The following is a 136617-nucleotide window of genomic DNA, read 5'->3' as shown; positions in this document are numbered from 1 at the left end:
ATAGTGATGTTTCATAAGGCCCATTACTTCCAACTTGGGGCTTCCCGTTCTGTCCAGGGACTTCCACTCCCAACAAGGGCCTTAAGACTCCCACCCCAGGCTTCCCCCTCCCTGTCAGTTAGCTCCCCAGGTGCTGGGACCACACCCTCTCTGATGCGCTCCACCGGCTAGATCCTGCGCCTAGTCTGCCTGCTGCCTCCCGCTGCGCCGGCCGGCCTGTGGCTCGGGGTCCGCTCTGCTCTTGGTGGAGCTGGTGTGGGCGGTGCGGGCTCCTGCTTAAGCGTGTCATCATCTCACCTTCCTCTCTCCCCACCTGCCTCCCCCTACCTCAGTTTAAAGGGCTCGTGAGAGGGGTCGACCTACAGGAGGAGCAATCTGGGGGGGGCGCCCTCCCAGGGTAATGTAATGTTTCATAAGGCCCACTTGACTTCACAGCCCAAGATGTCTGCCTCTAGGTGAGTGACCACCGCACCATCTGGGTTATACAGGTCATTAAGACCTTTATTGTACAGTCCTACTGTGTATTTTTGCCATCTCTTCTTAATCTCTTCTGCTTCTTTTAGGTCCTCACATTTCCCGTCCTTTATTTTGCCCATTTTTGCATGAAATATTGCCTTAGCGCCTCTAATTTTCTTGAAGAGATCTGTAGTTTTTCTCATTCTATTGTTTTCCTCTACTTTGCACTGTTCCCTAGAGAAGGCTTTCTTATCTCTCCTTACTATTCTTTGGAATTCTGAATTCTTGGGTATATCTTTCCCTTTCTCGTTTGCTTTTCGCTTGTCTTCTTTTCTCAGCTATTTGTAAGGCCTCGTCAGAAACTGTTTTGCCTTCTTACATTTCTTTCTCTTGCAGATGGTTTTGGTCACCATTTCCCGTACAAAGTTACAAACCTCCATCCTTAGAGCTTCAGACATTCTGTCTATCAGAGCTAATCCCCTGAATCAATTTGTCACCTCCACTGTATAATCATAAGGAATTTGATTTAGGCCGTGCTTGAATGGCCTGGTTGTTTTCCCTACTTTCCTCAATTTGAGCCTGAATTTTGCAATATAGAGCTGTTGATCTGACTCACAGTCAGCTCCAGGCGTTGTTTCTGCCGACTGTTTAGAGCTTCTCCTGGAGGAGGAAATGGAAACCCAATCCAGTATTCTTGCCTTGGAAGTTCCACAGACAGAGGAGACTTGGGAGCTACAATCCATGGGGTTGCAGGGACCGACATGGCAGAGCGACCTGAGAACCACGTGGAGCTCCTCCAGCTTCAGCTGCAAGAATATCATCAGATTTCATTGCTTGATGCCCAACGTGGCCAGCAGAGGGCGACAGTGACCGTGAAATGCTAGAGCAGGGGCAGGTGTATGTACGGATTTATCAAATGTATTGGTTCCCAAACCTCAACTGTGTCAGAAAAATTGAGCTTCGGACCTACGGGACTGCCCTGCTCCCTTCTCAGCAGTGTTCATTCGGACAGCGATCTGAGGCTGCGCTGGGGTCAGCAGAGCTCTGAGCCCCCAAGGACAGGCTGCTTGCACACCCAGGACAGGACGCTGCCCTCCCCACAGGGGGGCTCTGGAGGGCGCCCCCCTAGATTGCTCCTCCTGTAGGTCAGCCCCTCTCACGAGCCCTTCCCTGTCTAATCCTTTAGGGCAAACTGAGGTAGGGGGAGGCAGGTGGGGGGAGAGGAAGGTGAGATGATGACACGCTTAAGCAGGAGCCCGCACCGCCCACACCAGCTCCACCAAGAGCAGAGCGGACCCCGAGCCACAGGCCGGCCGGCGCAGCAGGAGGCAGCAGGCAGGCTAGGCACAAGATCTAGCAGGTGGAGCGCATCAGAGAGGGTGTGGTCCCAGCACCTGGGGAGCTAACTGACAGGGAGGGGGAAGCCTGGGGTGGGAGTCTTAAGGCCCTTGTTGGGACTGGAAGTCCCTGGACAGGAGTGAGAAGCTCCTGGTTGTTGTTCTTGTTGTTCAGTTGCTCAGTCCTCTCTGACACTTAGGGACCGCATGGGCTGCAGCACACCAGGCTTCCCTGTCCTTCACCATCTCCTAGAGTTTGGTCAAATTCATGTTGATTGAGTCGGTGATGCCATCCCACCATCTCATCCTCTGTCGTCCCCTCTCCCCCTGCCTTCAGTCTTTCCCAGCATCAAGCTGTTTTCCAATGAGCTGGCTCTTCAAATCTGGGCAAAGTATTGGAGCTTCAGCTTTAGCATCAGTCCCTCCAGTGAATATTCATGGTTGATTTCCTTCAGGATTTTCTGGTTTGATCTCATCGCTGTCCAGGTTACTCTCAAGGGTCTTGTCCACCACCACAGTCCTAAAGCATCAATTTTTTTTGGCACTCAGCCTTGTTTATCGTCCAACTCTCACATCCATACAGGACACTGGAAAAACCGTAGCTTTGACTACATGGACCTTTGTTGGCAAAGTGATGTTTCTGCCTTTTAATACACTGTCTAGGTTTGCCATGGCCTTTCTTCCGAGGGGTAAGTGTCTTTTCATTTCATGGATGCAGTTCCTGTTCTCAGTGATCTTGGAGTGAAGAAAATTAAGGCTGTCACTGTTTTCATTTTTTCACCATTTGCCATGAAGTGATGCGGTGGGACAGGATGCCATGACCTTTATTTCTTCGACGAAGTTGAGTTTTAAGCCAGCTTTTTTACTCTCTTTCACCTTCATCTAGAGGGTCTTTAGTTCCTCGTCACTTTCTGCCATTAGGGTGGTGTCATCTGTATATCTGCAGTTATTAATATTTCTTGTTTCCAGCTTGCAGTTATTAATATTTCTCCTGGCAATCTTGATTCCAGCTTGTGGTTCATCCAGCCCGGCATTTCACATGATATACTCTGCATACTGGTGGCTCAGCTGGGAAAGAATCTGCCTGCAGTGCGGGAGACCTGGGTTCGATCCCTGGGTTGGGAAGATTCCCTGGAGAAGGGAATAGCTACCCACTCCAGTATTCTAGCCTGGAGAATTCCATGGCATATATAACATGGGGTCACAAAGAGTCAGACACAACACAGCAATTTTCACATACTGACTTAATCTCTGCATATAAGTTAATTAAGAAGGGTGACAATATACAGCCTTGACGTACTCCTTTCCCAGGTTGGAACCAGTCCGTTGTTCCATGTCCGGTTCTCACTTCCTACCTGAGGAGGGTGACATCTCCCAGTGCCCTCTCCTGAGCTGGGAGTCTAAGAGCCGCAGCGATTCCCAACATGACCGTCAGAGGGAGACATTGGCCATGAAATGAGGTAAGGAGGCAGGCAAGGTGGTCTGGTTTTCCCATCTCTTGAAGAATTTTCCACTTTTTGTTGTGATCCATAGAGTCAAAGGCTTTAATGCAGTCCAGGAAGCAGAGTTATATATTTTTTCTGGAATTCCCTTGCTTTTTTAGGATCCAGCGGATATTGGCAATTTGATCTCTGGTTCCTTCTTTTCTAAATCCAGCTTGAACATCTGGAAGTTCTCAGCTCACGTTTGAAGCCTAGCTTGAAGGATTTTGAACATTACTTTGCTAGCATGTGAAATGAGCACAACTGTATGGTAGTTTGAGCATTCTCTGGCATTGCCCTTCTTTGGGACTGGAATGAAAACTGACTCTTTCCAGTCCTGTGGCCACTGGTGAGTTTTCCAAATTTGCTGGCATATTGACTGCATCACTTTCACAGCATCATCTTTTAGGATTTGAAAGAGCTCAGCTGGAATTCCATCACCTCCACTAGCTTTGTTGGTAGTGATGCTTCCTAAGGCCCACTTGACTTCACATTCCTGGATGTCTGGCTCTAGGTGAGTGATCACAGCATCACGGTTATCAGGGTCGTGAAGATCTTTTTTGCGCAGTTCTTCTGTGTTCTCCCCACCTCTTCTTAATCTCTTCTGCTGCTTTGAGGTCCACACCGTTTCTGCCCTTTCTTGTGCTCTTCTTCGCCAAAAATGTTCCCTTGGTATCTCTGATTTTCTAAAGAGATCTCTAGTCTTTATCACTTTATCGTTTTTCTCTATTTCTGTGCATTGTTTCTTTTAGAAGGCTTTCTCACCTCTTCTTCCTATTCTTTGGAACTCTGCTTCAGATGGATATATCTTTCCCTTTCTCCTTTGCTTTTTGCTTCTCTTCTTTTCTCAGCTATTTGTAAGGCCTTCTCAGAAACTGTTTTGCCTTGTTGCACTTCTTTTTCTTGGGTATGGTTTTGGTCTCTATCTCCTGTTCAAAGTTACAAACCTCCATCCAGAGATCTTCAGGCACTCTGTCTATCAGAGCTAATCCCCTGAATCTATTTGTCACCCCCACTGTATAATCATAAGGAATTTGATTTAGGCCATACTTGAATGGCCTGGTGGTTTTCCCTACTTTCTTCAATTTGACCCCGAATTTTGCAAGTAGGAGCTGATGAACTGAGTCACAGTCAGCTCCAGGTCTTGTTTTTTCTGATTGTGTAGAGCTTCTCCTGGAGGAGGAAATGGCAACCTGCCCCGCCCCCCGCCCCTGCCCCCAGTATTCTTGCTTGGAAGTTAGATGGACGGAGAAGACTTGGGGGCTGCAATCCATGGGGTTGGCAGAGTCGGACAGGACGGAGCTCTGAGGACCACCGGAGAGTTTCCGTCTTCGGCTACAAAGCATGTATTAGATATATTGATGATTTATTAACTTTATTTGTTTCCAAACTGAATTTATGTCGGAGAAATTCAACTTCAGACGTGCTGGGACTGCCCAGCTCCCTTTTCCGCAGCAGCTTTCAGACAGCGATCTGAGGCTGCACTGGGGTCAGCAAAGCTCTGAGGCCCCAAGGCGCCCGGACAGACCTTGCACACCCAGAATAAACTCCTTCCACACCCAGGGACAGGACGCTCCTTTCCCCCAGGGGAGATCTGCAGGGCAACACAGACTGATCCTTCCTGAATCAGCCCCTGCCTGGACCCTTCCCTGCCTGGGCCTGATCTCGGGGAAGCTGAGGTGAGAGCAGGCAGAGATGGAGGAGGAGGAGGGCCAGGTGATGACCCTCTCTCTAGCAGGAGCTTGGAAAGCGCCTGCCCCTGCTCTCTGGGCTCAGTGACTGCTGTCCCTGGTGCAGGGGGGCCCTGGGCCACAGGCAGGGCAGCACTGCCAGGAGGCAGCCTGGCCCGGGCTGGGACACGGGCTACGGCTCAGCATCGGGGCACGGACCTGGCAGCTGGAGCAGCTCTTCAGAGATATGGTCCCAGTGCCTGTGGGAGCTCCTGGAAGGGAGGGTGAAGCCCCTGGGAGGGAGTGAAGTAGCTAGTAGGAACGGGGAAGCCCCTGGTAGGAAGGGGGGCCCTGGTAGGAAGGGGGGCCCAAGGTAGGAAGGAGGGGGTGCCTGGTAGGAAGGGGAAGCCCCTGGTAGGAAGGCGAGCCCCTGGTAGGAACAGGGAGCCCAAGGTAAGAGGGGGAGCCCAAGGTAGGAAGGGGGAGCCCCTGGTAGGAAGGGGAGCCCAAGGTAGGAAAGGGAAGCCCCTGGTAGGAAGGGAAAGCCCCTGGTAGGAAAGGGAAGCCCCTGGTAGGAAGGGGAAGCCCCTGGTAGGAAGGCGAGCCCTAGGTAGGAAGGGGGGCCCAAGGTAGGAAAGGGGGGCCCCTAGTAGGAAAAGGAAGCTCCTGGTACAAAGGAGGGAGCCTCTGGTAGGACACTAAAAATCCCTGGAAGAAAGATAGAAGGCCCTACTCAGGAGAAAGAATCCCCTGGTAGGAAGGGGAAGGTTCTGGTAGGTAGAAGGAATCCCTTGGTCAGAAGCAGGAAGCCCCTGGGCAGGAGGAGGAGGCCCTTGGTAGGATGGGCAAACCTCTGGTAGGAAGGGGGAAGTCCCTGGTAGTAAGTGGGAAACCCCTGTGGGGGAAGGGGAAGGCCCTGGTAGCAAAGGAGAAGGCCCTGGAAGAAAGGGGGAATTCCATGCTAAAAAGCGGGAAGCCGCCGGTCGGAAGGATGAAGCCCCTAGTAGGAAGGGGGATGTCCCTGATACAAAGGGGGAAGACCCTGGTAGGGTGCTAAAGTCCCTGGAGAAAAGATGAAAGCCACTGGGAGAAAGGGGGAAACCCCGGTTGGGGTTGCAAAACTACACAGAAGAGCTATACCAGAGAGACTGATGATCCAGACAACCGTGATGGTGTGATCACTCATCTACAGCCAGACACCCTGGAATGTGAAGTCACGTGGGCCTTAGGAGCATCACTAGGGACAAAGCTAGTGGAGGTGATGGAATTCCTGCTGAGCTTTTTCAGATCCTAAATGATGATGCTGTGAAAGTGCTGCGCCCAAGATACCAGCAAATTTGGAAAACTCAGCAGTGGCAACAGGAATGGAAAAAATCGGCTTTTCATTCCATTCCCAAAGAAGGCCAATACCAAAGAATATTCAAACTACCGCACAGTTGCATTCATTTCCAATGCTAGCAAAGTAATGCTCAAAATTCTTCAAGCCAGGCTTCAGCAGTACGTGAACCGAGAACTTCCAGATGTTCAAGCAGGATTCAGAAAAGGCAGAGGAACCAGAGATCAAACTGCAACATAGAGAAAGATAATTCCAGAAACGCATCTACTTTTGCTTCCTTGATTATCTAAAGCCTTTTACTGTATGAATCACAACAAACTGTTGAAAATTTTCAAAGAGATGGGAATACCAGACCGCCTTACCTGCCTCCTGAGAAATCTGTATGCAGGTCAAGAATCAACAGTTAGAACTGGACATGGACATGGAACAACGGACTGGTTCCAAATTGGGAAAGGAATATATGAAGGCTATATACTGTCACCCTGCTTATTTAACTTATATCTAGAGAAAACAACGTGCAATGCTGGGCGGATGAAGCACAAAATGGAACTAAAGATTTCTGGGGGGAATATCAATCACCTCAGATATGCAGATGACACCACCCTTATGGCAGAAAGTGAAGAGGAACTAAAGAGCCTCTTGATGAAGGTGAAAGAGGAGAGTGGAAAAGCTGGCTTAAAACTCAACATTCAAAAAACGAAGATCATAGTATCTGTTCCCATCTCTTCATGGCAGATAGATGGGGAAACAGTGACAGACTTTAATTTTCTTGGGCTCCAAGATCACTGCAGATGGTGACTGCAGCCATGAAATGAAAAGACGCTTGCTCCTTGGAAGAAAAGCTATGACAAACCTAGACACTTGTTAAATTGCAGCAATAATACTTTGCCTGGGTGGCAGGGGGAACCCCCTGAGATGGACGGGTAGCCCCTAGTTGGGAGGCAGGTGGTAAGAATACACAGAAGAACCATGCAAAAAACCTGGATAACCACGATGGTGTGATCACTCACCTAGAGTCAGACATCCTGGAGTGCGAAGTCAAGTGGGTCTTAGGAAGCATCACTAGGAACAAAGCTAGTGGAGGTGATGGAATTCCTGCTGAGCTATTTCAAATCCTTAAAGATGATGCTGTTAAAGTGCTGCACTCAAGATGCCAGCAAAATTGGAAAACTGAGCAGTGGTCACAGGACTGGAAAAGGGTCAGTTTTCATTCCAGCCCCAAAGAAGGGCAACACCAGTTTGGACTATAAAGAAAGCTGAACACTGAAGAATTGATGCTTTTGAACTGTGGTGCTGGAGAAGACTCTTGAGAGTTCCTTGGACTGCCAGGAGATCCAACCAGTCCATCCTAAAGGAGATCAGTTCTGAGTGTTCATTGGAAGGACTGATGCTGAAGCTGAAGCTCCAATACTTTGGCCACCTGAGGTGAAGAACTGACTCATTTGAAAAGACCCTGATGCTGGGAAAGACTGAGGGCAGGAGGAGAAGAGGATGACAGAGGATAAGATGGTTGGATGGCATGACTGACTCAATGGACATGAGTCTGAGCGAACTCTGGGAGAAAGTGAAGGACAGGAAAGCCATGGGATCGCAAAGGGTCAGACACGACTGAGTGGTTGAACAACAAGCCCCCAGTTGGGAGGGGGAAGGCCCTGGGAGGGAGGGGGCGTCCCTGCAGGAATGCTTGGACCCTCTGTGCCCTGTGTCCCGTTTATGCACTTGGGGTCCGATGGGTCAGCTGAACCCCTGAGCTGTGTCGGCTAGGTTTCCAGACCACAGGGGCCTTGGAGGGCGCGCTGCCTGAACTCAGCCCCCTGGTTAGATACCCAAACACGGGAGGACAGGGCCAGGTTCACCTCGGCCACAGCTGGAGGTCTGGGTCATGTGTGGGGGCTTGGATGCAGCCATCAGCCGTGTCCCTGTGCGGGTGACGATTAGGATGGCTGCCCTGCAGGACCCTGGGAAGGGTGCCCTGTCCACACCTCGCCCCGAGCTCCCAGAGGACGCCCGGCCTGGAGGGGCCTCAGAGCACGGAACCTAGGTCCTCACGGACGCTCAGGAGAGGCACCCTGCCCCCTCCATCCACTTGCCGAGGGCCTGGCCCCAGCCTGGCCCATAGGGCTGGGGGCTGCAGCCCCGTCCCCGCACTGGGCTGATGCAGAGCCCGTCCCTCTGGAGTGGCGTGCCTTGTCGCCATCTCCAGACAGAGGCTCCTGCTGGGTCCAGCCCGGGTCACCTCTGCCCAAGGCCCCACCAGCTCTGTCCCTGCCGGAAGTTCCCAGATGGGGAGCTGGGGGCCTGCGTCTCCTCGAGAGGCCCAGGTGGCCATGAAGGACCCAAGGTTGCGCCACTGCCAGAGGCAGAGACGCAGCCATCTGGTCTCCTTGGCTCCCCCTCACCCTCCCACGGTGCCACCTGGAATGTCACCTCAAGGAGCTGCTGGCCTCCAGGCAGAACACTGGCCGGGCGCGGGGGACAGGCCCCGCCTCCTCGCCTGGCTCTCCCGGGGCCAGAGGAACGTTTTCATAACGAGAGGATTTGAAGTGGCTCAGACAGCCCTGAGCCTGGCCTTGGCATAGTCAGTGGATGTGGGGATCTGGGAGCAGGGAGGGGCCCACGTGCAAGAGGAAGACCAGGCCCCGCCCCCGGGCAGGAGCTCAGGAGGGCTTCCTAGAGGAAGCATCCCCCTCGGTGAGGCTTGGTGGGCACCCAGCCCAGGTGGCGGCAGGCGCCCCCAAGGCTGTGGTCTGACCCCCGAGGAGGCAGTGGAGCCTCTTCCCTCAGGAATGTGAGGCCCAGGATCGGAAGAGAGACAGGAGACGTGAGCCTGGGCAGGCGGGCTGGCCAGGAGCAAGGCTGCGGCAAAAGGCTGGCCCCGGCCGAGCTGGGCTCTGAGCCACGTCTGCCAGCCAGGCGGCCGGGTGGACGAGAGGGAGGCTGACGGGCTGAGGATGGGCCCCGGGCAGGGGGGCAGGCAGGGGCTGAGGGCCGCGGGCGCTGCCCTGTTCATGCCTCACCAGGGAGGGCATCACACACAGGACCCAGTTCACCTGCCTGAAGGCGGGGGCTGCGTGTGGCTGCTGCAGGCGTCACGGCCAGGTCACCCTGGAGGCTGTGTGGCCGGGAGCCATCCTGTGACCCTGCCTCCATTTCCCCATCTGTGAAATGGGGGTGCAGGCGGTCTCCCAACCTGGTGAGTGAGGATGGAGGGAGGTGTGTGTGTGCAGCTCCTGGGTGGAGCTCATCTGGGCGGCCTGAAGCCCCAGCCTGGTTCCCACCCTCAGGTCTTTCCCAAGCGGGGTCTCTGCTGTCTGAATGGAGAGGTGGTCACGGGTGGGCTTGAAGGCTGGGAGGGCCTGAAACCAGCAATCCTGTAACAGAAGGCACATGGGCGCCTCACTCTTGGTGGAGGAGGAGGAATCACTGGATGCAGCATAAACGGTGCTTATTAAGGCAGCTTCACAGAGAAGCTCCTGCCCAAGGACCTGGAGCCGGACAGAGCTCAGGACGCGGGGAACGAGACAGCGCCTGCAAAGCAGGGGCCATGCCTCCTCTGGCCGGCTAGCCAGCCGGGAGGCCACCCGCAGGACTTGTCCCCATCTGTAGTCACAATTATGAGCCCCCATGGGAGGTGAGAGCCGTGCCCGCCAGGCACAGAGCAAAGGCCGCCCGAGCATGTTACCAGGGGTGCTGCTTCTTTACCGTGACCCTGATCCTGGGAAAGACTGAGGGCAGGAGCAGAGGGGGCGACAGGATGAGCCGATTGGATGGCATCACTGACTCAATGGACACGAGTTAGAGCAAGCTCTGGGAGTTGCTGAAGGACAGGAAGGCCAGGCGTGCTGCAGTCCGTGGGGTCACAGAGTCGGACACGACTGAGCGACTGAACAACACAGAGCCTTCACCGTGTTCACCGTTTTAGAGTCCAAGCTGGCCGCATCTATTCCATTCATCCAGTTCCAGAACTTTCTCGTCACCCAGTCCCCGTTAGCGCTCACTCCCAGCCCTCCTCCCCCAGCCCCTGGCACCCCCCGATCTGCATTCTGTCTGTGGGCCTCCAGGTTCTGGGTGTTTCATGCGAGTGGAAACGCAGGTATTTGTCCTGTGGCATCTGGCTCCTTTCGCTGCACACGCCAGTTTCGAGGTTTCTCCGGGCTGTAGCCTGTGTCAGCATGTCACTCCTTTTCATGGCTGAGTAATATTCCACCACATGGATTATCCTCATTGCTGGTGGGCATCTGGGTTGTTTCCACCTTTCAGCTGTTGTGAACATGGGCATCAAGCTTTTAGTTGAACACTACTTTCAATTCTTTAGGGTATGTTATTATTACCCAGATGCCACCTGAAAGTAATAAAAATCTGACGGGCTGCCCACCACCATCACACCCCCATGAGTTTGAAACCCAGCACAGGTGGGGCTGTCCCGTGGCCCCAGCCAGTTGGGTCGGCTTTTCTGGAAGTGGTTGGGCAGTTGACATGAAGAGATGCTCCTGCGCTCAACGTGGCACTTCCAGCCCCTGAAATCCAGCCCTAGGAAAGATTGCAACTAAGAGGGAAGCTTTAAACACAAGTAAAAAGTCACCTGTACCAACCTGCACCGCAGTGGAGTTTATAATGAGAACAAAGTGGAAGAAGGAGTGTATCCAACAGTCAGATCAGCGCAGCAACAAGGGAGACACAAGCATGTCCTTGAAGGACACAAGCGTCTGGGATCTGGACGCAGACGAGCGAGGCCTGAGACGTGTCCACGAAACAGAGAATGCTGAGACGCAGGCGCTTTAATCTCAGCCCGGGGCAGCACAGCTGTGCTTCTCACAGGGAGGGAGCTCCCCGTCCATGGAGGAGTTCAAGCAGTCAGGTGTGGGGATGTGGGGTTGAAGCCTGCAACCAGAATGGACAGGCCCTCTGTGACGCCTGAGGACGCTCTGACTGCCTACTGCAAGGACGCCAGCACAGAGCAGGCACAGGAGCGGGACCTGGATTCTGCCTCCAGGGGCTGGACAGAGGTGGCATCACCAAGGGAGGGCCTGTCCTGGTCTCTGGGGGCCCCTGTGAAAGGTGAGTCCCCTGGGGCCGCCACCCATGGTTCAGCCATGGTCCAGTGCACCTGGACTCTGTCTGCCTGTCCCGCGGAATGGCAGAGAGAAGGGGGCGGCTGGGGGATGCAGCTTCTCAGTGAGGGACCTGCTGTCTCTGAGGTCGAGGTGGGCCCGGTACACAGGGAGCCTGGACAACAGAAGTCTTCTCCTCATGGCGGGAGCCAGACCCCAAGTCCGATGTCTGCACAGGGTAATTCAGGAGAGGCCCCAGCGGCCCCTGGAAGCTGGGTGAAGCCCCGTGCCCTGCTCGGGTCAATAACACAGGAGCAGAAGTGACCCAAGTCACTCAGTCACTCACAGGCAGAGATCAAAGAGCTGGCGCCGGTTCTCCTTCTGCCCTGACCCTGCTGGGTGGCCCCTGACATGTCCCTCAGTGAGGATGGTGTGGGGCAGGCCCTGGACAGCTCACCAGGGACCAAATACCTTTGCTGTGGGAAGTCACCACGATGACCAGAGCTGTCACTATAGCAAAGCCAGGACCTGGGTCACCCCAGGCTTCAGCACCCATCCTGGGATGCTCTCCACCCTGTTTCCTGCAGACTCACCCTTCCTCCAGGAAGTCTGCCCTGATTGCCTCCTGCAGTCTGAATTGGCTCAGGAGCTCCTCCGTCCTCTGCCTTCAGCAGTCCAGAGTCAGGGGCACACCCAGTATTCACAAACTTTTGCTTGAGTAAAAGGAACTCAGACTCGGCTAAGGAAACATAAGAAACCAGCTTGAGGTGTGTGCAAGGAGAGAGGAGACACTCCAGAGACAAAGAGGATACAAAGGGGTCCGATGGGCAACTCACAACACTCTTGGGTTTGAGCCACCTCCTGCCCACCGGCTAAACATCAGTTCAGTTGAGTTTAGTCGCTCAGTCGTGTCCGGCTCTTTGCAATCCCATGGACTGCTGCACGCCAGGCCTCCCTGTCCATCACCAACTCCTGGAGCTTATTCAAACTCATGTCCGTTGCGTCGGTGATGCCATCCAACCATCTCATCCTCTGTCATCCCCTTCTCCTCTCGCCTTCAATCTTTCCCAGCATCAGGGTCTTTTCTAATGAGTCGGTTCTTCGCATCAGGTGCCCAAATTATTGGAGCTTCAGCTTCAACATCACTAGCATTAACATCACTTGCATTAAAGAGACAAATCCAACAGTAATGAGCAAACCAGACCAAAATCGCCTTACCACTAGGATTTCCGAGGCCCCTGGTGGACATCCGCCAGTAGGTTTCAAGGCTGACAAACCAAATGTCATCTGGGGTCACATTAAAAGATGTATATGTTCCCAAATGAGGGAGGTTATCATCCTACTTCCCCACTCAGCTCTGGCCACACGTGTGGGAGATTGGAAGAGACTATTCCAGGGCTGAGGGTGTTGGCTAAGTCCAGGGCAGAGCAGCCAGCAAGGGCAGGATTGACACCCCTTCTCCCACAGGAAGGGTCTCTGGAAGCACAACTTTGAGAAGAGAGTTCAAAGGATGGCTGAGCATCAACAACTGCCCCCCGCCCGGCCACATGTAATTCAGCCCCTCAAGTCTTGCTGTGCATGGACCCACCTTCTAACACCGCCTTGAAGGTGTTCCTTGGGGTGTGACCCCCATGTGTGTCCTTCATGGCCCTCACCCTGGGGAACCTGCTGACCCAGCTGTAGACTCCTCAGGGCCGCTGGCGGGGGGCGGGGGGGGGGGGGTGCTGTGTGTGCTCTGAGTGGGCTCCTAAGCTGACTCAGTCATCCTGGACCCACCTCCCCCCTCCCAGTCCAAGAGTTTCTTCAAGAACAGCCAAATCCCTGACTTATCAGCTCAGCTTTATCTCCAAAACCTCCTACAATTTCCCAGAGAACAAAATTAAATACAGGATTTAAGGGAGATTTTGCGTCTGCATGAGCAGGGCCAGAAACAGGCTGACATGGCGAGGCTGCTGATGCCGGAGGCCAAGGGCAGGTGGGCAGGCAAGGCTGCCCAGCTCAGCCCCCACCTAGCTGCACTCAGCGGCCACGTGCGGGGTCACAGGCCCCTGCACCCGTGTTCCTCTTCTACACCGTCCCCACCTCATCACCCTGGATAGCCTTCCAGAACCACACAGAGGCTCCATCAACTGGGCCTTGACGTCCAACATGGATGTTAGGGGCAGACACACGCATGGTCCAGGCCAGGATTCAACCTACCTCCCACCCAGACCTTTCCCGGGTGAGGAAGCTGAGGCTGGGGGAGGTGAGGGCATCTCTGGATCGCAGAGCCCAGTCAGCAGTGCAGCTGAAAGCGGCCTCAGGGAGGCTCCCACGGGCCTCCTGCCCACCTGCACCTGGGAGTCCCTGAGCTCGGCATCCCCAGGGACACCCCAGCACATGGCTTGGAGCACTGCCCATGTGCCCTCACAGACATACTAGGGGTGTGTTGGGGGGTGACAGGGGATCTGGGCTGTGGACCCTGGCCCACCACTGCTCTGTCCCAGTGATAAGCTGTGCCCCTGAGCATCATGGGACTGTGAGTCCTGAAGATTCTCAGAAGCTTGGGGTGGTCTCAGGAACCCAGGCTTGCAGCAGGGTCAGGAGTGAGGGCCTTAGGGTGGTCCCTAACTTGGCAGTCTCCTACAGGCTGACAGGTGGAAGCTGATGGGCCTGGCAGGGAGCCTGGGGAGGGGGGCACCCACCCGGCCTGCCCACCCACCACCTGTCCAGACTCCTTGTCCCCAGACTGGCACCCACCACCACAGGCTCCGCTGGCCTCAGAAGGGCTACGGGCTCTGGCGCCTTCACCCTGTCAGCTCTTAGCCAGACTGGGCCTGGCCAAGCCCTGTGGAAGTGACTGGACTGACTGGCGATGGTCCTCCATGTCCTGGAGGCCCTGGTCCCTGGGGGTCAGGTGTGGGGTCACAGTGGAGGCCGCGGGGTGCAGGGCATTGAACTGTGAGAGGGTCTGGGGCCTGCCCAGCCCCCACCAGCTGGGTGACTTTGCCTCTCTAATGGGAATAATGGGACTCAGGGGCCTTTGCGGGGAGCAAGGGTGGATGGACGATGATGAGCAGCTGGGCTGAGGTGTCCAGGGGTGTAGGCGCGGTTGGGCCCCAGCCGGGGGACAGAGGAGCTGTCTGGACGCTGTTAGTACTGGGGCCTGAACCCCGGCCAAGCTCTGGGTCTTGGGCTCTGGGGCTGGCTGTCCTGGACACCCTAACCTTTGATGGGTCTCAGGGCTGCTCACACCCCTCCCCACCTTATGCCTCTGCAACCCCAGGAGAAAAAATGAGTGGGGGCCATGAGGCGGCCGGGGAGCACACCGCATCCCTGGCTGACCCTGAGTGCAGACTGTGAGGTCCCTGGGGACAGGGCCTAGAGGGGCTTTGAGGGGGGTCCCCTCTCCCCCTCTGTACAGGGTGCCTCCCCCAACCCCGATCTAAGCTGGCCTGTCCCCAAGGGGGGCACCACGCTTCCCACCCCTGTTCTCGACACCCCCTGCAGGCGTGGTCCCAGCGACCTTGGACTGTCCGGCAGAGAGTCAGTGGGGGGAGCCGCCTCTGATATTAAGAGGCTCCAGTGACATCAGCTGCAAGTGCTTCTGTGGGCAATCGAGCCGATTAGGGGTGTGCGGGCTCCAGATAAGAGCCCAGGTCACTCGGAGGGCAAGCACGGAGGAGGACCAGCCCAAACGCATACTCTCCACCCAATCCCTGCCTCCTACCCACCCACCTCGCCTCGCCCAACCCCTCTGGAGGCTCCCGTCAAGGGCATGGAGCTGCCCTGAAGTCAGTCCTCCCAGACGAGCCCTCATCTGGCCTGAGCGCTGTGTGACCGCAGGCAAACCCTTAACCTCTCCGGGCCTTGTCTGCAAACTGGAGGCATGGTCTGCTGTCAGTGACTATGAAAGGGTGTCCAGCTCTCTGCCTGGCAGGCTACAGGCCACAGTGGGCCCGGGGCTCCCGTAGTCTCGTGCGGGGGACCCTGGGACTCGTCAGGGAGAAGGGTGAAGTCTGATGCTCCTCCGGTGGCCCCCGGGGGGCCAACAGCGGGCTCTGGGCTACACTATGGCCCCCGTCAGACAACAGGGGTCAGGGTCCCACATGCAGTGCGACTGGGAGTCCCCAGGCCCCAAACATCTCCCCACAGGAGTCCCCAGGAGACCTTCACATCACCTTTCTGTGGGACCCCCTCACGCCCCCCACCGCCACAGCAGCAGTTCTCAGCGCAGGGACTCTGCCCAGGGGACACTTTGCAACGTCTGGAAGCATTCGTGGTGATCACGATGGCCGGGGAAGGGGTCTGATGGCATCCTGTGGGTAGCAGCCAGTGGCTCTGGTTACCTCCTCAGCACCCGCCCCCACCACTGGCTGCATCAAGCGGATGGGTTGGGGGGAGCGGGTAGATCCTGACCTGGAAGGGGCCTGGCTCTTCCTGCTAGCCATCCTGAGCACAACCCTTCCTCTCTCTCCCAGACCACAGTTTTCCAGCAGGAAAGAGGAGCTGGCGCCACCCTCAACCCCCAGCATCCTTGGCCAAGGGCATCCCAAGAACATCTGAAGGGACGTCCGGCCCCCGGAGGCGCCAGGAGCCGGAGGCCCCAAAGAGGACACAAATAGCCCCAGTGCAGCCCCCCAGGGGCCGCGGTGGGAGGACGGGCTCCACCCAGCACTCAGCCCAAAGAGCCCTGAAAATAGACAGAGAACGGCGGCTAGATGCACACCGAGCCCCAAAGGCCCTCACGGCAGCGGCGGACGTGGCGTGGAGCCACTTAGCTGAGAACCAGGACCACTCAGAGTCTCCGAGAGGGAGCAAGCGGCCGGTTAAGTGCTTGGAGGAGGGGGGCAAGGTCACCAGCGGGCCTGGCCAAAGGGGCTGCTGCAGGCCTGCCCGCCAGCCCTCCTCTGTCTGCCTGCCACCCCCATGCCAGCACCCCCAGCCTCCCCACAAAGCACCCCACACCTGCACCCACTGCCCTGCCCCAGACTACGTGAGCTCTCTGCCAAAGGCCCCCACCCAGCTGGGTTTCCCAAGCTCGGGGGCCAGGGTGAGGGTCCCCAGGTAATGTTTGCATTCCTGTTTCATCTCCTCGATTCCTCTGGTCTCTGGGGCTGTGGAAGCGACCTCAGGAGTAAATTCAGCTCCTGGGTGTTGTCCCTCCCTAGGCAGGTAGGCCCAGGCAAGCTCAGTCACTTGTGTCACTGGCCTGGGACCCCCGGGGGGCGGTGGGCTCCTGAGGTCAGTGCAGACAGAGTCCGACAGGGACGGGGCCCCAGGAGGAGGGAGCTCGGTCGCTGCCCTCTGAACTCCAGGTGCTCCCCGAGCTGGGGGACCATCCAGGGGACTGTCAAGACTGTCCTGGAGGACCAAGGTTCAGGGGCCACGCAGGCATGAGGAGGACCCCGACCCAGGCCCTGAGCCCAGGGGAGGCCCCGAGGTGGGCCTGCCAAGACCAGAGCCTTTTGTCTCCGGTCTCAGCTCTGCCAGGCACTTCTGGGAGCCGACGGTCCCAAGGCCAGGAGGGATGGTGGGCAATGAAGCCCAAGTGGGACTCCCCCCCACCCGACCCGGCGACCCGCACCTGCCCACGGCAGCAAGTCACCCTGAGAGCACCCAGTGTGTGCCCAGAACTCCAGGAGTTAGCCGGGGCTGGGACGGGCCCTGAGTCCACCAGCCCATCAGAGACCGGATCTCCACCTGCCGTGTGCCTCAGTGCCTGGTCCCAGCTAGTGTCCACCCTCTGGGTCCCCTAAGAAGGGCAAGGAGGCTCCTGGGAATCGGGGTCTTCCTTGCAGGGAAGGTAAGTGCAGACAGGGCCTACTGGAGGGAGGGTTGGACCTGGCACGGGGCGGGGGTAGGGGGTACAGGGGGGCGAGGAACAGCCTCTGCTAGCCCCCAGCGCCCGTGAGAGCTGCCCCGCCCGAGCAGCTCTGGCCAGCTCTAAACAGCTGTCAGCCAAGGCATCACCGCCTGACATGAAGCCCATGAGGAAGGCCGCCGCCCGCGGGGGGCCCAGGCCCCCGCCCCCGCCGCCCGCCTGCTAATGCACTCTGCATTATTGGGCATCTTACTTCCCTGAGAAGAGCGGAAGGTGCTCTGGGGACCCTGCCTCTGCAAGGAGCTGGCGCCTCTTCCGCACAAACACCATTTACTCCTGATCTGCAGAAAGTTTCCTCCCCGCGGGTCCTGTGTGCCCGCCCCCTGGCCCGCCGCCACGGCCCCTGCCAGCCCCCCGCCCGGCCACTCTGCCGGCCAGACCAGCCTCGTGGGACCTCAGAGCACAGGCTATCCTGCCCCCGGGTCTCCCCCAGGATGCTCGCCCTCCTGTCTCTCTCCATCCTCAGGACCGGCCCCAGGACCCCTCCTTCAGGAAGCTCCCAGGCATCCCCAGACTCTCCTGGGCCTCCAGCTGGGCCTCCGAGTCGCCCACACTTCGGCCTCCAGTGGCAAGTGGCCACAGAGTGCCCAGGCTGACCACGTGGGGGGAACCCCACCAAACTGAGCCTGCGTCCCTCCTCCAGGCAGCGGTGTGACCACTGCCTGAGGGGCCCCCCACTCAGCCTGGAAGGGCCACCAGCCCAGCCGGCCCCTCAGCCACTCCACGGCCAGCTGACAGGCAGGAACACCTCACAGACAGAGTGAGACCCAGCCAAAGGCACCTGAGTGTCACTGCTTCCCTGAGAGCTGGCATCGCGGGCCTTGGGGGCAGCGGCTGCCTTGAGTGCACGCTTCCTTTGTATGTTACACACCAAGAAAAGCACCAGAAGATGTGAAGAGGCACAAGCCGTGCTTATAGGAGCCCTTGACGGTATCAGAGACTATCAGGACGACCATGATTTAAGGTAGATGTTAGCTCCCAAAGTGTCAGTTGCTCAGTTGTACCTGACTCTGTGCAATGACCCTATGGACTGTCGCCTGCCAGGCTCCTCTGTCCATGGAATTCTCCAGGCAAGAATACTGGAGTGGGTTGCCATGCCCTCCTCCAGGGGAACTTCTCGACCCAGGACCCGGGTCTCCTGCATTGCAGGCGGATTCTTACCTTCTGAGCCACCACGGAAGCCCAGCGTTAGCACCACAACCGGGGACTTAACCCAAAGCTCATCCTCTCGCAGTCTGGAGACTGAAAGTTCCAAAGCGAGGTGTCTCAGCACCCCGCTCCCTCCGCAGCTCCTGGGAGGATCCTGTCAGCCAGCCTCTCCCAGCTTCTGGGGCCGCTGTGTTCCTTGGCTTGTAACTAATTGAGTTCTGAGGCCAGAATGGGCTTCGGCTCAGCGTGTCGCTGGCCAGCGGGGGCTGGCGCCAGCATGGCGCCTTAGGGGGACCAGAGAGATGTGGTCGGGGGGAGGATTTGATTTCTGTGTGACAGGAAGCTGGCCCAGGTTGGTGGTGTACAAGCGGGGCCTTGACCCCGTTCGTCTCATTAACAGATGCGGGGAGGAGAGGCCGCCTGTCCCCACTCACTCCCGGCCCTGGCCAGAGAGGGACACAGATGGCCATGGTTTACTCTGGGAATGTGGTCTGTTTCTATGGCAACTGGGTCTCCTGGTCTTGGTGGAGAATTGCCCACCAGGCCTTGGGAGTGGGGTGAGGGGATAGGGGTCGAGCCAGGCCCCGGACCTTTGAGCAAGGAGCACATCCTGCTTCTTGGGCATCTGGGTGCCCAGGGTCCATGAGGTGGGGCTTGGGATTGGCCAGAGCAAAGCTGCATGGGTCTCTGAGCAGACCTGAGCTCCCCAGTGGAGGGTCTGCCTCTCCCCGACCACCAGGCGGGGGGACAAGTGCCCCCACTGGGAGCCTAGATTCACCACATCCCCGCCCCAAGTCCAGAGCGGGGTGCTCACGGCCAAGTGCACAGCACCCCGCCCTGAGCTCCAGCCTCGGCATCTGTGGTGAACTTACTCTCAGTCTTTAGTGGTACGTGAGGAACAATGGGGTTTGCCATCAGGGGATTGTGCTGGATCGATAGGAACAGTCTGGGTTTCGCGGCCCCCTCCTCGGCCTGCCATCTGTCCCCGAGCTCAGCCTGGAAGACCCTGGAAGCTTCCAGAGACTAGAAGGGTAGTTATGGGGCTGGGAGCGGGAAGGCTTGGCTATGTCCTGTGAACGCTATGGCCTGCAGCCCTCCCCCAGCCCACAGCCCGTCTGCAAGCCGCACCCATGGGAGGCATCAAAGGCCTCAGAGAGGCACCCTCGTCAGGAGGTCCCTGTGGCCGGCGGGGGCCCCAGGGTCTGCGTGGAGCAGAGGGGGGTTCCGTGGCCCGTGTCTGAGAGTCCTCACTGTAGAGTCACCACTGCCGTGTCAAAGAGACACTAAAAGAAACTGATTCCAGGGCAACACGTGAACACACACAGGCGGGCCTGGGCAGGGGTGACGGAACAGACCACCCATCCGAGAGAAGGAGGGGCTCCCCAGGCCAGGCAGCTCTCGCGGACCAGCCGCCATGGGGGTGGCCCAAGGCTGGGGCTGCGTCACCCTGGGCTCCTCTGCCATCCAGGACAGGCTCGTTGGAGCACTCAGCCCAGATGGAAACCTGGAGTCCTCGGCCCTGTGGGCAAGGGCTGGCCCCCCTCTCAGGCCAGGGGTCTTGCCAGGGCTCCCCAGAGGGACTGTGTGGGCAGCCCACCTGGATGCTGGGGGCTGGGGGCGCACCGCTTGGCCCCGCCTCCCTCCGAAGGCCCCCTCGCACTTGGGTCTCAGTCCTGGGGTTCCCTTGCCAGCTCTTCCAGGGTTCCCCAGGGTCTGGGCCCTGGTCCCCAGGCTGCTCCTGGGGCCTTGGACAAGCCTGGCTAGTGCTCAGTCAGCGTTATTCCAACGATCATAAATCCAGGGCAGCAGGGCCTTACCCAGAAGGACAGTGGGGGCTGGGAGCCTCCTATGTCCAGAGGGTGGAGAGAGGACTGCCCCTCTTATAGGATGCAAGAGAGTGGACCCCGGCCCCGCCACGGGCTCAGAGGGACCAGGCACATGGGGAGGCCTGGTCGTAGGGCAGGTGGCTGGCTGGGACCCCCAGGTCCAGGCCCCAGGGGTGGGGGGCTGGCTGGGACCCCCAGGTCCAGGCCCCAGGGGTGGGGGGCTGGCTGGGACCCCCAGGTCCAGGCCCCGGGGGTGGGGGCTGGCTGGCAGCGCCTCTGTAAACACACCCCCGCCCTGCAGGCATCTGCTGGTCGCCAGCACTTGGCACCAGGCTCAGAGCACATTTGCACGTGGAAATCTTGGGTGTGCGTTTTACACTCAACAAAGAGAAAGACTCGAGTCTGTCTGGCTCACGTGTGTGAATGTGTACATGTGTGGCGGCCCCCCTCTTGAGCCCACATCCATCTGCTGGTTTGGGCTGCGACTTCACAGGCTGAGGAGGGCCCTGCCTCCCGGGAGATGCGAGTCCTCGAGCGTCAGGAAAGCTGGGCCCCCTCGGGGAAGCTCAGCTGAGGCTACTGGCCTCCGGGGGACCATGGCCTGGGGTATCCAGGTGCCCTTGAGCCGACGGGGTGGCTCGTGCCTCCAGGGCCCTCGGGGGAGCTCATCCACTCAGCTGTCTGCCCCCGCTGCGGGACACCCCTTAGTGCGTGGATAGTCCTTGAGAACTGAGAGTCCCCACGATGTAGAGACCCCAACTTGGACCACAGAGTCCTGTCGTGAGGGCATGGAAACCCCCTACCCCCCAAGGGGTCATCATGTCATTTCCCCTTCAAAGCCAGCACTCCCCACCCCTCTACATCACACCCTCTGACAGGGGGCCTGGGGCTCGTGTGGCCTGGACCAGGTTCCCCATGGGTGGTAAGCTGGGATGCCAGTAGGGGGAGCCTGCATCCTGGCCCCGCTTGCCTCACTCCTCAGCTGGGATGGCTGTGTACTCAGCGCTGGCCAGCCGGGGTGGGAGGCACACCCAGATCAGGGACACCCCGGTCTGTGTGAGGGTGTGGACGTGGAAGGAGCCGGTGACCCGGGCCTGCAGTCAAGCACACACAGCCCAGGACCTGGGCGCTTCCCCAGGGGCAGGACAGCAGGTGGCGCCCAGGACGGCAGAGAGCCCGAGGCCGTGCTGCCTGCAGGTGGGAGACTGCCCTGCATGCTGGTGCCCATAGAAGGCCAGGGTCCCAGCCAGTGTGACCCTCCTACGAGACCAGCCTTCTCCCTCATCCAGCCCCAGTGCTTCCCAGCGGGTCAGCTGGGACCAGCCCCGCCTACCTCACCCCGCCCCACCCTGGTTGGCAGGAGGACCAGGGCAAGATGGAGCAAGCCCACAGTAGGGCTTGGGGCTGGGGTTTGGCCCACGGCTAGGGTTTGGCCCATGAGGAGTGGACCAGGGTAGACCAGACTAGAAGCTTAGTGAGCAGTATCCCCAAGCCTGGATGGGGGCCCCCACTGTCCTCAGCCCTCCCCCCTGAGGAAGCCTGGCTCACAGTCAGTGCTGCGGGCAGTTCTGGGCCCCCAGGGGGGCCGGCTTCGATCTTGCCTCCCCCACGGCCAGCACCTTCTTTCCTGGAGTCTGTGGGGTCCCTGTCCTCTGGCCAGTAGAGCCCTGGGCCATGGGTCACCCCGGATCCTCATGGAGCAGACAGGCCCCCCAGGGCCCTAGAGCACCTTCGGGAAACCCGGGGTTTCAGATGTCTAGGGGCCGCAGCCTGGTCCCCCACCAGCTGCAGAGGTGCACTCAGAGCAGCAGCGGGGGAGGCTCTGCGGGCGTGCCACGTGCCACTGAGGACCACCAGGAGCGGCTGGCCCCAGGCTGGGTCTGACCCTCACTTTCAGCCAGGCTGAGGGGACAGGAGGCCCTCGGTGTCCACCTGGGCCCAGCAGGAAGGCCCCAGACCTGAGCTGCACCATCACAGCCTGTGGGCCCACAGCTCTAAGCCGCTTGGAGGACTCCGGGGCCCCTCCCCTGACGGCAGGACAGGGGAGACAGCGTTCTGCTCTCTGGGGACCCCGGGGCGTCCGGGACACGCTCCCCTCCTGCTGCCTTAGCAAGCGGCCAGCCCGACTCCTGGCACTGGGGCTCCCCCCCCCCCCCACCCCCCCACCCCCCCACCCCCCCAGCCCAGACGCAGGCGATGCACGTGGTGGTTGCCTGGCAACCCCGCTGCAGCGCCGCGCCCCACGCCCACGCAGGCCGGTCCCGCCTCCCCCGGCACCTCCGGCTTGGCCAGCCTGAGGGAAGGGCCGCAGGCGGGGCTGGCCCCTCTGCAGACAAGCTGCGCAGCCTCTCCCCTGCTCCCTGGGCTGCAGGCCCCGGGGGGACGGGTCCTGGTCAATGGTGGCATCTGCTGGTCCAGCCTCTGTCCTCAGCATCCGATGTCCAGTCCCCTCAAGAGGAAGAGAAAGCAGGGCCCCAACTGCCAGGAGCCCCTGCTGTCTTAAGCCTCCGAGCGTCCCCTGGCACGCAGGCCTCTGGGCAGGCCTCAGACCAGGAGACAGGCGTCCAACGCCTGCGCTGGGTCAAGCTCTCTGGCTGCATGGCCCTGATTGAGGTCACACTGCTTTTTTGAGAAGTGGAAGCCCGATTTTAGGCCGGCGAGTGACAGCCCCCCCAGGTGTGAAGTGTGATCTGCGCTCACCTGGTGGGTGCGATGCTCCCAGTTAGAGCAGAGATGTCTTCAGAGCGACGGTGAGGCCCCCACCCCATCACACCTGGAGAGGGAGCCCACGTGCCCCTCATCACCTGGGGTCACACGCTGGACAAGAGCTGGCACTGGGTCTCACTGTTCCGGCTCCCACCCGGGAACACACCCTGGGGCAGGGGCTGCCTTCGTGCCGTCTGATCTCTGCAGGGTCCCCAGTTCAGCCTTCGGGTTGCCCTCCAGCCACCCGCACCCCCAGGGCCGAGGGCACCCCACCCTGCAGTCCCCATTCTGACAGGGGGCTGGGGCCTTGCTGCCCTCCACTCGGAGGCAGGCTGACCACAGACACCGGCTCTTCCCTCCTGGCACAGGGCCTCCAGCCTCCTGGCCGAGCCGCATCCCCTGGGCAAGGAGGTGCCAGCTGGTCCTTCCCTCCAGGGCACACAGGCTGTTCTGGGTGGGGGGCCGGGGGCAGGACTAGGCCCGGGCTCTCCCCGACCCCCGCAGCCCCACTGACCCACCCTGGGGCGGACATGCACCACCCTGCAGTGTCTTTGTTATTGTTTATTTTTGGCTGGGCTGGGTCTTCGTTGCTGTTTGCGGGCTTTCTCTAGTGTGGTGGGCGGGGGCTACCCTCGAGGTGCAGGGCACAGACTTCGCACTGCGGAGGGGAGAAGTGGCCCCTCTTGCAGAGTACAAGCTCTAGGCGCACGTGTTTCAGTAGCTGTGGCCCACGGTCTCGGTGGCTCTGAGGCGTGTGGGATCGTCCAGACCAGGGGTCGAACCTGTGCCCCCACACTGGCAGATTCTCACCTACTGCTCCTCCAGGGCCACCCCCCACCAAGGCTCCTTCCTCCCCTCTGACCTCCACTCTGGATGAGGTCAAGGTGCTGGTGAGGCCTAGCTCTGCAGACACCTCGGGTCCTGCGGGGCCATGGGGGGCACCTGAATGGGCCTGCCATCCCCCCAGGCAGCGAGTGGGGCTGGCATGGAGCCCTCTGCCCCTCCCTGCTGGGCCCTTCCAGAGGCACCTCAGAAGGTGCTCCAGGTGAGGGCAGGGCCCACGTGGCTGCCTTGAAGGTCCCTGGAGCTCAGCAGAAGGCCCAGAGGCTGGGATTTCCAGGAGTTCCCACTCCTCACAGCCTGGAGAAGGTGCATGTCCCCCCACCTGCCCTCGTCCATCAGGGCTCTCAGCAGGGCTGGAGTGGCCGAGCCCAGCAGTTCCGTGACTCTGAGATGAGTCCTTAGCCACAAAACCAGTGGGGGCGGGGTGTGGGGGGTTGTTGGGGGAGGTCCTGCCCCATTCCAGGATGTTGGGGGCAGAGGGGCCACTCCTGCCTGGCTCTCAGCAGGGGTGGTGGACGCCGGTTATCTCGGCCAGTAGGTAGCCAGCTCAGGGCTCCGAGAGCCCGTGTGTGACTGTTTGTTGGAAACAGAGAAGCAATATTTGCATTTCAAGGCCATCAGCCCTGGAAACCAAATATTTTGTTTGGGAATCAGGCTTGGCACACTGTGACAAGCAGATGCCCGGTGCCCGTTGGGAAGAAGACAAGGCCGGAGTCTGGGAGCCCTTGGCACCTCCGAGCGCCCACCCCGAGGCGAGGGTGACACCCACACCCTCACTGGCAGGTGGTGCCCTGCCACCTGCCCCTGGCCCCACCCCGCCCCCTCAAGTGATGCTCTAGACATCGGGGGACAGCGCTTAAGGGCCCCTGACCAGGCCCTGGGTGTGACCTCAGCCATCTGCAGGCTCCTGAGGGCCTCCCGAGGCCTTTGCACCCAGTGGGCTCCCCCACAGTTCTGGAAGCCTTCGCCTGAGCCCTCCTCTCAGGGAACAAGGGGCTCTGAGCCTCCCTGACCCCCTGCCTCTGCTCCTTCAACTGCTCACGGAGCCCCCAAGGCTCAGCCTGAGCCAACACGTCCCCTGGGTGTCATCTTGCTTAACCCTCGGGGTGAAGTCGATGCGAGATTGTTTAAGGAGTGTCCCGGCAGGGATGGGTAACCTCTAACCCTGAAGTCTGCCCCTCCCAGCCTGTTCTTCCTATTGACGGGACTGGGGGGTCCAGCCCTGCTCGATTCTCCCCTGGCAGCCAAGCGGAGTCTGCACACACGGTGCTCCTTAGGCACTTTAGGAATGAACAGTGAGTCGGGCAGCTCCAGGGCTGCTCAGCGAGAGCCGCCTCCTCCTCCTCCTGCCCCGCCCCTTCCTGCTCGCCTGAGTCACTCAGTCATGTCCTCCTCTTTGTGACCCCGTGGACTGTAGCCCGCCAGGCTCCTCTATCCGTGGGATTCTCCAGGCAAAAATACTGGAGTGGGTTGCCATTTCCTTCTCCAGGGGATCTTCTCAATCTGGGGATCGAACCTGGGTCTCCTGCGTTGCAGGCAGATGCTTTACCATCTGAACCACCAAGGAAGCCCCCTCACTACTTTCCACCAGACTCCTAGCTGAGCCCAGTCCAGCCCTCCTCCTCAGAGGCCAGCTTTGCCCTCTCCCTGGAGCACTGGACAGTCTGGTCCGCAGACCAGAGGCTTCGCTTGTGTACGTGAGCTGTGAGGGCAGGGACTAACCACGCACCCTCCTGGGGAGACCCTCGGGTCGGGGCCGGGGTCAGGTCACCAGGAAGCTCCACTGTAGGCTCTGAGATATCGGACGAGACCGTGGCCTTTGATGGCCTCGGTTTTCCCTCTGGGAGGAGGAAGGGCCCCACGTCTCCATGGGGTCCATTCACCCAGGGGAGGCCCCCGCCAGCACCCGCAGACCTCCGGGATGCTCTGGGGCCGTCTCTTCTCCGACTCTCGCTACCCCGTGGATGGGCCCAGGGAGGGGACAATGCCCACCCCCACCACGCCTGGGCCTCCCAACCCCATCAGGCGTCTGGCGGAGCGGCTGAGGAGTCAGAGGTGGGGTCCCCGCTCTGTCACCAGGTGAGGGACACTTAAGTGGGGCAAATGGAGGGGCTCGGGGGTCCTGGGGCTCTGTTACCCTCTGAGTGCGGGGCTAGGGCCCCTGGAGCCCACAGTTGGGGCTGTGGGCCTCCTGGCTCCACACACACTTCAGAGAGCCTCCACCGGCCCAGCCCCGGGTCCGGAGGGGTAGGATCTGGGGCAGCCTGGGTGCTGGCTGTCAGAAGCTCTGTGGTGTCCGCACGCACAGCCAGGTTGAGCACATGATCAGGACCTCCCCAGGCTCGGCAGGTGAGCAGCCCCTCCCCAGGCGGGCCTGACGACATCACTGTGGCCCCCAGGAGCCGCCTGGGCACCACGGGCTCCACAGGCAGACATGGGGCCAAGGGGCTGTGTTAGGAGGGAGCCGAGCTCTGCCTGGCCACCCCCAGCCCAGGCCTCTCCCACCGGCCCTGGATGCCCAAACTCCAGCACCATGTTCCCACCCGGCCTCTCTGGAGGGCATCAGGAGGCCTTCCACAGCTGCCCACGACTGGTCGCCATGGCTGTTTCCGTGGAGACCACCCCCACCTGGCCACTCCAGCTCTGCCCCCAGGATGGCTGTGGAGGCAGAGATGGACAAGTGAGGGGAGAGGGGGCTGGAGCTGCGCCAAAGCCAGGCTGGAGTCCCCGAGGTTCCTCAGGACATAGGCAGAACTCGGACGTGGCCCAGGACCCTGGGAGCAGCCGTCCAACGGGAAAGCAGGACTCCTCCAGCTCCCCTTGGTGGGGACAACACCCTCCCAGCCACCTCTCGCAGGGAAGGAGCAGTGGCTCACATCAACCCAAAAGGTCTCTTCCAGGAACCCACACTGTCCACACTCTCCCACTCAGCCTCGACTCCCAGAGACGGAAATAGAAAGCACTTCTGGCTTCACTATTTTTTCCAAGATCTTTACCTCTATTGAGGAATAATTGCATGTAGTGAAAAGCTCAGATTTCAAGAGTACAGATCTCATGGGGTTTTGAAGAGTGAATAGGAGTTTGTTCTGATGGGCAGAATAAGGAAAGACATTCTTGCTAGAGAGACTGACCAGCAGCAGGTCAGTTTTTTTGTTGAGGTGGGGGGATCTTAGTTCCTCCACCAGGGATGTAACCTATACCCCCTGCAGTGGAAGCGTGGAGCCCTAACCACTGGGCCACCAGGGAAATCCCAGCAGGTCAGTTTGCTGGTATGAACCCTGAGGGGCAGTGATGCTGTGAGCTGTGTCTATGGTGGCCCATTTATCAGGGCTACAAGAAAGATTCAGGGAAACGAAGAAGAGCACCCCCCCAGGTTAATTATGGGATGTCGGTGGTGTGACTAGGTCACACAGCCTGTCTAGGAGATCCTGTCAAAATGTAGATTCCCTTCTGGTTGCCCTTGAATCCGTGTCCAGGGAACCGTGTCCCAGCCGAGGCTGCTGGTTAACCCCCTCGCTCTCGGCCCATCTGCGTGTTAGCTACTCTTAGTCACTGCCAAGGAGCCAGGAGCTTCGGGTGTGAAGCTTGGAGGCCTTTCCTGGGAAAGTTAAAAGGCCCCGGGCCCCCGCCCCCGAGCTGTCCCCAAAGCCCTCCCACCGCACCCGCCCAGGAGCAAAGTCAGCACCTGGCTTCCAGCTCCAGCCTGCTCCTCACTTTGCGCTGTCTGTCTGTCCCCTGGACTCTGAGGCTCCCGGGGCACAGAGGGGTCTCCTTCACCCAGGGGATGAGAGGCAGGCAGTGTCTCCTCTTCCCAAGAAAGCCCCCCCACATACCCCCTCCTGCAGCCCCCATGGCCCCTCCCCACTCAAGGTCTGTGAAAGGGGTGGTTCCATCTCCAGGTCCCTCTCAATGAACCCTGACCCCTGACCTCCAACTTCCCTGCCATCCCACGAGTGTTGCCCCACTGACACTGACACTCTGGGCTGGGGGCCTGCAGAGCAGGTCAGAGACCAGAAGGAGGGTCGGAGGCAGGGGCCCAGGGTACTGGGCGGCCAGGGGGCAGGAGGAGCATCTGAGCTTCCTGCCTGAGACCAGCAAAGGGGAATCTGGGTCACGGGCTTCCAGGCCTGGCCGCCACTTCCCAGCAGCTGGTGGTAGAGGCAGCGGGCTACAGAAGGTCCTCACCCTAGGCCTCTGCTCCTCCCAGGCTCTGACCTGCTTCCCCCGTCCGTGTGTCTGTCTCCCTCCAGCAGGAGACCCTGATAGATGGACAGTCAGGGCCCAGTCTCAGGGCTCGTTTGTCGCAGCCCGTGACCGCCCCGCCGCAGGCACGGTGGTCCAGCCCATCTTACAGGTGAGGGAATTGTGGCGAGTCGTGCAGCCGTGAGGTGGAGTGCCCAGTCCTTGGCCTGAGCCCACGCCTGCTCCAGGGTGCCCTAGCAGGCTGCTCCCAAGTGCCCCCTATCCCCTGTGAGGATTTGGGCCCCTCTGGGCCTCCCCCACCCTGCCCTGCTGCTCCTTCAGCCCTGCTCATGCCCTTGGGTCCAGCCCCAGATCTGGACAGCCTCAGGAAGCTCCGGGTCTACCTGGAACACAGCCGTCATCCTGGCCCAGGGTATGGGCTGTCTCTCCCAGTTCCCAGGTTCTGCAAGACATCACGAGGGGCCGGCCGCCTTGCTCACTTCCTCCGAGAGGCCCTGACATTCCGCAGACGCGGCTCGGCCTGGCCACGTGGGTGCTGCGTGTGGGAAGCCACCCGCCAGGGCAGGAGCCGAGCTGGACACCTGGCGCCCCTCCAGCCCTGTTCTGGCTGCACAATGGCCTCCTGGCTGAAGCCGCCCACAGACCCGCGGCGCAGAGGGTGCCAGGTGAGGGCTCCCGTGGCCCCCCTGGGAGTTGCTGAGTTCTTGTGGGGACCCTGGGCCCAGGACTGGACGTCTGCCTCCTGCCAGCCGTGCAGAGACAGTGGGGCGGGCCTGCAGACCGAAGGCCAAGAGGCTGCACCCCAGCTGTCCCACCCCCTCGGTGCTAAGCTCGACACACCTTCTGGAGGAGTCGGGGGGGTCAGACTGGGAGGACAGTGCAGCCTGGAAACTCCAGAACAGCCCCTTGGCAGCACCAGTGCTTTCTTAGGGGACAAAGACCAAACCTTCCAGTTCAGAAGTAAGGTTGAAGGGAAGGGGAAATTCGGAGATGGGTCGTTCTCAGCCTCAGGGGGCACAGACCGTCATCTCTGGTCACTGAAGGTCCCAGCTGTCCCCAGCACAGTCCCCACATACCCTGCCTGGTCTCCCTCCGCTCTTGGACTCCCAGTCAGGAACCGGGAACCACAGGCTCGGACTCGCCTGCCTGTCCATCGAGGAACCAGACTTGGGCTCTTAAGGGGCCTGGGGCCACCCAGGGTTACACACGGTTGGCCCCCAGCTCAGTACAAGTGACACGGGCTGGTAGATTGAATGTTTTCCCCCAGGAGATAAGTTGGAGTCCCAACCCCCAGCAGATAAATCGGGATCCTGACCCCCAGGAGATAAGTTGGAGTCTCAAGCCCCAGCAGATAAGTCTGGGTCCTGACCCCCGGGAGATAAGTTGGAGTCCCAATCCCCAGCAGATAAGTCTGGGTCCTGACCCCCAGGAGATAAGTTGGGATCCTGACTCCAGTACCTGGGAATGGACCTTATTTGGAAATTGCTCTTTGCAGATGAATCACTGGGGACCCTGGTCCCTTGGGTACTGTCCTTATGAGAGAGGAGACTTGGCACTCAGACACACAGGGGAGGCCCAGTGATGACCGAGGCAGGGGCTGGAGGGAGCTGGGTGGAGCAGGAAGAGCCCTGAGGCCTCCTAGCTCCTGGACTCCGGCCTCCAGAGCGTGGGAGGATGAGCTCCACGCAGGCTCCGGCTGCCCGCAGCCCCAGGGGAAACACACGCCCCACATCCTCACCCCACCCCCCATGACAGTGCCCCCAGCCCCGTGTCCTCGCCCCATTCCCCGCGACGGTGCCCCCAGTTGCCCGCCCCCAGGCAGCCTCCCTGCTGGGCAGCGCTGGACGTGAGCCAGTCTGGCCCCACTGCACCCCCTACCCCTCACCACCCCCCACCACCACGTGTCAGACTCGGGTGGGTCCCCAGGACTCCAGACGGGAAGCCTTAACTGGCGCTGCCCGAAGGGAGCTGGTGCCGGAGGAGCTGCTCAGCCAAGGGTGGTGCTGAGCCCTGGCTGCACGCAGGGCATTGCCGATGACACCAAGCCTGCAGCGCTTAGAATCCTCGTGAATGGCATGGGGTGGGGGGGGACAGTGTGTGTAACAAGGAGCTGGCCCAGTGCTGGCGGGCTTCCTGGAGGAGGCAGTGCCTCACAGTCACAGGAGCACTTGCAAGGCAGTCTCAACCCCCAGGCCTGCTTGGCACAGTTGGCACTCAGTAAACAGGGTCCCACGGAAGGGGCTGGAGACGCTGTGTCAGCGCCCACCAGTGGTCAGCCCTGAGAGCGAGGAGACACCTTGAGCTTCTGTTGTTTCGCTGGCCAAGTGAGGCCTGCCCTGTCTTCAGGACCAGTCCCCACATCTCCTTGGGCCACCGTGCTCCCTGTCAACTCATCCTGTTTAAATATTTAATCCTGTTAAATATTAAACCTCTTCCAAGCCCCAGTTATGATCAGATCGATTCTGGGCTGCGGTTGTGCTGTCTGCTGGCGTTCTGCCTCCTGGCGCCCGGGTTGGCCCGGGGTGCGTGTCGGGGAAGAGGGCCCACAGGTGCCGCCCAATGCATGGCTGGGGGCAGGAGGCGGATGGGGCCCAGGACCCTGGAGGAGACCCCTCCGCAGCCCGAGGCAGGTGTCAGCCTGGAGCCCAGGGGCTGGCAGCCCCAAGCCCTCATGGCTCTCCTGCTTTCGCGGCCACGGCTGCAAGTGGGCAGAAGCAGGGTCTGGCGTTTGTCTTCTGGCTGTTCTGTGAACCAGCAAACCCTCCTCTCCACTCTTAACAGGGCCCTGTCTCTGCCTGGGTCCTGCGGCCGCGCCGGGTCCAGCCTCAGCAGGAATTTACTCCCAGTTATCATATCCACCCATTGCATGTTTGGGCTCCGTGTGTCTCTGGAATCTGACGTGTCTCGGCTCTCACCAGTTCTGGAGGATTCTCGCTGTGACGGTCCTGCTCCCGCATCTGCTTCCTTTCTTCTCTGGCGCTCCTTCCAGGGCAGGCGTCACAAGTATCCCAGGCTGCGTGGACCCGAGTATCTTCATCAATGATGTGATTATAGCTTCAGGCTGAAAGTTCACAGACTACGTGTGAGCTCCTGGGCGAGGCTCTGATCACCCACCCTTGATCTCCTGACCTCTCTTTCATTTATTCCCTTTTTGGCTCCACTCGGGGTGGTCCCCAGACCTTTATCTTCCAATTCTCTCCTCAGCTTCGCACAACGTGATGTCCACCACACAAAGCTCAAAGGTCATCCTCACGTCTCCGAGCTCCACTGCTCTCCCCAGGACATCTCATCTTTCCCTGGGGTGTTCGGCTCCTTCTTGTGTGTTTTGAGCACTCTTCCACACCCTCTTCCTAATCCTTGCCTCTAATGTGTGTTATGGGGTGTGTGTGTGTGTGTGAGTAGCTCAGTTGTGTCTGACTCTTTGTGACCCCATGGACTGTAGCCTGCCAGGCTCCTCTGTTCATGGAATTCTCCAGGCAAGGATACCACAGTGGGTTGCCATTCCCGCCTCCGGGGATCTTCCCGACCCAGGGATTGAACTTGAGTCAGCTCTTTCAAAAACTTTATTTTTTTGGCTGCACCATGAGGAATCCTAGCTCCCCGCCCGGGATGGAACGTGCCCCGGGCAGTAGAAGTGTGGAGCCCTGCACGCTGGACCAACAGAGAATACCCCAGCTCCCGTTTCGGAGTTCACGGAGCTGATCTCCTTGTGAGCTGAAACTGGTTGGAGGGCTGCCCCTTCAGAGGAGTTGGCTGCTCGTGGTCTGGGGAGCTGGGCTTGTCGCTGGCCCAGTTTCTCAGTCATGTCTTGGTTGGAGGACTCTTAGGCCTGCAGGGCCTGTGTGAAGCCAGGCTGCTGTCTCAAGTCCCGGGACACACCTCTCCCTCCTGCCCAGGGGCCAGGCGGACACAGACAGCACTGGCGCCTGGACCTCGCCAGTCTCCCAGTCCCCAGTTCTAATCCCCCCGCCCCCCTGCTACCAGATGGAAAGCCTTGCCTCTGCATGGCAGTCAACATCGAATCCCCTGGTTAGGAGACCGGAAGGCAAGCCATCCCGGCCCCTAATCCAGACAGAGGGTGCACATCCTTGGCTCACCGCCTGGTTCCCCGTGGCCCCACCTCCTGTGGTTTGTCTATGTCCCCCAGATCCACGTGTGCGAACCTGAGCCCCAGGTGATGGTGTCAGGAGGCAGAGCCTTCGGGAGGTCACCGAGCCTTGGCGGGGAGCAGCGTCCTTACGAAGGAGACCCCACGGAACCCCTCTCTCTTGACCCTGGCACAGAGACAGGTTGGCCACTGGCAGCCCAGCCATACAGGCACCTGGCCTCGGACATCTGGCCTCTGGACCTCAGGGAGGAAATCCCTCTGGTGGACTAGCCGCCCAGCCGGCTGCGTTCTGCGTCTGCCGCCCCAGCAGCTGCCACTCCCCCGACACTATCGCTCCCTTCCTTCCCGGGTGAGTCCTTCGAGCAGCATCTGCGGTGGTTTGTTCAGAGTTTGTCCAGTGTCAGCGGGTGGGGTTTTCAGCTCATCCTTTGCTCCTCACTGCTGCTGCCCTGGGCACCCCCCCCAACCCTGTCCATCCTGAAAGTCCCTGTGGGGCCACGAGCCCCTCGGCCAGGAGCCGGCTCCCACCGGAGACCCAGAGGGAGCGGAGGCCACAGCGTCCAGAGGGGAAGCAGTGGTCAGCGTGGGCTCTGGGGATGCAGGGCAGGCTTTGTCCTCATCCCAGCGGGGCTGTTAAACGGGCTGAACGTGCTCCAGCTGAGGAGGAATGAAAGAGAGGATGCAGGTCTGGCACCGCGGGGACGTGACTGGCCAGGCGGCCGTGGCGATGCTCAATGGAGCAGCAGGAAGCAGGGGCAATGGGACCATGTGGCGGTGGAGGGCACCTCCTGGGGGGCCTGGGGCACCCCGGCCCCGGAGGCCACAACAGGGCACGAGCATGGGCCACAAATGGGCCAGGTCTCCAAGGACGACCAGGGAAAGGAGGGCTAAATGCTGAGGGGAGTCGGGAGCGAACGCTTGGTTGGTGGTCAGGCGATGGGGGTCATGCGGGCAGTGGCCTCAGAGAGAGCCCCACGAGAGTTGCCCCACCTGGCTGTCTCGTGGGACAAACACTGCCCCCCAAAGACACGCCCCCCTCTCGACCCCGGTACCTGCAGGCGGGACCTCACCTGGAAGAAGCATCTCTGCAGATGGAGTGAAGGATGTTGATCATCCAGACGGGCCCTGAGTCCAGGCCCTTGTGAGACAAGAGCAGGAGGTGAGACATGGCCACACAGTAGTCGGCCGTGACCGAGCGGCAGGGTGGAGGCAGACGGGCCTCCCCTGGCAGCTCCAAGGGGGCACAGCCTGCAACCCCTGGGTGCTGGACTCTAGCCCAGGCCGAGAGGGTAGATCCTGCTGTTTGAAGCCCCCTGATGTGTCGCTGTGGACCCCAGACACCACGCAGGGCTCCTCTAGAGCAGAGACCCCTTGGGAAGCATGAGTGCCAGTACTGTTTACAGTGCTGACGAGGCGCGGCCCGTGTAGGGACTGAGCATCCCGTGTAGGGACCGAGCTTACCGTGTAGGGACCAAGGATCCCGTGTAGGGACGGAGCATCCAGTGTCGGAACCAAGAATCCCGAGTAAGGACCAAGGATCCCGTGTAGGGACCGAGAATCCCAAGTAGGCACCAAGGATCCCGAGTAGGCACCAAGAATCCCGAGTAGGGACCAAGCATCCCGTGTAGGGACCGAGCTTCCCGTGTAGGGACCAAGGATCCCGAGTAGGCACCAAGAATCCCGTGTAGGGACCAAGGATCCCGAGTAGGCACCAAGAATCCCGTGTAGGCACCAAGAATCCCATGTAGGCACCAAGGATCCTGTGTAGGGACCAAGAATCCCGTGTAGGGACGGAGCATTCCGTGTAGGCACCAGGGATCCTGTGTAGGGACCGAGCTTCCCGTGTAGGGACAGAGCATCCCGTGTAGGGATGGAACTTCCCTTGTAAGGACCAAGGATCCTGGGTAGGGACGGAGCATCCCGTGTAGGCACCGAGGATCCTGTGTAGGGACCAAACATCCCGTGTAAGGACGGAGCTTCCCGTGTGGGGACCGAGCTTCCCGTGTAGAGACCGAGCTTCTTGTTTAGGGACTGAGCACAGTCTCTGCCCAAGATCCCTGGGGACCGTCGCCCACCGCCCATCTCCTCTTGGGGGCTGGAGGCCTCCAGGAGAGCCAGGTTCACCCCTCCCCTGGCCATGGAGCAGCCCCAAGAGCACGTGCTGGAGGCCGCAGGTCCCAGGGTGGGGAGGCCAAGGATCCCCAGCCCCCGCGCCCTGTGCTGCCTCGCTCGGGGCTGAGATGTCGCTTCCTCTGCCCCCGGCGCAAGATCAGAGGGGAGGAAAGATGACAGCGTGAGAGGATGTGTGTGGCCTGGAATCAAAGCCTCTGCGGAAACCGTGTGCCTGTGGGAACCTCAGCCACGTCAGGACACACGGACTGGTGCTCAGCCCGGGGCACCGCGGCCATACCCCACACCGGCTGCCTGCCCCTCCCTGCTCCAGTGTGAGGCTCCCTAGGCCTCAGCTCTTTGTGACTGAGGACAAAGGGACCTGGAGCAGGGACGTGCGCAGGCCCCTGGAGACCGGGCCAGCATCCTTGCACTCCTTGCTCTCATGCAGCTCCCGGAGGTACAGCTCATGTGCAATAAAACATGTGCGTTTGAAGTCGGACACACACGATGCCTGTGAAACCACCAAGATTAAGACAGCAGAAACGCCAGTCTCCCCGGAAGTCAGGAGCCCCCGCACGACCTGGTGTCACTGCAGGTGGACTGACGAGGAGGGCGGGCAGAGGTGTCCCCTCTCCCTCGGGTTCCTTCCCTCGGCCTCTCTGCTCCTCCTTCCCTCGGCCTCTCTGCTCCAGGCTCCGTCTGCACCCACTTACCCCTGCTGCCATGTCCTATGCTCTGGGGTTGCCCTGCTGAGGGCATTCGGGTTGTTTCCAGTGTGGGGCTTGAGTTTGCAGTCTGGATGTTTGTTCAGTTGCTAAGTCGCATCCGACTCTTTGTGACCCCGTGGACTGCAGCACACCAGGCTCCCCTCTCCCTCACCATCTCCTGGACTTTGCTCAAACTCATATCGGTTAAATTAGTGATGCCGTCCAACCATCTCATCCTCTGTCGTCCCCTTCTCCTTTTGCCTTCAATCATATTTGTGTCCCCCTAAATCCACACACTCACACCTGACCCCAGAAGTGGTGTTCGGACGTGGGGCCTTCGGGAGGCGATCAGTCAGAAGGGCGGGTTAGAGCCTAGGCAGAGAAATGGAAATGACCAGTGAGCCTGAAGACAGGTACGTGAGGCTTGGACTGTGGTGCTGGAGAAGACTCAAAAGTCCCTCGGACCGCGAAGAGATCCAACCAGTCAACCCTAAAGGAAATCAACCTTGAATATTCATTGAAAGGACTGACACTAAAGCTGAAGCTCCTATACTTTGGACTCCTGATGCAAAGAGCCAACTCATTAGAAAAGACCTTGATGATAGGAAAGATGGAGGGCAGGAGAAGGGGGAAACAGGGGATGCGATGGTTGGATGACATCACAAACTCAATAGAGATGAATCTGAGCAAACTCCAGGAGATGGAGAAGGACACGGGAGCCTAGCGTGCTGCCGTCGCAAAGAGTCAGAGCCAACTGGGCGACTGAACGACAGCAGCAAGTGAGACCCTGGAGAGCTCCCTCACCACCTCCGCTGAGGACACCGAGCGAAGCCGCCCCGCCAGACGCAGGAATCCACGGGAGCTGAGGTCTCGGCCTCTCGGCCTCCAGACAGCGGGAGGCAATTATGTCTGCTATTAGTAAACGGCCCAGATCACGGTATTTTTGTTCTGGTGGCCTGGGCCAACGGGGACTGGGAATTACGAGGAAGCTGCTGTGAACCTTCAGGCAAATCTTGGAGATGGAAAGCAAAACTCACACTTCCATCTCTCTGGGGTAGATAGCAGCTGCAGAAAGATCAGACTGCACAGTGTGAGTGCATTTAAGGAACAGCCAAAATCCCCCCGAGAGGTCCCGCCGCTTTCCGATCCCACCAGCAGTGTGAGAGCTCGGACCCTGCTCACCAGCCGACACCTGGTACCGCAGCCCACCTGACAGGGGAGGGTCTCTGCTGTGGCCAGCAGGTCGGGGCCGTGTCCCCCAGTGACCCGTGATGCTGGGCTTCTCCACCACACGCACGCCTTTCTTGGTGACATGTGTGTTCCAGCCGTTGACCATTTCCGAATCGGCTTGAGCGTTGGCGTTCTTCATCCATCCTGGGCTCGAGGCTTTCCTGTGGACCACGCGAATGTCCATGCCCAGTCTGCATCTTCCCTTGACTTCCTTTTGATGGGCAAGTTTTAACTGATACAGCTCAGTGTATCAACATTTAAAAAAATATTTATTTATTTGGCTGCGCCGGGTCTTAGCTGCAACATGCAGACACTTACCTGGGGCGTGTGGGATTGAGTTCCCTGACCAGGGATTGAACCTGGGTCCCCTGCACTGGGGACACGGAGTCCTAGCCACTGGACCACCAGGGAAGTCCCTCGATGTATCAGTTCTGCCTGTTACGGTTATGTTTCTGTGTTTTATTTGAGAAATATTTGCCCACTTCAAAGTTGCATAGATACTCACCCAGAACTTCTACAGACAATCACAGTCTTAGTTTTTACGCAGGGGTCTCTGCTTCATTTCTGAGGTGGTGCTAGTGGTAAGCAACCCAACTGCCGGTGCAGGAGATCTAAGAGGTGTGGGTTCAGTCCCTGGGTCAGGAAGATCCCCTGGAAGAGGGCACAGCAACCCACACCAGTATTCTTGGCTGGAGAATCCCATGGACAGAGGAGCCTGGTACAGACCACAGGATCACTACAAGTCGGACATGAGTGACGCGACTTAGCACACAGACACGCATGCTTTGTTTCAGACCGCCGTGTGTGGGGGGTGAGGGAGCGTTGGGATGGTCTTCCTGCTGAGTCTGCTGGTTTTCCTGGCACCATTTGTCGGAGCGAGTTCCTTCGTCCCACTGAACCCGCTCCCTGGGCCGGCTCCGTCGGGGCCACGTGTGTGCTCAGCTCCGCTGCTGGCTGTCACGGCGCCCACGCTGCGTCGATTGCTGAGGCTTCCCGGCTGACCGCGGGCTGCCAGTGTGAGTCCTCCAGCTCTGCTCGCCTTTGTCAGGATGGTTTCAGCCCTTTACTCTCTGCTTGTCCACGTGCATCTTGGATTCAGCTGGTTAACTGCTACAAAAAAAAAAAAAAAAAAGAATAACGCCTCTGGGTTTCGTTTGGGGATCCCTGAATCTCACAGGGAGGGCGTGGGAGGGGTGATGTCTTGGTGATGCCAAGGCTCCTGGTCCCTGATTGAGGATCAAATCTGAGCCTCTGCCCCCTGAGGTCTGGACCTCTCGCATCAAATTTCTGCTACACTCAGTTCACTCTGGAGGTCGGCACATCTTCCGTTAAATTCCTTTCCATATATTTTATGTTCTGTGATATATATATTTTTAAGTTTATTTATTTATTTTGACCACACTGCACGGCATGTGGAATCTTAGCTCCCCAAACCAGGGTCAAACTCTCACCCCCCTGCATTGGAAGCATGGAGTCTTAACCCCTGGACCGCCAGGGAAGTCCCTGTTTCATGATACTTTAAATGGAAATGTTTCCAACGTTCCTCTGCCGTTTGGTGCCGGAGCACACTTCTGCCTGTGGTCCTGCGCTCTCGCTAAGCTCCATGTTGGTTCTGGCTGATTTGGGGCAGATTCCACAACATTTCCAGACAGTCCTGATGTCTGTGTGTAAACGGTTTTGCTCTTTCCTTCCCAAACTTTCAGTCTTCTATTTCTTGTTCTTGCCTAAATGGGCTAGGCCTCCAGCACTGTACTGAGTGGCAGTGGCCAGCTCTGATCTTAGGGGGAAATCTTCTAGCCTGTCATCGCTGACAGTGAGGTCAGCGAGAGGTTATAGACACCTCGGCCAGGTGGATGCATTCCCGCTGTTCTGACCCCAGTGGGAGGACGCCGAGCACCTGAGGCTCCTGGAGGCCCAGGGTCCCCCGACCTCCCCGTGGGAGGCAGAGTATCAGTGCTGGCCCGCCGGGCAGCTGCACACCTGAGAGGAGCCTGATGGGGACGAGTTCCATCCTCATCTCGTGATGAAGCCACAGAAGACGCTATAAATCCAGGAAATTAAAGCAGCGGCATCTCCTGTCTCCTGCAGCCGCTCCCCAGCCAGGCGAGGGGGCAGGGGCTGGAGGAGGTTCCTGGCAGCCAGGCGGGGGGCTTGGAGAGGCCGTGTTGTCATTGCCCCATGCCCCTCCTCGGTAAGCCTAGCTGTAGGAGCCTCCTGGGTCCAGGGCCCTGTCCCAAGGCCCTGCCTGTGGAGGGAGGGCTTGCACAGGGCCTTGGGGATCAGAGAGGCACCCCGAGGGGCCAAGCTGCCAGCACTGGTGCAAAGCTCAGTCCTGGAGTCAGGCCCCACTACACCCAGCACGAGCCCAGATGTGCAGACGCCCCCTCCCTGCAGCCCGGGGAGTGGGCCGCTCTCAGCTCAGGGGACCCTCCATTTCACACAGAGAGCCCCCTGGAGCCCCCTCCTTGGGCAGCCTGGCCCACCCCTGCCGCCCCCAAGCCCTCATCCCCTAAAAGCATCTGCAGGAGGCCTGATCCAGTAGCTCTGTGGACCCGCTCTGCACCCCTGAAACAACCCTGCCTCCAAGCTGTCATGGGTCTCCCCTGGGGCCCAGACCTACGCCAGTCCCACCCTGCTGAGTCCCCAGGTCTCAGGCCAGCAGTACCTCCATGCCCTTTCCCACCTCACCTCGCCTCTGCTCCCCACCGTTGTCAATGGGAAAGGACTGCAGGAACTCATTCATACTAAAATGTGAATGGTTGCTACAGCTCAAGACATAGCCCCTCCCAGAGAATGTGGTCTTTGAAAAGATGAGCCCAAGGAGGCGCGGGAAATGCTTAACCTGATGCTGAAGCTCTGGGGGAAAGGCTCTCCAATGATCCTCTCACTCACATGAGTCCCTTTCTCCAGAGAGGATGGGACGCCCCTGAGCTTCTCAGGCTGGTGGCCTGTGGGGGTCGGGTCAGATCAGCTTCGCAGGGCCCGCTGCGTGGCGGCCGGCCGAGTGAGGGACTGAGCCAGCTTGACGACAGACGTCCGCCTTATCACAGACGCTGCCAGGACACACTTGTTATGATGGCAAATGAGACTGTTTTCCTTCACCTTCACCTGCTCCGACAACAGAGGATGATTTACTAGTAAACACAGGAGGAGAAAGCCTCGGTCTCTCCTTGCTGTGACTAAAGGGCCAGCTGGAACCATTGCTTGGACCGCTTGGCTGGCCACACGGCGGGAGGGAACCCCTGACGCCCTGGCGGCCTTTCGGTCCCGCACCCTGGGCTCACGGTGCTCCCAGCTGAGGACCTGCTGGGTGCTGGGGAGGAAGGCAGGGCTCTGACCGCACCCCCTCCCGAAGCCCCAGCCGCAGAGGGGGCGCCAGGCAGTATCACCAGCACTGACGTCTGCACTCAGAGGAGGCCCCGGGGCCAGGGCAGGGACACAGGAGCACCTGCTCAAGAAACAGGTGGGAGAGACAACCCAGGCTCGGCCGAGCAAGGCCTCAGCCAGCTCTTCAGGGAGGGGCCCCCGGGGGTGACAGGAGCGGGTGGACGACACCGCCCTCCCCCGTCACCCAGCGGATGACTCCAGCTTCGGTCTGCCTGACCTGCCGGGGGCGGGACTGAGGCCTGGCTGCCCTGAAGCAAACCCTCCTTTCAGCGTGGAGGCCAACTCACGGAAGAACCTGCATTTTACGTGGTTTATTCTCAGCCCCTTCAGTCTTCGAGCCTGCCTCATCCACCCCGCACCGCCTTCTGCTCAGGGCTGCCCGCCCTTCTTCAGCTGCCCTGCGGCCTTGCTTGCCGGGCCTGCCGTCCCTGCGCAAGTGCGCTTTCCGGGAAACAGACCAGGCCCCCACACACAACCTGAGCAGCCCCATTTCTCTGGGGGTACAAGACTCATTTGGGGCTTCCCAGATGGCGCTAATGGTAAAGAATTTCCCTGGCAATGCAGGAGACGTAAGAGATGGGGTTTGATCCCTGGGTCGGGAAGATCCCCTGAAGGAGGAAATGGCAACCCACTCCAGTATTCTGGCCTGGAAAATCCCATGGACAGAGGAGCCTGAAGGGCTACAGTCCATGGGGTTGCCAAGAGTCGGACACAAGTGAGCAACTGAACACACACACACACACACACACGACTAACCTGGGGTTGCAAAACACGTCTGGGGACCCAGGCGAGCTGGATGGCCACCATCCATCCTGCTCAGGAGCCCGCCGGGAAATAGTGGGGACCCGCCACCCCAAGCAGACTCTGGAGTCAGGGACCCTGGAGACTTTCTGCTGAGCTGGGGTTGGGGAGGCGCTGGTACTCCCACGGACAGATGCAGACACGATGAGGGGGATGCTGCCCGCGGGCCTGGGGTCACTCTGGACCTGGCCCTCTCGCCCTGAGGCCTGTGGTCACCCAGCCCCCGTCAGCCCTCCCCAGCCTCCAGGTCATGGCCGAGAGGCCTGCCCAGCTGGGCCTCCACCCCCACCCACGGCCACCAGGGCCCCTGACCTGCCCCGCCCCGAGAAGGCAGGTCCCTGGGTTAGCAGCAAAGTGTCAAGGCTGTGGATGTGACCGGGGTTTGGCCCAGCCGGGCCTGTGCAGACCCACGTCTGGAAGCCAGAGAGTTCCAAAGTGCCCTCTTAGGGCTGGAGTCCTCTGGCTGCCAGCCTGCCCACTTCTGCTTCAAGGGCCCAGATTTGCGGAAGTTGATGTCGGGGAATTTAAGGTGCCCCTGGGGCCCACGGAGACACTTCCTGGCCCTGGTGGGTCCTGGCAGGTCAGCCTGCTCCCAGGGCAGGGAGGCCAGCCTGGTGGTTCTGCCTCCCGCCCCCACTTCTGGGCAGGAATGGACCAAATGGACCTTTCCACACCGTCTGCTTGTGTTTTCTCAGCCCCATCTGAGGGGCTGGACTAGGCCCACTCAGCCCAGACAGCCACGCCGCGTGCCCCTGTGTGTCCCAGGCTGTCTCCTTGGGCCCTGGGTCCCCACGCAAGGGACCCAACAGCCATTTGCCACGAGTTAGCGCCCTGCCACCGGGTCTGGGCACCAGGCTGGGAGCACGGACCATCTGAAACTCCTTCTGGGGGAGGCAGGGTGCCCTGTGCAGGGAGGGAGGCCGGGCATGCTGCATGGCAGAGGCGGCATGACTGCAGTCTCCCTGCTGGGTGTGTCTCCCTGTCTCTGAGAACGTGAACTTCCTGCAGCGTCTGGGGCAGCCATGGAGAAGAGAGTATTAAGTGGAATCAAAGGAACATTAAACAACGTGGGAGCAATTTACAATCAATTATGCAAATGCTGTCGGAGCCTCCACCTCTGTCAGGCCTGCTGGTGCCCAGGGCGCCACCTCTGCTGTGGGGTGCCCTGATGCTCAGCTGGGTAGTCCTGCACCGACCCCACAGCTGGGCGGGGTGTCCCTTGGGAGAGGCTGCTCCATACGTGGCATCTGACAACTTAACCCATTTAATCCAAAAGATGACATGGCCAGTGAAGGAACCAGCGGTACCTCCCTCCCTGCTGGGCTCCCTGAGGCCTGCCGACTGCTGACCACTGACCACCTGACCTGGGTTGACGCCTGATTTTCTCCAGCGAAGAACAGGTGCAAAGTCAGGGCTGCCACAGTGAGCAGGGCAGCCTGGCCCCCAGGAAGCACTTCGAGGGCAGGCTTGGATGTCACACTCACACCCTCTCCATCTGCTCCCCTGGATCACCCGTCGGTACGAGGGTCTCTGCCCTGCTGCATCCAAGCTCCAGCCCTGGCACATGGGGGAGGGAGGGGGCAGGTCAAGGAAGAGGCCCCTGGCACCCAGTGGGCAGCCTTGTCTGGGTCTCAGAGAGAACTGGAGCCCCCCAGGGAGTCATCAGTGGCCAAGGCCAGGTGGGCAGGGAGGCCGGCTGAGGACGAACCCAGGGTCTGTGGGCCAGCAGATTTGGCCTTTCAGGGCCTTCCTCTGATAAAGGCCCCAGGAAGCCCCCGTGAGCGACCACCTGCAGGAGGGGGCGGTGGAGCTGGGGGGCTGTGCAGGAAATCGGGTTGCGGGGAGATGCGCTGACATCCGCCTCGGGCCTCTGGCTTGCCCACGCCCCTCCAAAGTGCTTGGGACCATTGGCCGGCTCACGGCCTGCTTCCTCCCCAGGTCAGCCTCCCTCCGGGGAAGCGTTCTCCTCGGGGGACATTCAGCGGCTCAGGCAGAGGGAGCCTGAACCCCCGGATTCAAGGCTGAGACACCCCACTTGGAGGAGCTCCTGGAGGCCGCCCTGACTTACTGGGGAGGAGGCAGCACTCCCGTGTGTGACCCCGTGCCTGGCTGGCCACGAGGCTGCTGCAAGGTGACCATCCTGGGCCGTCGATGCCTAAGGACCCTGGGGGGCAGACGAGCACCCTGAAGGCCACCAAATCCGTTCCCCTGGGGCCCCCCATCCCGGGGCAGCTCCCCTCCCCACCCCTAGGCCCTGGGGTCATTAAACACGACCGCGGTCGTGGGAGTTCACCCAGCGCCACGCCCTCCCTGCGGGCTCCCAGCTCGCCAGGATGGGGTTCCCACACCACGGGGTTCCCACACCCCAGGGTTCCCAGATGCGCGGGGGTCTCAGGAGATTCAGGGTGGGCCACCACCCCAGTCAACGTTCAGGAAAGGACACCTGCTGTGTTCCCCCTCCTCCCCCCAGGGCAAACTTGGGCCTCCCAGGTGTGGACGCCCCGCGTCTGTGGCCTTGTCTGGCCGCTGTCACTCAGCGTCATGGTTTCAAGATTCGTCTGTGTTTCACTCACTCCTCTCTGTGGCCGAGTCGACTCTGCTGTGTGCGCGCACCACGTACAGCTTGCCCACGTGTCTGCCGACACTGGGTGGCCTCACCGTTTGGCTGCAGCAAATCCGGCTGCTGTGAATGTTCGGGTGAGTGTCTGGATGTGGACCCTCACTTCTCTTGGTCACGTACCCAGGAGTGGAATTGCTGGTTCCTTGGTAACGCTGTCCTTAGCTGTTTGACAGGAGCAGCCAGTTCAATATCACTTTTCACCTGATGCAGGTTTTATCTTTCAGAAGAGGCAACTTAAGGCTCGGAGAGGTCAAGACATTTGCCCAAAGCCACACTGCCAGTGTGTGGCAGGCCTGGGATCAGAACCCAGGCCCTGTGGTTGCAGAGCCCAAGAAAGGCCCTGTAATAAGGTGGGAGGATTCTGCACTCAGCCCCACTAAGGCTTAGGCACTTCATGCTGAAACTTTCAAAGAGAATTGCTGCTCTGTTAAGATTCCAGGCAATATCTGAGGTCCCCGGAAAAGGGCAGCCCCCTCTGTGAGCTGGGGGCCAGGTGCCCACCACTTGGCCGTCACAAGGCCCCTGTCTATGGTGAGGTTACCCCTCCCAATACAACCTGAGCAGTTGTGGTTCCCCAAATCCCTTCAAGGCAAGCACAAGTCCCTGCATGACACGTCAGCACACACTCATTTAGCACCTACTGTATGCCAGGCACTGAGCAAAGAAGACCCCCAACTCCTGCCCTTGTGGGCCTTTTGCCCAAGGCCCCATGGAGTCATGCAGTTGGAGATAAAGGTCAAGAATCCTGCATGTTCCACGGTGACCCACCACACTTTCTCCAGGGCTCAAAGGCCACAGTCCTCAGGCCATTTTCTCTCCCACACTGACCAGAGGGAAGCTGAGCTGGCTGTCCTGGGGTGGGGACTGAACCCTCCAAGCCTCCATGGGGAAAGCCCAGCCTGCAAGGTGCTGGCCACACAGACATACACACTCGGGGTGCTCCCACCCCAGTTTAACATCCCCCCCCTCCGGGAACCTGGCTCAACTGGAACCGGCCCCTTTCCTCCCTTGCTACCTCCCTCCCAGCCCTTTATAGACCCATCACGCTGCCCAAAGAAGGGGCCCTAGATAGAATATAATGCACGCAATTAAATTTGAATTTCAGATACAAACAAATGCGTTAAGTATAAATATATCCCAACTATTGCACCGGACCATAAAGAAGGTTGCTGTTGTTCAGTCGCTAAGTTGTGTCTGACTCTTTGCCATCCCATGAACTGCTTGCCCGCCAGGCTTCCCTGTCCTTCACTGTCTCCCAGAGTTTCCACAAACTGACGTCCATTGAATCAGCGATGCCATCCAACCATCTCATCCTCTGTTGCCCCCTCGTGCCCCTGCCCTCAATCTTTCCAAGCATCAGGGTCTTTTCCAATGAGTTGGCTCTTCGTGTCAGAAGGCTGAGTGCAGAAGAATTGATACTTTTGAACTGTGATGCTGGAGAAGACTCTTGAGAGTCCCTTGGAATGCAAGAAGATCAAACCAGTCAATCCTAAAGGAAATCAGTCCTGAGTATTCACTGGAAGGACAGATACTGAAGCTGAAGCTCCACTACTTTGGCCACATGATGTGAAGAGCCGACTCATTGGAAAAGACTTTGATGCTGGGAAAGATTGAGGGCAGGAGGAGAAGGGGATGACAGAGATGAGATGGTTGGATGGCATCACAAACTCACTGGACATGAGTTTGAACAAACTCTGGGAGATGGTGAAGGACAAGGAAGCCTGGTGTCCTGCAGTCCATGGGGTCGCAAAGAGTCAGATATGACTTAGCGACTGGTATTGCCATGGGATATACTTACACTAAGTTTGTCTGAAATTCAAAGTTAACTGGGCAAGCTGTGTTTTTATCTGCTAAATCGGACGCTTCTGTGAGTAGAGTGAACAGTGGCCATTCTGCAGCCAGAGACCAGAGGGAGGTCGGAGGCCCAGGACACCCGCTCCTCCTGGTCCCTGGTCCAGCACGGCCCTGTGGGGACCCAGAGGCGGAGGAGCCCGGGGCACATGGGGGTTGGGGGGCCACAGAGTGGCTTGTCTGAGTGGGCTGATTCCACAGGCACAGCTTGAGAAATAAACAGGACGCTAAAGTGCAAAGGAAACCACTGAGCATTACACAAACAGCATCTCCTGGACACCTGTATCGACTGGAGCTGTGAGTATCAAGTAAGAATTTAGAAAAGCCTGGCCTTTAGCTGCCGCCTTGTGCTGGGGCTGGGGGTGGCACTGTCCACGGGGCAGGCAGCCCCCAAATCGCCCTTGAGCTCGGATGACCGCCCAGGATGCTCGGGCCCGGGCAGGCGTATGGGCCTGTCACTGGAGGCATTCCAGCTGGGCAGGGGTCCAGGCCTCTGCTGGCCCTGCCGCCTGCCCTGAAGGCGACTCCCTGCAGAGCCTGGCCTCCAGCCCCACGCATGCCGAGGGAGGCACCTCTGGGTTCGGTTTCCAGGCAGCGGGGCACTGGGCCCTGCTCCTCGGAGACAGTGGCTCATCCAGGAGTGTGTGGGGGGATGCTCAGCGTGACTGGGGGTGGCTGAGGGGGATCAGCCACCTGCAGAAGGCCTGGGACCTCTCCTGTGCAGTGTGAGCCCCCACAGTGGTGGTGGCGATCGGGCTCAGCCTCTGCCCCTCCGGGTGGCCAGCACCTCACCTCTTCCCCACCCTCGCTCAGGTCACCACTCTGCCACTCCACGCCAGCCAAGCGTCTCCTGGCCTCCCCACCCCCAGCTGCTGGGCACGGCAGGCACCTCAGACATGATGCAGCGGCTGCCCCGGGAGCCCCAGGCCGGCCTGAGCACCACAAGGTGAGTGCCGTGGGGGAGGTGTCCTGGTCAGAGAGGCCCTGGAGTGGCCACCACCGGCAGGAGGGCACCGTTAAGCTCGGGCCAGGTGAAGCGTCCCAGCAACAGGCAAGGCAGGGCCAGGGCTGGGCCTGGAGGGGCGCTTGGATGGTGGGTCTGCAGTCCGAAGGGACAGTGGGGCAGGACAGTTCCTGCTGTCTTGAGGCAGCTTGACCCAGAGCCTGGGGCCAGTGGGGGCTTCTGGACGGGAGGGAGTGTGTGGTGGGGAGGGGGGACCTTTGGAGAGGAAGTAGGCCACGTGACAGGTAGAAGGGACCAGGGTGGTGTGACGGGCCCTGGGGGCTTCAGCCAGCCTGAAGGTGGACAGGGTGCCTGGACACGGAGCAGAGTGGCCAGGTGGGGATGTGGCACTCACAGGTCAGACAGAGGTGACCCTGCTGCCCACTGCCCCACACCCAGCCTGCCAAGGTGGAGGCCCCCAAGACAGCCTGATGGCAACAGTCGCAGCCATGCGCCCCCAGGGTGCGAGTCCTCTCCTGGGGGGAGATCTGGTTTTTACCTTCTGCTGGCTGAACCAATAGGCGGTTCATTCCCCCCATCTTTATCAAGAAAAAGCTTCACCCTTAAAAAAAAAGGAAATAACAAAAAGCAGAACTAAATTTTCCAGAGGCCAAGAGGATTAAAAAAAAAATCTGAACACTCTGTACAGTTTAATTAAATACTTTTAATGCCAATTTCCAATTGTCCTATGTCTCATCTCTCCAACATTCCTTTCTAGTGATGTGAATATATTACGGCCTCATTGTTTCTAATGCTATTTTCTCATCTCCTATCACTCCACGATCTGTTCTTCATTTCCCGGCTGTGGGGCGAAGCTGTCCCCCACGCTGTGCAGTCCCCCCTCTGGCTGGAGAGCTCAGAGTCAATACCATCAAACGCCACGCACACAGTCAGTGAGTATCATCAGCTCAGGGGACTCGAAGCCCTTGAGGACAAGGCTCTCGGAGGTGCTGGAGGGAGCCGGATGTGGCGGGAGGAGGTCTCCTTCTGAGACCTTGAGGTGGTCGTTGCCTGTCCAGTGTCTGTGCAGCCTCACCTATCTATAAACGGGCCACGGGGCTCCAGAAGGCTACAGGCTTTGTCAGCTTAGAGATGCTGTCTTTAAAAAATAATGCCTACTTAAAAAAAATCCATGCCCATCCCTTCTGTAGACGTCTGAAGGACAGAGTGTGCAGACGAGGGTGACGGTCTGTCACATTAAAATCCCCTGCTTTGTGGGGCCCCGTGGGAACTCCTGCCCTGCCCTTGCTCACCCCCCTCCCCCATGTCACAGCAGGGCCCCTGCACGGGCATGCTAGGCTGTCTCTGGTTCTTCCTGCTCAGCACTCTCTGCCTGCCACAGGGCCTTTGCACAGTCTGCTCTTGCAGCTGGGAAGATCACCCCTGACCCTGTCCATTCCAGCTGCTTTCTTGTCCTCAGATGTATCTTCTGCCCCCTACTTGCCCCCCACAGCACTTAACATAGCCTGTAACGGTTCGCTTCCTCTATCCACCAGTTTCTTGATGGCTGCGTCCCCGCTGGAATGAAGCTCCAAGGGACAAGGATAAGGCCTAGACTGGTCACCACCACTGCCTCCCTCGTTCCACACTGTGGGCCTTCCACCGACTTTTGTCCAGCAAATCACTCACAGTTCCCCAGCCAGAACCAATCTTCAGCTTCACCTTGAGCTTTGATGATCCGGCCAGTGTGAAAGGATCGGGAGGTCCAGGTGACCCCTGCCCAGGACGTTGCTGAGGCTTTTGGGTCTGCCCCACCCTTGCAAGCTCCCCTCAGCGCTCTCCCAGGCCCTCTCCTAGGTGACTGGGGCACTAATTGCTCTTTGAGGGCCTTAATTACTGGTCATGGCCCTCCACCGCTAAGTAGCAGCATTAAAATAGAGTAAATGTTTTCATTTTCTTGAAAAGTTCACATATACAAGAGGAAGTGCTGCTGAGCAGGGACGGGCTGCGCTGGACACCCCCTGGGCCTTGCCTGGGAACTGCCATGGTTCTGCCTTCCTGCGTCTTCCGTCCCCCAAGGCCCAGAGGTGGAGCAAGGCGCAGGGCCTCCCGGGCTTTCCCTACCCCCAGCACGGCCACCCCATTCTGGTTGCGTCTCTGCAGTGCCATTGCGCAGCGCACGCAGGTGGGGAAGCCCTGGTTGAGTGACCTTGCCAGGGCCTCTCCAGATCTGGGGGTCCCCACGTGGGTCCTCTCACCCACTCGAGCGACTGCTGAGGCCGGAGGCCCCTGGAGCCGCCCGTGTGGACCAGCCACCCCGCTCTTTGTCCAGCGTTGAGTGGGCTTGGAAGAAGGGAGGTCGCACTCGGAGCCACCAGACTGGTGGTCGTGGAAAAGTGAAAAGCTTGTGAGGTTTTCAGTGGCCAAGGGGTCCGAGTGAGACCCCGGAGCACAGGGGGCGGTGTGTCTCAGTGTGAGGCTGGGGGCCTGCGGGAGGGCCTGGGCGCTTCCCCGAGGTCCCACGCGGCTCGCTTGGTCCAGGAGGAGGCTGGGCGAGGGACAAGTTCGCAGAAAGCCGTAGGTGCGCTGTGCGCGCGCGCGCGCGCGCGCGCGTGTGTGTGTGTGTGTGTGTGTGTGTGTGTGTGTGTGTGCGCGCGCGGGGGTGCGGATGCACGCGCACCCAGAATCCCACCCACGGATACAGCAGCGCATCACACGCGCGGTCACACCCAGGACACACATGCGGAGGGGGAGGGGCGCGCCCGCCGCGGTCTCGACCGCCGCGCACCGCCCACGCCTGCAGCCCCGCCCCTTCGCTGACCCCCGCCCGCGGCGCCAAAGGGCTGGGTGCGCGCCCCGGCGGGGAGGGAGGGCCCGCCTCCGCGGCTCCGGCCGCCCCCGCAGTTGGGGGCGGGGAAGACGCCGGCGCCACCGCCCCGCCCCCGCCCAGCCTCTATGCAAGCGCCCCCTGGCGCCCCGCGCCCCGAGCGGGAGGGTGGGGGCGCGATGGGGGGGCGCGGGCGGGCCCTGCTCCGCCTTCCCGGCGGGGGCGGGGCGCCCTCCGCGAAGGGGGAGGGGCGGCGCGCGCTCTCCGGGGCGGGAGCTGCCCCCCCCCGGCGCCCCCCGGCCCGGCCCCGCCCCCGCCGCCGCGCCCCGCCCCCGCCCCGCCCGCCGCTCACTCCGAAGTTTCCTGCGCGGAGCGCGGACGGGATCCGCGATCGCTCGCCGCCCCGCCGCCCGGTCCGCGCCCCCCGCGCCCGGCGCCCCGCGCCCGTCCGCCTCGCGGAGCCCTCTGCGCCCGGCTGCCGCCACCGTCGCTGCCGGGCCAGCCGGAGCGGGAGCCGGCGGACCGGGGGCGCGGGCCGGGGGCGCGGGCCGGGGGCGGCGGGGCTCCAGCCGGGGCCAATCGCCGCGCCGGGTCCGCGGTGACCGCACCGCCCGGGCCATGCCCGCGGGGACGCCGCCGGCAGCCGGAGCGAGGTGAGACGCGGCGAGGACGCGCGCCCCGCTGCGCGCCGGGACCCTCTTCAACTTGAGGCGGCCGGCGGGGGAGCCCCTCGGGCGCCGGCCCCCGCCCCGGCGGTGGGGGAGGGGCCGCCCAGCCCTCGCCGGCGGGAGGGGGCGGGGGGCGCATTTGTCTCTAATGAGAAAAGACAAAGACATCCCGGCGGCCGTGGCTGTTTCCGCGGATCCCGCGCCGCCTGAAGCGGGCGAGGGTGTCGTTCCCGGGACCTGGCCACCGCCTGTCCCCCGCAGGTGCTGCCAGCCGCTACCATGACCGAGGGCGTGCAGGCGGCCGACGAGGTCCGCGTGCCCCTGGGCGCGCCAGCCCCAGGCCCGGCGGCGGCGGCGTCCCCGGCGAGCCCTGGGGCCCCGGGGCCAGAGGCGGAGCGGGGGTCAGGGCCCCGTGCGTCGCCCCCCGAGAGTCCGGCGGCCGAGCGCGGCGCGGAGCTGGGCGCCGACGAGGAGCAGCCCGTCCCGTACCCGGCGCTGGCGGCCACCGTCTTCTTCTGTCTCGGGCAGACCACGCGGCCGCGCAGCTGGTGTCTCCGGCTGGTCTGTAGCCCATATCCTTCCCGGGCCTCCGGGGGTGCGGGCATCCTGGGCACGGGGCTCCGGGGCGCGGGACCCCCTCCCGCGTGTGCCTCCCACGCCCGGGCTTTTTGGCCCTGGCGCGGTCTGGGTGCGCGGAGGACGCAGTACAGCGGCGCGAGGGGAGCGCTCCTCCGAGAGAGGCGGCCCCGGGCTGCGCTTTGTGGGGCAGCGGCCGCGGCTCTCTTGATCCGAACGGGGTGTCCCCGCTCCAGAGCCAGCTCCGGACGAGAGACGGTGGAATAGAAGCGGCGAGGCCACTGCGGGCTTGGTGGCCAGGAGGGAAGTGGGCACTGCCTGCGCCCCCATGGGTGCCGGGTCAGGACGGGAATTCTTCCCTCCGGATTTACGGGACCTCCGGCCTGAGGCAGGATCCTCACTGCGGTGGGGAGTGGGGTGCCGGCGGGACTTCAATAAGGCATCAAAGTTTTCTCCCTGTCCGTTGCACTTGGGAGAGTCTGGGAGACCCTGGGGGCCAGGAAGCCCCGCGCTCTCGCTGGTCCTTTTCCGTGGGGAGAGGCGGTGACGTCGGTTGTGAACTCGCCTTTCCAGGCTGAACTCGGTGTTGGGGCTGATTTAAGTCATGCGCAGCTGGGGTGGGGGGCAGGGAGGCAGCTGGCACGCGCTCCGCACCCTGGTGTCTCTTCTCCCGGTGCTTCCCTGACCCAAGAGGAAGGGGTCTCTCTTTTTGCTCTTGGTGAGAGCGACACACTTTTCAGAGAAGGTTCTAGAGCAGAGCTGGGTCAGGCAGGGGGCATTTCTGGGACACAGCAGAGCTGGGGACCCCCGGCAGGTGGCCTTTGGGGACTGTCAGCGGGCCCTGGCTCGCTGTGTCCCGGCTGATTCTCCTGCGGGCCCCTGGCTGCCAGGTGGCTGGGCTGTGGGCACCAGGCGTTCCCTCCCCTTAGCCTGGAGGGATTGGGTGACAGCAGGGTGGGGGACTAAGGAAAGGAGGCTGGTGGCGGGGAGACCTTGCTCGTGAACTTTCCCTGTCCCCGTGAAGGAGACCGGCCGCATGAGCGATGCGTGTATATATTTTCCCTACCTTGTGTGTCTAACTGTACAAACATCACATAGGAAAGAGAAATGTGTAGCAGGAAAGTAACAAACCCTGTCTTTTTTTTCTTTCCTGAAATCCAAACGTGGGCTGAGTCAGAGTAGCCAAAACCCGCCCCCCACCCCCAATGCCGTTGTGCAAGGGGTCCGTCGTGGCCTGGGTTGAGGGCCACGGCCGCTTGCCACCCCAGCATGGCAGCAGGCTCCCCTGCCTGCCTTTGTCCCACAGCTCCTGGGTGGGCTTGGGGCCCCCCTCAACCTCCAGCAGCTGCCAGGCTGAGCTTGTAGGGGAGCTGTAGGCTGGTCTTCCCTCCGAAACCCGGGGCATATTCAGGCCACCTGGTTTGGGCAGGAAGGTGGCCCGACTGGGTGGGGTGCTGGGGGATACGGTGGGCACCCTGAGGCCCTGGGAGGGGAGGCAGCCCCCCTGCCATGTCCTTCATCTGCAGGCACACGTGGGGACCAGTCAGGGAAGGATGGGAGCGGGGCCTGCACTTTCTCTCTCCTGACAGCCCCCGCGTCTGGCCGCCCTGTCCCCGTCCCGCCTGACCCTGTGTTCTGCATGTTCCGGGCGGGCTGCGTCCTTCGGGACGTATGACAAGGTTGTTTGTGTTCCTCAGTGCAGGGGAAGGGGGGTGCCCCATGTGGGTGGGGGGGGGCCCAAGGAGTGGGGGGTGGGGCTGGCAGGGCCACCCGCCCGTGTGTCTGTCCCTGGGCTCCTGGGGACTCCAGGAGCAGGAGGATGTCGAGAGGCGAGGAGGAGCCCTCCGCCAGGTCAGGGGCGGGGAATCTGGGAGTACCCTTCCGACTGGCAGGGTGTGGGGGAGCTCAGGTCCCAGTATCGTCTTTCCACGATACCGGGAGCTCTCCCGATTTCGTGGCGAGGTTGCCTGTGTTGAGTGGGGTGGGTTTGTCAGGGCCCTAGCAAGTAGGGACGGCTGTGATCTCCAGCAGGTCCAGGCCCTGGTGCAGGGGTGCCTCGGCCGCAGGGAGAACCTAAAATAAGACAGTGCGCCCGACGGGGGGCCGGTCCCCCCGGGGAAGCCCGTGGGCCTCAGCAAGCCTGTTCCAAGCACTTCAGGTTCCTTGTGAGAGGCTGGGGTTCGGTGGGTGGCCTGCAGTTTGCCGGAACCTACGTGGTGTCCGTCCCAGGGCCAGAGGACACCCCTTGGTCTTGGTTCCCTGCCCTGTAGGTGGGTGTTATGCCGGCGGCACCCAGCGTCCTTTCCTGGAACCTCTCCTGCTGCGGAGGGTAAACTTGGAGAGGGAGATGGGGTGACTGGGTTTGCTCTGGGAACCCACACGCCATGAAGCCACTCGATGCTCCCCAGAGCCAGGCAGAACCCCAGCCGGTCCGCCGAACCCAGCCCCGTGCAGGGACGAGACCAGCAGTGGGAACACAGGCAGGGGCCTCCCTCAAGCCCAGACTTTCGGAAACCCCTGCATGGTATGGACGGCCCCCCACACAGACGAGCACGTGTGTCCTGTCTGCCTTGAAGGATATCAGGTCCACAGCAGAGGAGCTCCCAAGGGCGACCGGCATCCTTATTGATTTACTTTGCTTTTTGAAAATATAATGGTGCTGGAACTTTTGGGTCGAGTGCTGTGTCTCCTACACAGGTTTATTTATAGCGGAAGGTGGGTGGGATCTGTGTTGCAGCCCGCGCCGCGGGGCTGTGTTCCGCCCGGGCTCCCCCGGGGTTCCTGACTCGCGCTGCCTGTGCTGTGGCTGCCGTGTCCCAGCACCCAGGCCGGGCGGGGCCTCCCAGGGGTGCTCGCCGGCTGGGAAGGGGGCCCTGCCACCACCTCCCTGGGAGCTGCGGAAGCTGGCTGTGGCCCTGTTTGGGCGCCGAGGTGCTGGGGGGTGGCCGTGGGGGCACCTGGGGGCTCAGGGGTGGTGGACGTGCCCAAGAGGTGTGTCCCAGGGGCCCGGCAGTGGACGCCCCAGGCGCAGGGCTCAGAGGAGACAGAGGACGAGGCAAGGTCACATGGCCAGCGGAGGACGGCTCTGGGTGAGCCCGGCCTGGCTTCCGCGTCCGCGGGTTTGGCAGGGCGCTGCCCAGCAGGGAGGTGAGGCCCAGCGTCCAGGTCCTTGATGGTGTCTTGTGGACGCCGCTCCCCTGCGCTCGCTGCCAGCGCCTCGGCTCCCGGCGGGCATCCCAGCGAGGACACGTGGGGCGTGGGGATGCAAGGGGACAGGCCCCATCTGCCCCTTCTGGCCCCATGGACTGGCCGTGAGTGGACGGTCCGTGTCCTCCCCTTCTTGAGCCCGTGGCCGCTGAGTGCTTTGTGGAGCCCAGGCCCGGGGGCCACTCCAGCTTCTGAGCACCTCCACCCAGCACCTCGTCCGGGCCCTCGTTCTAATGCCAGTGTGTGTTTGTTTCCCTGGGCCTGCTGCCCCTCGGCCAGCGGGACCTGGGCTGATGGGGCTGCCCCAACTTCCTGAGTTGGAAGGAGCTGCCATGTGTGTGTCCATGTGTCTCTGGGTCTGCCCAGCCCCCCACCCCGGGCTCTAAGGGCATGTCCTGGGGTGAGGAGGGCAGTGGAAATAAAGATCTTGGCTTCATGGTAGGGGGTTTCCTGGGGAAGGACATTTCCCTGAGAGCCGGTGGAGTGGGGCGCAGTGGAGAGGCAATCTCAGAGGACCTGCAGGAGGTTGGGAGGGGGAGCCCTGTCCCTGGGGTGCCTGCTCCTGGGGTCCCTGGACACGGGCCTGAGCTCCCGTTGGACCCTGAGTTTAGAGCCAAGGTGTGACACGTCAGTCTCTTGGCTGGTGTGTTGAGGAGGGCTTCCTGGGGGAGGTGAGGCTGGGCTGGGCTCTTCAGGTAAGTGCAAGGTCCAGGAAGGCAGGGGGTGTAGAAGGGGAAGTTGGGATGAGCTGAGGCACATCCGCCTGGGAGGGCCCGGGCTGCGTCTGTGCCACTCACTGCCATGAGACTGTGCGGGAATGCCCTGGCTGACCCCCAGCCCGCAGGGGCCTAGACTTCTAGACTCGCCCCCTTCTCCGCCTGGGCTCCTGCGGGGCCCTAACACGGGCAGACGGTTGGTGTCGCTCCAGCTTCTGGCGGCCTGATTAGTCGGCAGACGCCAGAAGCGCTGATGAAGTGCCCGTGTGTGGCACAGTGACACACAGTGACGTGAGCGCGGCCCTCGCCCCCACGCCTGCTTCCCAGCTGGGCCCGGGGGTGCCCTGGGGGGTGGGGCTGGGTGGCCTCACTGTGCAGACCCCCCTGGGCCCTGTGCTGGGCCCCGGGTCCTCCCGGCGGGCCGCTTCCACTGCGTGTCGGCCTCTAGCCAGATTGTGCTGTGGGTCCTGGGGCAGGCGGGTGGGCCAGGTGGAGGCAGCTGGGGGCTGGGAGTCAGGGAGCCCCCTGCTCGCGGGGACCTTGGGGGGAGGAGAGGGGAGGGTGGATGAGAAGCAGGGGTGGCCCAGGCAGCCAGGTGACAGGTGTGAAGGCCCCGAGGTGGACGGCACACGGCCCTCAGCAGGAGGGGCGGCGGGTGTGCTGAGGTGGGGCAGGAGGGGCCGGGTGGCCAGAGAGGCCTGTGAGCATGGCAGGCGGGTGTGGGCTGGCCTGGGCTCTCGGGCTGTGTCTCGTCTTCAGGCAGGGGCTGTGTTGGGACCACTCTGGGGAGAAGTGGAGCACAGGGCAGGTGGAGGGCAGCCCGGGATCCAAGGGGAGGCCGTGGGCGCCCCATGGTGACCACCCAAATTCCATCCTGCTGCGGGAGACTGCGGGCACCCTCCCTGGCATGGTGCAGTGCTCAGAGGTGGTCCGGGTACCCCCCTCGCCCTCCCGGAGCTGGCGAGACGCCCAGCTCCAGGGTCAGGATGGGAAGGAATGCGGGGGATGGGCCGGCCTGTCAAACATCCGCGGGGTGAGTCCGTGCAGCCTGTGTGCAGCTTGGAGTCCAGACCTTGGCCCAGCTGTCAAGGTCGGGCGGGAATGCGTTACCTCTTTTCACGCGCGTGCCCACCCGCCCGGGCAGGAGTGGCCGCCTCCTAGCCGGCTGAGTGGGCCAGTTTCCCTTTCCTCCTCGCAAGGGGCACCGAGGACCAGTTGCTTCCTCCTCCCCGCAGCGGTTCGCTTTGACAGAAGCGGGAACACCTCTGAGTCACGTGGGCCTCCGCTGAGTTTCCAGGCGGGCGCCCATCCTGGCAGCCGCGCGGTGATTTAGGGCCTGGCTCCCCGGCAGGAATGAGGGGAGCCGGGCAGGACGGGTCTGGGAGGCGAACAGCCTGGCCCTGGTGAGCTGGCAGCGAGTTCGGGCAGCGTCCCCAGAGCCTTCGCGCCGCGCCCGCCTTGGATGACAGATGGGGCCGCGTGGCTGTGCTGTCTTCACGGAGTGAGTAGCGGCTTGTCGTTTCGTCAGGAGGGGCCCCGCTGAACGCACACGCACGCACGCACACACGTCTCCAGGGAGACGAGGCTGTGCTGCCCTGCGTGGCCTTTCGGGCACCAGGGCACTGGTGTTCCTGGTCCCGGGACGTGGGTCCTCTGGTGCTGGGGGGTGGGGTGGAGTGTCGCCGGCACTGGCCGAGCCCAAAGCTCCGATCAGTGGGGACAGCTGATGGATGTGCTCAATTAGAGCATTCCAGCCGGGATGCTGCCACCTCTGTGCCCCTGGGACCGGAGCAAGCAGGGAGCCTCACGGTGGCGGCCGCCCGCCTCTGTGGCCCCCAGTGGCTCCCGGATGTGAGGGGGGCTTCGGGGGTCCCGGGAGCACCCCCTTTCCTGAGCATTATGCGGACAAGGATCAGGGCCATGTCCCGGGCAGCCCTTGTCAGCCTCACTCTTGGCTGGAGTCGGAGGCAGATGTGGTAGAGGGCCGGGCCCGCCCCGCAGGGGCTGTCTGGCTGCGACCCGCCTGCCTGCCCCGCTGGGTCTGGGACGGTCCAGGTGGCCCAGCCCTATCTGGCGTTAGCTCTCCCTCCTGCGTGGGGCCGCCTGAACCATTCGTGCACACAGGGAGCCGATGTTAGTGAGATGCTTGCATTCCGGGGGGGGGGGGGGGGGGGGGCGGCGCGGGGCTGGAGGACAGGCCAGTTCTGCTGGGTGGACACAGTCCCCATCCGCTGCCTGGACTGGGCAAAGCCCAACCTGATGCTGGTGCCAAGAGGCCTGGCAGGCGGTGGCCAGCCCGCTTGCTCATGCTGGCCCCTCCCCACCGCCCCCAGGTGGGGTCAGGGCGCCGGGACAGTGGGGACAGCACCCCTTTTCTGGGCTGCAGGGACCTCTCTGCTGCCCGCCTGCTCACCAGCACCCAGCGGGGGCCCTGGCCATGGTGGTCACATTTTGGGCTGTCGCTCTCCTGAGGACGCTTGTGGGGTCACCCTGACGCCTCTTCAGAGGCCACGGCCCCTGATGTCCCTGCGGCTAGGCTGAGGCCTCTGGGACCCTGGGGAGGAGGGGCCCTTCCGTCAGCCATGGTGCTGGCCCCTCACGTGCCAAGGTGTTTTCCTCACGGTTCCTCTTTCTTCTCCCATCACTGACCAAGTGGGGTTTGTGGAACACCCCGGTGCGGGGGTTGAAGGCCTCGTCCAGCTCAGAGCAGCTGCTCAGAGGGCTGAGCCGTGGAGGCTTTGGAGGCCTGACCAGAGGCACAGCCGCCTCCCTGCTCTGAGCGTGCCTGGGTCCCCCAGCCGCAGCCTGCAGGGAGGGTGGGCAGCGTCGGGTGTTGAAGCGGGGAGGGGCTCGGCGACATCCCAGGAGGCGGTGGGGCCTCTCAGGGGACCAGGTCTGTGTCAGTGAAGGCCGATGCAGCGAGAGGTGTGGGCTCAGACCTGGGGACTGGGGCTGCCTTCCGGACCCGGCCCTTCTGTGCTGAGGGGCAGGCGTGTGCCGGAGGGGGCCCGCAGGCCCAGCTGCCCAGGGAGGTCGGGTAGCCGGGGCCCATCTGCTGGGCTGGCCTGAGCGCCGGGCGCTCCCCTGGGAGCAGGCCTGAGGAGCTAAGTGGGCAGGCCTGGGCTCACGGTGGGGCCTTCTCGGCCCCCTTGGCCAGGGCCTGTGGGGCCTCCCCCCAGGTTTCAGGTGCCAGGCCCAGGCTGCCCACTTGGCGCCACCAGGTTGATCTTTGAGCCGCTTGTGGGCACCCCGGGAGGTCTGGGGCCAGCGCAGCTCAGCCTGGAGCTCAGTGCTTCCTGTGACTATGCAGGTGTCCACCTGTCGGCGGGACAGGACACGCATGTCCCGAGCTGTGTGCATGTTCCAGGCTCTGCCCTCTATGCTGGCCATGGGCAGAGGGAGGGCAGGCCGTTGAGGGCTCCAGGGAGCCTGCGACGGGTGGAGAAAAGCAGACGGGAGGGCAGCAGGGTTGGAGGCCCCTGCCCTAAGCTGGGAGCGTCACCACAGGCCCAGGCAGAGCGACCAGGCCAGTGGGGTCGCTGGGGCAGTCGGAGCAGGCAGGGTGGGTGTCAGCGCGGCTGTGGGCGTGCCCTTCATCCACAGACCGACACAGGTAGGCTAGTGCACTGGCTGGAGCGTGTCCCTGAATTCACATCCATCTGAATCTCAGAAAGTGACCTTACGGGGAAGTGGGGTCTTTGCAGACGTAGTTGTGTTAGGATGAGGTCAGGCTGGGCTGGGGGGCCCTGGACCCGCTGATGGGTGTCCTCTAAGAGGAGTGGACGGAGATGCTAGGAGAGGCCTCATGAAGCTGGTAGCAGTCGCTGCATGAGGTGGCCACATGCCCAGGATCGAGGTTCCTGCAGCCTCCAGAGGCTGGGAGGGGCCTGGACAGGTCCCCACATGGCCTGCTGACCCCCCGTCGCAGACCCCTGGCCCCTGGACTGTGAGAATTCCTGCAGTGTGAGCCCAGGGCTGCAGTGCTTTGTTTTGAGGGCCCTCCCTAGCTCGTGTACCTGGGCTCACGTACCTGGGCTTGGCTCTGGAGGCAGAGGCAGGTGGTGGGGCTGGGCTGGTGGGAGGCGGCCCTGCCAGGTACATCGCACCATCCACCCCAGGTCAGCCTCTCCTCTCCCCAAGGAGCTCAGCCACCCGGGGAAAACCAGCCGTGAAATCACCCATTTGGAGGCCTCGTCACCAGGGAGGCCCAGTCAGACCTCGAACGGTTGTGTCTCTGGGGTTCCTGGGAGGTCGCCTGCCCGGGGCAGGGGGGTGTCCCTGAGGAGGTGTCCATCCACGATGTTAGGCCTTTAGCTGCCTTTCCACCAGATGGAGCCTGCAGAGATCCTGTGGGTGTCTGGGACCCTCGCTCACCGAGTGACCTGTGTTGCGGGCTCTCCGCTGCCCCGTGTGGCTGGAGTGCAGCGGCCGTGGCGGGAACCCCGGTGTCCAGCCTCACCTGGCTTCATCCCGAGACTGTGGCCGCCGCGGGTGTCCTGCAGAACGCAGTGTGGACGGCTGTCTCCCAGCTGGGGTTCTGCTCCAGCTGCCGGGGCTCCAGGGGTGTCTGGCTCCGGCTGCTACCACGCCCTCTCCTGCCAGGCGCTGCCCCAGGTAGCCAGGAAAGAGGCAGCCTCGGTCCTGGAGCTGGACTCCCCCGATTCCCCCAACCCGGAGCCTGGTCCTGGGTGGACCGTGCTTGGGGTGGACCTGTAGGGTAGTCTGCCAGGACTGGGGTGTGAAGGCCTGAACAGTGCGTGTTCCGGGGGCAGCTGAGGCTGGGTAGGGGGGTCCCTAGGTGCCCGTCTGGAGGCCAGGCTCCTGGCGTGGAGGTGAGGAGACGGGTGCGGGGACATCCGACGGTCAGGAACCTCAGGGCCGGGGGGCCTTGGTTCTCCCCTTGGAAGGGGCGGCTGGGAGGGCCAACTGAGCATTGACCTGAGTCCACTGCTTTTTGAAGCTGCCGTTGCCGCACCTGCCTCAGGGCTGAGCGAGCCTGCAGGAAAGTGTGAAGGGGGTGACCGGGGGGTGCGGGGGGCTGACCGGGAGGTGCGGGGGGTGACCGGGGGTGTGAGGGGCTGACCGGGGGTGCAGGGGGTGAGCGGGAGGTGCGGGGGGTGACCGGGGGGTGCGAGGGGCTGACCGGGAGGTGCGGGGGGTGAGCGGGAGGTGCGGGGCAGGTGGCGGCACGCAGCTTGCCCCACGCGTCCCTTTGTCTTTCAAGCAGTTGCCTGGCCGCAGTCTGATGAGTCAGCCTGCATTAGCGCCTCATCGAGATGGAAGAGGACGTGTCCCGAGTCCTGCTGGCGGGAGCCGCCCGGCTCTGGCCCCAGAATGGGACCCGGCCTGCTTGGGCTCCCGTGACTCTGCACAGGCCGCTGTGTTCAGCTGGCACGTGCTGTGCCTTGGGTGTGGCGGGCCAGGAGCTTGGCTCCAGAAGCTTGGGTTCCGTGGACATGTGTGCTCGGTCGTGTGGCTCAGTGGGCTCCAGGACGTGAAGCACACCCCTCGCGGGGTGCAGACGCTGGGAGAGGCTGAGTGGGCCCCCAGCAGGGGCACGAGTCTGTGGGCGGACCGCCTGGGGTGCGTTGTAGGCGGAAGGAGATTGGCTGAGCGTGGAGCCTCAGGGTCCCTGGGAAGGACCCCAGCAGCCTCTCAACGCCCCAGGGGCACTCTAGGAGCCGGGGGTAGCATCAGGATTGCCGGCTGGCGGGGCCTGGGGCGGGAGGCTCAGGCAGTGCGTCCCCGGTGCAGCTCTGCGTGTCAGACACTAGGCTTCCCGGAACTCCTCAGTGCGGTTCCAGAGCCACTGAAATCTGGGTCAAGGGGACAGGAGGGAGGGGTGCGGAGAACCAGCTTGGGGCCCATGGGGAAGGAGACCGTGCAGCCACCGCTCAACCACCCCGCAGACACCACTGGCCACACGTTCTGTGTCCACATGTCCGTGTGGCCCGTTGGTAGATTCACACCAGCCACCCAGACTGAGTGGCAGGGCCTCTGCATTTGTGTTTTCTGACTCGGGTGTCACCAGGACGTGGGCGGGCGGGGGGCAGGCTGCTCAGTGTGCCGGCTCTTTCCCGGGGGTCCCTCGGCTTGGAAGGCCGAGCTGGGCTCTGGGTCATTTTGTTACATGTCCCTGTGGTCCAGGCACCTGCTCACCTCTGACCTCAGGACGGAGGAACAATGGTAACCAGGCTCAACTTTGCCTCTGGGAGACCCTCCCTGTGTCTCAGGCCTGCGGGCACTTCTCACCCAAGTCCTGTCGGCCGATGAGGAAACAGAGGGTCAGAGTGGGTCCCTGCACGTCCCCAGGATTCGGAGCTCAGACAGCCCCACCCCGGTGCCCGCTTTCTCTCAGCATTGTTGCGACGCAAGGCCCCGCGCTGTGCTAGTCACACATGGTGGACCACTCTCTGCTGTGGTCACAGTTCTGCAGCCATCGCTGCAGTCAGTTCTGCAGGCTTTCTTGCAGGAGACCCTGTCCCCGTCAGCAGTCAGCACCCCCACCCTGCCCCTGGCCCGTGCTTTATCTCCGGATGTGCGTCCTCTGGGCGTTTCATAGGAGTGGAACCACACAGAAGTGACCCATGTGTCCGGCCTCTCTCTGAACGCTTGTCCTCTAGGCTCATCCAGGCCGAGGCAGGAGGGTGCGCCACTCCTTTTGGGGCCGACGTGGTGGGACACTGCCTGCTCATTCACTGCTGGCGGGCCTGGCTGTCTGCACCTTTCTGCTGTGAGCGGCGCTGCCGTGAGCACACATGTCTGAGTTGGGCACGCGCCCCGGAGCGGAATTGTCCGCTTACAGGGAACTGTGGCAGAGTGCCTGAGGTGCCAAAGCATTCTCTGAAGCAGCACCTATACACCGCCCCTGACCTGGGTCTCCCTTCGATGGACCTTCCAGGCGCGACCGTTGGAAGTGTGCGGCATGCCAGGCACTGTGCCCTGGCGCACAGGCGGGCATATGGGTGGGGTGGTGCCAGGCTGTGGGGGGAGTAGCTGGCGTGTGTTTGCCCGGATCTGTGCCTCCATCAGCCCTCTGGAGGATTTCAACACCCACACTAGGAATAAAAAAAAATTATTAATGAGCTTGGCGCGGTTGCCATGGGAACCTGTTGCTAATGAATCTCTGGGGTTTCCTTTTACCTCCGCAGAGCAGCACCAGGCCCTAGGACGACACGTTTCCGACTAATCAGGTTGCCGTGGCAACGCCTGTCACTAATCCCCAGCCGGGCTCCTGGTTTACCGGCCTGGCCCGAGTTACATAAAGCGATTTAGCACGCCGCCCAGGGCTGCTCCAGGCCTGGCGACCCCGGGGCTCCTCGGCCGGTTTGCCTGTGACCAGGGCATCCCCGCCGCTGGGCGTCCTACCTCCTTCCACAGGCCACACCTCGGGCTCCCCAGATTCAGGAATTGGAGGCACCAGAGCCCATGGAGTGTGGCTTTTTGTTGGAAAGACAAGCCCTGAGGGTTGCTTTTTTGCTCAGTCCAGCGTGTGTGGTGCCCGGGGCAGGGGTGAGATGGAGGCTGGCACCAGCAGGGGCTCAGTGCCCGCAGGGACCAGCGGGTGGAGCGCTCGGGGCAGGAGCTGGTGCATTCCCGGGCGGCCTGGGGCCTGTCGCTGGCCTGCAGCTGTCGTGTTCCTGTGGGGCCGCTGTGTGTGTGTCTGTCCTGGTCTTTTCTTATAAGGATGTGGTCTGTGTTAGGGTCCAACCCGGTGACCTCATTTTACCCTCTGTACCCCTTTACAGGCACCATCTGCAAACACAACACAGCCGCGTACTGAGGTCCAGGGTTTGAGCCACTCAGCCCATGGCACCTCCCCAGAGCTGTTGGATCCGAGGGTTGTCCCCTGGAGTCCGTGGCTACCTGGCCCTGTCACACAGTGGCCCTCTGACCACATGCTCTTACCCTGCTCCTTGAAGTTGTCAAGCGGATAGGTTAATGCCCGGGGTGACCTCAGCTCTGCGTAGAGCCAAGAGTCGTGGGCTACCAACACCCACTACCCCTCAGTGCCCTGGGCGTGCGGGGCCCCGCTCCTCTGTGTGGCCGCTGAGGTCTTAGTCCAGCCCGTCCAGCAGTATCAGGCTTCCCTCTGGAAGACTGTCTTCTCATCCCAGTGGAGACACCGACCAGAGGCAGAAGGGCTGGACAGCCCTGCCTCCTCATGGCCAGAGTGTCCAGGCAGAGACATTGCGTGAACAGCTTGTGAAGCGGTGTCTGCAGGGGGCTCCATAGGTCCTCCCCGCCCCCGGTGGGGCAGGGCAGAGGCATGCTGGGCGGTGTTTGTGATCAGACACCAGTGTCCACTCTGGCCATCTGGGCCCCATGGGTCGGCCCCCCAGGCCCTCTCTCTGTCTCAGTGGCTGTGGCCAGAGGTATGGCCAGACTTGTGTCTGCTGACTCTTTGTGGCTGGGATTTGTGACTTGGCGGGTGACAGGTCCAAGCTGCCCCTACGCCCAGCCAGTGGCTTCCTCTATAAGCTGCTAGAGTAGGCCCATCTCAGCCACCATCCCCCAGAGTCGTGGTCCATGGGGGGGTGTCAGTGCAGGGGTCAGAACAGGGCCCCCAGGACAGCTGACACCCCAGGAAGCATCTCCTCCCAGCCTGGGGCAGCCCCAGATTGTGGCCGTGTAGGGGGCCCTGTTGGGGAGGGCTCTCGGGGGGCCCCCCTGCGTTGCTGATTCAGCCCTCCCAGTGCCCGATGCGCCACCCTCTCCCATCTGCGCCGTGGTCCTGAATCATCTCCCCATGCCCCCCAGAGGTGGCATCCTCTGGACCAGCTTGGCGGCCTGTGGGCTGACCCGTGGTGGAGCAGGCATTCTCCAGCCGGAATTCAGGGATGAGCCTCCAGCTCGTTGACGCCTGGAATTCCCCCGCCAAGTGCTCACTTAGGGCTGTGCCCTTTTCCAGGCCAACCCCCGGCCCCTGGGAGTGAGAGGGCAGGAAGCTGGGGGAGGCTGGGCCCTGGAGCCAGGAAAGGGAGTGTTGCAGCCCCGTGGGGCCCAGGCCAGTGCCCGAGGGTGGACATCCTTGCCCAGCACACACGGAGGCCTCTCCTGGGGCGGGGGACGAGGGGAGTTGGGAGGGCATTCCCAGTGCCACCCCTGCCCCTGCCATTGATGCCTGTGGGGGTTCCCAGCTTCCTCAGAGCCTCTTGGGAGGCCCTGGCAGAGCGTGTGACTCTGCGATGGGCTGGGGTCCTGGCCCCACTCTGAGCCTGCTGGCTTGGGGAGGCCCCCGCCGGGCCCCAGGAGGGGCAGAGCAGGCTGTGCCGTGCTCGAACTTGACCTTGACCTCTGCATGCTGACCCTGCAGACCCACACTGGGAAGTCTGGGGCTCCGGGAGGAGGCCAGGGTGTTTCTTGCATGTTTGAAATACGGCTGGCCTGCCTGCTGGTGGGAGCGAACGATGTTTTAATTCCTAATTTAGACTGTTTATCTGCAGAGCTCTGGAGGCCGGGCGAGGAGAGTCAGTGCCCCCCCGCGCCCCTCCCAGGCGCCTCTCACCTCCACCGTGCTCCAGCTGCCTGGTGGGCACCGCTGGGGGCTCGCCTCCGGACCCCCAGCCCTGCCAGCCCCGTGGTGGCCTCCTGGATGGGCATCTCTGGGCCGCCAGCTGGCTGCCACCCACCCTCCACAGGGGGCGGCCCCCTCCCCACGCCTTCCGGGCCTTTCTCTGGGCCGGCACAGTGTGGAATCTGAAGCTGGGTAGACTCAGCTGTGGCCTGGTCTGAGTTTTACCTTAAAAGAGGGACTGGAGAAGGCAGGGAGGCTCAGGGGGCGGGGGGAGAGCCTGGTGGGAAAAACAGGCCTGCATCGGCCCCCTGCAGGTCCCCCGCCTCATTAACGACCAACTCAGGATCAATGTCACCTCTCCCACTTTAATTAGAAAATACGCCTCACTCTAGCCATAATGGTCTGGCTGAGGTCGGGCTGGATTCCTGGTTGCCATGCCGACTGGGTATGCCCTGTTTCGCTGCCCCTTCCTGAACGTCCTCTGGAGGGAGCTGGGCAGGGCGTTGGCAGGCCAGGACCCTCTGCTGGCCGGGACCCTCGTCAGCACCCGCTTCTGTGTGAACTTGTGTATTTCATCTTCATCCCCGGGTGCCCCCTTGCCTTTGGGGCGACATGCTCGGAACTGATGGCCAGGAGGGAACTGGGCTGAGTGTAGCCCTCACGCCACAAGAGGCAGCGTTTGGTCACTCTGGGGGCCTGTGGAGCTGTGTGAGCGTGTTTGGGGCGTCAGGCATCCCGGGGGCCCCCAGGGGGTATGAAGGTGAGGCCCAACCTGGGAGGCTGGTGGCAGCTTTCCTTGGCAGAGCCACCTGGGCTGGGGGGGCCAGTCCTGGCCAGCTGGAGGATTTGCAGACCCCACAACGCCCCTCTGGGGAGCAAGCCCCCCTCAACTCATCTGCTGGCCCAGGCCCAGGTCCGCCACATCCGGAGCCAACCGCCAAACCCTCACCTCCTGATCCTTGGCCTCATGGAAGCGTCTAGAAATGGGGGCAGGGGTCTGAAACGTGTCTTCAGTGAGTGCAAAGGACACCCCCCACAGGGACTTCTGCACCCCTGGGTTCTGCCGGGCCACCCTCGAGCTGCCTCTCCTGCAGCGGGGCCTGGGCCACCTCCCCTAGGCAGCACATGTGCTGGTGGAGAGAGCCCAAGAATGGGAGCAGCAGGGGGCTTGTGCTGGAGCCCGGGGTTCCCTAATTAAAGGATTCATTATGGTGCCTGGGGTCCTTGGCACGGGCTTCCTGCAGCCCCAGAGACAAACGTCTGCCTTCAGCGTGCAGGCAGCCTTGTGGGGCAGGTGGGGGCCAGGCGGCTGGGGGTCTCTGCCCCAGGAGGTCGTCGGTGGGAAGGGTGGGCTTTGTTCCTCAGAGAGGGTCCTGCTGAGCCCCGAGTGACCCCCAGTCAGGGCCTTGTGGGGCAGAGGTGCATCCGGCCCGGCCAGCCAGCCCAGGGGTAGTTCCCTCAGGCCTTGACAGATGCAGGAAGGGGGGATCTGGGGACACATCGGGTGGGCCCCCCTGGCCAGCACTGGGTGTGGGAATCATGTTTGTGTGGCCAGAGGTGCTTTGGTCCCCTGGGGGTGTTGGGGTGTGTCCATTGGAACCCAGGGGGACCTGGGGAGGCACTGGCTTCGGAGTGGGGTTTCTTAAAGCGGGCCCAGGAGGAAGGCCCCTGGGGTGTCCAGCAGGGCAGGGAGGGGACATCCTTCTGAGGCTGGGAGCCCTGGCACGGTTGGGCACCCAGACCCTGTTCTGCCGCCTCTGAAACAGGTTCCCGAACCCCAGGGCCTGATGGATTGAGGCCTCAGGAGGTCTCTGCAATGGGCCTCTGTTCTGCTGTTTATCTTCTTGGAGTTTAAGTTGAAGAAATTTAGAAATCATTCTTTAGTCATTAATTTAAAACAATAATAAACTCATTAGGTGTTGCCATAGCATTTTCTTTCATGAAAAACGTCTGTATTTTCCAAACCATAAAAATTCAGCTGGAAAAGGGGCATTGTGGGGTTTTGCCAGTCTCTCGCCCTGGCCTGATAGAAAAGCTGGAGACAGCAGGGCCCTTGGGCACCAGTGAGGGTGAGGTGGGTCCTGCCCTCTGCCAGGACCGCCAGCCTGGAACAGCGGCACTCACCTGCTGGAGAATGCTCCAGGCTCCCCCTGGGGAGGGGGTGCCGCTGGGGTCCCCGCTTTGCAGATGAGATAGTGCTCCCGGACCCTGACCGCCTGCCCTGGCCCATTTGCTCAGCCTGCTTGGAGGCTGGGCCTGAAGTCTGCTGGTCACCCTGGCCCTGTGGGGCCTGCACCCCAGGGGGCATGTGCTTTGAGGAGCTGGGAGCCCAGGAAACCCAGGTGTAAATTCAGCTTCTGTCCATGGCCAAGGTGGGGAGTGGACGGTCTCCCTCCCAGAGGGAGTACCAGCAAGTGACTCCTCTATGAGGGCCCGCGTCTGGGCTGGGCTGGACTTGAGGGGAGAGCTGGACGGGTCCCAGAGCCCTGGGAGGGACGTCACGGCTCTGGCCAGGCCGTTGGGGCCCCTTCCCCACGAGGGGCACAGCGAGGGTGGACAGCCTGCCACACTGGCGAGGGGAGAGGCACCCTATTGTTAGTTTAAAAAAATGACTCAGATCGTTCGCAGAAGCCTTCCTTTTCCTGCCGGTTTCCAAGAATCCTGCTCCGGCATAATGGATCGAGTTATTAGAGGATCGATGCAAAGGCAGGCAGCTGGAGGGGAGCCAGCATGGCTGCGAGCTCCCCAGGGCTGTGGGCAGGGGGCTGCCGGGCGGGTGTCGGCCAGGAGAGGTGCCCTCCCCCAGCAGCAGGCCCGCAGGTCCCTACCGTCCGCCTGGTCCACGCATGTCCTGATCAGGCCGCTGTTCATTCGTGACTCGGGACAGGACGCAGTTGTGTGCACAGGCCGAACTCCCAGCCATGCATGATCTGAGGCCCTGTGAGTGGGTGACTCCCATGTGAAGTGTGGCCCTACTGTGTGCACCGGTGTACCTACCAAGCGAAGACTGCTGTGTGCAGGGTACCCCAAGGGGCTGTCCTTATGCTGCGGGGGGAGGGCAAGCAGTGCTCTGAGAAGGTCCGGCAGCCTGGGCTCTGCACCTGGGTCCTGTCTACACCTGGCTGGGGCTCCCACGCTTCAGGGGCTCCCTGGTGGCCATGCTGGGGGTGCCGCCCCGGGGCCGCGCCGCTGCCCCACTGGTCATGGGAAGTGCCCCGCTTGTCGGCTCCCATGCGGTGTTCTCCCCATCCTGCAAATCGGCTGCATAATGGCTCAGCTGGGCTCTCAGCTTAAAGAATTTCAGCCCATTAAGCGCAAATTCTGTGTCATACGAAATGTTTGTGCCGGCCGCTCCTCTGTTGCTGTTGAGCACGCACCACACGGAGCTCTTTAGCGTCTGATGGAGCCTGAGGCGCCTCTGGAGTGTCTCCCTCCCTTGTCCTGGGCTTGGGGGTCGTGGGCGGAGCACATGCGTGTGTTTTGGACACTCCCTGGCCCCCACCCACCTGTGGGGGCCTTTCCTGGAAGCTCCAAGGGCCCAGCTCTGTGCTGCCTGCCCAGGTTGGGTCTCTGTTGGGTCTGGGGGCCCGTACCTGCCGGGCTGGCGGCTGGCCGCCCCGGCCACCCGCCGTGCGGGGAGCCTGCTTCTGCGTGTGTGAGCCCAGCTGCTGAGACTTCCTGTGGGACGTGGCACCGGGAAGGGGCGGGGAGGGGATGAGACAGAGCCACACCAGAGATGGTGGCGGGCTGGCTGCTCCGGGAGGGCGGGGTCTGCGCTGGGGCAGCGGGAGGCAGGGGACCCCGGGGGCCATCGGGCCACGTCGGATTCCCAGAGAGTGCGGGACCAGGGGCACAGGGTGAGTGTCCACTGGGACCGGCCAAGCCTGGCTTCCCTGTGGCCTGGCAGGCGATGTGCCCTGAGTCTCGGTTTATCCATCAGGTAAACTGCAGTGCCGGGAGGAACATGGGACCCCCCCACACACAGGGGAGTCACCAGTGTCCAGCTGTACATCTGTCTGGGCAGCCAGACCCCTCCCCCCTGAGCCACTCCCCCCAAACCTCTTCACCCAACTGACGAGCTCATGCGACAGGGCACCGGGGCCATGCCTGCCCCCGGGAGTCCTAGCCCGGCTAAGGCAGGACCGAGCTGGGGGCAGGAAGGGTCCCCCAGGACCTGGTGGCACTTGGGTGTGTGTGCACGGGGTGGCGTGACAGCACCGCAGGCGAGGCAGCTCAAACAGCAGATGTTTGTTTCCTCAACAGATGTTTATTCGCCCCAGTCCTGCAGACTGGACGTCCGCAGTCAGGGCTGGTCTCTCCCGAGGCCGCACTCTGTCCTCACGTGCCCCCCACAGTGTCTGTCCGTGTCCCGATCCCCTGCTTTCACAAGGCATTAGAGCCCGCCCTAACCTCTCACTTGACCTTCAGCACTTCTTTAAAGGCCTGTCTCCAGGTGCACTCACATCCGAGGTGCTGAGGGTAGGGCTTCAGCATAAGGACTTGGAGGGACACAGTTCAGTCCACACCTGGGAGGACGTGCCCATCAGAGGGGCGGGCAGGGGGCCCCGGCCCGAGCCAGAGCGTGATTCTTGCACTTGAGGAAGGTGTGGCCCTGGGCCACGGCCTAGGCTGCGCTCCAACCTACCCGCTCCGCACTCCGGGCAGCCGGGCACCACCGGCCCTGAACATCGGGCAGGACATCCGAGCGGCATCAATGCTGAAATGTCAGGGGCGCTGCCTGTGGTGAGGGGGGGAGCGGCAGCCATGGAGGTGTGGGAGACAGCGGTCCAGGGACACGAGTCCAGGGCCAGCGAGCTTCACCTTGAAACTGGCGTCCTGAGTGTCTGGGCCGTCCTTTTAAAATGTCACTGCTGCTATTAACACAGGCAGGGTCGAGGTTGTACCCGGCCAGAGGGCCTCGGGGGTGCTGAGGGACCTGGGGGGAGTGAGTGCGGCTGCCCAGACCTTTCAGAGGGCTGGGGCCTGGGGCCTAGTGCCTGGCTCAGCTCAGCAGTGTGGGCAGGGGGTCTGCTTGGGTGCAGGGGTCCCATCCTTGGGGTCTGCGAAGAGGAGACGAGGGGCTCCTGCAGGCCTTGAACTTGCTGCCCAACTGGGAGCTTCCTTCTCCCGGCCCCAGTGTGACATCTGTAAGGGGGGGTGGCGTCCGAATGCGTGGCCTCCTACCCCCCAGATGGGCAGAGTCCTTCCAGAGGCTCCTTGGCAGCCCTGGGGGCGGACCCTAGGCTGTCCACACCCCCAGGCGGGGGGAGTTGGGGTGGGCAGAGGAAGAAGGATGCTCAGGCTGGAGAAGCCAGTGGTTCCAGAGGTGGGATCAGCACAGGGGTAAGGGGTACCCACCCAGGGGCTTCTAGGGCTTGCCTTAAGCCCCAAGGCCCTGAGAGGCTGAGGCTCTCCCACGGTGGCCTGGGGGTTCTCCGGTGCGGGGTGGTTGGGTCTAGGGCACACCTCAGGAGGGGTGCCAGAGAGGAGGCCTGGACCCTCTCCAGGCAGAGGGCCCCATCCCCCGGTGGCTTCATCACTGTGGGAGCCCCATCCCTGATGGGGTCCCACCCCCTGTGCAGGATCTTTCTTGAGAAGCCCACGGGGGCCTGAGGCGGCTCTGTTCTGGAGGGCGGGGGTCAGCTTAGCTCTCGGTGCCCGCGACTCATCTGGAAGGTTCTGGACACTGCCTCTATTTCCCTCGGGACAGCCCCTTCCTGGGGCCCCTGCTTGGCGGGGCTGCTGCTGCCTCCTGGGGCTGGCAGAGTGGAGGCGCTCGACCCCTGAGGCTGGGCTCCTGGAACCTGCCTGGGGCGTCAAAACACCTGTGTGGGCCCCCAGCTGCTGTCCCCACCCCGAGGAGGGGCTCTGTCTTTACCCAGTGCCTGGGGGACTGATGAGGAAAGGGTGTGGCTCCTCTGGTGGAGGCTGGACTCTGGGGTCCCTGACCTTAGTCTTGAGCTGCCCTTCTGCTTTCCCCCACCCTAGGAGGGGGCCCGGCTGAGTCAGCCCTCGGGGTGGGGAGGCCTGACTGCACAGGGATGCCCCGGGTGCTGTGGGAGGGCAGGCCGCCCCTGGCAGGCGGGCGGGCGGGCGAGGCCTGGCCTTTCTCCATCTGTTTAATAAATGCCCGGTTGCCCAGCAACACTCATAGGGAAGCTGGGTTGCAGGGAGCCGCCCACGTAGGGTGAGGGCAAGGGGACAGTACCCCTTGCGAGTTGCCGGCCCATGTGCCTCCCATCGGGGTGACTCGGTCTCTCCTGTGCAGAGATGTACATGAACGTGTAAGCCTGTTCCCACCACAGTGGCTGTGTGTCCCAGGTGTGAGCTGGGCCTTACTAACACACACAAGAGCTTGAGACCAGGTGTGCAAAGGCCTGAAGAACTCCCCGCCTGGGCCCTGGCACTTGGGGGATGCGGGTCTGGGCGCAGGGGGAGGCCCTGCGGGGGGCCCCAGGTGTGCTCACCCCAGTCTCCTGTGGAAAGGAGCCCGCTGCAGCCAGCCTTCTGCAGACCCCGGGCCCCTTCTCTGGGGACAGCCTGCTGGCTGTGGGGGGCGGGGCGGGCCGCTCCAGGCTGCGTTCCCATGGAAGGAGCGAGCATTCCCCCGGGGTCGCTAATTCAGGCCGCGGGCAGCTGTGCAGTGGCGCGGAGGCGGTTATTTCTGGCCTGGAGAATTCCTGCTCAGAATGGGCCCCATGCTGGGCAGTCATCTTCCCGAGGGGCCCCTCCTGGCCCTGTGCCGCCTCGCCCTCCAAGGTCCAGGGCTGTGAGGAGTCCCCCAAGATTGGCAGAAGTGTGGCTGGAAGGAGGCCTCACCTGGGAAGGCTGGGCCTTCCCACCTGGGCCCAGGACAGAGCCAGCCGGGGCGGACCGTTCCGAGCCCTCCGCTGCTCCCTGCGGGAGCCAAGACGGAGCTGTGACAGAGAGCTCCGTCAGGAAAGCTGGAAATAAGGGAGGGGAATAAAGAAGGCTGGAAGGCTGGGGGACGGCTTGGGTGGCTTCACTTGCAGGCAGGAACATTCCTGGGTGGGGGCTATGGGCCACCAAGTGACTGGCGGTGTCTCCACGAGGCTCCGTGGCCTACACATGCCGGCTTTTTGTGGGCGTGGTGATTGGCAGTGGAGACCAGGCACTTTTTCACTCAGTTATACCTTGAAAAACATCCCAAATCAAGCTCTTTCTTAGGAGCTGAAGGGAACCGTTAGCACTCTTCCTGATGAGAACAGTGTTCTGAACTGGGTGCTGGTGCCAGGAACCATGGGCATGTGGTGTGGTTCTTTGGTGTCCTGCAGTCCTGGGCGGGGGTCTTCCTCCCGAGAAAGAGGAGTGCCAGGCCCCCCTCAAGGCCACCTGCAAGATGCACACGTGGCAGTGTGCACAAGCGTGTGTGTGTGCAAGAGTGCATGTGCGCATGATGGCGTGTGTGTGCGTGAGGGCATGTGTGTGATGGCGTGTGTGTGTGTGTGATGGTGTGTGTGTGCGTGAGGGGGTGTGTGTGCATGACGTGTGTGCGTGGTGGTGTGTTTGGTGGACAGAGGTGTGAGCATGTGTGTGCACAGACAGTCTTGCTTGGGTACACACTGGGGTATGGATGGCTCGCAGGAACAGGCAGAGCACAGATGCGCACGTGCCTGGCACGTGTGTACCAGGGGCACAGGCTCGCTCGTGCAGGGGTCTGGCTGCCCACTCCCGGCCCTGCCTGGCTGGAGGCGAGGGGCTGCCTCTGCTCCTGTCCCCCTCCTCCGTGGCACACGGGTGTGGACTGCCAGCATGAGAACGGCGCTCTCCTGATGAGCTGAGAACTCTCACAGGCGGGGCGGGGGCGTCTGTGCCCCAAACTGCTCAGGCCACGTTGCCTTTAAGACCCAGGGTCTGGGCGCCGGCCCACATCCTGCGGCCCCAGTTTGCAGGGGGCTGGGGGAGGGGTGCGGGGCAGACTAGGGTCAGAGCTGGCTTCCGGGGAGCCTCTAGACTCAGCTCGGGAAGCCTTTCGGGGCCGCCGGCACAGGGAGGGGCTCTGAGGACACAAAGTTGGGTCCAGGGGGAGAAAGAACGTCCCAGCAGCCTCAGCCGGCTGCTTGTGGGGCGATGAGCGCCCTTCACAGGGCTGGGTGGGGAGTGGGCTCGCAGGCCCCCAGGCATCCGGGGACTCGCTCTTCCTGGGACAGCCCAGCACCCCCAGTACCCCCCGCGTGACCTTGAGCCTCGCTGAGAACAAACAGCTCCATGTTTGGCCGGCTCTCGCTCCCACCCGGCCGCGGCTGGCCGAGCAGACTGAGTCATACGGGCCCAGGCCGGGGCGGGGGCAGGGAGACCGGCCCGGGCAGCGGGGTCTGAGCGGGAGTGGGGGAGGCCCGTGGGCGCCATCCGGGCGCGGGGATAGGGAGAGCCCGCAGGCGCCTGCGGTCGGCTCCTGGTCCAGACCCCTGCCCCGTGTGCCCACAGCAGGCCCCCAGGACGGAGCAGGAAGGAAACGGGGTACTGCCGCACCCCTGACGGCCAGGACATGTCCCGCCACCCTGATGTTGGGTGAGCGCGTCCAGGGAGCTCTAGACAGATGGGCAGACCTGTGGCTCCAAGGGGCACAGGTGACCTGTGGGGACTGGTGGCCACTTGTCCCCACAAACGTGGACAACCGGGCAACTTGGAGCTGCCCACAGAAGATGGCGCCCTGCCACGTGCAGAGCCGCTGGGGGCAGGGAGGGGCCAGCGGGGCCTTTTTCTAACTTCACGTAAGCCTGCCTGCGCCCACCAGAGGCCGAAACCACACACCCAGCTCCTCCCTGGTCTCGGGTCCCCCTCCTGCCCGCCCCACTTCTCAGACAGCAACAGGATACTCTGGGCCCACCCCCTCCCCCAGTTAAAACTTGTGGAGCCTTCCTGTGGGGGAGACTGGGGGCAGCCCCGCCACAGCCCCCTACACCTGTCAGCAGCTTGTTGCCTTGGCGACAGCCTGGGGGAAAGAGTGGCTTCCTAAAATCATGGTTTCCAGTGGCGTCCTCCCCTGAGAGGCCCCCCAGACAGCCCCCCTTGCTCTTCCCTGGCATCAGGACAGCCGTGCTCAAGCCCCACTCTGGGAGCCCCGTGGACACCGTGTGCTCCTGCACTTTGTGGGGTTTCTCTCACCTCCCCCGCGTGACGTCTCCTGACGGCAGTGAGCTCGGGTCCCGGGCAGCCGGCTTTGCCCTGAGCCCTTGCGCGTGGACCTTTGCTCCCCCTAGGCCCCAGGTCAGAGCCCCTCCATGCTGGATCACCACACCCTTGGAGACAGGCCCTGCCCCTGTGTCCCTGCTGGGAAAGGGGGCATTTGGCCTGGTGCGGCTGAGGGGTGTAGCTACATAAATGTCTGGGTCCCCTTGAGGGGCTCCCTCACCAAGGTTCCACTTTCAGCCTCCCAGCCTTGGCCACACCAGCCTTTCTCTGTCTGCAGCCCCGTGTGAGTGAGCACTTGCTGGGGGACCCACTCTGTCCCTCTGCCTGGAGGCCCCCAAGTCTATAGAGCATCCCACTCCTGGCTGGGCCCTGTCACCACAGTGGGAACCTTAATTAATGAATTACCTTGCTAATTAATTAATTATCCAAGAGTGCCTGTGGAAGAGGCATCTCCAGCCTCCAGGGAAGGTACATCTGCCTGGGGTTGGGGGGGGCAGGCGCTGAATGAGGGCTGCAGGTGAGGCCAGACCCCCAAGGGAGGGGCCAGAGCACTCGCTTTCAGGGGTCTGTCTTTGCCTAGACCCTCTGGCTGCATGTGGAGGCTGGCAGCCGAAAACTGGGCTGAAACTCACCCCACCCCAGGGGCAGGTGGGTCTACACAGGCCTCCGTCCACACCTTCTGCCTTCTCAGTGCTGCAGGGGGTCAGCCCCTGGCTCCCACGCTGCTGCATGCCAGAGCCTTGCCCCTGCCAGGGCCCCGAGACCAGGGAGAAGACCCCTACCTGAGGGTCCAGCCCAAATCCCTGGAGGTGTGGGCGTCACTCACAGAGGGGAGGATCGGGGCCTTGAGGCCACGGAGAGCAGGTCTGGGGGCCTGGAGCCTTGGACCCTGCTGGAACCTGAATGCACACGAGGGGCCAGGCCCGGCTCTGGGGGTACCCATGCCGAAGCCAGGGTGGATGCCACGTAGCATGGCCTGAGTACCACGTGTGTGGCTGCTGCCCGGCCCTTGAAGGGTACGACCCGTGCCCAGGGGCCCGGCTCTCATTTGGTGAGGCTCAGCCCCTGCCTGGTGGGTGTCACTGTACCCCCAGCCCATCTCACCCACACCCCCGAGCTGCTGAGGCCCTGGGAGCCATCGCTGGATACCCCGCCCAGCCCAGCCCCTCCCACTGGCCACACTGGCCTGCCTGAGGGAGGCTCATTTCAAATGGCATCTTCTAAGGTGAAGTTCAGGTACTGTAATACAGTCAGCACTTTTATAGCGAACGGTTTAGCAGCATTTAGTTCATTCATGGCCTGACCGACCACCACACCTGCCTAATTCTGGAGCTTTACCTCACCCGAAAGGGACGCCGCCCCCTCTGCCAGCCCCTGGCGCCCAGGGGGTCACTGCCTATGGATCTGCCAGTTCAGCACGTCTCGTAAACTAGATGGGATTGTACTAACATGGCCCCAGTGTCTGGCCTCCCCTGCGTCATGTGTTCAGGCTTGTCGGTGCGTGGCAGCAGGTGGTGTTGCTCCACTCCTTTCCATGGCCCAGTAAACAGTCTGGTGCTCGGGTGGACCACGTGCTGCCTGTCCATTTAACTGGTGCACGTTGGGGTTGTCCCTGGTTTTCGGGTGCTGTGAATGCGTGTATGAGCATGTGCTAAGTCACTTCAGTTGTACCCAACTCTTGCAGACCCCATGAACTGTAGCCCACCAGGCTCCTCTCTCTGTCCATGGAGCTCTCCAGGCAAGAACGTTGGAGTGGGTTGTCGTGCCCTCCTCCAGGGGATCTTCCTGACCCACGGATCGAAGCCGCATCTCCTGCAACATCTGCGTTGCAGGCAGATTCTTTACCACGGAGCCACCAGGAAAACCCTGAATGTGTGTGTGTGTGTGTGTGTGTGTGTGTATTAAGCTCCGGGTTTTGGGTCTTTTGGTGTGACCCTGGGCTGTGTGGGGACTCAGGTTAACACTCTGAGGAATTTCCAGACAGCAGCTCTTCATCTTTCTGCTTCCTGGGGGTCCGGAGTGGGCGCTGCACTTGGGCAATGTCTGTGGGTCCTGCCAGGAGCGCTCTGAGTTCCTTGTGAAGCTGGTGGTCCACAGACGGTGCTGCTGGCCAGCTGTCTCACCAGCATGCCAGCCCCTGGGTGGGGGCCACACTCATGGTGTGTGAGCCACCAGCCCTTCCGCGGGGACCCTGCCAGGGCGAGGCTGGCGAGGGAGGCCCCCCTTGTTAGTGACGTGTGTCTGCTTGGATGCTGGCAAGAGAGGAGGCTGCTCTGTCTGTGGCAACCTTGGGAGGTGCTGGTCACCAGCTGGGGGGCTGGGCAGGAGGCCTGTGGGCTCTGGCTGCCCCACAAACACTGGGCTAGGTGTGTCTGCTTGGGTGGGTGGCTGGGGAGCCAGGAGTGGGGACCCCTCCCCAGCCTCACTTAGCCACCAGCCCTTGTGGACTGCGGTGTCCGCACTTCCTAACACCCCAGCTTGGTCACTGCACCAGCGATGTGGCTCCAACGACGCTTACGTTGTGTGTGGATCAGACTTCCCACGTGGGCCCAGCCCTCTTGCCTGCCTGCTGGTGCGCCTGCACGCGCATTCTCTGTAACGGGGTTGCCCTGTTCCCCACCGCAGACTTTTCCCACTCAGCCGCACAGGACATGTTTGAAGCAGCTCACGCACCCGTCCGTGGTCTCAGGATCGCAGACACTGCTGTCGGGTGGGGCTTGGCCCCCTGCACCCGGACCGAGGACGTCAGGGTGCCTCGCCGCTGTAGCGGGTCCTGGAACAGAGCACTCGGTTCTGGACGCTGTGCTGCGCGGAGCGGGGCGGGCCCTGGGGTCTCCGTGCTGCCCTGAACCCTGCCCACGGGATCTCCAGCGGGCTCTGGGGAGGCGCGCTCCCTCCCAGGCCTCAGGGCCCAGGTCGTTATTCCGCAGGGCAGGGCTTCCTCCCCCATGAATAAACATACGCTTTTCTCCTCCAGCAAATAGGAAGCGCAAGGTTGAGTGCTCCGGGACTGGAGGAGACAGAGACGAAGGCCGGCTGTGTGGGCAGCGTGCAGCTACGGGAGGGGCAGGCGCAGAGCCTCGGGGAAGGGGCGGCCCCAGGGCAGGGAGGGGTTTCCCACCAGGGGCCGCCCACAGGCGATGCGTCTGTGGGCAGGTCCAGAGCCCCAGTAGCAGCCTGGTGTCCACCCTTCAAGCTCGTCTTCAGCCGTCCATCTTCCTGCCCATTGGGGCAGCTCTTCCACACCAAATGGGACGGCCCGATGCTAGACCCTGGGGGCGGGGTTTGGAGGCCCGGCCGTCTCCCGCTCCCCACCGCCGCAGGACAGCCTTGAGGGCTGCCCTGCAGGGGTCTTCCTGCTAGGGGTCACAATCAGCTAGGGCCTGCTCTTGCATCTGTGTGTCCTGGACCCTGGCGTACTGGAAGGATGAGGCTCCAGGGGCTGTCGTGGGTACTGGGCAGGCAGCAGGGAGGAGGTGGTCCTGGCGCGAGCAAGAGTGGCCTGGCCTGGGTGGTGGCCTCGGCCATGGTGAGGAGAGCACAGATGCTGACCCGGATGTCTGGCGTGGGCAGCTCTGGGCCACCCCACCGAGGGTTCCTTTTCCTGGTGCTGGAGCCCCTTTGCCTGGGCATGTGGACGTTCACGCAGGACAGTTATGGGCTGGACCTAAGAGGGTGAGTGAGCCCAGCAGATTGCTCTGGGGGCAGCCAGCTCAGGCCTTTTCATCCTCCTGGGAGCTTTGCATCTCTGTCCACGTGATACCAACGTGGCCTGTGGGGTCAGGGTTTGACCCCACATAGCAGTGACACCCGGGGACCCCGCCCCACAGCCCTCGAGCCCTGTGTTCCCCGTGGGTTTGTGGCTTTGGGATCTGGAGCCGGGTCTCTGGGTGAGGATGCCCAGTTCTGCTGTCTGACCCCTGGTGATGGTGTCCCTCATCCTGATCCTCCCCCACAGACCCCGCCCTACATCCTCAGGCCCTGGGGGGGGGGGGGGGTGCATGGCGTCCCCTCCCTCCACATGTCCCAGGCGGCAAGCGAGGGGCCCGTTCATCAGGATGAGGGACGGGTTGGGGGGGTCTGGGTGACCGTCCTCATCTGGAAAGTAGATATCATCACCACTGCTGTACAGGTGGAGAAACAGGCTAAGAAAACGTGAGAGGTGGGTGGTGGTGGTCAGTCGCTCAGTCCTGTCTGACTCTTGGCAACCCCATGGACTGCAGCACACCAGATTGCTGTCCATCATCTCCTAGAGCTTGCTCAAACTCCTGTTCATTGAATCAGTGACACCATCCATTTATCTCATCCCTGGTCATCCCCTTCTCCTCCTGCCCTAGTCTTTCCCAGCATTAGGGTCTTTTCCAGTGAGTCGGCTCTTCGCCTCAGGTGGCCGAAGTATTGGAGCTTCAGCCTCAGCATCAGTCCTTCCAATGAACCTTCAGGGTTGATTTCCTTCAGGATTGACTGGTATGGTCTGAGGCTAAAGAAGGGTGAGAGGTGGGTGGGGGTCATGAAGAGAACCTGGCGGTCATGTTCTTGTCCCCAGACTCGTGGAACCAGCAGGCCTGGGTGGGCTGTGGGCAGCTGCATGATGCTGAGAATTTGGCTCAGGGGTCCAGGACCACACCATCTTGCACCACCCAGGCCTCAGGGACCCCCACCCCGTGCCAGGACCGTGGAGACCGGTGTTCCTGGTGATGGACGTGGTGTGTCAGTACCCCATGGCATGGCTGCTGGCGGGGGGCTGGCCGCCCCTGGCATGTGGTGGTCGAGCCTCTCCTGACCTCCCCGAACCCCAGCTCCCCACCTTGCAGCATCCTAGCGCCTTTGGGGGTCACCTTGCTCCCCAGTTGTCTTCCAAGCAGCCCTGGATGTGCTTTTCTTAACTAGCTGGGAGTCTGGGAATGAGAAGGGACATTGGAGCTAGACATTCTGAAGTGGCTCCACAGAGCCCAGCCCTGGGTGATCCCAGCCCTCAGCCCTGAGCTCCCCAGATGTGGACGGTTCAGCACCATGGACAGCGGCTGCTGTCCACCTTGCCCTCCTCGCCCTCTGGGCCTGTCATTGGGTTTGTGTGGGGTGCTTTGCAGCCGTGGGCTGGGAGACCATGGAGCCGGCACCAAGAGTCTTCACGACAAGACTTGAGTTCCTGCTCTGCACCGGCAGGGGGAGGCCAGGCCCATGGGCATGGCTGCGGGGGTGGGAAGGTGGTCCCCACCAAGGCTGCAGAGACAGAAAGAAGGGAGGAGCCGGGAGGAGGCTGATGCAGGGCCGGTGGATGCGAGGAGAGCTTCGAGATGGAGTGTGTGACCTGCAGGGTGGGGCGGGGGCAGGTTATGGCACTTGAGGGTGTCCCTGGATGGACCAGATCCCTGCCCCCTCTGCTGACTGGGTCTCCAGGCCTGGCTCTGGGTCCCTCTTCGAGCCTGTCTGAAAACCCATTTCTCATTGCAAGCCCCCAGCCTGGCTGTGGGACAGGCTTCCCCAGGGAGTGTCAGTCCAGGCCCCACCCTGCCCAGGCTGGACAGCAGGGCTCTGTCAGGCCAAGGCTCAGGGGGGGTCCGGGAGCATTGGTCAACAGGCTGGTTGCCTTTCTTTCAGCCTCCAGGCCTGGGCAGAACCTTCCTGGCTGTGGGGTACCCGAAAGACCCATGCCCCCAGCTCCTCTGCATGTGACCAGGCCTCTTGCCGGGCTGGCGCAGCCATCTCTGCCCAGCCACACAGCCTGGCTTGCTTGGACCTGCAGTGGAAATTGACTCTGATTTGTAGAATTTGGTTCAAACCTACAGGATTTTTAATTAAAACCCGGAAAATCCATCTGTGTAATTAAGCCTCCGGAAGTCAGCGGCTGTGAGATGAGAGTCCGGTTGGCACCGCCTGTTGTCAGCTGCCCACTGAGGCGTGACTAGGGGATGGCTGGCCTGGGGGGCTGATGGAGCCCCCCCTCCAGCGGGTCTCCTCTCTGGACTGGGCCAGGGGGACCCTGTGCGTGGAGAGCCCTCCCCAGGCAGGCCGGCTTGCGTCTCCTGGGTGCACTTTGTACAGACACGACTTGCAGGACCCTGGGACCTCGTCCCTCACATGGTGTTTAGGTGGGGGTGGGGCGGGTGTATCATAGGATGGTAACCACCAAGGGATGTGCTTGTGGGTATGGATGGGGGCCATATTGGCCAGGTAGGTCACCCCAGCCACATGGACCATGTCCCCGCTGCTCTCGTGAGCCTGTGCTCATCGCTCAGGGTCTCTGCGGCCATGGAAGCTGTCCTGAGCCCCTGGGGCAGGCCACAAGGTTGAGGAAGGCAGACAGGGCCGGCAGGGTCAGGAGAAGCTGAGGTTGAGGGGGTTGTCTATGGTTTGGGAAGGTATTGAGGTAGGACCGCAGCCCAGGACCTCAAGCTGGACTGTCTTTACAACTTGCTGGGGACCTGGCTTGAGGCACTGGTGGGGGACTGCGACCCCCAGTCCCAATAGCCCTTCGTGGGTCCTGGTCCAGACCAGCCTGGGGCTCCAGATGCGCACAGCACCATCGAGTGCCAAGGTCCTCAGCTCTGCCCTACGGCAGCTCCAGGGTCTGGGGTGACCTCAGAGCGAGAGTGGGTGCAGGCCCTGGAGGAATCAGGCTGGTGACATCAGTCTGAGAAGAGGGATGTGATGATGGTGGAAGATGGGAGGGGCTGAGGGCTCAGGGGTGGGCTGGGCCGGGCACCTTGCTGCTCCTGGAGCAGGACGTTCACCACGTGGGAGGCAGGGCCAACCAGGCAGAAGCACTTGGGGTAGAGGAAGAGCCAGGGGAATTGGGGCAGGGAAGGGGTGTCGCAGGAGCCCGGTGCGCAGTCCCCACACCCCTGCTGCCAGGGACGGGCAAACCAAGGGCACAGGCTGCTCTGCACTGCCTCCCTGCAGGGGTGGGGGTGGGAAGCCTGCAAGACCAAGGGTCCAGCCAGCTCTGGGGAGCATTTGACCATCACCCGCCAGGCCCAGGGCTGCCTGCTCACGGTGGCCCGCCATCACGGACCTGGGGGCTGGGCCCTCTGAGCTATCTTAGCGGGATGCTGATTTCTGTTTCTCTGCAGCCAGATCACAGCAGAGGCACTTGTTACTGCTGAACCCATTAAGTGTAATTATGGCGCTCTCAGCGGGAACGGGTAATTACATCGGTGGCCCAGTGCCACATTGCAAGGGGCACCAGGGACCAGGGGCTTCAGAGAGGCCACTGTTGGCCCTGTCCCTGCGGGGCGCCAGGGGAGAAGGGTCTGCCCTTTCTCCCGGTGGGGCGGGCTGCCGGCTCCACAAAGGAAGGAGACAGATGCAGCCCAGCCTTCTCCTGCCCATCCACCTGAATGAACACACAGGCCCTGAACTTGCCCACGCCTTGTCCCTCCCTGACCCCGGTCACAGCGTAGCCTCTGCCAGTGTGTCAGGTGACCTCAGGGTCAGAGACCCTCATAGGTGGGGCCACATGGACTCTGAGCCTAGCACCCACGTGCAGTGGGGCGCAGAGTGGGCAGTCAGGGCCCTGGGGACCGACCCACTTTGCGGAGCCAGGCCCTACTGCTTTGATCACCTCATTGAACTGTGCAATGCGCGCTCCCCCAACTGGCGGACACTGAGAGGGCACAGAGGGGCACCGAGGCTCCAGGGCACACAGCCCGCATGTACTGCAGGCGGTCTGGCCCCTGTCATCCTGCCCAGCCCCCTGGGCGCCTGGGGTGGGATTAGGGGGCCCTGGTACCGAATTTCCCAGGCTGTCTTCCAACAGTGTTTTCCAAGTGCTGACTCTCTCTCTCTTTAGTAGGAGGCCCTTTCCACCCCACAGAGCTCGAGAAGGCTTCCCCGGTCCCCTGCTATCCACCCCAGGGCGGGACAGGTGGGCAGCCCCACAGGAAGCCTGCCCCCGGGGAGGAAGGGTGGTGGCTATGTGTCCTGGTGGGAGGGGGGTACAAGGAGTGCCCCAGGGCCCTCCCATCTGAGGGACACCTGCCTGCACGCACGGGCTTGGATAAAGCCCCACTGCCCCCGCCGGGGAACCCCCTTCCTCAGGCCTGGCACTGCTGGCCCACCACGTGGCTCCCTTATGGAGGCGCGGAGGGGGACCTTGAGGGGTGCACCGTGGCTTCTGTGGAGCCGAGGCGCCACCTGGTGGCCACTCTCAGAATGTGCATCCTCATTAATGTGGCGGGTGGCCTTCCGTCCTGAGGGCCAGCAACCCTGTAGGTGATCAGGTTCACACAGCACGGGTTGATACAGCACTGGCTGCTGGCCAGGCACCCTAATGTCTTGACTGGACACCCTCCTGCCAAAGGGAGAGTCTCCTGGACGGGACCCTTCACGAGCCGACTAACTTGGGGGGTGGTCCTCACTCACCTGACCTTTGTCTGTGTCCCAGCCCCCTTCATCCAGTAGGTCCTCTGGGCCCAGGCACTGAGCTGGGCTAAAGTTCCCATCCCTCTTGCCTGTCGTCGTGGTCAGGGCAACCTCTGGGGTCACAGGAGGGACTCTTGCAGGGCCACGGAGAGGGTCTTTGAGGCTGCCTTTATGGCACCCGTAACAATCAGTGGGCATTTGTGGTACTTGGGGTCCCAGCTGGGCAGCAATGGTGAGCCTGGCCACGGTTTAGGGAGCCTGGTGAAGGGGCCAATGGCGGGCCCCGCGCCTCGGTCCAGGGTCCTGCTGTACACGAGAGGTTGGCAGCGGTGCCCAGAGGCTGGTACTGGGGTCTGTCCCTCACTGCGCAGCTGATGAGCCGGGCACGAAAGGGGGAGATTTTGAGGATGTGGCCCTGTGGCGGATGGGGGATGCTGGGGGCGCGTCCTGGGGCTGCTTAACTGCCACGTGGACCCTTAACTCGGCACCTGCCCCACGTGGTTCGAGCACGTCAGCATGCTGGTCATCATGCTCAACTGCGTGACCCTGGGCATGTTCCGGCCCTGCGAGGACGTCGAGTGCCGCTCGGAGCGCTGCGGCATCCTGGAGGTGGGCGGGGTCGGAGGGGCGGGGCCTGGAGGTGGGCGGGGTTGGAGGGCAGAGTTGGGTGCGGGCGGAGCCTAGAGGGAGGGCGGGGGCGGGGCCCGTCCCCGGCAGCCCTGGCCTTGTGAGGGGCGCAGGCCCCGCTCTCAGGCCCCCCTCCTGCAGGCCTTTGACGACTTCATCTTCGCCTTCTTCGCGGTGGAGATGGTCATCAAGATGATCGCCCTGGGGCTGTTTGGGCAGAAGTGCTACCTGGGCGACACGTGGAACAGGCTGGACTTCTTCATCGTCATGGCGGGGTACGGCCCCTCCCCCGAGGGCCAGCCTGGAGCGACCCCAGTGCCTGGTCAGGCCCGCCTGGGAGCGGCCCCGGGGGGCCCCAGGATGAGAGATGGGGAGGTGCACTCAGGCGGGACGGGGCCCAGGGAGTGCTTGGGTGGGGTGCCCGGGGCGGGACCTATCCCGGGATCCCTGTGTCAGCCCCAGGGACGGTGGGGCAGACACAAGGTGTCCGGGGCGGCTTGTGAGCGGCGAGGATCGTCCAGTGCTGAGCCGAGGCTGTGCTTTCCCTACCTCTGGGCAGCCGGGCTGGGCACACGGCATGGGGATCATGTCTCCAGCAAGTGCTCACCTCCTGGCCTCAGCCGCCAGGGTACCCTGGAGAGAGCCGGGTGCCCGCTGGCCTAGCTCTGATCCCCTCTCCCAGCACCTGCCCCCGCTGAGCATGCCCCTGCTCTGCCCCCAGTATGATGGAGTACTCCTTGGACGGACACAACGTGAGCCTCTCGGCCATCCGAACCGTGCGCGTACTCCGGCCCCTTCGTGCCATCAACCGTGTGCCCAGTAAGTGACCCCCACCGAGGGCTGGGGTAAGCGTGGCCAGACAGCCCTGCTGAGAGCTCCTGAGGCCCCACTGGGCACAAGACCCAGAGACTGTACCGCCTGTCTGGCTGCTGGGTGCTGGGGTCCCAGCCCAGACCACGGTGCAGGCCTCCTACCGCTTACACGGCAGCTGAGGGCTTGCCGCTGCTTTTCAAGAGTGGCAGGGGGCGGGTGGGGACAGAGCAACCCTGTACCGAGCCAGGGTGTGATGGGCAGTCAGGATGAATGGTGGCCCCATGTTCCCCAGGGCTGTTGAGTGTCAGGGGCCATTCGGAACCTCAGACTCATCATCCACACAGCGTTTGGGGTCATGTCCTGGAGCCATGCAGGACATGGTGGGTTCCTTGTTTGGCCCGCCACAGCAATCCTCCTGTGTGAGCCCTGCCAAGGAGCCTGGTGCTCAGGGAAGCATGGAGAAGCTTCTAGGCAGTCGTGTGGGTTTGGATGGTATGGCTTTGGAAGCTTATTTGGAAGGTGGTCTGTGCTGACCTTGGTCATGCCCACATGGGTCTGTGTGGGGGTCTCCGTGTCTTCAAAGTTTCCAGTGTTCTGACTGAGTTCAGCTGTTAGTTTTCCTGGGGTATAGTGAGGGGCATTTCCCACATGACTGTCAAATGTGTGTACTCACGCATACAGGTGGGTCTCGTGTACCACCTTGGTGTGCACAGCCTTTCTGGCTGCCTATCTTGGGTCCTGGTGGCTTCAGCACTGTGGCCCAAGGGATCAGGGCTTGTCCTGCAGCTCCTCCAAGAAGTATCCCCCGCAGGATGGGTCACTGTCTCCTCCTGAAGCTGTCAGCTCCACCAAAGAGCAGGAGGGTGAAGGGTTATGCTGTGGGACTCCTAGGCCTTCCATCTAGCTGCCACTTGGCTTTACCCTCAGGGATCAGACAGGATTCAGATGCTGTGTGACCTTGGGCAAGTAACTGTGCCCCTCTGAGCCTTGGTTTACCCACTTGTGAACATGGTACCCCTCAAGCACAGCTCTGTGCCCAGCACCACCATACACTGGCTTCGTTCACCTGGGTCCCCTTTCAGTGCCTGAAGTGACAGCACAGCCCCTTTCACGGCACAGATCACTTTTTAGGCCAAATGCTGCCTTCAGCCTGGTCTCCCTGTGGGGTCAGGCCGTGGTCCCAAACATGGTGCCTCCCCCACACTGGACCGTGTTCCCCTCACTGCGAGCCCCCAGTGGGCATGGTCCAGGCTGCATCTCACTCTGGCTGCCTGGGGTCTACTCTGAACCCTGAATCATCTTTGGCCTTGGAGCCAGTTGCGGTCTGGTGATGGTGGTGCTCTCGGACTTTGTCCCTGGTGAATCTTCCTCTCGGCCGTTTCTGAAACTGCAGTGCCCCTCCCAGCTGTGATTACTCCTGTAGCCCCAGGGGCCCCTCTGTCACCCAGCAGCCCCTGGGTGCTCTCCAGGGGGCCTTGGCATCTGCCCCTGGCTCTGCCTGCACCCTTAGCCTGGCCCTTGCTTGTTTCTGGAAGTGAGACATGTCCTTGCTGAGGTCTGGGAGCAGGGCAGAGCCAAGACCAAGCGGAGGGCTGGTGGGGCTGGTTGACCCACTCCCTGGAGTGTTCACACACTCCATCACACCCAGGAAGGAGAGCTTCAAAACGCTCTCTCAAAAGCCGCCTCCTGGGACTTCCCTGGTGGTCCAGTGGGTCACTGTCTCCCCCTGAAGCTGTCAGCTCCACCAAAGAGCAGGAGGGTGAAGGGTTATGCTGTGGGACTTCACCTTCCAATGCAGGGCGTGTGAGTTCGAGCCCAGGTCTGCGGGTTAAGATGCCACATGCTCGAGACCAAAAGTCCAAAACATAACACAGATGCAGTATTGTAACAAATTCAATAAAGACTTTAAAAATGGCCCACATTAAAAAGAAAAAAATCTGTAAAAAAAAAAAAAAAAACTGCCTCCTGCCCTGGGGTGCACACAGCCCCTACCTCCCCTCCAGGACTCTGCTTCACATGATTCCCATAGAGAGTGGGAAGAAACACTGGTCGCCAAACACAGTGCCTGCAAGACCCGCGGCTCCTGCATGCAGGAGGCAGCCCAGAGTCTGAGCTGCTGGGGCTTCCCCAGGCTGCCGCTCCCATGACGAGCCTGGGGCTGCGGGACTCCTGAGCTGTCACGCTGGGAGCCTGTCTGGAACCTGTGTGGTCCGGGCCGGCATTCCTGAGGAGCAAGGACCACCTACCCTGAGCCCTTCCGGTCGGTGGCCTTATTTACTGCCCTCCGTGGGGTCTGACAGAATGTGCAGGGGCCTGGGTCGTGTCCCCCGCAGATGCCCACCTGTGAATGGCAGAGAGCTCAGGAGGGGCTGGGGCCTCAGGGATGCCCGGGAGGGCTCTGCTGCGCTGACCGGCTGCGTGATGCCTGCAGGCATGCGGATCCTGGTCACGCTGCTGCTGGACACACTGCCCATGCTCGGCAACGTCCTCCTGCTCTGCTTCTTTGTTTTCTTCATCTTCGGCATCGTGGGTGTCCAGCTTTGGGCCGGCCTGCTGCGCAACCGCTGCTTCCTGGACAGCACCTTCGCCAGGTGCGCAGGCCCTGCCCCTAATCCTCTCTTCCTGGGCCTACCTCTGGAGGCTCCACCCCAACAGGCCCCTCCCTCCAGCCCCCGCCGCCAGAGGCTCCACCCCCAACAGGCCCCTCCCTCCAGGCCCCGCCTCCGGAGGCTCCACCCACAACTGGTTCCGCACCCCCCCCCAGGTTCCTGCCCTCCAAGCCCGGTTCCCCCAGACACGACCTTCCGAGAGCGGCACCAGCGCTGGCGGACTTAGGTCTGCCTCTTACCTTTTGTTTTGTTTGTGTGTATACCTTTGTGTGTGTCTGTTTCGCCGTCTCTCCTCCAGGAACAGCAACCTCAGCTTCCTGCGGCCGTACTACCAGCCGGAGGAGGGCGAGGAAAACCCGTTCATCTGCTCCTCCCGCCGGGACAACGGCATGCAGAAGTGCTCGCACATCCCCAGCCGCCGCGAGCTGCGCGTGGAGTGCACTCTGGGCTGGGAGGCCTATGGGCAGCTGCAGGCCGAGGGCGCAGGTGGCATGGGTCACCACACCTGCATCAACTGGAACCAGTACTACAACGTGTGCCGCTCGGGCGACTCCAACCCGCACAACGGGGCCATCAGCTTCGACAACATCGGCTACGCCTGGATCGCCATCTTCCAGGTGGGCTTCGGGTCTCCCCCGGTACCGCGCGCCCAGCGTGTAGGGCTGGGGGCTGGTGCCGGCAAGGGCTTTCCTGCCCCGCCAGCTATGCCACCCTCCCCAAGACAGGCGAGAAGGGCCCACTGCCCTTGCAGGGCCGTCCATGTGTCTAGCCGCCTGCCTCCCCCACCAGGTGATCACGCTGGAGGGCTGGGTGGACATCATGTACTACGTCATGGACGCCCACTCCTTTTACAACTTCATCTACTTCATCTTGCTCATCATCGTAAGTGCGGGCTTGTGGGGGGACATCTGCTGTGAGGGCCGGGGGGTGTCCCCACATTGTGGCAGACCTGTCTCAGATCCTGAGCTCCCCTGTTACTGGCCACGGCCCTGCTCCTGGGATCCATGGAGGTCCTGTGCCATCCCGGCCCTCCACAGGGAGTGTGACCCCCAAAGGTGGCACTCAGTTGGTTCTCTCAGTGGCCCTGGGGTCTGAGGCAGGGTCTGCATAGACCAGAGGTGAGTTGAGCCAGGAACTCGCCCCTTGTTACCTCAGACCGTAAACCCAAGCACAAGAGAGTGTCACCTGCTGACCCTGCCACGGAGGACAGTGCAGCCTTGGGGGCTGGGGGAGGCCTGACCCAGGCAGGAGGATCTAATTGAAAAATATATCTTCAGGAGAAGGGCATGAACCACACAAATGACAGGAAGGAGTCTCCCCACATGTCCTCGAATTGTCCACAAATAATCAAGGAGCAGCCACTGCCCACCACCCATTTTAGATGCTGGGGCTCAGCATCGAATCAGCAGGGATCCCGCCCGTCCCAGGGCCCCCGCTGGCCCCTAGACCGGGAAGCCCACAGTAGGGCTCAGTGTATTTCTCATCAGGGGCTTGATTGTGGTGTAGAAACCACAGCTGCTGCCCTGGCCTCCTGCCCCACCCGAGATGGTGGATCCCAGTGCTCCCCGCTTCCCCACCTCCCGGGAGCACATGGCCAGCGAGCTCATGGCTGCCTACCCACCACAGGTGGGTTCCTTCTTCATGATCAACCTGTGCTTGGTGGTCATCGCCACGCAGTTCTCAGAGACGAAGCAGCGGGAGAACCAGCTGATGCGGGAGCAGCGGGCCCGTTACCTGTCCAATGACAGCACGCTAGCCAGCTTCTCTGAGCCGGGCAGCTGCTACGAGGAGCTCCTCCGGTACGTGGGCCACGTGTGCCGCAAGCTAAAGCGCCGTGGCCTCCGCCTCTATGCCCGCTGGCAGAGCCGCTGGCACAAGAAGGTGGACCCTGGTGGTGCCGTGCATGGCCAGGGCTCAGGGCGGCGGCCGCGGCGGGCAGGCGGGCACACCGCCTCCGTCCACCACCTCGTGTACCACCACCACCACCATCACCACCACCACTACCACTTCAGTCACGGCAGCCCCCGCCGGCCAGGCCCCGAGCCAGGAGCCGGCGATACCAGGCTGGTGAGGGCCGGAGTGCCAGCCTCGCCCGGGCGCGGGCCCCCTGACGCTGAGTCGGTGCACAGTGTGTACCACGCTGACTGCCATGTGGAGGGGCCGCAGGAGAGGGCGCGCGTGGCACACGCCGCAGCCACTGCCGCTGCCGGGCTCAAGCTGGCCGCCGGGCTGGGAGCCATGAACTACCCCACCATCCTGCCCTCAGCCGTGGGCAGTGGCAAAAGCGGCCTCGGGCCCAAGGGGAAGCGGCCTGGTGGCCCCCCGGGAGCCGGTGGGCACAGCCCCCTGAGGCTGAGCAGCCCAGATCCCTGCGAGAAGATCCAGCACCTGGTTGGGGAGCATGGTAAGGACCTGCCCCTGTGGGGAGCAGTGGGGGGTGGGGTACAGGGCTCCTGGGACGTCCCAACTAATGTGCCCACTCTCGTGAGCCCAGCCTTCTCCTTTGGAGTCCTGGACAAGAGAGAGAAAGGGGGCTTAGGGGCCTCAGATGGGAGGAGGTGCCTCCCCACCACCATCCATCCTGTGTTCTTGAGCAGCTGATGGCTCAGTGGGGTGCGAGTGTTTGCCACAGGGAAATGAGAATTCTGAAGCTGGCAAGCAAAAAAGAAGCCCTGAGGCCATGTCCCATGGCCCACATTCAGCCCTGAGCGGGACGGCCAGTCGTTTCTCAGGAGGAGCACTTGGCCTGGGCTCTTGGTGGGGAGACTGTGGCTGGGGCGGGGGGGAGGGGAAGCCAAGGTCACAGAGCTCCCAGAGGCCGAGCAGAGAGGAGCCAGGGTACCCCTCGGTACACCCGGTCCTCCCACCTGGGCCCTTGGCCTAACCAGCCTGGCTCATGGGGTCACACCAGGCTGAGGCCTCCCAGGTGGCCGGCACTGGCAGGGGCACCCAGGGCAGGGAGAGGTGTGTGTGCCGGGGCCGCCCTGTGTGCTCACATGGTGCCCCGGGCATCACCGCACACATGCCTGCAGCTCTGCACTGCGCCCTGGGGAAGCATGACCCTGTGGGGTGCCTGGCTGCGGCGAGTCTAAGCCTCTGTGGGTGCAGAGTCACCTGGGCCCCAGAGACTCAGCCGGGGAGCCAGCGCCGAGTGACGATGGCTCAGGGCATCATGAGCCAGAACATTCACGGTCACGGCATCCGTGTACTGGAAAGAGGCTCATGTCCTATTTTTGTGGGTGGTGTGGCTCCTGTGGGGATGAGCCTCTGCCTCTTTTTATCCCTGAGTGAACAGAGAGCAGCTCTGCAGGGCGTATGAGTGTGCAAGTGTGTGTGTCTGTTCCTGTGCATGTGCTCAGCTGTGTGCCCAGGTGTGTATGAGAATGCCCAGATGTGCACCCGTGCTCAGGTGTATGCAGATGTGTGTGGTGTGCTCAGGTATGTACAATGTGCTCAGCTGTGTGCTCAAGTGTATATGAGTGTGCCCAGGTGTGTGCAGGTGTGCACACGGACACCATTCACCCCACAGCAGCCTCCATGAGCGCCTGCTTCCTGGGCACCAGCTGAGCTACCTGAGGCTGCCCGCATCCTTCTCCCCGCAGGACTGGGCCAGGCCCCCAGCCACCTGTCAGGCCTGAGTGTGCCCTGCCCCCTGCCCAGCCCCCAGGCGGGCACGCTGACCTGTGAGCTGAGCAGCTGCCCGTACTGCACCAGTGCCTTGGAGGACCCCGAGCTGGAGTTCAGCGACTCAGACAGTGGAGACTCAGACAGCAACGGGGTCTATGAGTTCACACAGGACGTGCGGCATGGGGACCACCGCGACCCCATGCAGTCGCCCCCCATGACGGAGGCGCCAGGCGCGGGCAGTACACGGCGGAGGGGGCCGCGGTGGGCGGCGGCGGGCGAGCAGGGCGGGCTGGGCCGCATCTGGGCCTCCTTCAGCGGCAAGCTGCGCCGCATCGTGGACAGCAAGTACTTCAACCGGGGCATCATGGTGGCCATCCTCACCAACACGCTGAGCATGGGTGTCGAGTACCACGAGCAGGTGGGCGCCCACACAGAGCCCAGCTTTCATGGACAGAGCCCCCCGTATGAGCTGGGCCTTCAGGCTGGGATGCCCTGGGTGGCCCCAGAGGGGAATGTGGCAGTGGCACGTAGTGCTGGCGCGCAGCCCCTGCCCTGGGCTGGGGCTTCCCCGAGGAGCAGCAGCTGGGCTGGCAGGGAGAGGTCGTCCTCCCTGGGGATCGAGGCCAGTTCACTCTTAATGACCAAACTGCCTTCCTCCTCTTCTGCCCTCTGGGCTTTTTAAGTCCCTTAAGCTCTGGTCTTTCATCCTTTAGCAATTTCAGGGAAAATGCAAGTGATGTTAGCCTCCAGCTGGCGGCTGGGAGGTGCCGTCTGTGAGGGTGAGATCCAGGGCAGGAGCAACAGCAGGCTTGGGGATCCCTGGCCAGGAGGAGCCTCTGCACGCACACACATGCACACACGCACGTACGCAAAGGTTATCTGTGCAGATGTGAGCTTGTGCACAGACACACACGTGGGTGGCCACGCATGCACACAACACATGTGGGTACATGCAGACTCACATGTGCACATAAGCAGACCACACACCGGCACACAGCAGCATTTACGCTGGCACAGGTGTGCGCTTGCACACATAGGCAGACTAGCATATCCCTGGTAAGAAAAGGGCCTCTGGGGCCTTCTGCTGACAAGGAAAGGTGTGCGGGGCCACCAGGGCCAGGGCAGCTGCTGGGGGAACCACTGTACTGCCTGCACCCCGGGTACCCACACGCCCACCCCAGAACAGATGCTCTAGGCTCTGTTCCCAAGGCCTGTGCTGTTGGGGTCTGGGAAGTGTCCGGAGCCCGGTTTCTCAGACATGCTGCTGGGAAGGTCAGGTGGAGCCTGGGGGAGCCAGGGACAGTCAGGGTGGGAGGGCCAGGCAGGCTGGGGTGCAGCTGGAGGGGACACCCCTGTGGTCCCTGTTTCCTCCTCTGGACAGCAGCCTGAGATGTTGCCACAGCCCCTTGATGCAGCCTTACCTGCTCCTAGCTCAGTGGACTGGTGCCCCACCCTGCCATGACAGGCAGTGGGGGCTGGGGACAGGCCCTGACAATCACTCTGCCGCCCACAGCCCGATGAGCTGACCAATGCCCTGGAGATCAGCAACATTGTGTTCACAAGCATGTTTGCTCTGGAGATGCTGTTGAAGCTGCTGGCCTGCGGCCCACTGGGCTACATCCGGAACCCCTACAACATCTTTGACGGCATCATTGTCGTCATCAGGTGGGTCCCCTCCTCCCCTGGGGCCTGGGGAGGCTCCAGTGTCCACCACAGCCCCCGCAGATGGCAGAGCCCCCACCACTGGGAAAGGCCCTGCCGTCAGGGTGCAGAGGTGGGGTCTCCTGGGGTGGGACCCTCGCCCCTCCTCAAAGGCAGAGTCGGGTGCACATGGTGAAGTCAGCTGCAGCTCAGGTGGGAGTTTCTAGAAGCTAGTGGAGCTGTTCCCTGCGGGAACAGAGCAGGCGCTCAGTGGCCGTTCAGCCTTGCAGCCGGCCTCCGCTGAGGGCTCAGCCCCCACAAGAAAGGCCAGCTTGCTACAGCAAAATCCGCACAGAAAGGACCAGGGGGACCTGGGGAAATTCCCTCCCCCTGGGACAAAGCAGGGCCCTTGGGAGTCAAGGGGCCCCCAGCCTAAGGAGAGCAGACAAGCCAAGCACCCTGGAAAGGCTCTCAGTCGAGTCTGCCACCACCACCCCTCAGCCACTCCCACGCTTTGATGCAGCCGAACCTGCTCCCAGTTGGGGTTGAGCAGAGGCCGCGGTGGCTCCGGGCTGTCGTTCCTGCCTCTGGGAAGAGGGTGTACCAGAGTCAGGGCGGGAGTAGGCTGTCCTAACCCTGCTCGTCCCACCCCCCGCCCCCCAGCGTGTGGGAGATCATCGGGCAGGCGGACGGCGGGCTGTCAGTGCTGCGCACCTTCCGGCTGCTGCGGGTGCTCAAGCTGGTGCGCTTCATGCCCGCGCTGCGGCGCCAGCTGGTGGTGCTCATGAAGACCATGGACAACGTGGCCACCTTCTGCATGCTGCTCATGCTCTTCATCTTCATCTTCAGGTGCGTGCGCCGCGCAGGGGCCTTCCTGCCCCGGGTGGCTGCAAGGGGAAGGCCTGTGGCAAGGAGCCCGCCGCACTGGCGCTCGACGGGAGGCCCGGCTCCCAGCCGGGACCGCCCACCGCGCCGGCACCGGACGGCCCCGCCCACCACGCGGGTCCCGCCCACCGCGCATCCCTGGCTTCGGGGGCCTGGGATGCCCTGAGCCTGAAAGAGAAAAGACAAATTCAGTTACTGTGGGTTTTGCTGCTAGGCGCCAGCACGCAGTGGGGGACTTGGAACTGTGCTCAAGAGCCAAGGGCAAAGGGGCGGAGGAGGGCGGGGCAGGCAGGCAGGCAAGCTGGGGCTCCTGGACCCCTGGTGCTGTCGCTGAGCCCAGGCCGTGGGCCGGCTTGGCCCCAGGCCTCCGGGAGCGGGCTGGGGCGGAGAGGGGCCCACATAGGCCGGGTGAGACAGACACCCAGTCCTGGCCGCTGTCTGAAGCCAGAGTGGCCTCCAGTGTTCCCTCCATTCTTGGCTTTGGTCTTACCACCTATAGAATGGAAACAGCTTGTCCATGGACCCTGGGCAGCCCTGCCCACGAGGAAGCTGGAGTTCTGGGAGGTGTAGAGGAGTGGATGGTGGGCGTGGGGTGACCAGGCTGGGTCCCCAGCCCCATACCTGGCCCTCTGCACCAGTCACTCACTGTACCCGTGCCTGTCCACCATCCCCCCCAGCATCCTTGGCATGCATCTCTTCGGCTGCAAATTCAGTCTGAAAACAGATACCGGAGACACAATCCCCGACCGGAAGAACTTTGATTCCCTACTGTGGGCCATCGTCACCGTGTTCCAGGTACAGCTGGGCAGGCCGTCCCCTGCTGTGCACGGGTGGTCCCTGGAGGGCCATAGCCCTGCTCGGAGCTGGCTAAGGCCCCTCCGAGACCACTGGGGGTGAAGAACGGTGGCCGGGACGTTGGGGTGGTGGGCCTGGTCTTACTCGTCCTTCTGGTCCTGAGACCTGGTGGTATTCCCCCAGCCAGGACCCTGTCCTGGTGCCCCCTCGGCCCCCACATTGGGCCCACTCTGCCCACCGCCCCTCCCCCAGATCCTCACTCAAGAGGACTGGAACGTCGTCTTGTACAACGGCATGGCCTCCACGTCCTCCTGGGCCGCGCTGTACTTCGTGGCCCTCATGACCTTTGGCAACTACGTGCTCTTCAACCTGCTGGTGGCCATCCTGGTGGAGGGTTTCCAGGCCGAGGTGAGGGGGAGCTTCCAGGGGAGGTGAGGGGGCTTCCAGGCGAGGTGAGGGGGCTTCCAGGGGAGGTGAAGGGGAGCTTCCAGGGGAGGTGAGGGGGCTTCCAAGGGAGTGAGGGGTTCTAGGGGAGGTGAGGGGCTTCCAGGGGAGGCGGTGGGAACCAGGAGTGTGGGGCAGACTCCCCCCAGCCATCCTCGCCCTGCTGGGCTCTTCTGTCCACTCCCACCCCTTATGGGCCTGACCTTTCCATCCGGGGTCACCCCCCATGGGGAGCCTCACGTGTGCTGTGTGCTCGGTGGGCACAGGGCGATGCCACCAGGTCCGACACAGATGAAGACAAGACGTCCACCCACTTGGAGGAGGACTTGGACAAGTTCCGAGACCTCAGGGCCACAGGTGCGCGTGTGGATGGGGGGCAGGGATGGGGCGGAGGGGATGCTGCCTCTAGGGTCTGGGCACAGCTGGGACTCCGGAGGGGGATCCTAGGCGGACAGGCTCTCCTTCCTGGGAGCCCTGCAGGCTCGAGTGGCCTCCCCTCTCCCCCCTCCCCTAGAGATGAAGATGTACTCGCTGGCAGTGACACCCAACGGGCACCTGGAGGGCCGGGGCAGCCTGCCCCCTCCCCTTATCATGCACACGGCGGCCACGCCCATGCCCACCCCCAAGAGCTCCCCACACCTGGACGCAGCCCCTGGCCCCCTGGACTCGCGCCGTGGCAGCAGCAGCTCCATGGACCCTCAGCTAGGAGACCAGAAATCTCTGGTAGGGGACCCTGCCCTGGCCTCAGGGCACCTTCAGGCTCACCCCCCCCCCCAACACACAGCTCTTTAGGCCTCTCCCAGAGACGAGTGAGGGTCCTGAATGTGCCCTCCCCACTCACACCCCAGAAATCCCTCAGCCCCAAGCGCTTTGTTTTCTATAAATGGAACTAGAAACCACTGTTCTGATGGGAGGCATATGAATAAGCAAGTAGAATAGCAGGCCAGAAGTTTATCTTCCAATTTGCGCAATGTAAGATAAAAGCTGGCAGAACACAGAATGTACAAGAAGGGAAAACAGAGAAGGATGGCAAAAAGGTGTAAAAGCTGAGTACACGAAACAGGTGACGGAAGCCGGGCAGAGGCTTCTGTGCGTCACCAGCAGCACCCTGTGGAGCTGGGGCCCACAGTCTTTCCAGACAAACCCAGGAAGCACCACCCCAGACAGATGCAGCTAGAGCCGGCTCTGTGCATCTCAGAAGGGCCAGAAGGGGTGGGTGGAGCAGGACAAACTAACTTGGGGTGGGGTGGGGGGTGAACCTGGAGGAAAGTCCAGGCGAACCATCGAGAGGGGGAGGGGACACTGAGTGTGGGTCACAGAACAGCTGTGGCCAAGCACATCACAGCTAAGCTGCTAGCTCCCCCAGGAGGAGGATGGGGCTGTTGGGCCAGATTCCAGCTCAGCTCCTGCTGACCCAGGAGGTGAAAACGGCGAAGGGCAGAGAGCATAGGTGCAGCAAAGGTGAAGTCCCGGAGCACAGCCCAGTTTCTCTCCTGAGGCGGCGCGTGGCTTCTCCTTGGAAGTCCAGAGCCTGCCAGCCAGAAGCTGATGAGCGGTCCCTCCTCAGAGCTCCAGGTCAGCTGCTGGGCCATATCTGAGGATCCCTGGCCCGTTGATGACCTTCGCCCACCCTCTGGTCCTCAAGCTGCCGTGCGAGGCCCACTCAGGGCTCTGACACTTGCTGGCGATGTCTCCAGCTCACCGTTGACCCACTGTGTGCCACAGGCATCTCGCAGAAGGCTCCCTGCCACTAGCAGCTCCCCAGCAGGGCTGTCCGCTCCTTAGAGGAGAGGCCCTGTTTAGCTTACACATGCATGTTAGTTGCTCAGTTGTGTCTGACTCTTTGTGGCCTCATGGACTGTAGCCTGCCAGGCTCCTCTGTCCATGGGATTCTTCAGGCAAGAATTCTGGAGTGGGTAGCCATTTCCTTCTCCATGGGATCTTCCCAACCCAGGGATTGAACCCAGGTCTCCTGCATTGCAGGCAGATTTTTTTACCATCCGAGCCACCAAGGAAGCCCGTTAAAAGAGATGATCCATGTACGAATGTCACCCACAGGTGTCAGTGGAGATCCCTTTCACCAGGGAAAGGGCCGTGAGCCAGGTGCCCTGAGGCCAGCATGTTGGGGGTGACTTGGGAAGTGTGTGACCTGCTCATTCCTGCCCCTGCCCCACAGTCTAGCCTCCGCAGCTCGCCCTGCGCCCCCTGGGGCCCCAACAGCACCTGGAGCAGCCGGCGCTCCAGCTGGAACAGCCTGGGCCGCGCACCCAGCCTCAAGCGCAGGAGCCAGTGTGGGGAGCGCGAGTCGCTGCTGTCTGGCGAGGGCAGGGGCAGTGGCAGCACTGATGAGGAGGCCGAGGATGGCCGGCCAGGGGCGGGGGCCTCGCCGGGCACGCGTGCCACGCCGCTGCGGCGCGCCGAGTCCCTGGACCACCGCAGCACGCTGGACCTGCGGCCCCCACGGCCGGCCACTCTGCTGCCCACCAAGGTCCACGACTGCAATGGGCAGGTGCTGGCCCTGCCCAGTGAGTTCTTCCTGCGCATCGACAGCCACAAGGAGGATCCGGCCGAGTTTGAGGACGATGTGGAGGACGTGAGTGGGGGTGGGCCTCACGTTGGCCCCTTGCCTCTGCTCCCCCTGTTGGGGCAGCGTTCATGGGAGGCCTTGGGGGCGGGAGGGGGCAGGAAGCAGGACAGGCTGGGCCAGAGCACATCCACGGGGAGCTCTGGAGCGGGATTCGCCCCAGGGTCGGCCCCACCTCCGGCTGAGGGCTAGTTCTGGGCTGGAGTTGGTCAGGCAGTGAGATGTCTGCAGGGGGAGGGGAAGTGCCTTCTCAGCTGGGCACCTCACTGCCCAGGGTGCTGGGGCCCACCTGGGTGGGGATCTGACGATGGCCACTCACCGGTCCCCTAGACCCCAGTGTAGCTCCCTGGCCCGGTGCCTGGGTGGGTGGACAGGGCTGAGCCTGAAGGTGGCAGGGGCTGGGGTTGGTCAGGCTGGGAGGGGCCCTGAACACCACCCCCCCTCCCCAGAGCTGCTGCTCTCGACTGCAGAAGGTGCTGGAGCCACACAAGCCGGGGTGCTGCCGGAGCCGCGAGCCCTGGGCTCTGTACCTCTTCTCCCCGCAGAACAGGTGAGGGGTGCACCTGGGAAAGCTGGCCCCGCCCCGGGGGCCCCCTTTGTCCCTACCAGACGGTGAGCTCTGTGGACAGAAGCCAGGGCTTGGCCAGGACTGTCCCCAAAACCCCCACGCCTGGCTCCCAGGTTCCGCATCTCCTGCCAAAAGATCATTGCTCACAAGATGTTCGATCACGTCGTCCTCGTCTTCATCTTCCTCAACTGCATCACCATCGCCCTGGAGAGGCCTGACATCGACCCCGGCAGCACCGTGAGGCTCTCTCCTCGCCGGGGAGGGGTGGGTCCCATGGCCACGGCCACCCGCTCCCATCTTCCTGTCTCCTGCAGGAGCGCGTCTTCCTCAGTGTCTCCAACTACATCTTCACAGCGATCTTCGTGGCGGAGATGATGGTGAAGGTACACCGTGTCCTGGGGGACCCGGGGGTCTGTCCGTCTGGCCTTGCAGCTGCGGCCACATATACAGGGCGTAGGTCCACGAGCCCATCATCTGTACTCACCAGGTGGTGGCCCTGGGCCTCGTCTCGGGTGAGCACGCCTACCTGCAGAGCAGCTGGAACATACTGGATGGGGTGCTGGTCCTGGTGTCCCTGGTGGACATCGTCGTGGCCATGGCCTCGGCTGGCGGTGCCAAGATCTTGGGCATCCTGCGTGTGCTGCGCCTGCTGCGGACCCTGCGGCCACTGAGGTGGACTGGGCCGTGGGGCGGGGCCAAAGGAGGGGATGGAGGCAGGAGGGTGGGCCCACACGTGGGGCGGGAGAGGGGCCCGGGCTGCAGGGCAGCCAGGTGTTTGCAGTGCTGGGCGCTTCTGGTGGCAGCTCCCTTGGGCGCGTCCAGCAGCGCGTTCCTTCTGGCCCTCTTCCAGGGTCATCAGCCGTGCGCCGGGACTCAAGCTGGTGGTGGAGACTCTGATATCGTCCCTCAGGCCCATCGGGAACATCGTCCTCATCTGCTGCGCCTTCTTCATCATCTTCGGCATCCTCGGGGTGCAGGTGCGTGGCCTTCCTGCCGGAGGGACGGTGGGCGGTGGGCAGCAGAGGCAGAGTCGCCCGGGAGGGCTGCGGCCCACGCAGGCAGGGAGAGGGCGGGGCCCGTGAGGGGGCGGGGAATGGCAGGGCAGGGCCGTGCCCTCTGAGTGACCACCCCTCCCGGTCAGCTTTTCAAGGGGAAGTTTTACTACTGCGAGGGCGCTGACACCAGGAACATTTCCACTAAGGCCGAGTGCAGGGCCGCGCACTACCGCTGGGTGCGACGCAAGTACAACTTCGACAACCTGGGCCAGGTGGGCGGGGCTGGGGCGGGGCGGGCAGGGCTGGCGGGTGACTCACCCACCTCAGCCCTGATCTGGAGGGGGGGAGCCTCAGGGTCTCAGCCGGCAAGTTAGGAGGGTTCGCGGTGAGCGAGCTGAGGCAGCGCGTGTGGCCCTGCAGGGCGCGCCCAGCAGGAGGCCACGCCCAGAGGTGCCCGCCTTGCTCTGGCCTCGCAGGCGCTGATGTCGCTGTTCGTGCTCTCGTCCAAGGACGGCTGGGTGAATATCATGTACGACGGGCTGGACGCCGTGGGCGTGGACCAGCAGGTGCGGCGGGCAGCCCTGCCCCTCCGCTTGGGACTTCTCCCTTGGTCTCCGCTCATCTCAGAGCGCGCAACGTCCCCAGAGACGAGGCTGCCTTTGGCAGAGGTCCACATCGGGGGGGGTCAGAGCCCGTGGGCGGGGCTCAGCGCGTGTGGGCGGGGCCAGTGCCCGTGGGCGGGGCTCGGCGCATGTGGGCGGGGCCAGTGCCCGTGGGCGGGCCAGCACCCACGCGCTCTCCTGTGCTGCAGCCGGTGCCCAACTACAACCCCTGGATGCTGCTCTACTTCATCTCCTTCCTGCTCATCGTCAGCTTCTTCGTGCTCAACATGTTCGTGGGCGTCGTGGTGGAGAACTTCCACAAGTGCCGGCAGCACCAGGAGGCCGAGGAGGCGCGGCGGCGCGAGGAGAAGCGGCAGCGTCGCCTGGAGAGGAAGCGCAGGAGTAAGGCCCTCCGAGTGGCGGTGGCCGGTGGCTACTGCGCGTCACCCAGCTCCTCCCCATCCACCTGAGCCCCCCTTTCGCCTATGGGAGGGTGGCTGGGGACCAGGAGGCCAGCCAGGGGCAGCTCCGCGACCTGGCTGCTGCCGCCGAAAACCAGGTCCGCCTCGCCCCTAGCCCAGGGCTGTGGGGACCGCATCCGGGCAGCGGCTCAGCACCCTGGCCCCGGAGCCCCCCGCCTGGCCCTAACTCCTCTCGGCCCTGGCCTCTCCAGATGGCTCTGCACGCTCGCCCTTCATGTTCTCAGAGAAGAACGGCTGCGGAGGAGGCAGGGGGCCCTTCCCAGGAGGCACAGGGATGAGACCCCAGCCCCCACGCCCACCACTGCAGGGGCAGGCTCACCCCGCTTTTGTGTTCTCATGCCTCGGTGGGGGGAGCAAGCAGCCATTCAAGACAGAGAGAGGGTCTTAGGACACCCCTGCCCAAGCTGGGGAGCAGAGTGGGCTTCTTCCAGGAGGGGTCCTGGCCCCACCCACCGGCCAGCTCAGACCATCTCCTTGTCTTTCCAGGCACTTTCCCCAACCCAGGTACCTGCCCCCACCCCGCATGCCTCAGCCCTGCTTCTGCCAGCCACTGCATGGGGCTGTGAACTGGCCTGATCTCTGCCCCTCTGCCCCTGCCACAGGGAAGGGTGGACATTGCAGGAGGGTGCCAGGCAGGGTCAGCACGGGATGGCTGCAGGGTGCCAGGTGCCAGTGGGAGGAGGAGGGATTGCTGGCTGGCCTGCCTGGTGTTCACGCTGCTGCCTCTGAGCCCGTGTGTGCCTCTGCCCAGCTTGCACGCCTGCCTGCTGTGCTGGGACGCCTGCCGGCTGGCTGCCCCATATCCTCAGTGCTGGCCCGGCCTCACTGGCCTCTGGCCCCCTTGGCTGCTGTGCTGAGCTCTCTAGTGACCGCATGCCAGACCGAGGAGCATGCGGGCCCCAGGGAGGGGTTGGTTCCCATTGGCCCCCGCTCTGCCTGGTCCCTGCCCACAGGTTCTGAGGCCAAGGTGGGCCCCCTGTGCAGTGGGGGCAGCCGGGCCCTCATCTAGCGGGCACTGGTGTGCTCTAGGGAGTTACTGCAGGCAGAGCATTTAGTGCAGACAGAGCTGCTGGGAGATGGACCCCCTCCCATCCCCCAGGTCATGGCCACCAACCTCAGATGGACCAGAGGGCAAGCAGGCCCGAGACAGCAGGCACACGGCCACAGGCCTCCTGGAGGACAGGGAGCAGAGGGACTCCGGGCCTGGTGCCCAGAACGCAGCATATGCCCAGTCGGGGAGATGGGGGTGTGGTGGGCCACCCTGCCCTGCCCTGCCCTGCCTTGGGACTGTCCCTGCCCCCTAAAAAGCTCCCATCTGCCCCTCCCTTCATTGCTGAGGTATCTCTGGACCCTGATGCCAGTCCAGGAGAGTAGATGACACAGGCCCTGGCTTGGGACCTCCTGGCAGGGTGGGGGGTCCAGACAGGGCTCCAGGGCAGGGCCCAGGTGGAATCTCAGCTTCTCTGCCCACTCCAGGGATCTGCTCTGAGGCTGAGGCCCTCTTGGAGGAGGAGGTCAGTGGGTGACCTGCCCCGAGGCCCATGCGCGAGCCTGGGCCCTCCCCCAGCCCCCTGACTCCCCAGCACCTGGGAGGCAGCCCCCTCATCCCGCCCCACCTGCCCACTCACCACTGCACTCTCCCCGCAGAGGCCCAGCGCCGGCCCTACTATGCGGACTACTCGCCCACCCGCCGCTCCATCCACAGTCTGTGCACCAGCCACTACCTGGACCTTTTCATCACCTTCATCATTGGCGTCAATGTCATCACCATGTCCATGGAGCACTACAACCAGCCCAAGGTGGGGCTCACTGTCGTGACACACCGGCCCCCCTGCCTCCAGGCCTGCAGCCCGGTTAGGGGGTGGTGTCGGTCGCCAAGGGTGGGGTCTGTTGCCAACCAGGTGGTGCTACCCTGAGAGCTGGAGGCCCAGGTCTGCAGCCCTGCCTGAGCCCTTGTCAGGGTTTGTGGGATACATGGAGGTGTGGCTTGAACAAAGGGCCCTCCTTCCTTTAAAGCCAGTGGACACCCTGGGCCACCTGTCCCAAGGGCATCCTTGACCCTGTGACAGGTTCCATCCAAAACGCTGGCTAGGGGATGTCCGCAAGTCCAGGAAAGGTCAGACTGAGAGGGTGATGCTCTCAGATCCCATCTCCATTATTTCATCAAAGACGGGACGCCCCCTCCTCCCAGAACAGCTGAGAGCCTCTAACTCTGTAGCTGAAGCTGAGCCCATCTGGTGGGCTGGCTTCTACCCTGGGCTGAGGGTGGGACTGGCCTAGGCAGGGCTGGGAGTCTGGGTTCCCAGCAGCGGGTTCCCCCAACTGGGGGTCGTCCTGAGAATGCTGTGAGGGTCAGGCCAGGCAGGCCTCCCTAAGCCTGCACAGACCTCCATCCAGTAATAGCTGAGGCCTGTCTGTGGGCAGGCCTGGGGTGCCCCGGTTGGTCAGCAGAGCAGAGAGGTGGGGCAGGGCGGGCAGCACTGCAGGGGGCCTGACGTTCAGGAGCCTGGTGCTTGCCCCCAGGCTCTGGACGAGGCCCTCAAGTACTGCAATTACGTGTTCACCATCGTCTTTGTTGTCGAGGCTGTGCTGAAGCTGGTGGCCTTTGGGTTCCGGAGGTTCTTCAAGGACAGGTGTGTGGGATGGGGCAGGTGGGAGCCACGGCTGGAGGCCTGCAGAGGCGACGGTGCTGAGCAGGGGTGCCGCTGGTGACACCAGGACATTCCCAGGGGATGGGGAGGGGACTCCAGGTGCTCCAAAGGGCCAGGGGTGCTGGGGAGGAGGCACTGGCTGGCACTGAGCCATGCCTGCCCACCCACCCAGGTGGAACCAGCTGGACCTAGCCATCGTCCTGCTGTCCATCATGGGCATCACGCTGGAGGAGATTGAGATGAACGCGGCGCTACCCATCAATCCCACCATCATCCGAATCATGCGTGTCCTCCGCATCGCCCGCGGTAGGCCGCCGCCCACCTGAGCCCTGCGCTGTTGGAGGGCCCGCCCCCTACTTCCTGCCTCACCTGCCCCAGTGGACCACCTGGGGACCTGGAGGTGGGGGATGTGTAGTCCAGGTCAGACCAGCCCCATCCCCCCACTAATGCTCGGCTCCCCGTCCTAGTCCTGAAGCTGCTCAAGATGGCCACGGGCATGCGGGCCCTGCTGGACACGGTGGTCCAGGCGCTGCCCCAGGTATGTTGGCCACTCGGGGGCCTGGCCTGGGTCTGGCTCCCCTGCTCCCAGGGTGGGCATCACAGACGCCCCCAAGAGGACAAGACTGCAGGAGGGCCTCACTCACTGGTCAGGCATCACTCGTTCACGTGGTCTTTCTAGTCTCTAGACAAACGCAATTATCAAGCCCCTCCCCGCCACCTACAGGGAATAATGGGCTGCTGAGCTGTGCTGTGAGGGGGCGGCCCACCTGCTTTGCGGCCTCACTCTAGTCTCTCTGGGGAAGACCAGGGCCCACCGCCCAGTGCAGTTCTGCACTCAGTGGGCTTTGGGCAGAGGGCAGAGCCTGTGTGGCTGCAGTGGGCTTGTCGAGTTTGGAGGACCACACCCGGGCCTGTCTCTCCTGAAGCCAGCTCAGGCCCTGTCCTCACATCCTGTGTCCACAGCCCCAACCCTGACCCTGTGTGGCTTCTTGAGTTGAAAGTCTCATTGCCCCATCTGTGTAGTATTCAGCCCCTGAGCCAGTCCACCCGGGCATCCATGTATCCATCTGACCGTGACTCCAGCCCTCTCAACAAGCCATCCAGCCATCCAGGCTTCTATCCATCCATTCAGACAGTTGTCTGTCCCCCATCTACCAGATGTCCAGCTGTCCATCATCCAGCCCTCCTGGCCACTGGCCACCAGCCTAGCATATATCTATCCACCCAGCTGCCTCCCCAGCTGTCCACACCCTGCATCTTCAGCTGGCCTCCACTGGTCCCCAGCAGCCTTCCTCAGCCCAGAGTTAACACCCTTAGTGCTCCTGTGCAGCCACCCCCTGTCTGGGAGTTGCCGGATGGGGGGTTGGGGGTGAAGCCCAGGCCCCAGCCACCCCTGGTGCGATGCCTCTGGGGGCTGGTGAAGAGGGGCACCAGCCACATCAGAGTCAGGAAGGTGTGGAGGAGGGGCGGCAAGTTCATGGAAGAGCCGCTGGCAGGGGTCGGGCAAGACCTGGCGGCCTGCAGAGCTTCCCCCTTTACCTCCCTGTGGGGACCCTGAAGCTAGAGTCCACCCAAGCCGCTGGGAGGCGCTCGGGAGCAAAGGAACTGGATGCAGCCCACCCACCCCCCCCCCCCCCCCCCGCCCCCGGGTGCAGGGCGGGTGTGAAAGCCAAGGAGGGGCCCTGGGCACCAAGCAGCCCTGGGGCCGCAGGAGCCTCGAGGCCAGGAGGCCTGGAGCAAGAACGGGGCTCAAGGCAGGCCTGGGAACTGCCGAGCACGTCGCGGGTGGGGGACGGGGCGGGCTGAGCCCCCTGACCTCGCTCCGCTTCTCTCCCGTGTAGGTAGGGAACCTCGGCCTGCTTTTCATGCTCCTGTTTTTTATCTATGCTGCCCTGGGAGTGGAGCTGTTCGGGAGGCTCGGTGAGTGCGGCAGCGCGGTGTCCCACCCCCAAGACTCGCCTGGGAGGCGCAGCTTCCCGCATGCGCATGCGTTCGGGCCGCTGGCCCGGCCCCGCCCCCGCGGACTTCACCTTGAGGTAACTGGGCGCCGCGCATGCAGACGCGCTGTGCAGACCTGCACACGTGTTAACACCCAGGCCAGGCCGACAGAGCCGCACACGAGTGTGAGTGCACGCGCCCACACACAGGTGTGGCCCCAAGTCTACCGGCCCCAGGGTCGTGCTGCAGCCAGCCCTTCCTGTCACCCAGGGTCTCCTCAGAACTCCCCGGCGTGCGGCTCCGGCCAGTCTGGGTGGGGGCCTGTGGGGACCTTTCGTGGCGGCCCAGGTCCTGTGGGAGCCCCCTCCCACTGGATGTCACTGAACGAACGCTCAGTGGGTTCCAGGAGCCACCAGTGGGCCTGTGTGGGAGGGGATCGAGGTGGCTGTCACCTTTGAGGGTCTGCCCAGACCCCGAAGTTGGTGCGGCGACCCTGGACCTGGCGACTCCCAGGCCTGACCCAGCATCTAGGGCTCTCCGGTGCCAGGGCCGCCCGGTCATTCCGCAGAGCAGGGGACTTGCTGGGCCACCGCCCTGCACCCCGAGGAGCATGGCTTTCTCCCGGGTGAGGGCAGGCCTGTGTGCGCTGGCCCCGTGGGGCAGGCTGACCCCGTCGCTCCCGGCAGAATGCAGTGAGGACAACCCCTGCGAGGGCCTGAGCAGACACGCCACCTTCTCCAACTTCGGCATGGCCTTCCTCACGCTGTTCCGCGTGTCCACCGGCGACAACTGGAACGGGATCATGAAGGTACAGGCTGGCGCGGCGGGCGGGACGATGGGAGCCCCCGGAGTGGGGGCCTGCAGGCGGAGGTGGGGGCCTGCAGGCGGAGGTGGGAGCCTGCCCGCCGGCCCTCTGCCCGCAGGACACGCTGCGCGAGTGCGCCCGCGAGGACAAGCACTGCCTCACCTACCTGCCGGCCATCTCGCCCATCTACTTCGTTACCTTCGTGCTGGTGGCCCAGTTCGTGCTGGTCAACGTGGTGGTGGCCGTGCTCATGAAGCACCTGGAGGAGAGCAACAAGGAGGCCCGCGAGGACGCCGAGCTGGACGCAGAGCTCGAGATGGAGATGGCGCAGGGGTCCCCCGCCCGTCCCAGGCCCGCGGCCCCTCAGAGCCCCGGCGCCTCGCCGGACTCCCCCAACGTGCTGGTCGTGCGCAAGGTGTCGGTGTCCAGGATGCTCTCGCTGCCCAACGACAGCTACATGTTCCGGCCCGTGGCGCCTGCGGCAGCAGCTCACCCCCACCCGCTACAGGAGGTGGAGATGGAGACCTACCCGGGCGCCGCGGGTACAGCCCCTGGCGGAGGCAGCCCGGCCCTGGGGGGACGGGGTCGGGGCGGAGCCAAAGGGGCGATGGGGGCGGAGTCAGATGGGGCGGTGGGAGCCGGGCAGAGAGGCCGGAGCGGGGCCAGAGGGGCGGTGGGGCAGGCGGGGCGGGGGTCAGAGGGGCGTGGGTTGTCGGGCGGGGCCCGCTGGGAGTGGATACACGTTTCTGGCGTTTTCCTGCCGCAGGCCGGGTCACCGCTGCCCACTCGCCGCCTGTGGAGTCCTGCACCTCCCTCCAGGTCCCGTCCGCTGTGTCCTCCCCGTCCAGGGGCGGGGACACCCTCCGTGCTCTGCCCCCGCAGGGTGCAGCCCGCTCGCCTAATGTCGGCCGGCTTCTCTGCAGACAGGTAGGAGACGCTTTCGGGTCCTCAGCCTAGCCCTGGGGTCTCTGGGATTCCCTCCCCATTTGAAGTGGGAGAGACGTGGGCGCTGGGCCCTTGGAGTGTGTAATGACCACACCCGGCCACGGGGACCCACGGCCCCTTAAACAGCAGCCTAAGCCCCCCAGACTCCCCCCTCCCCAGAAACCGTGCCGCGAGCCTGGTCGCAGCCAGAGATCAGATCCCCTCCTGCCTGAGCCTTTGGTCCCCCCCTCCCCCTCCCTGCTTGGGGAACCAAGCTGGCCTAGTACCGCAGACAAGCAGCGGCTGCAGCCGGGGTCTGTGCCCCTCAGGGTTTCCAGGGCCCTGGTCAGGTTCTGCCCACAGGAGCTTGGCCTCCAGTCCTCCCCACGTGACCAGACTCAGTGAAGGCCCCTCTGCTCCAGTTGCAGGGCGAGCGCATCCACACCAGCATCTTGCAGCCTCATCTCACCCTGGCCCATAGCCTTGGGGGTCACACGGTCACCTGGCCTGGAGTGGGGAGGGGGTCCCTCTGGCTGGTCTCACCTGACTCCCTGCCTTTGCAGGAGGCCGTCCTAACGGAGTCCCTGGAAGGGCATGTCGATGGCATTGGGGACAGCAGCCCATTCTGGGGAGAGCCTGGCGGGAAGACCCCCATGAGACAGGCATCCCTGGGGCCCTCCTTGCGGTCCCCACCCCGGTCCCCACGGCCCTCCAGCATCCGCACCCGCAAGCACACTTCTGGACAGCACTGCATCTCCAGCCGTCCGCCGGCCCCAGGCGGGGAGGAGTCCGAAGCCCCAGACCCGGCCGATGAGGAGGTCAGCCACATCACCAGCTCTGCCCGCAGCCCTTCGGCCTCGCCCACTGCCTGTGGGATCGTAGGCGGCGAGCCAGACCTGCACAGGCTCTACAGCATGGACGCCCGGGGCTTCCTGGACCAGCCGGGGCGGGTGGATGAGCAGAGGCGGCCCTCGGGGGAGCCGGGCATTGGGGACAGCCGTCCAGAGGCCGGGGAGGCGAAGCCCCAGGTCCTGGAGGCCGAGCTGGCCCTGGGGGCGCGCAGGAAGAAGAAGATGAGCCCCCCCTGCATCTCCATAGAGCCCCCAGCAGAGGACGAGGGTGTGGCCAGGGCCCCTGCGGCTGAGGGCAGCAGCACCACCCTGCGGCGGCGAACCCCATCCTGCGAGGCTGTGCCCCACAGAGACCCCCTGGAGCCCGCAGATGGCGCAGGGCTGGACGCGGCTGCCAAGGGGGAGCGGCGGGGCCAGGCCCCCTGCCACACAGAACACCTGACTGTCCCAAACTTCACTTTTGAGCCGCTGGACGTGGGAAGTCCCAGTGGGGACCTGTTCGCGGATGGGGGCCACAGGGCCACCCTAGAACCCAGACCCTCCTCAGGCACTGCAGCCCCTCCAGAACCCCGGGAGACAGAGTCCCCAGTGCCCTCAGGAGACCCCCCAGAGGAGGGGTGGGGGGTGCACCTCACCGTCCCGGAGAGCCCACCGAAGAGAGCATCCCCCCCGGCTGTGCCAATCCTGGATGATGACGTGGATGAGCCCGTGTAGCTCGGGTGCAGTACCCACAGGCTTTGGCACGGGGGTTGGGGTGCGCCCAGCAGGGTGGCGGCCAGGACAGGGCTGTGTGTGGATCCTGGCTCGGGCCCCCCCGAGGGCAGAGGAGCCAGAAGGATGTCAGCACAGGGAGAGGGAGGCCCATGCCGTTCTGGGCACGTGGAGCAGCGGGAGCCCACAGCCAGAGGCCTCTGTCCTGTCGATTCAGGTTTGGGGTTTCTCAGTGTGCCAAGGTGGTCCCAGGCCGTGTTGGCGGCCCGCCCAGGAGTCCCAGGGACAAGGACCAGAAACCGACCAGGAGGAGGAAGGCAGAGGCCGCCCAGCAGAGCCCCATCCTCACATCCACTTCTTTTTATAGGGAACACGCTTGGGGCCGCTCGCGCCCTCTGGTGGCGGCTTCCTGCTAAAGGCCGCCGTGGCCACGCTTTCCGTCACTCACAGTCCCGAGTTTTCATCCGTGTCTCCACCACACATCGCTGTCTCATCTCCCCTCCACACCCACTCCCCGCCGTTCCAACCCTTCAGGATTCCAGAGAGCACCTTGACTCTGGTTCCTGGGAAATAACCGGTCGCCAGGGAGTGGGGACCGTGCAATAAGACCCCCACTGCCCGTGGGGCCTGGTTCAAGACTTTGAGCTGATGGCCCCATCGTTTCACTTTCTTTTATAAAGGCAGGTTAAACGTTTGCAATAATCCAATGCGGAAAACTCGGCTTCTCAAGTCAAGGGGAGGGGAGGGGAGGGGGGTTGCAAAGCAGAGCGGAATAAATATTAACTTATTTAAGAAACACATTGGATTTCCACCGCCAGAATTGGTACCCCCCTCCCCCATGGGAGGGTGGCCAGCCTGTGGCCTTAGCGAGGGCAGACCTGGGTGATGCCACCACCAGCGTTACAGGGCTCCACAAAGCCCCCCTGCTCCCTATAGGTCCTCGCCACTCCCCATTTCCCCTCACCACACTCCGTGGCAGATCTCGGATAGAAAGTTCTGCTGGGAAAAAGCCAAGCTCACCTTGGCAGCCAGAACCACGTGGCATCATTCACACGCTGGAGTCTGATCAGACTGGGAAGAAGATTTTGCCAGGGCTCCCAGCAGGGGTGGAAGCCAGGGCATGGGCCCCTGTGAGGGAGCTTCCCAGCTGGGCAGTCGCTTGGGGCTGCAGGGGGCACTGCCTCCCGGCCTGCTGTCTCTCTACCTGTGTCCCTGCCTGAAGGCTCTGAACCCAGACCTGCCCCACGTCCTGCTGGCCTCAGCTGCAGCCCCAGTGTGAGACCCGCTCCCACCACGACCCCTTCCCCCGAGAGCAGGAACAGAGGGGGGCCGGGTCAGCTTAGAACCTGTGGTCCTCCATGGTGGACTGTGGCTGTGACCGCGGTGTGGGGCTGTACCCCGTGCGCGGTTGGCTCCCCGATAGCATGCAGGCCCTGCCCTTCACTCAGCAAAGCAGGTGCCCACGGCAGCAGGACAGCGGCTGCCTCCAGGCTGGTCCAGGTGGTGGGAGGAGCCATCTGGGACTTACCTGGCTGAGGCTGGGACCTATTTGCTCTGACCCAGGTGGGCAGCGAGTCCCCAGTATGAGGGACCTAGGGCTGCAGCCGGCCCCTCCCCCGCTTCCACACCTGCCTGGCCCCGCCCAGCGCCCAGAGGCGGTAGGGGCTCCTTCTGGTGGAGACTCGAAGAACTGCAGGACTCCAGAGAGCAAGCAGCCTCGAAAGTTGGGCAGAGTGGGTGGGCAGAGGTGGATCTGGGGTGCTAGGGTCTGTGATCCTCCTGCCTATGATGTTGGCCTCAGTTTCCACAATGAGAAGACGCTGAGCTGGGTCGGACCCAAGGCTGCTGCAGTAGTTCTTGCCCCAGGCCCCGGCAGAGGCCCCTACTCTCTGTGCCAAGGACAGGTCGTGGGTCAACGGTTAGAGAACAGGAGGGCGGGATAGTTGACCAGGCTGTGTGCAGAAGCAGGGACGTGGACCGCAGTCCTCACCCAGCTCACCTGGGTGACGTATTGGCCCCTGGGGAACAAAGGTTCTCCAGGTCACCTTGGGGAGGGGTGGGGACCAGGGTGCCAGGGAGTCCTCATCCTCCGCCGAGAGTCTGGGGTCACCTGGCAGGCCTCCCAGGGGCTGCCTGGCGGGCTGGGTAGTCCGGATTGTTAGGACAGGGCCCTGGGGCGGGGACAGGCTATAGGGGATGATAATCTGATTCTTGACTCAATGCTGGATACCTGGGGCCCCGAGAATAATCTCAGTGACTGTTGCTTTACCTGTTCTGAAGGCACTTTTTACCTCACCAAAAAGACAAGCCAGTGTGCAGACAGTGGCCCTGGGCTCGAGGGGCAGGACGGGGCCACCCCCAAGCCCAGGGGTGGGGGACCCACAGAGATGGTGGCTGCACCCAGCCGGGCCCTGGGGCCCTCCCCTCCCGCGGTGACACCTGCAGCCAGAGACAGGCAGGACCACGTCTGCTCTCCACGCTCTTTAATGAGTGTCCGCAGCCCCTGCCGGCGCCCTGAGCTGAGGGGGGAGGGGGCTGGGGCAGGGGCTCAGGGCAGGGAGGGGTCAGCAGAGAAGGGTCAGCTGGGAGGGGGGTCATCGGGGGTGGGCATTGGGGCAGGGGGCCGGGGAAGGTGGGGGAAGTTCTCCTCCTCGGCCAGAAGCAGTGGGGAGGGGACAGAGGGGGCCGGCTCCTCCGCTGACCCAGGGGACAGCCTGGGGACCAGGCTCAGGGCTCCTGGGGGACGTACTGGTGGATCCAGTCCAGGTAGGAGGTCACGCGGGTATAGATGCCGGGCCGGTTGGGCTTCGCGCAGCCGTCGCCCCAGCTGACCACACCCGCCTGCAGCCAGGTGCCGTTCACCTTGCAGACCAGGGGCCCTCCAGAGTCACCCTGAGGGGTGGGGTGGGGTGGGGGGTCAGTGTGGCTGCAAAGCCAGGCGGTGGGGGCTGCGGGTTCGCTGACCCACCTGGCAGGAGTCCCTCCCGCCGTCCCCAGCACACAAGTTATCCTCTTGCACGATGGGTACGCTGTAGTCCGTGGACAGGCCAGAGTGGTACTTCCCGTCACAGACACTGTTCTCCACGATGGGCACCTTCACCTGCTTCAGGGGGTATGGGGGCGGCAGGGGCCCTGGGGGGAAGGGGTGGAGGGAGGCAGTATCAGGGGGAAGCACGCGGTGGGGACCCTGGTCCCCAGAGGAAACACCAGAGCCTGGAGCCTGGCCCCACCTCATCCTGGGGTCCCCGATACTCACTTCCATTGTCCACGTCGCCCCAGCCCGTCACCCAGCACTGCGACCCTGGGGGGAAGGTCTCCGATGCAGGGGGCAGGGTGACCGGCTGGCCGTGGCGGGAGATGCTCACGGGCTCCTCCAGCTGCAGCAGGGCGATGTCCGCCCCATTCTCAACCATGTAGTAGTGGGGGTGGGGGATGACCCTGCTGATGGGCAGCAGCCGGTCCTGGTAGTACAGGTGCTGCTCCCGCAGCTGCACCCTGAAGTCTGAGGGCTCCCGGAGTTCCCTGGGGACAGAGACAGGCCCCCTACTCAGAGCTGAGCCACCCTCGGGACACCCAGGAGCCTGGGTGGAGCCCCGGGCGCACCCCACCCGCAGGACCCCTGGAGACTCACGGTCCGACGCAGTGAGCTGCGGTCAGCACCCACTGGGGGTGGATCAGGGAGCCCCCGCACTGGTGCCTCCAGTACTGGTCTCTGACTCTCAGGCTCACCTGCCAGGGCCACCTGCTTCCAGGGGCCTCCTTCCCCCCGACGATGCCGGTGCGCTGCAGGGCCTGGCCTGGGCCTGGAGCAGGAAGCCTTCAACCCTGGGCTCCTCCGAACCCACCACCCGCCCCTGGGCTTGTGGGGGTTGGGGAGGGCAGAAGACCCCACGAGCCCGGGGTCAGGACTCACCAGGGGCTGTGGAGACCAGGCTCAGCAGGAGGGCCAGCACCAGTAGATGGAGCATCTGGAAGGAGCAGGGAGGGGTCTGGGGGTGAGAGTCTGGGGGGTGTGCAGTCTGGGAGTATGGAGTCTGCAGAGAGGGGTCTGGGGGTGTGTTGTCTGGGGAAATGGGGTGTGGGGTCTGGGTCTGGGGTCTGGGTGTGTGGGGTCTGTGGTGAGGGATCTGGAGGTGCGGGGTCTGGGGGTGAGGTGTCTAGGGTCTGGGGTCTGGGGTCTGGGGTCGGGGGTGCGGGGTGGGGTCTGGGGGTGTGGGGTGTAGGGTGTGGGGTCTGGGGTCTGGGGTGTGGGGTTGGGTGGCATTCGGCCCTTGATCAGGGGGTCTGTCCAGGCGGGGGTCTGGGGCCTCAGTGCTCGGCCACCCGGCTGCACAGTGACACCCGGTGTCAGGGTCCTGCTGGGGGGCTCACCTTGGCAGGTCCAGGCTGCTCTTGCCCAGCCCGCTCTCTCTGCCCCTTTATCCTCACAGACAACGACAGGGTCAGAGGAGGGGGCAGGTCCTCCAATCCAGGGGAGTGGGGAAGGAAGTGGATGACTCAGACCAGAGTGAGTCCATCTGGTCAGGAAGGGGCCCTGCCACCCCCGTCCACACCAACAGACCCGATTCCTCCATGTGGTCCCATATCCATCTCTGGCTGTTATCTGAGAAGTTAACTCTACCATCAGGGGAGCCTTGTTATCTGGGGATCTGAGTGCCATCGCAGAGGGACAGGTCACGGGATGTGATGGGGAGGGGACAGGAGAGGCCAGAGCCACCTTCCCTGGACACCCCCCCACCAGGCCCAGCACCCCTGTCCCCCGCCTGCAGGCCGGGTGAGCCCCATCCCTGTCCACCCACTCCACCTCCTCACTCTCCCCTGGGCCTGCTGGTCACCCGGTTCTGCAGCCCATCTGCCCTCCTCACCTCACGGCCTCCTGACCCCTGCCTTCCCCTCCCTACCATCCATGTGGCACCTCCTGTCCTGCCCCCACCCTGCTGGGACACCAGCCTGGCTCTGGGGCCCTCTTGTCCCTGGCTGGCTTTCTTGAAAACCCTAGGGGTGTACTCAGCTGGATTTCTCAGGTGAGCACCCCTCAAAACAGGCAGAGGCTGCCTGTGCCCCATCTCCAGCCGACCCTGGTCACTGATTCTCCTGCCCCCACACCAGGCCTCCTGGGCCCTGGGAGGGGTGGCCTGGGCCCCAGTTCTCACCACCGCAGTGCCTCCCCCAAGGCCACCTTCCTAGATGTGTAGTCCGCATGGGCTCAGAGCGTAGGCAGAGCCTCTAACGTCCTGATTTGTCAGCTGATCAAACAAGGAGCGGGCTCTGGGCCCAGGGTTGGCAGGGAGGAGACAAGTCTGCCCCCCACTGCCTCTGTCCCCCTCCACCGTGGATCATCAAGCAGCTCCCTACCCAACCCTGTACCTCAGCTCCCCCACACCTAAGAGGGGGCCGTGGTCTCGAGCTTTCCAGAGGAACCGCAGCCTGTGCTTAGGAGCTGAGCAGGGGGCTGGGGCAGGAAGGAGGGGCAGGAAAGTCCCGGCCCCTCCCAGGGGCCTAATCAGCTCAGTCATCAGGCCCTGGCCAGGCAGAGGACGGTTAGGAAGGGGCTGCCCCAGGCTGGGCAGCTGGGGCTGTGCCCATCTGATCTGCGGTGGGGCCCACGGGACCCGGGGACGGGTGGGCACAGAGACGCCAGTCACAGGGCTGAGCTGGGCCTCAAACCCTATTCTGTATTTCTTTTTTTTTAATGTAATTTTTTAGAACGGGTTTAGATTTGCATAAAACCCTCCAAAGCAGTGCAGACGCACCCGTGAACTCCAGTGACGGTGACACTCAGGCTCCCGGGTGCTCCCAGGGACATAGCTAGGGAATTCCACAGGGTCTCACACGTGAGCACACACAGGCACACATGGGCTGGCATGTGAACACAGACACGTACACATGTGCACAAGGGATCACACACATGTACACACGGGCTGATGTGTGAGCACACACACGGGCTCTCACTCCCTGTATTTACTGAACTGTACAGTTCAGTGTCTACACTGAAGCCATCAGTCTTCCCCAACCCCAGCTCCACACCTCAGGGTTTACTGCAGCCCCGTCTCCTATTTCCTGCCTTCTCCGGTGGGTAAAGCCCGGTTCTGCCCCTAATCCAGCGACGTATTTGGTCAATGCCCACGTGTCCATTACCCTCCCATCTCCATTAGCCTTGCCTGAACACAAGCCCTTTTGCTCCGGCTGGCACCCTCCTCTCTTTTCTGCAACACTGACCCCTTCTCGAGCGAGCGCCCACCCAACTGCGCAGCTCAGAGGGACACAGGGAGGCAGTGGGCAGAGCCTGGGGTGTCCCTGCATTTCAAAGGGTGAGTGGCAGCGTCTCCTCTCTGCACTTTCCTGATGAGGAAGAAGGTGCTTCACCTTTGAGGAAGCGTCTACAAACGCTGCTGCCCCTTTAATCAGTTGGGTGTCGTCTGAGGGGTTGTAAGCCTCCTCCTCTCCCCGCTTTACCTGGCTCTTGCCTCACAGATATCCTTCTCAGTGGGTGGGTTACGCTTTCGCTTTCTTAATGGTGTCCCTCAGAGTGTAAGTTTTCAATTTGGCGAGGTCCAGTTTCTTCTGACTCAGAAACTCACCAGCTCTTCTGTTTCTCTTGGTGGTTTCCGAGTCTCCTCGCCTTCCTCCAGGTCAGGGTTTCCCGCTATAGTTTCTCTCCCGTGTTTTACAGTCTTATCGTCTACACTGAGGCCTAGGGTCCCCTGTGAACAGTTTCTCTGTGTGTGCTACAGGGTGAGCACCAAGGCTCACCTCTCTTCCCCCACAGATGACACAGTTGTTCCAGAAACATGTGCTAGGAAGGTCCCCCTCTCTGTCTCCTGAAAATAGGGGACTGTTTCTGAGTCTCTTTCCAGGCTACTGTCCTAACACTCTGGACATCACCCTGCACTGATAACACCCTCTCACGGCCGCTGTGGGTGCCTGGCGTTCCGTGTGTGACTCTGCAGCACAGGGCTGCTGCCCCCTTCCCCCTGTAGCTCCCCCTGATCCTAGCCTCCCCCGCTGCCCTGCAGACCACCAGCCAGGACGACCCGACCCAGAGGGCAGCCGCTATCGGCTGGCTGGACGTGATGCGTCCCCGGGACCCCAGGGAGGTCGGGCAGGTGAGCCCAGGCTCGGAAAGTGGAGGATGAGGACTCCCCGGCTCTCTGGCCTCCTGGGCCTACACCATTCTGCTCACAGGACAACCTAGCGGACCTCTGGTCAGCTAGTACCTGACTGCAGGTGAGCTGGGTGAGGGCTGTGGCCGTCCTGACTGGCCCACATCACGGGCTGTCCGGGCTTCCTGCTCTCTGACCCTCGACCCGTGACCCCTCCCTGGCAGGGAAAGCACAGGCCATAGGCTGGGCCTGGGGCAAGAAGCACTGGGTCCAGTCCACCTCAGCGTTTCTTCCTTGTGGGAACTGAGGCCACGGTCACAGGCAGGAGAGTCCGCAGACCTCAGTGCCCCAGGTCCAGCTGTGCTCCCCACGCCCTCCTCGGAGGTCCCAGCCCAGAGCCACAGCTGCAGCCAGACCGCCACTCTGAGACCACGACCTGGTGGGCAGGTCAGGGATGGCCGGTCAGCTGGTCCCTCCTGACACACACTCCCCAACTCTGATCTGCTCCACACTGCCCCGGTCACTCCCAAAGACCACCCCCGGAGAGACCTGCCCCCAGGTCCATCTTCCCCAGGGCAGCAGGCCTCTCACCCGGGGTGGCCCAGCCCCACTTTCTGTGCATCACCCTGTCCTTAGCAGACTGAGGCTCTTGGGGCATCCCCCAGGCTCCTCCCTGGGAGTCCTCCTCCTGTCCTTTCTCACTTCAGGTCCCACCTCAGGCCAGTGGCTTGCGATGCCTGGGGAGGCAGGACCCCCATCCCTGGCCCCAAAGACCACAGCCTCAGACAGAGACTTCCCCTGGGGCTACCGTGGGGGGTGAATGCACTGACCAGCTTCACTCATCACTTATTCATTCTGCAGTTGGGAATCCACAGAAAGCTCAAGAGGCCACTGGTTTAGGGCTGTTGAGGACAGGACACCATCGGCCAACAGCATCGCTTCCCCAGCCGGTGGGACACGTGGGATGCATCCTCACAACACCGGGAAATGCATCTCAGAACCTTGCAAACTGGACCCCCAGCATGATCGCCCAATTTATATCGCATTTTCATTAACTAGGTAGAATCTTTTTAGGTTACATTTCTTCAACGAATTATTTATTTATTTGGTTATTACTGATTTTGTGCAAGGGGCTTAAACTTATTGCTGAGTTTCAAGAGGAGGAGATGGTCTTTATGAACTAAGGATACTCAATTGAGAGGGTCTTCGGGAGGACTCACGTGGGGTCTGTCCACACCTTCCTATCACCTAGCCCCGCCCACATCCCAGGCCTGACCAGGTATTGGCCCAATGTTAGCCAATCAGAATAAGCACATGCTTAAGCTGCTGATTGGCCCTCTTCCCAGGGCTAAGCCAATCAGAGCTTCCTTTGGAGGTAAGGCTCTCTGGAGCTCCCTAAGCCTAGTCTGGTACCCTAGCAGGCTCTGGGCACCAGAATGTCACTGTTGTCCGTTTCCCCCGCTCCCCGCCCCCCGCCCCGACCGTGGGCTCCTAGAGTTCCATCTCCATCAACCTGCTGCATGGGCCCGGATGCAGCACCTGGAGGCCCTGGGATGAATTGTTGATAGAATAAGTGACCAGGGTCGGCTGGAGGGACGCCTGGAGGGACGCCTGAGATGGGGCCTGGGCAGCCTGTCTTCCTGCCTGCCTCCAGGAGTGCCGACCCCCAGAAATCCAGCTGAGTACACCCGTAGGGCGTTCAAGAGAGCTAGCCAGGGACAGGAGGGCCCCAGAGCCAGGCTGGTGTCCCAGCAGGGTGGGGGCAGGACAGGAGGTGCCACATGGATAGTAGGGAGGGGAAGGCAGGGGTCAGGAGGCCGTGAGGTGAGGAGGGCAGATGGGCTGCAGAACCGGGTGACCAGCAGGCCCAGGGGAGAGTGAGGAGGTGGAGTGGGTGGACAGGGATGGGGCTCACCCGGCCTGCAGGCGGGGGACAGGGGTGCTGGGCCTGGTGGGGGGGTGTCCAGGGAAGGTGGCTCTGGCCTCTCCTGTCCCCTCCCCATCACATCCCGTGACCTGTCCCTCTGCGATGGCACTCAGATCCCCAGATAACAAGGCTCCCCTGATGGTAGAGTTAACTTCTCAGATAACAGCCAGAGATGGATATGGGACCACATGGAGGAATCGGGTCTGTTGGTGTGGACGGGGGTGGCAGGGCCCCTTCCTGACCAGATGGACTCACTCTGGTCTGAGTCATCCACTTCCTTCCCCACTCCCCTGGATTGGAGGACCTGCCCCCTCCTCTGACCCTGTCGTTGTCTGTGAGGATAAAGGGGCAGAGAGAGCGGGCTGGGCAAGAGCAGCCTGGACCTGCCAAGGTGAGCCCCCCAGCAGGACCCTGACACCGGGTGTCACTGTGCAGCCGGGTGGCCGAGCACTGAGGCCCCAGACCCCCGCCTGGACAGACCCCCTGATCAAGGGCCGAATGCCACCCAACCCCACACCCCAGACCCCAGACCCCACACCCTACACCCCACACCCCCAGACCCCAGACCCCACCCTGCACCCCCAGACCCCCGACCCCAGATCCCAGATTCCAGACCCCAGAATCCAGACCCCAGACCCCTCACCACAGACCCCACACCCCCAGACCCCAGACCTCAGCCCCCAGACCCCACACCCCCAAATTCCACACCCCTAGACCCCAACCCCAGACCCCAGACTGCAAACCCCCAGACTCTCACCCCCAGACCCCTCCCTGCTCCTTCCAGATGCTCCATCTACTGGTGCTGGCCCTCCTGCTGAGCCTGGTCTCTGCAGCCCCTGGTGAGTCCTGACCCCGGGCTCATGGGGTCTCTGCCCTCCCCAACCCCCACAAGCCCAGGGGCGGGTGGTAGGTTCGGAGGAGCCCAGGGTTGAAGGCTTCCTGCTCCAGGCCCAGGCCAGGCCCTGCAGCGCACGGGCATCGTCGGGGGACAGGAGGCCCCTGGGAGCAGGTGGCCCTGGCAGGTGAGCCTGAGAGTCAGAGACCAGTACTGGAGGCACCAGTGCGGGGGCTCCCTGATCCACCCCCAGTGGGTGCTGACCGCAGCCCACTGCATCGGACCGTGAGTCTCCAGGGGTCCTGCAGGTGGGGTGTACCCGGGGCTCCACCCAGGCTCCTGGGTGTCCCGAGGGTGGCTCAGCTCTGAGTAGGGGGCCTGTCTCTGTCCCCAGGGAACTCCGGGAGCCCTCAGACTTCAGGGTGCAGCTGCGGGAGCAGCACCTGTACTACCAGGACCGGCTGCTGCCCATCAGCAGGGTCATCCCCCACCCCCACTACTACATGGTTGAGAATGGGGCGGACATCGCCCTGCTGCAGCTGGAGGAGCCCGTGAGCATCTCCTGCCATATCCGGCCGGTCACCCTGCCCCCTGCATCGGAGACCTTCCCCCCAGGGTCGCAGTGCTGGGTGACGGGCTGGGGCGACGTGGACAATGGAAGTGAGTATCGGGGACCCCAGGATGAGGTGGGGCCAGGCTCCAGGCTCTGGTGTTTCCTCTGGGGACCAGGGTCCCCACCGCGTGCTTCCCCCTGATACTGCCTCCCTCCACCCCTTCCCCCCAGGGCCCCTGCCGCCCCCATACCCCCTGAAGCAGGTGAAGGTGCCCATCGTGGAGAACAGTGTCTGTGACGGGAAGTACCACTCTGGCCTGTCCACGGACTACAGCGTACCCATCGTGCAAGAGGATAACTTGTGTGCTGGGGACGGCGGGAGGGACTCCTGCCAGGTGGGTCAGCGAACCCGCAGCCCCCACCGCCTGGCTTTGCAGCCACACTGACCCCCCACCCCACCCCACCCCTCAGGGTGACTCTGGAGGGCCCCTGGTCTGCAAGGTGAACGGCACCTGGCTGCAGGCGGGTGTGGTCAGCTGGGGCGACGGCTGCGCAAACCCCGACTATCCCGGCGTCTACACCCGCGTGACCTCCTACCTGGACTGGATCCACCAGTACGTCCCCCAGGAGCCCTGAGCTTGGTCCCCAGGCTGTCCCCTGGGTCAGCGGAGGAGCCGGCCCCCTCTGTCCCCTCCCCACTGCTTCCGGCCGAGGAGGGACCTTCCCCCACCTTCCCCGGCCCCCTGCCCCAAGCCCACCCCCGATGACACTCATTAAAGAGCATGGAGAGCAGACGTGGTCCTGCCTGTCTCTGGCTGCGGGTGTCACCGAGGGAGGGGAGGGCCCCAGGGCCCGGCTGGGTGCAGCCACCATCTCTGTGGGTCCCCCACCCCTGGGCACCCACCTGGCTGAGGGGGTGGTCCCGCCCTGCCCCTCGAGCCCAGGGCCACTCTCTGCACACTGGCTCATGCCGTAGAGCACACGTCTCCTGTGGGGCAGAGCGTCCGCTGCTGTTGTGGGGTAGCCCCCAGGGGACCGCCCCCGCAACTGTCCCGGCTCATCTCAGAGACACGCCTGGGCCCCTGCCTCCCAACTGTCTGCACTGGGACTGTGCTCCTGCTTATGCACAGGCTGCTCTTGCTGTCTGGAGAAGGCGATGGCGCCCCACTCCAGTGCTCTTGCCTGGAGAATCCCAGGGATGGAGGAGCCTGGTGGGCTGCCGTCTATGGGGTCGTACAGAGCCGGACACGCCTGAAGTGCCTTAGCAGCAGCAGCAGCTCTCACTGTCAGCGTCCCAGTGCTGTCTCCTCATTGGCTGTTGTATCTGGAGCAGGTTCCCTGGAACCCCATGGCAACACTAAACCATCTCCAGAAAGGCTGGTCCCCTGTCTCCTCCCACCTGTGGCTATCACAGCGCTCCCCTCATCACTGTGGCCCCTGAAACTTCTCCTGGCCCAGCGGCGCCCTTCCTGGTTACACCCTACTTTACCCTTGCTGATTCAGCAAGAACCCTGCCCTTAGTACCTGATCACCCTTGATATCCGATCAGAACCCTCACTCCCCACCCAAGGTTTCATCTCCTTGGGCTGTGTCAGGAGCCTCTTTAGGTTGGTTTAGCCAGAACTCCCCCAGACATGCTGTCTCTGCTTAGAAATGCTCCATCATCCATCAACCCCTTGCTCCTTGACCCTCAATCCCCGCTTGCTTCCTTCTGAGTGGAGCCCAGTCTGTACTGGGGTTTCTGGTCCCTTGTTGCTCTGGTTTTCTTTGAATCCAACACCTTGACACAATGTGAGACAAACCTGAAACAAACCTGAGACCTAATCTATCATGTCATTGAAGTGCAATAATGTAAACATGATGCAAGATACATAATATGTGATACACAAGATATAAAAAAGTTGTATCATATACTACATTGTGAGGCTTGCCCACAATGTAAGGGGGTTTGCCTTAGGGCAGCTCTGCGCTTAGGTGGTGCTAGTGGTAAAGAATCTGCCCGCTGATGCAGAACGTAAAGATCCCCTGGAGGAGGGCATGGCAACCCACTCCAGTATTCCTGCCTGGAGAATCCCATAGACAGAGGAGCCTGGTGGGCTGCAGTCTGTGGGGTCACAGAGGGTCGGACACAACTGGAGCCACCTAGCACACACACACGCATACTATGTCAAGGGAGTAAAGGCATAATCAATACTCAATATTTTAAATTATTGTAAAGAGTAGCATCCTTTGGCTGCTTCATTTTGTAGATTGCATTTATCTCATTGCTGGGGTGTGGGGTTTGCCTTAGGGCACTTCTGCGTTTCCCCGGCAGGGAGGCTTGTAGTCCTTAGGTTCTTCCCGTCATTTTGAGGTTTTTCGACGAAATGAAAGCATTAACACTTTCGCAGTTGCTGAAAATTGTTTTTGTTGGCTTTGTAAAGTTGAAGGTGTTTGTGTTTACAGATGGAAGATTTGAACTGTTACACATGCACACGCGTGTGTATACTCACACATGTGGACATACTTTGACATTAATCCTCTAAGACTGATTTCCACATCAAGTGAGGTTCCAGAACCACGGAGGCAAGACTGCCTTTGCGTTTCCCAGTCCTTTCCTGCCCTGCCAACCTTGAGCCCTGCAGCTCCGCCAAGGCTGGGGGGCGGAGGGGCACTGGGGTCCACCTTGCAGAGCCCCGGAGGTCAGGCCCTGGTCTGCAGCCAGACTCTCAACTTCTGACTCTGACTTGAAGCCATACACTGGAGGAGGTGACGAGGCTGCTCATTCTCCATCTTAGTCTCAAATCATTTTTAATCATAAATGTAGCATGTACATGTCTCGGCTCCCCCACACCTAAGAAGGGGCCGCTGACCTCAAGGATCTCGGAGGACCCACAGCCTGCAGTTAGGAGCTGGGCAGGGGGCTGGGGCAGGAAAGTGGGCAGGAAAGTCCCAGCCCCTCCCAGGGGCCTAATCAGCTAAGTCATCAGGCCCTGGCCGGACAGAGGGAAGTTAGGAAGAAGCTGCCCCAGGCCGGGTAGCCGGGGCTGTGCCAATCTGATCTGTGGTGGGGCCCACGGGACCCAGGGATGGATGGACACAGAGACGCCAGTCACAGGGCCTGCGCTGTCTCCATGGGGCTCAGTCTGGGCCTCAAAATGACACCCTCCTGAGGAACCCCAAAGACTAGGGTCCTGGAGGATAGAGGAGGGGAGACAGTGTGCCTGGCAGGAACCAGGGAGGGCTTCCTGGAGGGGGTGGCACTGGCTCCAATCCCTGCCCAATTGGGAAGAAAAGTCTTTGCAGCCAAGATGCTTGGGGTCTGACCTAGCCCTGCTTAGTTGGCCACTTGCTGCCACGTGACAGTGTCCACATGGGGACAAAAGGAGATAACAGGTCCTCCCTGCCTCCCTACAGTAGGAGGGAGCTCCCCAGGCCACACAGCAGACAGCAGAGACGTGGGCTCTCAGGGCCTTTTTCCAGGGATGGGACGCCAAGGGCAGGCCAGCTGTGCAGCTGCAGGAATCCAGGCTCTCCTCTACAGGTTTTAGGTTTGCTAGGGGATGGGGTCCTGGCAGGCTTTTGACAATGACCCTGGACCCCTCCAGTGAGGAGACAGCGCTTCCCAGGCCGGGACAGGCCGCAGCAGCAGAGCCTGCCCTCTACATAGGCGGCTTCTGAGACGCAGACAGGAAGCAGGGTTCCACCAGGCAACTCCAGGGCCACAAGATGCCCTCCAGGCCCCTTCCAGCCGTGTCTGCACCCAGAAGCTGGGGCCCTGCCTGCTACACCCCCTCTCCGGACAGAGGAAAGTCTCCTCGGACCCTCTTCCTAGCCGGGGCGTGGTCGGAGGACAGGCAGAAGGAGGGGCTGGGAGCGCCTTCCCAACTGGGCTCCCTGGACCCAGTCTGCGCCAGGAGCCACTCAGGGCCACCCCTTCCTTTGCCGACGGCCAGGATGGGAGGGCCTGGGGTGTGGACGCAGGTGTGCTGGGCTCTCTGCTCCCTCCTCGTGGCTGGACAGTGAGACTTGGACCGGGGGTCTAGGGCGCGGGTGACCTGGAATCACATCACCGCTCACACCCTGCAACCTGGATGGGCCAAGCCATTTGGTTTCGGTGAGAAAGTCCCTGGATGGGGGAACAAGGTGGGGGCCATGGTGAGGGTCAGGCCCGCTTCCCTACCGCCCAGCCGTGCCTATGCTGGAGGTTGTGGGCTCACTCTGTGGGTGTCCCTATGCAGAGAAGAGCCAGACTCACGGAGAGACTCGAAAAGAATGAAAAAGTCATTACCTGCCTTTTACGTAGACACTGCCAGGTATGTAGCCTTCCCAGACTGCCGGGAGCCAGCGTGAGGAACTCCGCCCATGGCAAAGATCATGAGGAAGGAGGCTTGGCATACGCAAAGGCGTGATCAAGCCTCAGGAAACCCCCTGTTCCCGAGCATCTAACCCCAAAACCAGAGTCTGTTTTATGCTCTCACCTACACCTCTGACTTTATGGGGGGCTCTCCCCCATAACCGTTTCTCTCAGAGAAGGAGTAAACGTGCAGCTCCAAGGCAATAAAAATTCCTGGGCGTGACAAGAGTGTTTCAGCTTACGGACTCCTCTGAAGGTTATCTAGCCCGCCTGTATAGGTTTGTCCCGCCACATGTGATTGTTTACAGCCTCCAAATCTGAGAGGCACGAGATGTTTTAGACTTACTAAAGGCAAATTCTTTTGGGGAGTTAGAAATTATTAGTATAATGGGTTGGTTAGGAATTATATTGGTGAAAGGTTCTTCATTTGTTGTGTCAATAATTGCTGCTAATTCCCTGCCCTGGGTGTGACAAGGATGTCTCAGGTCAAACCTCTCTGCTGACAGGCTAGCTTGTGTGACAGGATTATCCATACTCCTGCCACAGGATTGTTTACTACCTCTTAACCATAAACAGCACAGAGAGTTTTGGAGTATTTTGAGTCTTAATTAGCATAGGGCTTTTTCTTCTTCTTGAGTCAATGATTGCTGCCAGGCCTCCATATCCCTAAGCACCTGGAAATATATTAATCAATGTATTTGGAATATAGAAAAGGAAATACAGTAGTTTTTGATGTTAGCAATACTAGACATTTTGAGTTAATGGATTTTCTCTTTTGTAATAGATCACTGTACTTTGTTATAAATCACTGTGTCCTTGCTATGTAAAAATGTAACTTTATCATATCTTAAGACTAAATAGATCTTAAGGGGAGCATTGGTGAAAGGATTTTCATTTGTTGGGCTGATGTTTGCTGCTAAATCTCCATGTTCCCTACCCTTATAATGAATATAACTAACATATAGGAGAAATGAGTATTAACCTTTAAGCATATAGGAGAAATAAGTATTAACCTTTAAGATTAATCCTGTTAGCCTTGGGTTAAATAAATTCCTTCCTTAATTGTAACTCACTACGCCCTCACCCTATAGGAATGCAACTTTATTTGGAGAGTAGTGCCTGGTTTAAGAAAAAACACCCTTGGAAGAAATAAGTTATTTGGTTATCAGAAAGAAAGGATCATAAAATATCAGCAGGTCTCACTCATGGCCAGAAGATGATGTAATATCCCTAAGACCTTTTTTTTATACATTTATGTGAAGCACCTGATTTTGATAAAGGTCAGGACTGCTGACCCCCGCGTGACTCTGTATTCATCCCTATGTGTAACAAAAGGTATATAAGCAAACTCAAAAATAAAGAAATCGGATCAGTTTCCGGAAAGACTGATTCCCCCATGTCGCTTCTTTCTTGCTCCTGTTTTTCTGGCTGAATTCCCATCTGGAGCATGGATGCTATTCTACGTAATCCAAGTTATTCAGCCTCCTTTTCTCCACTAATCTTCCTACTACACTATCCATTTCTAATCTCTCTATATCTGTGATTAAATATGTATTTTTCCAAAGACGCCGACTCCGTCCCCACCTTCGAATCACCCTGGATCCACTGGGGCTGAACCCCGGCACCAGACCAGGATGAGCCCCAGGCCACTGCTCTGAGAGCAAACACTATCCACAGCCTGCCCCCCCGCCGCCACAGACACCCCCAAACCAGGGGCACAGAGCCCCCCCGGGGATGTCCGCTTAGGGCATGTAGTCCAGCAGCCCCCACTGCCGTGACAGTTCAAATGAACAGGCCAGAGGAGCAGGCCACCAAGCATTTGGTGTTAGCAACAGGGTGCTGGCCGCCCCCAGTCCCCCAGGCCCCCCAGGGCCCCCGAAGTCACCCGCAGGGCCCAGCAGCCTTTTGCTTCCCTCCTGACCCAGCTCTTTGCTTTAAACAAGTCAAGCCGCCTGCATGCCCTGGCCGTCTTCCATCCTGGTCACATGGGGGTCAGGGTGGAGTGCGGGACAGGCGGGGACAGGCGGGGACAGGCGGGACAGTGAGGCAGAGCAGGGAAGGGCTCCACAGAAAGGGGCAGCTCAGAGGAGATGATGGTAGAAGGGCAGGCCATGCCCCAGGGAGGGGTCAGCCCCCGCGCAGGTGTCTCGGCAGGAGGCCGTGGCATGGATCTAGGGCTGGCAGGCGGAGACCCTGGCACACACACCCGGGTGGCTGGGCTCAGCAGAGACCCCACTGAAGCTCACCACTGCCACCTGCACCCAGCGCTGGTCCTGAAGCGGGCAGACCAGGGAACCTCCAGAGTCACCATGGTAGAAGCAAGAAGAGCAGACAGGTCCCGGGGCTCTTGGGCTGAGGCTGACTTCAGGGAGCACAGGGACAGAGAGGGGCGGGATGCCGGGGCAGGGGAGCGGGGCACACAAGGCAAGCTCTTTGGGGCTCCAGGTGTCCAGGCAGGAGCTTCATCCTTGATCTGTCCTGTTGGCAGCCCTGCATATCAGCTCTATCTGCCTCTTTTTTTTTTTTTTTTGAGGCCTCTGAGGCTCAGAGAGGTTAAGCAACTCCCTAAAGGTCACACAGCTAGGTTACAGCATCGCTGAGATTCAGTCACTTTATTATTATTCCAAGCCTGGATGCTTCCCCTGATGCACGCTGCCTCCCTTATAAGTCACATGGCCTCTCTGAGCCTGGATTCCGACCCTCTGCATCTTTGCAGCATCCGCTCACCTCCCTGCAGCAGCCGGAGCCCGAGTTCTCTGGCTGTTTATTGTCAGGTTGACTCCAGACTCATTCTTGTAACAAGCATCCGTCAAGCTCCAGCTGCACCAGACACCATTCCACCTCGGGGGCAAGACAAAGCCCTCCACCTAGTGGAGCAAGATGGTGATATCTCTCCCCTGCTCCATGTCCAGGACCCAGCCTGCCTCTCGGGGTCACTTAGGATAAAAGGGGACCTGGGGAGCCTGGCTAAGCATGGAGCAGGCATGTCACAGACTCCCTGTGAATGGGGCTCTGCTTCCTCACCTCACTGTGCTGAGCAGGAAACAGGCCTGGAGGGGTCCGGTGGCTCCCCAGGCCCCGTGGAGGACCAGGGCAGGAGTGCCAATGGGGTCTGAGCTTGCAGAAGCCCTTCCAGCCCTGGAGTGGCCAGCACCCAGCATCTCCTTGGTGATGGGCTCCAGGCAGGAGAGCCTGCGGCAGCTCTGCGGGCTGGCAATGTGCACATCCACCTCCTGAAGCCTGTGGGGCTCCAGCAGGGCCACTGAAGGGGAGGGGCATCAGGGAGGGAGGAGGGGCCCACCCGCGGGTGGGAAGTGAGGCTGTGCCTGCCCTCGGGGGTGAGCCCCGCCCCACATGGTGAGGCAGATACCTGACCCAAGTGGGCAGCGAGGTGAGTGGTGTGCAGCACCAGGCACTCGGGGACAGGGACACGCAGAGAGGCCACGAGTCACCCCTGCACGCGGCCTACTCCACCTCGGGGCTGCCCCCTCCGCCCCTGCCCCCTCACCCACCATCCTGCCTGATGTCCCCCAAGCCGGTCAGCCAGCAGAGGGTGCCCGGTGGGAAGGAGGAGACTGCCAAGGCCAGAGTGATGGGCCTGATGGTTTGGGAGACGGGCACAGCCAAGCCAGCTTCAGCAGACGCATTCTCGTTGAAGGAGGGGTGTCGGATGATGCAGAGAACGGCCACGGAGACAGCCTGGGGGGCTGGTGTGGAGGACAGATGCTCCCAGCTGGACAGTCAGGCTCACAGAGCTGTGCGGAAAGCGGAGGCAGGTGATGGGGCATGAGGAGGAAGAGTCTGGTGGCATTGGCACCATCGGAACTGGCTTCTGGGGGTGAGGGCCATGTGCTTGGGGGCTTCGTTCAGACCCTCTCTGCTCAGCCCTGGCCCACGGGGCTGGCCACATCTGGGTGGGGACAAAGACTCCAGGGTCCACTCCAGCCATGGAGTTAGATGATCCATCTTTGTGCAGAGCCCCGCATGAGGCGGGGCCTTGCTGCTGGGGGTAGAAAGGACTGGACCCCACTCTTCCCAGGCCAGGCGGACAGCAAGGCAAGCGGTGCCCAGACAGCAGAGGCCGAGGCTGGCGGCGGGCGGCAGACAGGTTCTGTGCCAGGAGGCAGGCAGGCGGCCAGCTGGAGCTCAGGGGCTCCAGGTGCAGCTGCGGGGCGGGTGGTGGCGGATGGCCCCCTCCTAGTGTTTGAGGACAGCTGAGCTGAGCCCTCTGGCAGGTAAGACACTGACCTGAGACGGGTCAGGACGGGGTCCCCTGAGGAGAGAAGTGTGCAAAAGCACACAGGCAGGAATTCTTTTTTTATACATACACTCATTTTTGTTTATGTGGCTGTGCTGGGTCCTAGTTGCAGCGTGTGGGATCTAGTCCCCTGACCAGGGACGGAACCCGGGGTAATGGGGGTGAAGGCATCACGCAGCCCCAGTGAGAGGGAAGTGGGACTCACCTGCAGACGCAGTGGGCGGCGGGCAGCAGCCACCGGAGGCTGATGAGGCTGCCCCCGCAGACGTGGCGGCCCTGCTCTCTCAGGCTGACCTTCCAGGGCCACTGTGGGGGGATGGCTCTGTGCTCCCGACGACGCGGGCCTCCGGAACAAAGCCGCTTGCTTGTCGAGAGGTGGGTGAGAATGCTCATGGTCAGCCCAGCAGCCCCCAGGTGGCCCCTCTGCAATAACAGGGCCTGGGGCAGGGCCTGAGGTGGCTCCCCTCCTGAGTAGCTCTAGACTCCTGCCTGTGACCAACTTTCTGAACCACAAGCAGCCGCCCCCTGAAACTTTCCACGGTAAAGGGCTCAGTACCTCGGTTTGTGTGACTAAACTTTTCACCTGATTTTAATCAATTTAGACATAAGTGGGCCCTGTGGGTGGTGAGTGGCTCCCAGGCTGGAGACTGGGGAGGCCTCAGTCCCCCTGCTGGGACAAGAGGAGGGTCTCCTGGGTGTCGTTCTGAGGTTTCGGTGAGAAGGCCTGGGGGTGAGGACGGCTCCACCGTGTTCTGCGTCTCTGCTCCTGAGCCGGCTGAGCAGCCTCAGGGAAGGACTTCGAAAGTTATCAAAGCCGCAGGACCTGAGTGTTCTCACACAGACCCAGCAGGCCAGGTGACGGCCTTCAAGAACCAGTGGGCGTGGGGGAGAAGGGCTAGCTAAGGACTTTGGGAATGTCACGTGCACACCGCTATCTTTAAAATGGATAACCAACAAAGACCTACTGTGCAGCACAGAGAGCTCTGCTCACGTTGTGTGCCAGCCTGATCGGAAGTGGGGTTTGGGGAAGGATGGATACATGAGTCCCTTCACTGTCCACCTGAAATTATCACAACAGTGTTAAGTGGCTACATCCCAATACAAAATGCTTCTTGGTGTTAAAAAAAGATAAAATTGGAAAAAAAAAAAAAAACTGGTGGGCTTGGAAGTGACCCCACACATATCTCCCGGGGGTGGAGCCGGGAAGAAAAGCTAGATGATGTGAGGGCCCAGGACAGACCTCAGAGCGAGCAGGACACATGTGGCCGGAGCCCTGCCTCCCTGCTGGGGAACACCCAGCCCTGAGGAGCCGCAGCCTGCCCAGAGGGCCGAGGCCTGGGCTCTAGGGCAGCAGGACGCCTGCCTGGGCTCTCACCTCTGTCTCCCAGGAAGGAAAGCCCCAGGAGAGCCAGACAGAGCCACACCTGCGGGCGGAAGCAGGGAGACTGAGCACCAGCACCTGGGAGGGCAGGCGCGGCCCTGACCTCTCCCTGGGGCCACTGCCCAGAATGCTGCCCAGGGTCTGGGTGCCGCCGCTCACGACCCCCCGCCGGAAAGACCAGGGGTGATGGAGAGCCCAGCCCAGAGACCCGCCGTGGGGCCACAGCACCACAGTTCCAAGAGGCCTGCATCCCTTGCCCTCCTGAGACCCCTCACCTGGAGGGACACCTGCCGAGGGCCGGCAGCAGCTCCAGGTTCTCCTTCTGCCCTGGCCCCATCCGATCTAGGCTTTGGGGTGCAGGGTCCGGCAGATGGCGGCGGCCAGGACTGATCCCGGGCGAGCCTCCCTCCCTGCCAGGCTGGGTTGTAGATAAGAAACATGCTCCCCGCCCCCCTGCCCACTGTTGCGTGGGCCCTGCGGCAGGCTGAGGGGGAATACAGGAGAATCCCAGGCATGCCATGTAGAAACGCGTGACCTTAAGTGTCTGCCTGGTCTGGGCGCCAAGCAAACCGGAGGAGGAGGGTATGTTCTGGGAGCGCCTGGCCCAGGAGCCGCATCCCTGCCAACTTGAGCAGGCGCCTGCGATGCAAGAGCCTCCCTCATCTCTGGGAGCCTTGGCCTTTGCTGCCCTGCCCGGACCTCCCCTTGTGGCCCTTCAGCCAAGAGGACAGTGGGCAACATGGGGAAGGGGCCCTGTCCCTGTCCCTGGGGCCGGCCGCCTCCCACCCCTGCCAAGAGGGAGAGAGGAGGTGCAGGCTGAGGGCCATGTCTGCCAGGGCCCGCAGCTCCTCCAGGGGGCCGTGGGACCTGCTCTGGGCACCCCAGGAAAGCATGCCGACCTTTGCCCCTTCCCGCTGCTTGGGTCTTGCTCCCACCTGCCCCCACTCCCATCCCGGGGTCCAAGCGTCACCTCCGTTGAGACCCTGGTGCTTTGCTCGCGTACAGGCAGCTGGAACTGGTTCCCACCCAGAGATGGACCCTGCGGGAGCCAGTCCCTCACCTGAGTGGTCCCCAGGGGAGCTAACATCTCCCCAGAGAAGAGATAGTCATGTCATACCCGGGTCACATTCATGTGGTGACTGGCTGATTCAGAGAACAGAGGCTGCCTCACAGGAGAAAGGGGTGGGTGGATGGGTGTCCGGGGGTGGGTGTGACACCAAGCCACAATCATTTGACTTGGATAAATTCCCTTTGGAACCGTGCACAGTGTCATGTGGTGAATTCTGGGACAGGCGGACCGAGCTGGGGTCTGTGGCTTCAAGGTAGAGCTGCCGCTGAGATCCCTGCTGTTCTCTGCCAAGCCAGGGCGGGCATTGGTCCCAGGAAAGGCACTGGTCCCAGCTCAGCCCTCTCCGCTCAGGGCTCGGGACACCTCCCCCCAGGGAAGCCATGACATCCTGGTCAGCCCCAGCACCGCCGGGCACTCCTCATGGCCGTCAATCAAGTGGAGGCCTGGGGCCCTCTCCCTTGCCCCCTCCACCACTACCAGCATCTCCCTGCTGCCTCCTCCAGGGTCAGGGGAGCCCTGGACACTGAAAGACTGGGACAGAAGGTCAAGGGCGGGGCCCAAGCAGTGAGTCTGGGAAGAAGAGGAGAAGGTCAGGTCCTCCGGCTGACCTAGATTGAGGCCAAGGGGCTGAGTCAGGGGAAACTCAGGATTTGCTTCTAGGTGCTCCAGGGTGCTAGGTGCCCAGAATGTCACACGGGGCCCAGGCAGAGCCCCAGCTGGGCACCCCCTGCAACTGCTGGGAGCCTCTCACCCTGCAGACGGGAGGCCGTGGGGTCGCCCTGAGGCAGGAGGGGTGGCTGTGGGGTGCAGCTGCAACAGAGTGGGCAGGACCGGGTGGGCCTCTCGCAGCTGGAGACAGGAAACGACCAGCGAGTGCCTGGCCGGGCATCTGGGAGGGAGTCTTATCACGGACGGAACACCAGAATTCAGCGCCCCAGGAAGGGAGGCGTTTACTTTCCTTAATTCTGACCAATGCACCCTTTTCTTTAATAATTAAATCAGGTGCACAATGTGTGTTTGATGGCCACAAACAGGCTGAGAGTTAAGTTAACATAAGATCGAGTTCAATCATGTATAAGATGGAACGACTTTCCCAGACCCCAATAAGTGAATACTTCTTCCATCCTGGGTCAACAAAATGTATTCCACTTGAGGATTTGGTTGTAAATCCTACAGCACCTTACAACCAACCGTTAGTTCACTTTTCTAAGTGTCAGAGAGTTTAATGATCACTTTTTATTCCCTCAGCCTGTCATCAAGACACTCAGATCACCTTGTCCTGCTGACACCGAGGGTGATCGCCACTTAGACCCATCGACCTTGGACCCAGTTTCACTGATCAGGCTCCTGTCTCTGCTGCTACAAAAATGGGCAGGTCCTCCAACTGGCACACGGCCAGCTATCTGCCCAGTTTGTTTTCAAGGACTAGGAATCAGCTGTGTCCAGTCTGAGCTCAAGCCAGTTAAAACTAATTAGGACCCAAAACACTGTAACTGGGCCCCAAACTTCATCCTCAGAGCCCTTGGTTCCCATAGGGAGAGGGGCCAGGATCCACTCTGGACAGACGCCTCGTTCTGTTCAGGAAAAGCTGGCTCTTCACATGGGTCCTGAGGGGCTGGGCCGGGGCAGGGGGGCTCAGCTGGAGGTCAAGCAGTGTGAAGACACGGAGCTGGACACCCCTCCCCCTGGGCCCCCTGCCAGGCTCCCTCCGCAGACCCCAGGCCCCTTCCTCCTCCAGTGTCACCTAGACACACCTCCGAACCCCAGAGACCAGCTGTCCAAGGGGGCCCCCAGGACACATCCCATAAGAAACAGCTGTAGTCGTGAGAGATGCCGATGGGGACCCCATTCTCCTGGTGTGGGTGTCAGGTGGGGAGGGGTGAGGAGGGGTGGGGAGGGGTGGGGAGGGACGTGTGGACTGAGGCCGCAGGGTCTCAGAGAAGCGGGCAACAGACGGCGGCGGCGGGAGGGGGAGAAGCCGAGGACACCTCCCCGGGAGGCGGCCCCACCCTGCTCCTCACCAACTGTGCCCAGGGAGCCCGCCCAGAGACACCCCCACCCCCACCCCGGTCAGGTCAAGCACACACAGCCTGGGAGCAGCTCTGCACAGTTTAATGAGGCTCACGTCACAGACAGCTGACTGCCGGCCTCTCCCTTCCATGCAGTGCCCCCTTCTGGAGCCCCTGCCTGCTCCCCAGGACCACCAGGGGCCCCTGAGCGAAGAAGATTGGGGGTCTCCAGGTCTAGAGCCCTGGGGACAGCAGGACGTACTGGCAGATCCAGGACATGTAGCTGGTCACCCGGTGTACACCCCAGGGAAGTTGGGGAGTGCACATTTGTGGCCCCAGCTGACAACTCCCACCTGGACCCAGGAGCATTTCCAGAGGCACACCAGGGGCCCCCCGGAATCACCCTGCGGGAAAACAGAACTCAGTAAGGACTTCCCACGCCCCCAGGCAGTGGGGCTGGCGGGTCCCCCGCTCAGGGGTTGGGGGGACAGATTAGAGGGTGAGTCTGGGGTCCCACCTTGCAGGAGTCCTGGCCCTTGCTCCTGGCACACAGCATGTCGTCCTCGATTGGCTTGGTGGTGTTTTCAACTTTCTGATAGTGTTGGTTACAAACCTCATTCCCCACGATGGGCACCTCCACCTCCTGCAGGTGGTAGGGCGGGGGCAGGGGCTCTGCGGGGAGAGGCTGGGTGAGCTCCGTGCTGGGGAGAGGCTCCCCTCGGTCTGCGGGGGGCCTGGGGACCCACTGTCAGCCCGACCCTGGGGTCCAGACCCAGCACCCCTGGCCTTGGACTCAGTGTCCCCACAGCCATGAATCTGGGGTCTGATCACATGACCCTCAAAAGTCTAGGTGCCCATCCCCCTGCAGCATGGAGGAACCCTGAGACCTTGGCGGGTCGCCCACGCTCAGTGACCCACACCTCTTCCCCGTGACCTGATGACTTCCTTGCGTGCTCAGGCTGAGGGGGTCAGAGCCCAGGACGGCTGGGGCAGAGTCTGACCAGGACCCAGAGCTAGTGGCCCACCCCTGAGGTTGTTCCAGAAGGTTCCCATCCAGAACCATGCAGGACACCCCTCCCTGGGGTCCAAAGGTCTGCAGAGTGAGCCGCTTTCCCTGAAGACCCAGCCTCCCCAGTTCCTCATCCTTCGCCTCAAGTCTCCCCAAACCTACAGTGAACCGTGACTCTGCCCCAGCCCGTCACCCAGCACATCTTCCTCTCGGGGACCGTCAGCGAGGCAGGCGGGAGGGAGACCACCTGGACGTGAGGGGAGAGGCGCACGGGAGCCTCGAGCCTCAGCAGGGCAATGTCTGCCCCCCCTTAGCAGACAGGAGCTGGTCATAGTCCGGGTGTCGGACAATCTCGGACGCTGCTCGGCTTGTCAGGGTCGTAGTCTCAGCTGCCCACCTTGGACCCTGATGGTAGCAGCCTGCCAGCTCCCCTGGGGAGAGGGACCGCGAGCCACTCAGAGGAGGCTGGGGACCCCCAGAGCTGGGGAGGGGCCCCTGGACACCCACACACCTCCCCCAACCCCCTCTGCTCCCCACCCTCCTTGCAGCCAGCCACAGGGACAGGGACACAGAATACTCATGGCTTAACACAGTGGGCAGCAGTCAGCACCCACTGGGGGTGGATGAGGGACCCCCCCACAAAAGTGTATCCACAGGCCAGCTGTCCTATTGTAGAACCTCAGGCTCACCTGCCACAGGTAGCTCCTGGCCGAGACACCGCACCCCCCCACGATGCGTACCAGCTCATGTCCTGAGCTGGGGCCTGGGGAAGCAAGGGAAGGGGCCATCAGGGACCCAGACAATGATCTTCCCAGGCAAAGCTGTTTAGAAGCGGGGAGGCCCCTGCCCCCAAGATGGGTGGACCCTGGGTGCAGAAACAGGTCGTGGGATCCTCAGGGCACTGCGTGGGGTGTGGACTCACCTGGGGTCGTGGGCACGGAGCGCCCCAGGCAGGGGAGGGTCATGGCCAGCAACCACAGCATCTGCAGGCGGTCTTGAGGGGCAGCTGGACCCCCAGCACCAACTTCGGGAAGGTCGGCCGGAAGCTCCGGCTGGTCTGGACAGGAGGGTGGCCTCCTCTGAGCTGCTTCCACGTCTCTGCCCCCGGTGCCCCCAGGGCCCCATTTATCCCCCTCACACAGGAAACGGGCACAGGGCTGTGTGCTGTGGCCAGGTCGATCCTCTACCGGTGGGGGGCAGGGACCGGGGCCGGTTCAACTCAGCCTCCTCCGGCAGAGGGTGGGGGTGGGGGCCCAGGCAGGGGAAGAAGCGAGAGCCCGGAGCCCCCAGCCCGGGTGGGTCCCGTTGGGAGGGACACTCGGTGGGCAGGGAGGAGGGAGACGACTGAGGGGCACTGGCTGGCTGCCGCCCTAGGGGGGCTCCTTAATCAGAGGCGGGGTGGTGAGGCCAGGGCCCTGCTCTTCTGGGTACCGGCCACCCCCAGGGACCAAGGGCTGCTCCCCAGCCTGGAGCCCAGCGCCTGGGCTGACGACCCTCCTGACGTCTCTCCCAGACCCTGAGGACTCACAGTTACTGACTCCCATGGAGGCTCCAGATCCAGGACAAAGGAGCGTTCCAGCACTGAGTGAGGGCCAGGCGCCCACGGGAAAGCTGGGACCCGGGCATCTCCGGGGGTATGTGGTCTCAGTGCTGCCCTGACCACAGCCTCTGAGGGCAGGACGGGTCTCAGAGCACAGCGGGTGGAGGGTCAGCTCAGGGCCTGTTTGTTCTCAGGTTTGAGGTTGGGAAAGAATCAGAGGATGAGGATTGAGGGTTTCCCTGGGCCCCTCCCTGGTCCTGGTTCCCAGCCCCTTGGGAGCTGGCACCCCTCTACCTGGACCCACTTGCGAGGTGTCTTGTAGGAGAGCCTGGGGTCCAGAGGGACCCCTGTGTGTGAGGAAGTGCATGCATTTGAGAGAAGTCAGCCAGACTCAGGAGGGCCGGAGGTGTTCCTCCCAATTCTCCAGGGAGCCCGGGACCCCTGTGCGGCCTGAGTGATGTCCCCTGCATTCCTGTGTTAAAGCCCCGGCCCCCATTCCTCAGGATGTGACTGTATTTGGAGAGGGGGTCGTTAGAGAGGTCGTCAGGGGGACAGTCTAATCAACACGGTCGGTGTCCTTAGGAGAAGGACACAGACACGCATGGGGAGACCTCGGAGCACTCGGGGAGAAGGCGCCGTGTGCAGGCCGAGGACAGAGGTCCCCGGAGGACCAGCCTTGCCCCAGCAAGTCTCCACGTCCAGCACCGGAACTGGGAGGAGACACTCCCGCCTGGCCTGCGGGGCTTTGCCCAGCCCGGTTGCCTCACAGCCGAGCCCAGGATCCCTGGGCCTGGGAGGAGGGAGATGCTGGGCTCTCGCCTGCAGCCTCTTCTCTGCTCAAGCAGGTCTTCAGCAGGGAGGGCTGGGGGAGGGCAGCAAGGCGTAGGGTTGGGGGAGTGCTGCGTTCGTTTCAGGTGTACAGCCAAGCGACTCAGTTACACACATACACACATATTCTTTTTTGTATTCTTCTTTATACATTATTAAAAGACGTTGAATATAATTCCCTGTGCCATACAGGAGGTCCTTATTGGCTGTCTATACACAGTCAGGTGGTTCTGTTAATCCCAAACTCATAACTGACCCCTCCCTTCCCTCGTCCTCTGGTCACCATAAGTTTGTTTTCCGTGTCTGTGAGTGTGTCTGTTTTATAAGTAAGTCCATCTGAATCATAGTTTAGATTCCATATAGAAGTGATACTATATGGTATTTGTCTTTTTCTAACATGTCCCTTAGTATGATATCTCTAGACCCATTTATGCTGCTGCAGATGCATTGTTTTATTCTTCTTCATGCTTGAGTAATATTTCATCATGTATAGGTACCACATCTTCATCCAGTCATCTGTTCGTGGACGTTTAGTTTGCTTCCAAGTCTTCGCTATTGTGTTAGTGCTGCTATGAACATTGGGGTGCATGTATCTTTTCAAACTAGAATTCTGTCTGGACATATGCCCAGGAGTGGGGTTGCTAGGTCATATGGTAGCTCTGGGGCTTCCCAGGTGGCTTAGTGGTAAAGAACCCACCTGCTCTTGTCAGGAGACACAAGGGATGTGGGTTCAATCCCTGGGTTGGGAAGATCCCCTGGAGAAGGGCATGGCAACCCACTCCACTATTCTTGCCTGGAGAATCTCCATGGACAGAGGAGCCTGGCAGGCTGCAGTCCATGGGGTCGCAAAGAGTCGGACATGACTAGAGCATGGTGGTAGCTCTGTTTTTAGTTTTTTAAGGGACCTCCATACTGTCTTCCACAGTCACTGACCAGCTTACATTCCCACCGACTACAGGAGGCTCCCCTTGCCTTCACAGCCTCCCTAGCACGCGCTAGTGTAGACTTCATCACGATGGCCGTCAGCCAGGCGTCTCTGCCCTGAACACGCTGCACGTGCTGCAGAGGAGCCCACCTCCCCGTCTGAAGCCCACAGGCCGCGCCCTCACCACTGCGAGTGCTGCTTCGCCTGCGTGGTGTTTCCAGTGGATGACCCTGCGACTCATCCCCCGTCTGTAGTGACACCAGCATCGCGGCCTCCAGCATCTGCCTGCCTGCCTGCCTGCCTGCCTGGATGGTGACAGGGCCCCCCCAACACAGTCATTCATCTCAAGCAGAAGGGCTTTCAGGTCGCGTCCAGACTCTGCCTACATGAACATAAATAGTGTTTCCATTTGAATCAATTGCTGGCACACTCTTTTACCACCTCCCCTCCCCACCCTGAGGGACAAGGGCAGTGGCCTGGCTCCCGAGCCGCCCTGCAGGGCAGAGGGACCTGCCATCAGCCCTAGAACGTCTGCTCCCTGCTTCTGCCAACTCCAGGCTCTGTCTCCTCAGTCCTCACCCATCTGGGGTGCAAACGGCCCCTTCTAGATGCTCTCAAAAGGGCTTCCCCGGGGACTTGGTGGGGGACCAGCTTTCAAATGCTCACCTTTCATCTCTTATTCTATAACCCACCCCCTCGGTACTTGTGGTCTCGCAGGCTGAGGTTTCCAGCCTGTTCCCAGCAGCATGTGGCAGCATGTGGCCTGGGTTTGGCGCCACCGCTCCCCATCACTCCCCATCCTCACCTGGTCCTCAACCTGAAAGCACCTCAAACCCCCGTTCTTCAGCATAAATCCCATCCGGACAATGGGAAGCAGCTCGAAACTTGGCTCTTGTCAAACACTCCTGGTGAGACCAGGGGCACGCGACCAGTCTTCCTCTCCATCCTTGAGGATGGAGCCCTGTGTCAGCCACTCCATCCACAGATGGAGACTCGTCCCAGCAGAAAGCCTCATGCCTGGCCCTGCCGTCGGTGCAGCTTCACAGCAGGACCGAGGTCAGGTAGGTCCACCCACCGATGGCTCCCTAGTCCCTCCGGAGGGATGTCACAGAACGATATGTTCTCCTGACTCCAGAAGAGCCTCGGCAGAGAAAGCTCCTGAACCCACAGTGGGAAGCCTCTCCACGCCTGTGTCACCAGCCCTTGTCCCCTCCCTGCCAGGATTCCCTCCCTTTCCACAGGGAGCCTCCCCTGAATCTTCATCTCAGGGCAGAACCGAAGCCAAAACAGCAGGTGGCACCCCTGGGGTGGGCTGGGCAGGTGGAGGGGATCCTGACCGTGTCTAACAGTCTGAGGAGTCACAGCTCATTTGAAAAATCAGTAGTTGTATCAGATGATCCCACAGTAACTGCAGATGCAAGCTGACAGGCAAGTAATCTTTCAGAGTGGCGAAGACGACAGTTTGGAAGCAAGCGAACAGCCGTTTGAGGAAGAGGGCAACACACGCATATTCTCAGAAACACCACATCCCAGACCTTTGAATCAATTATAGTAAAGCTCAATAAAAGGCAAATGTCCCAAGAGATACACTCAGCAAAGGAAATCAAATCTCATCATCAAGGCCACTCTTATCTTTTTAAAAGAGATGCCATCAAAGAGAACAACCCAGAATTAACAGCCTAGATGCTGTCCAGATGGCCGATTCGGGGCACGTGAGACAGGAGACAAACAGCCGATCAACGTCTTCTCTTACTGCGGCAATGCACAGATTCTGTTCTAGAAGAATAAGGGGAGAAGGCAGAGAAATGCTGGGACAATGTAAATTAGTAAGTTAAGGAGGCAGAAGCCAGTCTGAGGACGTCAGTGATCATATGGCATCAAGGCGGTGACAGTGAGCTCACCAGTTCACACACCAGCACGGAAGGAGGGCATCGGAAATACCCCGGACACAGGCCACTCACAAGAGAGAGCGACCACGGAGAGTGTGGGACGGAAAAGACGCTACAGGCAAACCCCCGCCAAAGGGGAGTGTGGGCCACAGACAGAACCTCCGGGACACGCTGGATTGCATCAAAACCAGAAACCTATGTTCCTCCGAAGACACTCCCAAGAAAATGGGGCGAGGAGTCCCAGGGAGAAAATAATCGCAAAGCATAAAGTACTTGTATCCAGAAAAGATAAAGAATTCCCCAGACACCATCCTGAGAAACAAAAGCGTGTTGAGTCCTGCCCCAAGGCCACTGGTTCAAGGCCTTGTCCCAAGGTCACGTCCCAAGGCCACACAAGTGGAGCCCAGAGCCAAGGTCACCTCTGAAGCTGACTGAGCCCCTTTGTAACCATTGCCAAAAGACCGCCCCCTGCCCCCAATCATCACTAGCAGATTTCCTCATCCCAAATTAGGCAAAGATGCCCACCCCAGTAGTCAACCTACAGTGCCCTAAAATAAAAAGTGTTAGTCGCTCATCTGTGTCTGACTCTTTGTGACCCCATGGGTTGCAGCCTGCCAGGCTCCTCTGTCCATGGGATTCTCCAGGCAAGAACACTGGAGTGGGTTGCCATGTCCTTCTCCAGGGGATCTTCCTGACCCAGGGATCAAACCCAGGTCTCCTTCATTGCAGGCAGATTCTTTACCACCTGAACTTAACCAATTACCTAATGCCAATCTTCCAGCAGGAATTTTCTCTGTCTTGAGGCTGTGAAAAATGGCTACCAACCCATGAAAACTGTCGACTCTCCCTGGCCTGTGAGGAGGTCGGCCTGCTGTGCTTGCAGCACCTGCATTATCTCTGCCTTTTGCTCTTCATGAGCTCCCTCTCTACTGCAGTACTCTGTGTCTGGAAATTGTCTTCCAACCTGCGGTCGGACTGCCCCAACAAAGCCCAAGTAGAGAAAGTGTTTACAAGAGAAGCTGGCAGGGTGCCAAGGAAACACATGAAAACGCACAGCAGACTGCATCATTAGCAAAATGCAGGTGAAGATAAGCGCTGACCTGTGAAAACGGCATTTCAGGGCCAATGACAAAGGCAAGGGCTACAGAGCAAAATGCAGGCTTTCCGAGAAGAAGAGAAACGGACACACATTCCCACGAAAACCAGTGTGAAAGATTGGCCTGATACGTACTCACCAGAGACCTGGAACAGCACCAATGTCCTGAGCAGGTACATTCAGGTTGAAAAAAAAAAAAGGAAAGAAAGTTCAAATAAAAATTAACAGGTAGGTGACTTCCGTGGTAGTCCAGTGGTTAAGACTACAAGGTGCCAAAGCAGGGGGCGCAGGTTGAGGGACTAAGATCCCGCATGCGGTGCCGCCAATACGCTAATTAACTAAACAACATGGAAACAAACAGCGGTGTGTTCACGCAGCGGAGAGTGTTGGATGCCGGACGCAACTAGAGGCCAGAGACTGCGGCTGAGAGCTGGGCGGGGAGGGGGCAGCAGGAAAGGGCACACAGGGAGTTTTGGAGGTGTTGGGATGGCCAAGCCCTCCCCTTGAGGACCACAGCCCAGGAGAGCTGTATCAGAGGGGCTGCAGCTCCCGGCCTTGGGGAGCCAGCGTCACGCTCCTTTTCCCTCTGGGAACCA

The 136617-nt window shown here is 61.8% G+C and overlaps 3 protein-coding genes and 1 pseudogene across 3 annotated transcripts; 2 read left to right on the top strand and 2 right to left on the bottom strand.

Moving 5' to 3' along the window:
* Nucleotides 1–49454: 49454 nt before the first annotated feature.
* CACNA1H (calcium voltage-gated channel subunit alpha1 H) lies at nt 49455–105959 on the top strand. The gene is made up of 34 exons (XM_052635834.1): nt 49455–49747; nt 81209–81320; nt 81480–81613; nt 82060–82157; nt 84583–84742; nt 85059–85377; nt 85550–85642; nt 86387–87164; nt 88363–88805; nt 89901–90052; nt 90692–90877; nt 91591–91708; nt 91961–92116; nt 92419–92509; nt 92667–92875; nt 94329–94745; nt 95186–95286; nt 95418–95541; nt 95619–95687; nt 95792–95976; nt 96155–96281; nt 96446–96571; nt 96776–96865; nt 97111–97303; nt 97870–97887; nt 99031–99182; nt 99907–100016; nt 100207–100340; nt 100502–100572; nt 101876–101954; nt 102659–102780; nt 102896–103319; nt 103544–103704; nt 104265–105959. The coding sequence occupies exons 1-34, from the start codon at nt 49455–49457 to the stop codon at nt 105264–105266; spliced, it is 7047 nt and encodes a 2348-aa protein (XP_052491794.1). The 3' UTR covers nt 105267–105959.
* A 1818-nt stretch (nt 105960–107777) lies between these two features.
* LOC128043495 (tryptase-2) lies at nt 107778–109231 on the bottom strand. Its single transcript, XM_052635849.1, has 5 exons — nt 109177–109231; nt 108895–109060; nt 108520–108785; nt 108232–108395; nt 107778–108155 (listed from the first exon to the last, which is right to left on the bottom strand). Exons 1-5 carry the CDS (start codon nt 109229–109231, stop codon nt 107991–107993), a joined length of 816 nt encoding a protein of 271 aa, XP_052491809.1. The 3' UTR covers nt 107778–107990.
* Nucleotides 109232–115077: 5846 nt separating this feature from the next.
* Nucleotides 115078–116434, top strand: LOC128043493 (tryptase-2-like). Its single transcript, XM_052635846.1, has 5 exons — nt 115078–115132; nt 115248–115413; nt 115523–115788; nt 115913–116076; nt 116153–116434. The coding sequence occupies exons 1-5, from the start codon at nt 115078–115080 to the stop codon at nt 116315–116317; spliced, it is 816 nt and encodes a 271-aa protein (XP_052491806.1). The 3' UTR covers nt 116318–116434.
* Nucleotides 116435–128968: 12534 nt separating this feature from the next.
* Nucleotides 128969–130726, bottom strand: LOC128060188 (mastin-like; annotated as a pseudogene).
* Between the last annotated feature and the right edge of the window lie 5891 nt (nt 130727–136617).

The sequence above is a fragment of the Budorcas taxicolor genome, chromosome 2, assembly GCF_023091745.1.
Source record: "Budorcas taxicolor isolate Tak-1 chromosome 2, Takin1.1, whole genome shotgun sequence".
In the NCBI taxonomy this organism is placed as follows: domain Eukaryota; kingdom Metazoa; phylum Chordata; class Mammalia; order Artiodactyla; family Bovidae; genus Budorcas; species Budorcas taxicolor.
This window is presented reverse-complemented; position numbering and strand designations above follow the sequence as displayed.

What these genes read in the sequence shown, in the direction of transcription:
- CACNA1H (XM_052635834.1), top strand. Translation starts at nt 49,455, where the DNA reads ATGACCGAGGGCGTGCAGGCGGCCGACGAGGTCCGCGTGCCCCTGGGC. An exon ending in CCTGGATCGCCATCTTCCAG is followed by an intron (nt 85,378 to 85,549) that starts GTGGGCTTCGGG and finishes CTCCCCCACCAG; the next exon opens with GTGATCACGCTGGAGGGCTG. An exon ending in ACTGGAACGGGATCATGAAG is followed by an intron (nt 102,781 to 102,895) that starts GTACAGGCTGGC and finishes CTCTGCCCGCAG; the next exon opens with GACACGCTGCGCGAGTGCGC.
- LOC128043493 (XM_052635846.1), top strand. Translation starts at nt 115,078, where the DNA reads ATGCTCCATCTACTGGTGCTGGCCCTCCTGCTGAGCCTGGTCTCTGCA. An exon ending in GCAGCCCACTGCATCGGACC is followed by an intron (nt 115,414 to 115,522) that starts GTGAGTCTCCAG and finishes CTCTGTCCCCAG; the next exon opens with GGAACTCCGGGAGCCCTCAG. An exon ending in GCGGGAGGGACTCCTGCCAG is followed by an intron (nt 116,077 to 116,152) that starts GTGGGTCAGCGA and finishes CCCACCCCTCAG; the next exon opens with GGTGACTCTGGAGGGCCCCT.
- LOC128043495 (XM_052635849.1), bottom strand. Translation starts at nt 109,231, where the DNA reads ATGCTCCATCTACTGGTGCTGGCCCTCCTGCTGAGCCTGGTCTCCACA. An exon ending in GCAGCTCACTGCGTCGGACC is followed by an intron (nt 108,786 to 108,894) that starts GTGAGTCTCCAG and finishes CTCTGTCCCCAG; the next exon opens with GGAACTCCGGGAGCCCTCAG. An exon ending in GGGCGACGTGGACAATGGAA is followed by an intron (nt 108,396 to 108,519) that starts GTGAGTATCGGG and finishes CCTTCCCCCCAG; the next exon opens with GGCCCCTGCCGCCCCCATAC.